Source organism: Bos javanicus, chromosome 19, assembly GCF_032452875.1.
Source record: "Bos javanicus breed banteng chromosome 19, ARS-OSU_banteng_1.0, whole genome shotgun sequence".
Lineage (NCBI taxonomy): Eukaryota > Metazoa > Chordata > Mammalia > Artiodactyla > Bovidae > Bos > Bos javanicus.
In genome coordinates, this window is record NC_083886.1 from 45,370,755 (window position 1) to 45,508,903 (window position 138,149).

General features: G+C 50.9%; 7 protein-coding genes across 32 annotated transcripts; 4 read left to right on the forward strand and 3 right to left on the reverse strand.

Annotated features, from left to right (window-relative positions):
- The first annotated feature begins 19,865 nt into the window (after positions 1–19,865).
- HROB (homologous recombination factor with OB-fold) lies at positions 19,866–35,948 on the forward strand. 2 transcript variants are annotated; one of them, XM_061392037.1, is made up of 10 exons: positions 19,866–20,675; positions 21,684–21,734; positions 24,501–25,655; positions 26,919–27,002; positions 27,957–28,097; positions 28,716–28,824; positions 29,012–29,097; positions 29,438–29,563; positions 31,070–31,187; positions 33,329–35,948. In XM_061392037.1, exons 1-10 carry the CDS (start codon positions 20,673–20,675, stop codon positions 33,418–33,420), a joined length of 1,965 nt encoding a protein of 654 aa, XP_061248021.1. In that variant the 5' UTR covers positions 19,866–20,672; the 3' UTR covers positions 33,421–35,948. The 2 variants fall into 2 exon arrangements, with proteins under 2 accessions (XP_061248021.1, XP_061248020.1); XM_061392036.1 differs by lacking the exon at positions 19,866–20,675 and adding an exon at positions 20,699–21,274.
- Positions 35,949–36,043: 95 nt separating this feature from the next.
- On the forward strand, positions 36,044–50,953 carry ASB16 (ankyrin repeat and SOCS box containing 16). The gene is made up of 5 exons (XM_061392038.1): positions 36,044–38,574; positions 40,638–40,905; positions 42,939–43,431; positions 43,756–43,869; positions 44,365–50,953. Exons 1-5 carry the CDS (start codon positions 38,274–38,276, stop codon positions 44,548–44,550), a joined length of 1,362 nt encoding a protein of 453 aa, XP_061248022.1. The 5' UTR covers positions 36,044–38,273; the 3' UTR covers positions 44,551–50,953.
- Positions 50,954–53,987: 3,034 nt separating this feature from the next.
- Positions 53,988–58,000, forward strand: TMUB2 (transmembrane and ubiquitin like domain containing 2). Of its 3 annotated transcripts, none has more exons than XM_061392053.1 (3): positions 53,988–54,095; positions 56,026–56,592; positions 56,735–58,000. In XM_061392053.1, exons 2-3 carry the CDS (start codon positions 56,051–56,053, stop codon positions 57,099–57,101), a joined length of 909 nt encoding a protein of 302 aa, XP_061248037.1. In that variant the 5' UTR covers positions 53,988–54,095; positions 56,026–56,050; the 3' UTR covers positions 57,102–58,000. The 3 variants fall into 3 exon arrangements, with proteins under 3 accessions (XP_061248037.1, XP_061248039.1, XP_061248036.1); XM_061392055.1 differs by having other exon boundaries at positions 54,029–54,149; XM_061392052.1 differs by lacking the exon at positions 53,988–54,095 and adding an exon at positions 54,156–54,781.
- On the reverse strand, positions 57,719–65,544 carry ATXN7L3 (ataxin 7 like 3). Of its 12 annotated transcripts, none has more exons than XM_061392048.1 (13): positions 65,451–65,544; positions 63,987–64,097; positions 63,555–63,687; positions 63,180–63,351; positions 62,882–62,979; positions 62,672–62,694; positions 62,305–62,371; positions 62,076–62,161; positions 61,719–61,787; positions 61,403–61,464; positions 61,068–61,139; positions 60,818–60,975; positions 57,719–60,705 (listed from the first exon to the last, which is right to left on the reverse strand). In XM_061392048.1, exons 2-13 carry the CDS (start codon positions 64,035–64,037, stop codon positions 60,557–60,559), a joined length of 1,140 nt encoding a protein of 379 aa, XP_061248032.1. In that variant the 5' UTR covers positions 64,038–64,097; positions 65,451–65,544; the 3' UTR covers positions 57,719–60,556. The 12 variants fall into 12 exon arrangements, with proteins under 12 accessions (XP_061248032.1, XP_061248035.1, XP_061248033.1 ...); XM_061392051.1 differs by lacking the exon at positions 65,451–65,544 and adding an exon at positions 64,749–65,332 and having other exon boundaries at positions 61,403–61,446; positions 62,076–62,104; XM_061392049.1 differs by lacking the exon at positions 65,451–65,544 and adding an exon at positions 64,749–64,840.
- Positions 65,545–72,243: 6,699 nt separating this feature from the next.
- On the reverse strand, positions 72,244–87,037 carry UBTF (upstream binding transcription factor). 11 transcript variants are annotated; one of them, XM_061392027.1, is made up of 21 exons: positions 86,769–86,855; positions 83,711–83,835; positions 82,019–82,194; positions 81,385–81,468; positions 81,136–81,291; positions 78,669–78,733; positions 78,269–78,389; positions 77,802–77,912; positions 77,316–77,449; positions 77,004–77,145; positions 76,645–76,686; positions 76,395–76,508; positions 76,136–76,291; positions 75,613–75,747; positions 75,341–75,451; positions 74,837–74,925; positions 74,545–74,734; positions 73,723–73,770; positions 73,330–73,401; positions 73,088–73,231; positions 72,244–73,009 (listed from the first exon to the last, which is right to left on the reverse strand). In XM_061392027.1, exons 2-21 carry the CDS (start codon positions 83,766–83,768, stop codon positions 72,884–72,886), a joined length of 2,274 nt encoding a protein of 757 aa, XP_061248011.1. In that variant the 5' UTR covers positions 83,769–83,835; positions 86,769–86,855; the 3' UTR covers positions 72,244–72,883. The 11 variants fall into 11 exon arrangements, with proteins under 11 accessions (XP_061248011.1, XP_061248008.1, XP_061248009.1 ...); XM_061392024.1 differs by lacking the exon at positions 86,769–86,855 and adding an exon at positions 86,302–86,473; XM_061392025.1 differs by lacking the exon at positions 86,769–86,855 and adding an exon at positions 85,002–85,091.
- Positions 87,038–87,962: 925 nt separating this feature from the next.
- Positions 87,963–90,056, forward strand: LOC133232539 (small nuclear ribonucleoprotein F-like). The gene has a single exon (XM_061392056.1). The coding sequence runs from the start codon at positions 89,054–89,056 to the stop codon at positions 89,297–89,299; it is 246 nt and encodes an 81-aa protein (XP_061248040.1). The 5' UTR covers positions 87,963–89,053; the 3' UTR covers positions 89,300–90,056.
- Positions 90,057–113,287: 23,231 nt separating this feature from the next.
- SLC4A1 (solute carrier family 4 member 1 (Diego blood group)) lies at positions 113,288–130,582 on the reverse strand. Of its 2 annotated transcripts, XM_061392057.1 has the most exons (20): positions 130,041–130,582; positions 125,323–125,405; positions 125,092–125,209; positions 124,064–124,128; positions 123,027–123,207; positions 122,799–122,934; positions 122,256–122,379; positions 122,021–122,102; positions 121,677–121,873; positions 120,999–121,209; positions 120,590–120,796; positions 120,292–120,440; positions 119,983–120,177; positions 118,715–118,888; positions 118,179–118,268; positions 117,509–117,675; positions 116,760–117,013; positions 115,528–115,697; positions 115,254–115,430; positions 113,288–114,570 (listed from the first exon to the last, which is right to left on the reverse strand). In XM_061392057.1, the coding sequence occupies exons 2-20, from the start codon at positions 125,335–125,337 to the stop codon at positions 114,490–114,492; spliced, it is 2,793 nt and encodes a 930-aa protein (XP_061248041.1). In that variant the 5' UTR covers positions 125,338–125,405; positions 130,041–130,582; the 3' UTR covers positions 113,288–114,489. The 2 variants fall into 2 exon arrangements, with proteins under 2 accessions (XP_061248041.1, XP_061248042.1); XM_061392058.1 differs by lacking the exons at positions 125,092–125,209; positions 125,323–125,405; positions 130,041–130,582 and adding an exon at positions 124,446–124,575.
- Between the last annotated feature and the right edge of the window lie 7,567 nt (positions 130,583–138,149).

Here is a 138,149-nt window from a genome sequence, read left to right on the forward strand (position 1 = left end):
CTCGGCCCTTGGGATGCACGATTTTCCTCCCTGCGCTTCCTCCACTTCCTTTTCAGACCATGGATGGTGCAATCGTTGCCTGCTTAAGCTTCTCCCTAACACGCCCTCCCGCGGTGGGGGAGGGGACCTGGGGATGGATTCCTAGGGGCTGGGAGGGCCTTGGAGGCCCCAGCTAGGGGGCCATGCTGGGGGTGGATGTCTGGGACAAGCCTCGAACCCGCCAGCTCCGACCGCACACACTAAATCTGTGTCAAGCCAAAAAAAAAAAAAAAAAAGACTGGGAAAGGCCAGGACAGGGTTGTAACAGTCCAAGGCCTTCAAAAGGAAGACTTCCGGTCCCTGGCTTCGGTGCCATCCTCTTCTACAACTCAGTAACTCACTAATTCCACTAACTAAAATGTATCCTAAGGAAATAACATTGCTGTGCTCAAAAATGAGTACGGAAGGAAAGAGATTGCTTCTAATGATGTGAAAAGTTGGAAACAACCTAACTATCCATCAGGAGAGGATTAGCAAATAAACTAGGGCGCATCCACTCAGTGGAATCCCATCCAGATCCAGACATTTAAAATGATACAAATCTGTATAGACCTTAAAAGATGCTCAAGATACGTGGTTTTCTTGAAAATCAGGAAACAAGTACTACAGAATTGCTCCATTATTTTTTTGTCCCTCCCTCTTCCATTATTATAAACAACAAACTACATACTACATCCATATGTCTGAATATGAATGTGTATTAATAAGCCTATAAGAATTTATGCCAAAATATTTACCTTTGCTTTCCTGTTTTATCTTTTTCTGTATATCTGAAATTTTGCAACTATCATGTATCATTTATCTGATCGGGAAAAGTGAATATATAAATGTTTCTATAATAAATAATAAAAGGTTCTTCCTACAAAGTAGCTCATGAATAAGTCTCACCCATCTTCATCCCCACCCCTTTTTTGAAGTCAAATCATCTCTCATTTGAGATATTCTAGCCGCCGCCCTGGCCAGTCCACTCGCTGCATCATCCCAGCCATCTCCCACAGCCAGAATGACCTTTTCAGAACACAAATTTAATCAAGGGAGGGCTTAAAAGCTGTCCATTTTTGTCACTAAAATCTGTATCTGGCCCAGAAAACTGGCTTTCAAACTTTAGGGTACTCACAAATTACCTAAAGAACATGTTCAAAATGCTGACTCCTGAACCCTAGTCACAGTGTTTGTTTTTCAGTGGGGATGGGCCTAGAATCTTCATTTTTAATAATTTTGCTGCAGCTGGTCCTCTCCTCATATTTGAAAAAGAAAAAAAAAAAAAAACAGCCTAGAAATTTCTACATGGATCTGGTCCCACCTCACCTCTCTTCCTTTAGCTCTCTGTACTTCAGCCGTTGTGGCTTTCTCTCACAGCCTTGAAAAGCTAGTCTCTTGTTCCTCAGGACCTTTGCACAGGGTGGTCAGTTTTTTCTCTTTCTGAAATGCTCCCCTCCCCTCTTCTTGGCCTGGCTAACTCTTATTCATCCATAGCGCTCAATTAAATATCACTTCCTTAAGACCCCATGCTTTCACTGCCAAGGGCCTGGGTTCAATCCCTGGTTGGGGAACAAAGATCCCACAAGCTGCATGGGCATGGTCCAAAAAAAAATATATATATAAAAAACTTCCTGTAAGAGGCCTTCTTTGGTCCTTTTAAGTTGGATCCTCTTGTTATGTTAAGGTTGCATGCCTTCATTGACCCTGATAACAATTTGTAAATATACATCTATTTATAGCGCTATTGGATTAGTGTCCATCTCTTCCTCTGAGGAGTATTAAATGATTAAGCAAAGGTGAGCAGTTTTTTTTTTTTTAAGATAACATTTTTTGAAATATTTATTTATTTGGCTGCGTTGAGTCTTAGTTGCTGCTCACAAGCTCTTTGTTGTGTCATATGGATCTTTCCTTGCATCAGGCAGGCTTAGTTGCTCTGCAGTTTGTGGGATCTTAGGTCTCCAACCAAGGATGGAACCAATATCTCCTGCATTGCAAGGCAGATTCTTAACCACTGAACAACCACCACCGAAGTCCTAAAGATAAACAGTTTTTGACTGTGGACTCTGAGCAGAAAGGCCACCTCAAAAAGTCATTCCATGTCACTCCAAGACAGGGGTCTTCTTGTGTCTGTCCTATAATGATGGTGCCATTTGCTGTCATTCTTGTTTTTTTCCTAGCCAAGCCACACGACATGTGGGACCTTTGATCTCTCACCAGGGATCAGACCCATGCCCCCTGTGTTGAAAGAAGGAGTCTTAACCACTGGACTGCTAGGGAAGTCCTCCATTTGCTGTGATTCTTATGCAATCTATGACATCTCTTGGGTGGTTAGGTTAGGTTGAAGTTTTGCTTTTTCACTGCTTATGTTTTGCCTCCCCGAGCAGAGTAGGAGTTGCCTGGAAAAAGCACTAAGATCATATATATTTTTTTGCCTTTCTAGCACCTAGCACTCCACCTGACACATAGCAGATACAGGTTCAGGGACATTGAAGACTCTAGAATTTTTCTCTCAGGATCTCAGAAGATGGGGAAAAATCTTCCCATCAGGTACAATAGATGTCAATATATGTCTTATGGCCAAGCCCTTCCCATTCCACAGATGAAGGGACTGAGAATCTTGCCCAGAGTCACAGAATTCATGCAAGCAAGAACTCGGATTCAAACTCAGATCTCTCTGGCTATAGCCCAGATACTAGGGAAAGGACCTGGGGTAACTGGACTCCCAAGTTCAACACTCTAGCCCCAATCTCTGGAGGTTTCTGAGATGAACACCTTGTCCCTGCCATAGCCAAATGCCCCAGAAGTTAGAAAAATTCACCACATCTGGCCCTGATGAGTCCAGATTTTTTCTTGTCTGGTAAGTGGGATGGAATATCAGACCACCTGATCTGCCTCTTGAGAAATTTGTATGCAGATCAGGAAGCAACAGTTAGAACTGGACATGGAACAACAGACTGGTTCCAAATAGGAAAAGGAGTTCGTCAAAGCTGTATATTGTCACCCTGTTTATTTAACTTATATGCAGAGTACATCATGAGAAACGCTGGACTGGAAGAAGCACAAGCTGGAATCAAGATTGCCGGGAGAAATACCAATAACCTCAGATATGCAGATGACACCACCTTTATGGCAGAAAGTGAAGAGGAACTCAAAAGCTTCTTGATAAAAGTGAAAGAGGAGAGTGAAAAAGTTGGCTTAAATGGCTTCAGAAAATGAAGATCATGGCATCCGGTCCCACCACTTCATGGGAAATAGATGGGGAAACAGTGGAAACAGTGTCAGACTTTATTTTTTGGGGCTCCAAAATCACTGCAGATGGTGACTGCAGCCATGATATTAAGAGACGCTTACTCCTTGGAAGGAAAGTTATGACCAACCTAGATAGCATATTCAAAAGCAGAGACATTACTTTGCCAACAAAGGTTCGTCTAGTCAAGGCTATGGTTTTTCCTGTGGTCATGTATGGATGTGAGAGTTGGACTGTGAAGAAGGCTGAGTGCCGAAGAATTGATGCTTTGGAACTGTGGTGTTGGAGAAGACTCTTGAGAGTCCCTTGGACTGCAAGGAGATCCAACCAGTCCATTCTGAAGGAGATCAGCCCTGGGATTTCTTTGGAAGGAATGATGCTAAAGCTGAAACTCCAGTACTTTGGCCACCTCATGGGAAGAGTTGACTCATTGGAAAAGACTCTGATGCTGGGAGGGATTGGGGCAGGAGGAGAAGAGGACGACAGAGGATGAGATGGCTGGATGACATCACTGACTCGATGGACGTGAGTCTGGGTGAACTCCGGGAGTTGGTGATGGACAGGAAGGCCTGGGATGCTGCGATTCATGGGGTCGCAAAGAGTCGGACACGACTGAGCGACTGAACTGAACTGAACTGAGCTGAAGTGGGATTAAATATTTCCCCATGAATTCTTCTTATGTTTCTTGAGTATAAACAGAAAGTGCTGGAGATATAGAAATGAAACTACCTTTAAGGATCTTAGAGGTCTCTCACAGAGAATAAAACTATCTTTTGTTATGAGTCCCTGTGCTGTGCTGTGCTTAGTCGCTCAGTCATGTCCGTCTCTTTGTGACTCCATGTATTGTAGCCCACCAGGCTCCTCTGTCCACAGGGATTCTCCAGGCAAGAATACTGGAGTGGATTGCCATGCCCTCATCCAGGGAATCTTCCCAACCCAGGTCTCCCATATTGCAGGTGGATTCTTTACGGTCTGAGCCACCAGTGAAAGTGAAAGTGTTAGTCAAGTCTGCTCTTTCTGACCCCATGGACTGTAGCCTGCCAGGCTCCTCTGTCCATAGGATTTCCCAGGCAAGATTTCCCAGGCAAGACATCTCCTCCAGGGGATCTTCCCCACCCAGAAATCAAATCCAGATCTCCTGCATTGCAGATAGATCCTTTACCAGCTGAGCTACCAGGGAAGCCCTAGGAGTTCCTAAGGTGAGCCATTGCCAGGACCATTCACCATGGAAATGGGAATTACAAGGTTGTCTCCTTAACCAGTGCCTCAGATTCCCCATGTAGAATGATGAGGCAGAAGAGATCAACTAGTTGACTGGAAAACTTCTGACCCTGGGACCCAGTAGTGAATTTGGATTCTTGGTAGAAGGACATTAATCTTGGAGAAGAGCCAGGTGTTTAACCTATAACCTGACGGGTTGGCAGCACCATTGGACTTTGAGAAGGAGGCATCAGGGCTGGGAAGAGGAATGAGGACTGGTGAGCAACACTGCCAAGGGCTCTGGGAGCTCCTACTCCTGTTGGAAGTCACCAGAAATGTCCTGGCCAGTTCTTGGAGCAAGACAGAGGGCAGCCTTCCTCCCTAATCAGTGGATGCTGTGGAACTCACAGATACCCCCATCTCCTCCACCCTCTCTCACTCACCCAGCATCTAAAGTCAGCATTGCCTGGGGACTTCCCTGGTGATCCAGTGACTAAGACTCTATGCTCCCAGGGCAGGGGGCCCAGGTTCCATCCCTGGTCAGGGAACTAGATCCCACATGCCACAACTGAATGCTGCCAATTCCTCATGCCACAACTAAAGATCAAAGATTCCAAGTCACACAACTAAGATCTGGTCCAGCCAAATAAATATTTTTTTTAATTAATAAATAAAGTTAGTATTGTTTGGCGGAACAGATGAGGCACCCAGTACCAATGTGCCCTCACCTGAAACTCTCACCCAGATCCGTGGATAGAACTCTAGAGGCTCTGGGGCAACCCTTGTAGAGTATTCCAGCCTACAATTCTGGTCTCCAGTGGAGCAACACTTTAGGTGGCCCTGCTGGCCTCCAAAGACTGCCTGGTGGGGAAATAGTCACCACAGCTGTGCCTAAATACAGCATCAAGTGGAAAATAATACAGAACAAGGAAGAACTAAGTGGATAAACTCATGCAACACACATTTACTAGATATTTATCACAGGAAATAGGCATTATTTAACACTTTTGTCAATTACCAAGGGCAACTTGTTCATAGAAACATGTTGTTTTTAGTTCATTCAGTAAGAATTTATTGACCTCATTGAAAAATCATGAGGTCAGCACAATACTAGTTACTTTGGGGATGGCAAAAAATAAGAAAACAGGATGGGAGACAAGAAAACCTGGGACCTAGGATCATTCAGGGCTTTCCTGGTAGCTCAGCTGGTAAAGAATCCACCTGCAATGGCAGGAGATCCTGGTTCAATTCCTGGGTCAGAAAGATCCCCTGGAGGAGGGTATGGCAACGCTCTCCAGTATTCTTGCCTGGAAAATCCCCAGGGACAGAGGGCAGTAGTCCATGGGGTTTGAAAAGAATCAGACAAAACTGAGTGATTAAGCACAGCACAGCACAGCACAGGATCACTCCATCCCGGTGTGCTATTGGGTAAGTCCCTCTAGGCTTTGGTGTCCTTATCTGGGAGACAGGACTGGACTGCTGTTTTCTGTGGCCCTTTCAGCTCTGACCCTCTGAAAATCCCAAATTAGATGTGATGACGGCATTCAGAGTAGTGCTGGGCTTCAGAGTTTAGGCTGGATCTTCATTCCTTCAGGATGCTTTAAGGTTCAGTCCTGCCCATGGGTGATTTACAATATGCCCAAGAGCCAAGGGGCTTCCCAGGTGGCGCAGTGGTAAAGAATCCGCCTGCCAATGCAGGAGATGCGAGAGACGTGGGTTCAGTCCCTGCGTCAGAAAGATTCCCTGGAGTAAGAAATGGCAACCCACTCCAGTATTCTTACCTGGACAAGTCCATGGACAGAGGAGCCTGGCAGGCTACAGTCCATGGGGTTGCTAAGACTTGGATATGACAGAGCGACTGAGCAAACACACAAGAGCCAAAAATGAGTTTATTTCAGGGCAAACAATTCATGTGCCCCAAGACACAAAGCAAAAGGCATGTCACAGAGAACTGTAACGCAAACTGCCCTCAGGATGCCTAAGTATGGCCCAGGTCTCCCAGTGTGACCCTGGACAAATCCCTTCATCTCTGTGAGCCTCTATTTCTTGTAGGATGAGAGTGTTGGACTAGATGTCCTTCCTTCCAGCTGGAGACATTTTTGGAGGGTCCAACAGGTGAGGTTGAGAAGGATAGGTGGAAAAACCACTTTTTCTCCCCTCTCTCTCCTGCTGTCTTCCCAGGGCCCTCTCCTCCAGATTTGGGGCAAAAAGAAACCAATTTCAGGCCAGCATCCAGGTTATAATCATGCTTGACTAGCTGAGATGTTTGGGGGAAGAGCAACAGACAGGGGCCTAGGTAAGCTGCTACCCCTCTGGACCTCAGTTTGCTCATCTGTAAAATAATATGATTCAATGGATGATGTCTAAGGATTTTTCCAGCTCTGTGAGCTAAGGATTCTAGAGCTGGAGCTTAACAAAAGCAAAAACAAAACAAATGTGTGTGGTGGGGGGAACTTGCCTGGTGGTCCAGTAGTTAAAACTTCACCTTCCAATGCAGGGGGTGCAGGTTCAATCCCTGGTGGGGGAGCTAGGATCCCACATGCCTCTTAGCCCGAAAACATCAAAACAGAAGCAATATTGTAACATATTCAACAAAAGACTTAAAAATAAAACAAAAAATAAGTGGGCCCTGGAAGGAGATGCAGGGCCCAGTCATGCCTCACTTGAGAGTCTTACCTGGTGTTTGACACCTTCTGTCCCTTCCCAGGCCTCCCACCTCCTGCCTTCCTGGCCCAGAGACTGGAAGCAGGTGACTGTCTCTTCACTCAGCAATGACCAAGCCTTGAGAAAGCCACCATGGTGGCTCCTAGAAGGAGCTATGAATTTGTTTAAAAATAGAGACTGTTCTGGGTGCAGCTATCACCACTTGTCATGGTACCTTTACTATATATGTTACCTAGAGACAAAGCTGAAAAAAGCTGCCAGTATACGGACCAAGAGCTTCCCACAGCAGCTAAAGGACAGCAAGTGACCAGGAGGCCTGGAACAGAGGTGAGACCTTACGATAAAATTTCTCAGCCCGACTCCCCAAGCTAGGGACCCAGAGTGAGGCGTCTCACTGAGGCTTCTTACCCTGCTAGCAGCAAGACAACGAGCAGGAGGTTGCTCCAGGGGGCTGTAGCTGAAAAGGAAACCTACCCTCTCCTCCACTGCCCTGCTGGGAGCTGGAAGTGAGGCCCAGATTTCCTGAACTGTACGGGGTTCCTGCCTGCCCGCTCAGGATTCAAGGCCACGTGAACAGTGCTAGGGCAGCTCTGGCCAGTCACATCCTGGATGTCCACAGTCCCTCTAGAGTATCGTCTCTGGGCGGGGCATGCACACCAGGGAGGGGATGGAGGGTACAAACATGCCTGCCCTCTGGGAGCGTATGAGCCTATGGAGACAACAGAGCCCCAAGAAGCAGAATAAAGCAGTGGTAAAGAAGGGAGCCTGGGAGACACAAGCCAACTCAGCCTATAGAAGCTCAGGCCAACCATTTGCCCTCTCTAAGCCTCAGTTTCCCTCTGTATCGGGAGGACTGGACTCTTTGATGCTGGGAGACCCTCTTGGCCCTGAGGTCATGAGACAACAGAGAACAAGACACATGGAGGGGTCTGGGCCCAGCCACTTGGCTTCCCTGGCCCAGTTGGCTTCCCTCCAGCAAGTCATCTACAGTTGACATACATTTTGCCCCCTTTCTGCATAAACATGTATTGAGAGACTTCCTTTTGGAAGGTTCTGTCACATATATTACCATTCTCACCACAATTCTACAAGGTAGATGCTATGTATTCCATCTTATAAATAAGGAGACAGAGGCCCAGTGATGTTAAGCAATCAGTAAATGGCAAGACCAGGGCAGAGGGAACTTCCTTGGTGGTCTCATGGCTAAGATTCTGTGCTCCCAATGCAGGGGGCTTGTGTTCAATCCTTGGTCAGGGAACTAGATCCCACATGCCACAACTAAAGATCTTGAATGCTGCAAGGATCAAAGATCCTGCGTGCCTCAACTAAGACCCAGCAGCCAAATAAATAAGTAAAATTCTAAAAAAAAAAAAAAAAGACCAGGGTAGGACCCATGCTATCTGGTGCGGTGCCAGATGAGGTCTCCCCAGGTTTTAGGGGTCTCTTCTGTATAGGCAAAGACATCTCTGTCCTCTTTCTCCTGGGAACTCCTTGTGGACCCAGACACCCCAACAGGAAGGGCTTGAGTTACGTGTCTGGAAGGCACATTCCATCATCTTTAAGCAATAGGGGCTCTCTGGCATATCCATTGAGGATTCATCCCGTCCATCAGACAGAGCAGCAGACTAGACTTTACCCACCCCACTTGACTTCATCCTGCCAACTCCTCAAGATGAGTGTTGTTGCTATTGTTATTATCATCATCCCCACTTTAAAGATGAAGGATCTGAGGCCAAGGAGACTTAAGGAACTTGCCCAAAGCCACAGACTCAGTAAGTTAAGATACAGGGATCTGACCCCAGGTTATTAGAGCCCAGAGCACGATTAGTTTAACCACTGGACCCAAGCCCACTGAAAGAGTAAAGATCTAGACCTAGATTGAGGCTCTGCCACTGAACCAGCTATGTGAACTTGGAAATTCATTTGATACTTTATCTCTTAGAATTTCCTCACCCATAATAAAAGACAGTAACTTCTGCCACTCTGGGTTGCCAGAGCAGGACATGAGGGTACTTGTGTGAAGAGCCAGCACAGGACATGGCAAAGGGTAAACCCAACCCTCATCTCCTGCCTTGAAGTTATCACCCCTTGGTTTGAGCCAGCTGAAATGCTACTGTCACTTCCACCCCCTGAGCAAGGAGCTCACCTTCTACACCAGAAATGACCACTGCCCCACACTTTCTCACCTTGCTATTTGCAGATCCTGGGTTCCCATCCCACTGTCCCAGACATTGTAGAATTGCTCTAGGGGTGGGTAGGGGTGCAAGCCCAGATGCCCCAGAGATGCTATAGGAACAAGGCTTCCAGACTAGGGTTGCCAGAATTAGGAAAAAAAGAAAAGAAAGACTGCACAGTTAAATTTACATTTCAGATAAACAAGGAATAATTTTGTGTACTTATATAAAGAGTTCATGCCTTTCAGTTCAGTTCAGTCACTCAGTTGTGTCCAACTCTTTGCAACCCCATGAACTGCAGCACGCCAGGCCTCACTGTCCATCACCAACTCCTGGAGTCCACCCAAACCCATGTCCATTGAGTTGGTGATGACATCCAACCATCTCATCCTCTGTCATCCCCTTCTCCTGCCCTCAATCTTTCTCAACATCAGGGTCTTTTCAAATGAGTCAGCTCTTTGCATCAGGTGGCCAAAGTCTTGGAGTTTCAGCTTCAGTATCAGTCCTTCCAATGAACACCCAGGACTGGTCTCCTTTAGGATGGACTGGTTGGATCTCCTTGCAGTCCAAGGGACTCTCAAGAGTCTTCTCCAACACCACAGTTCAAAACCATCAATTCTTCGGCGCTCAGCCTTCTTCACAGTCCAACTCTCACATCCATACATGACCACAGGAAAAACCATAGCCTTGACTAGACGAACTTGACTATTCCAAATCCTGAAAGATGATGCTGTAAAAGTGCTGCACTCAATATGCCAGCAAATTTGGAAAACTCAGCAGTGGCCACAGGACTGGAAAAGGTCAGTTTTCATTCCAATCCCAAAGAAAGGCAATGCCAAAGAATGCTCAAACTACCGCACCATTGCACTCATCTCACACACTAGTAAAGTAATGCTCAAAATTCTCCAAGCCAAGCTTTAGCAATATGTGAACCGTGAACTTCCTGATGTTCAAGCTGGTTTTAGAAAAGGCAGAGGAACCAGAGATCAAATTGCCAACATCCGCTGGATCATGGAAAAAGCAAGACAGTTCCAGAAAAACATCTATTTCTGCTTTATTGACTATGCCAAAGCCTTTGACTGTGTGGATCACAATAAACTGTGGAAATTCTGAAAGAGATGGGAATATCAGACCACCTGATCTGCCTCTTGAGAAATCTGTATGCAGGTCAGGAAGCAACAGTTAGAACTGGACATGGAACAACAGTCTGGTTCCAAATAGGAAAAGGAGTTCGTCAAGGCTGTATATTGTCACCCTGTTTATTTAACTTATATGCAGAGTACATCATGAGAAACGCTGGACTGGAAGAAGCACAAGCTGGAATCCAGATTGCCACGAGAAATATCAATAACCTCAGATATGCAGATGACACCACCCTTATGGCAGAAAGTGAAGAGGAACTCAAAAGCTTCTTGATAAAAGTGAAAGAGGAGAGTGAAAAAGTTGGCTTAAAGCTCAACATTCAGAAAACGAAGATCATGGCATCCGGTCCCACCACTTCATGGGAAATAGATGGGGAAACAGTGGAAACAGTGTCAGACTTTATTTTTCTGGGCTCCAAAATCACTGCAGATGGTGACTGCAGCCATGAAATTAAAAGACGCTTAATCCTTGGAAGGAAAGTTATGACCAACCTATATTCAAAAGCAGAGACGTTACTTTGCCAACAAAGGTTCGTCTAGTCAAGGCTATGGGTTTTCCTGTGGTCATGTATGGATGTGAGAGTTGGACTGTGAAGAAGGCTGAGTGCTGAAGAATTGATGCTTTGGAACTGTGGTGTTGGAGAAGACTCTTGAGAGTCCCTTGGACTGCAAGGAGATCCAACCAGTCCATTCTGAAGGAGATCAGTCCTGGGTGTTCATTGGAAGGAATGATGCTGAAGCTGAAACTCCAGTACTTTGGCCACCTCATGTGAAGAGTTGATTCATTGGAAAAGACTCTGATGCTGGGAGGGATTGGGGGCAGGAGGAAAAGGGGACGACAGAGGATGAGATGGCTGGATGGCATCACTGACTCGATGGACATGAGTCTGGGTGAACTCCGGGAGTTGGTGATGGACAGGGAGGCCTGGTGTGCTGCGATTCATGGAGTTGCAAAGAGTTGGACACGACTGAGCGACTGATCTGATCTGATCTGACTAGATGAACTTTGGTGACAAAGTAATGTCTCTGCTTTTGAATATGCTGTCTAGGTTGGTCATAACTTTCCTTCCAAGGAGTAAGCGTCTTTTAATTTCATGGCTGCAGTCACCATCTGCAGTGATTTTGGAGCCCCAAAAATAAAGTCAGCCTCTGTTTCCACTGTTTCCCCATCTATTTGCCATGAAGTGATGGGACCAGATGCCATGATCTTAGTTTTCTGAATGTTGAACTTTAAGCCAACTTTTTCACTCTCCACTTTCACTTTCATCAAGAGGCTCTTTAGTTCTTCTTCGCTTTCTGCCGTAAGAGTGGTGTCATCTGCATATCTGAGGTTATTGACATTTCTCCTGGCAATCTTGATTCCAGCTTGTGCTTCTTCCAGCCCAGCGTTTCTCATGATGTACTCTGCATATAAATTAAGTAAGCAGGGTGACAATATACAGCCTTGACGAACTCCTTTTCCTATTTGGAACCAGTCTATTTTCCATGTCTGTTTCTAACTGTTGCTTCCTGACCTGCATACAGGTTTTTCAAGAGGCAGGTCAGGTGGTCTGGTATCCCCATCTCTCAGAATTTTCCACAGTTTACTGTGATCCACACAGTCAAAGGCTTTGGCATAGTCAATAAAGCAGAAATAGATGTTTTTCTGGAACTGTCTTGCTTTTTCCATGATCCAGCGGATGTTGGCAATTTGATCTCTGGTTCCTCTGCCTTTTCTAAAACCAGCTTGAACATCTGGAACTTCATGGTTCACGTACTGCTGAAGCCTGGCTTGGAGAATCTTGAGCATTACTGTACTAGCGTATGAGATGAGTGCAATTGTGCGGTAGTTTGAGCATTCTTTGGCATTGCCTTTCTTTGGGATTGGAATGAAAACTGACCTTTTCCAGTCCTGTGGCCACTGCTGAGTTTTCCAAATTTGCTGGCATATTGAGTGCAGCACTTTCACAGCATCATCTTTCAGGATTTGAAATAGCTCAACTGGAATTCCATCACCTCCACTAGCTTTGTTCATAGTGATGCTTTCTAAAGCTCACTTGACTTCACATTCCAGGGTGTCTGGCTCTAGGTGAGTGATCATGCCTTTAAAAAATTTATATTATTTATTTTTATATTTGTATTTAAAAAATTATTCCTTATCTGAAACTCAGATTTAAGTGGTTGTCCTGTATTTTATCTGACAGTTCCTACTCCTAGACCTCAAGGTCAAGTTGGAAGACAGCCCGTCAAATGATTTTTTTGTTTCATTTTAATAATTTTTTTTATTTATTCATTTTTGGCTGTGCTGGGTTTCGTTGCTGTCGACGCTTTTCTCTAGTTGTGGTAGCACATGGGCTCAATGGTTGCGGTTCCCTGGCTCTAGAGCACAGGCTCAGAAGTTGCTTGTGGCTCAGGGTCTTAGTTGCTCCACAGTATGTGGGATCTTCCCAGATCAGAGATTGAACCTGTGTCTTCAGCATTGGCAGGCGGATTCTTTCCCACTGAGCCACCAGAGAAGCCCCCAGGAAGTGGTTTTTGTTGAGAAATTTTAAACAAAAGAACCCATTTTACGTATACAATTCAACATTTTCTAAGTAAATTGACCAACGTGTACAGTCACATAGTCTGGTTTCAAAAACATTTTTATCACCCGATAAAATGCCCATTTATAGTTAATTCCCATTATCTCCCCCACAAGTAGCTTTTTAAAATATTTAATAAATAATATTTTTTCTGCTGTAAAAATTCATACACTCTTAATGTAGAAACAAGGGGTGGGAGGGAGATCAGAGAAGTACAAATAAGAAAATAAAATCACTCCTAAGTGCATAATTCAATGAGAACAATTATTAGTAATTGGGTAAATGCCTTTCTAATTTTTCCCATGTTCATATTTTTTCAAGAAAAATTATATCACATTATATCACACAGTATCTTACTATTTATTTTTTTGCAATATATCATGAAAATATTCCCATGGCATTAAAGCTTCTTCCACAGCCTCATTTTTAAAGGTTGAGCAGTATTCCATTGTTTTTTTTTAATTTTTATTTTTTTAATATTATTTATTTATTTGATTGAGCTGGGACTTTTATGCTGCAGTAGGCATAAACTTCGATTCTCCTTGAGGCACTCAGGATTTTTAGTTGTGACATGAGAACTATTAGTTGCTGCTTGTGGGATCTAGTTCCTTGATCAAGGATCAAACCCAGCTGCCCTGCTTTGGAGGGAGGAGTCTGAGCCATTGGACTACCAGGCAAGTCCCCCATGGTGTTGTTTTACCAGTTTCTTTATTCAATCCCTTTTTGATGGACATTTGGGTTGTTTTCAATTTTTCACCATTTTAAATAATGCTGTGATCCACCTTCTTATAGCTAAATCCTTGCACACATCAATTATTGTTTTCTTAGAGGTGGAGCTGTTTTGTCAAATATCTTGCGTGACTGCTCAGTTGTGTCTGACTCTCTGCAACCCCTTGGACTGTGGCCCGCCAGGCACCTCTGTTCATGGGATTTTCCAGGCAAGAATACTGGAGACAGCTGCCATTCCCTTCTCCAGGGGATCTTCCTGACCCAGGGATCGAACCTGTATTTCTGGCATCTCCTGCACTGGCAGGTAGATTCTTTACCACTGAGCCACCTGGGAAGCCCGTTTTGTCAAAGGGTCTACGCACTTTTAAAGGTTTTGATGATTTATTTCCCACCTTGTAAGGGACACCACCCTGGGACCCAGTTGTCCAAGTCAGAAGCCTCAGGTGAAGTTCAATCCTAGAGAAGAAGGCTGACTGATACCCGGTGGTGGGATTCAGATTGGTCCTTGGAGGAACTGGTCCCGGGAGTGCAGAGGAGAGAAGCTACCAGGTTCTAAAGAATGTCAGGTACTGGGGGGACACTGTGGGATCTCCCTGGAAACCAGAAGAATACTCTTGCCCATGGGTAAAACCCCATCCTTTTCTCACCACCAGCCACAGGTGCCCCAGACAACAAGCTTGAGCAGCTCCTTCCCTGCCGCCCCCTGTTTGTCTCCGTGCTCCAGGCAAGCTGGACATGGCTCGCAGGAATCTAGCCAGCTGCAGTCCGTCCTGAGCCCCGCCCTCCCCCACGGTCCGGAGAGAGTCAGCGTCGCTTCTAGGGGCCGACCTTGGCACCCCCCACCCAGGGGTCCAGCCTCCCTGCCTTCACCCAGCAACCGTGGAAGACCGCACGCGGAAGGCTTGGGGAGGTGGGTGTTGGACTGGAGGCGTAGATCTTGTGATGACTCACATGCCCGCGGAGAGGGAGAAAGGGGCTGGGGGAATGAATGGATTGCAAACCAGAGGGGAGGGGCCAAGGAGAAGAGCTTTGGTGCCTCGATTCCACCGCGTCAGTTTCTTCAACATCTGCAGTGCGTGGGGCTGAGCGATCCCACTGGGGAGTTAGGGGGGGTGGGCTGGCTGACGTTTGCTTCCCGCCCGCTGGGTTGGCCCGAGCAGTTCATGAATGACTCACCTCATTGTCAGGCTGATTCACTGCTCGCCTGGGGACTTGCGGGAGGGTGGGGGGGATTGGGGGGAACTGGGGCGGGGGCAGAGGGGGGGCCGAGGGGAGGGGAGGCGGCCGCAGCCTCCCTGCAGGGGTCGGGACGCGATGGATGGGTTTCCGGGATAAGAAGGAGGGGCGTGCACATGAGTTGGTCCGTGGAGAACAAGCTTGAGGTTCTGTCACTAGTCTACCTGTGGCTATTTACATTTAAATTAATTAAAATTAAATCCAACGAGAGCTTCAGTTCCTCCGTGTCACCAGCCACACTTCAAGCTGTCAGTAGCACGTGCTGTTGTCAACCGCTACTACATTAGATAATGCGGAAAGTTCTATGCGGCAGTGCTGGTCTACACAGCCTTCACATCCACAATGCCACACAGACCAGACCTTCAGCCACCCCTGTACACTCAGACCCCACCTCTTTGTAGGCAGCACATAACAAACACAGTTCCACACACATTCCACACACTCATTCAACACGTAACAGCCACCCACCAACACATCCCTGCAGAACTCTCAGTGTGTGTACACACTTCCAGTATATACCCCTGTCCATGGGAAGACAAATGTGAACACATACACATGCATCATCACTGTGAACTGCATACAACTGTTAATACGATCAAAATACAAATTAGGACAAAATGGATTTGCAAGTATGCTGAAATAGATACAAACTCAAGCCATGTGGTTCCCACAACAAACCTCAGCACGTTTGCAGACTCGAGTAGGGGGGAAGGGAACCCACGTTGCTGAGCCTCTGCCAAGGTGCTGGGCATGGAGTTAGCCATTTCAATGTGTTAATTCATTTAATTCCACAGCAATCCTGTGAGGAAGTTGTATTACTCTATTTGCATAAAGGGGGACAGCTAAGTTCAGAGAGGTAAAATAACTTACTGAAGGTCACACAGCCAGTTAGCAGTATGGTCAAATATGAAGCCCATTTATCTAACTCCATAGACAATGCAGCATGCTGTTTCCAAACACTCCCTCTAAACACACACACACACACACAAATACAGGTGTGCTCTCTCCTGTACTTAAGGTGAGGCTCCTCATCCAACAAGTACAGGTATTTGGGGAAGTGAGCATGGAGTTGCCTAGACTCCTTTGTAGTCCCTTCTGACAAATAGCATTAGGTCATTCAACAAACACTTGCTAGTCTTCTGTGTGCTAGATCATGTGCCAAGTGCTGGCTCACAAAAGTGAAAAGTCATACTCGGTTGCTCTGAAAGAGTTCAAAGGCCACCAGAGAGGTATGAGGGAAACTTGAAGACAATACAGAGTATGCAAGAGACCTAAGCTATCAGAGCCCTCAAGTCCAGGGAGCCAAGGAAAAGGAAACCTGAGTCAGTCAAAGAAGGCTTCTTGGAGGAGGCAGCATGTGACCTAGGGCATGAAGAGTGAATGGGGTAGAGAGGGATTGGTATTGATTGGGACATTAGTTGAAAGATGAGATCACTTCCTAGCTGCAGGAGACACAAGAGACCTTCGTTTGATTCCTGGCTTGAGAAAATGCCCTAAGTAGGAAATGGCAACCCACTCCAGTGTTCTTGCCTGAAAAATTCCCTGGACAGAGGAGCCTGGCAGGCTATGGTCCATGGGGTCACAAGGAGTCATAGCACAAATCTGCGTGAGAGATGAAATAGGACAGGGAAGCAGATTCCAGAGCATTGTAGGTGCTGGGGAATTTTTTTTTCTTTTTAACCACACCATGTGACATGAATCTTAGCTCCCTGAGGAGGAATTGAACTGGTGTCCCTTGCAGTGGAAGCATGAAGTCTTACGCACTGGGCCACCAGGGGAAAAAGTCCCAGCCCTGGGGATTTTATATATCATCCTCAGGTGCCTGGAAGGGATTAACATTTTTTACGATAGAAAAAATAGTATCCTGCTTGCATGTTGGAAAGAATGGACAGAAGGGAGGAGAGCTTGGACTAGGGAGACAGTGCAGCAGGCTAAGGGGATTGTCCAGGCAGGAGATAGTAAGGCTTGATGTAGAGTATAAGATCTGGACAAAATAAGAGATACAGGAGGATGAGGAATCAGAGTGCATCCTGGCCCTGAGACAGTGCAAGGCAACAGCTTTCCCACCCATGAAAATGTAATGAAAACTATGATTTTCTTTCAGAGCAAGGCGTATGTGCATAGGCACATGATGTTTTGGACATAATTATAGGGGATTCGTATTCCCTGAATCCCCAGTTTAAGAGCCCAGTTCATTGGAATTCTAAAAGGCAAAACAATGTAGTGGTTAAGCTTGTGGATGTTGGTATCAAACTGGCTGGTTAATTATCTTAGCTGCAACACCTATTAGCAATGTGGGCTTAGCCCAGACATTGCCCCTTTCCTCCTCTGTAGAACAAAAGTGATCCTAGCACCAATATCAAGACCTGTTGCTATGAACAAGTGAGCTAATTCATGTAAATTAATGAACCTTGCCTGGAACACAGAAAGTGCTCAGGGAAGTCCAGGTGGTTATTACTACAGACTGTTGTTACTCTTTAGTCCCTCAGTCACGTCTGACTCTTTTGTAACCCCATGGACTGTAGCCCACCAGGCTCCTCTGTCCATGGGACTCTCCAGGCAAGAATACTGGATTGGGTTACCATTTTCTTCTCCAGGGGATCTTCCCAACCGAGATATTGAACCCCCATCACCTGCATTGGCAGGCAGATTCTTTACCACTGAGCCACCAGGTAAGCCCATTACTATAGATTAACTCAGTACTAATGAAACATTCCCCTTTGTACTTGACTTCACAGCTGAAGTTCTGGTGTCTTCTGGTATGGGTCCTCCTACCTGAATCCTAGAACCCACTTTTCCGTTTCCCAGAATCTACCCTTCCTTTTTGGTCTGAGTCTCCATTATCCTCAACCCTGGTTATTAGTAGTAAGCCCACTAACCCCTCTTCTAAAAGAAGGAAGAAGAGGACCAGACTAGATCACCATGGCGATCTAGTCTTTGCTTTTATTTTGGAGGAAAGTGTCAGGAAGAAGACCTGTTATTTGGAGGAGAATCCTTCAGCATGAGAAAGTGAAAGTCATTCAGTCGTGTCTGACTCTTTGTGACCCCATGGACTATACAGTCCATGGAATTCTCCAGGCCAGAATACTGGAGTGGGTAGCCATTCCCTTCTCCAGGGGATCTTCCCAATCCACGGATTGAACCCAGGTCTCCCGCATTGCAGGTGGATTCTTTACCAGCTGAGCCACAGCGAAGACCAAGTATACTGGAGTGGGTAGCCTATCCCTTCTCCAGCGGATCTTCCTGACCCAGGAATTGAACTGGGGTCTCCTGCATTGCAGGCGGATTCTTTACCAACTGAGCTATCAGGGAAGCCCAAGTCAAATCAGCATGACTGTCCTCCCCAAATTTAAAATCATAGACAACTTCCTCACTGTGGCCTACCAGCCCCTCTCCAAAATGTCCCTGGCCCACATTTTCCATTTACTTCAGCCATCACTCCCACACCCATCTAAGTTCTAACAGGAGGTGGGGGTGGCATTTGCCAAGTTCACTGAACTCAGAAAGGCAATGGAGGAGAAAGCATAGGACTTCCAATCAGAAGAGCCACCACCGAATGACTGTGTGACCCTGAGGGTGTCCCTTCCCCTGTGGGCCTCAAGTTCCTAATCTGTAAGTAATACCCACCCTTCACTCTTCGTGGAATCTCGTGAAGACAAAATGAGCCAATGGTTAAAACTGGAAGATGGAAACTACAGTGTGGGTAGGAGTTGATAGTATTCCTCTTGGCCTTTTGGCCTCTGTGATGTCCCTTTAGCTGGAGCTGTCTGAGCCCAGATCCACAGGAAGCCCTGTAACTAGGTCTCTAGGACTATCCACAGTTGGGTTGCCTGGGTTCCCTGGGAGGAGAGGGGGCCTGTAAATGGGAGGGTTGGGGGTCTGTCCCCTAGTTCAGAAGCACAAAGGCCTTGAAGGAATTCCTAACTTGGATGAGAGTTAGAGGTTCAGGTTTCCTCTCTCATCACCATTATGGCCTCCATTCTGACATATGACAGGTTAACTGTTCCACAAGGAGCAATGAGAGAAGTCATAGGCTTCCAAGAGGTCAGACCAGGCCAGGCAGTCTGCCCTTGGGAAGATGCATGGCTGGTTCAGATCAGATAGTTAAGAACTCACATCAGCTACCTTCCTTCTGCCTTTTGAGTCCTCAAAACTATGCAACCTGTGCTGTCTCTCAACTGTTTTCATGATAAGCAAGAAGAGAAACTGAGGTCAGGCTGAATCAGTAACCACAGTAGGCTTTAGTGATAACAACTGGACTTCCCAGATCACTAGGCCCTCTCCTGGTCTCTATCTTTTGTTCTGTGTCTCCCTGACTTGTTCATATTTTATTTATTTATTTAATATATATATTTTTGGCCACTGTGTGGTTTTCAGGATCTTAGCTCTCTAACTAGGAACTGAACTAGTGCCCAAGGCAGTGAAAGCATGGAGTCTTAACTACTGGACCACCAGGAAAATTCTCTCCCTGACTTGTTCATGAACTTGAGAGTACAAGGAGTCATTCTTTTCTCTATCCCCAATGTTAAGCACTGTGCCTGATAAATAGTAGTCCCTGTGTCTTTCATTTATTAATTCTATAGAGCATTGTTCTAAGTGCTGGGGATACAGAGTTGAACAAGCCAGACAATGTCCCTATCCTTATGGAGTTCATATTCTAGTGAGGAAGACACACAATAAAGATGTAAACCATGACGATTATCAATAATGAAAAATGCTGAGAAGGAAATTAAGCGTTGCAATGGGGTGAGGGATGTTACTTGAGAGATTAATGTGACAGGGAAGATCTGACATGTAAACTGAAACATGAAGGATGAGAACAGCCCAGCAGCGAACATCTTGCTTAATAAATATGTGTGGCAAGAATAGACGGATGGATGGATGGATGGACAGATTAATTCTATACAGACAAACGAACAGGGTGGATTCCGGTGTGAATGAGAATCATGCTGTTAATCTCAGTCCCTAGTATGCTTAACACAAGAGAGGAAGGTGGTCAGGATGGGATGTACTGCTGCTGCTGCTAAGTCGCTTCAGTCGTGTCCTACTCTGTGCGACCCCAGAGACGGGGGCCCACCAGGCTCCCCGGTCCCTGGGATTCTCCAGGCAAGAACACTGGAGTGGGTTGCCATTTCCTTCTCCAATGCATGAAAGTGAAAAGTGAAAGTGAAGTCGCTCAGTCGTGTCCGACTCCTAGCGACCCCATGGACTGCAGCCTACCAGGCTCCTCCGTCCATGGGATTTTCCAGGCAAGAGTACTGGAGTGGGGTGCCATTGCCATGGGTCCCAAATTCCCAACCTTGCTCTCAACCCGAGTGCGCATCGAGCAAACGGATTGGATCCAGGGTCTGCTGGGGGGCGACCGAGAGCTCATGCCTTTCCCTTTAAGGCTGGAGCGGAAGACCGCGGTGAAGGGCCTTTGGGTCGGCGGGAAAGAAATAGGTCTGCCCCTTTAAGAGGGCGGAGACGCTGAGTGGCGGCGGCTTCGAACGCGGCCTAGGGAGCCAGCCCCCCAGGTTCCCGACCACCCTCCTTCGGCCCCCACCTGGATTTCCAAGACGCCTCTCTCCGACCTTGCCCCAGAGACACTGTCGCCAGGACTCTGACCCTCCCACGTGGATCAAGGCCGAAGCTCCGGCGACCCCTGGAGTCAGGGTCTGTCCGGCCAAGCCGCGGCCGGAGCCTACTGGCGGTCGCCATGGTAATGTCGCGCCGGGGACCACCCGGCCGCCGGGTCCCCGGGCCGCGGGGACCTGTCTTCCGGGTTCCAGACTCTCCCTCATGCGAGCTGCAGGACCGGGTTAGGGTTTCAGGGAGAGCTTGGTGGGGTCGGGACACCTGGCTCTAGTCAGGGCTCGGCTTGGACATGCCCGGCCCCCCAAAAAAGGTCTCCCACTCACCTCCCTCAGGGTTTCATCTCCCAGTCTCTAACCTTCCGTTTCACTAAGGAAGACTCTGGTTCATCCTTACGGGTGTGCTCAAACGTCACGCCTCCCGGGCCCTCCCCCTCCCCCAACCATTCCAGTCTGTTTCTTGACATTGGGCGATAGGTCTCCCTAACTGTAGCTCTTGCTGCTTTGGCAGCTGGAGTTAGGCACATCCCTTGGCTCTAGGGCTGACACACTTTTAATGCCTGCCACAGCAGCCCTGCTGTCCAGAAAGATCTGTGGGGATGAGGGTGGAGGTGGGGGAGGTACATCCCACCTCCCAGGACCCTAGCTTCTGGGTGTTCGATAAAAGGAAACCACTGACTTGTCTTTCAGAATCAAGGCCTCTGTGCTGGGCATGCTTGGATTTATGGTAATATCCCTTACATCTGACAGGGGTTCCCCAGGCCAAGCCTCTGGGGGTGTGGCAAAATCCTTAGACCTACATGCCCTGTACTGGGTCTAAAGAATGACACAGGCTCCCTTGGGCAGCCTTCCCTTTGCTTCCTCCCTCTTATTACAAGATTAACACAGATAGACCTAAGGGAATTATTTTACGAGACAGGATTCTAAATCATCCATCTAAGTCTTTAAGTAAACCCCATCTCTCCTCATCCTTTATTCCTTCCCCAACACAGCGGAAAACAAAACAAAACAAAACAAGCAAACAGAAAACAGTACACCTGATGTCTTGTTAGAATTAGGAAAAAGCAGAGTGAAGACAAAATGTACTTGCAAATAGTATTTCTCCTCCAACCTCAATTGCTTTGTTTTCCTTTCAGGCATGCAGTCTGCAGAAGCTGTTTGCTGTGGAAGAGGAGTTTGAAGATGAGGTAAGGAAGTGTTGGTGATCAGAGATGGCACCCAGGCCTAGAACTCAAGTTTCCTTTTACCTGACATGTGTATCTTTTTTTCCTTTTTTTTCTGTGAGAGGCTTAGAGATGAGAAATATAAACAACCCACTTAACTGTCTTAAAAACAAATAAAAAACCAGAGAGATGAGCTGCTTAATTGTCATACCTTTAAATTATAAGGGCCTTTGCCTGGAAGCTGTGTCACGTGGATGATTGGATTCACCTTCATGATGACATACTTCATGTGGGAAGAAAGTTAATGGAGAGGCAGAAACAGCACAGCTACTAGACAGCTGGGGGCCCAGGGTCACCAACTGGCCACCTGAGCCAGGGCAAAGTATTTCATTCTCTGGCCTTCCATTTTCTCTCTTATGACATGAGGGATGTTCTTCTGCCTCAAACATTCATCCCTTCCCTGCTCTCTCTGGAGAAGATGAGGGATTAGATTAGACCTGAAGCTGGCATCTTAGAATCACCTCTGCTGAGTCCCTGCCACGTACCAAATAAATCAGAATTTCTGGGGATGGGCCCAGGCAGGGGTATTTTTAATCTCTTGGTGCAGCCAGAGACCACTGAACTAGTGATCTGCAATACTGTCTTCCCACTCAGATCTAACAGATGTAGTTTCATCTGGGTGGCCCAAAATTGTTATGTCAAATCCTTTTCAGAAAGAAATAGGATTTAAGTGAATAAAGCCCCCAGAGGTAAATTAAACTGCTTAAGAATACAACACTGGGCTTCCTTGGTGGCTCAGTGGTAAATAGTCTGCCTGTCAGTACAGGAGAGATGGGTTCGATCCCTAATCTGGGAAGATCCCAGATGCTGTGGGGCAGCCAAGCCAATGCATCACAACTATTGAGCCTGTGCTCTAGGGCCGGGGAGCCATACCTACTGAGCCCACGTGCCATGACTACTGAAGGCACACGCCCTAGAGCCCTGTACTCCGCAGCAAGAGAAGCTACCTCGGTGAAAAGCCTGTGCACTGCAACTAGAGTGTAGCCCCTACTCGCCGCAACTAGAGAAAAGCCCACGCAGCAACGAAGGCCCAGCAAGCTAAAAAAATACAGCACCAATAGCCAGCACCAACATTAGACGTAACTCCAGTCTAATGTACATGGAAACTACTAAATTACATTTATAGAAGAGTTGCTCTGGTTTATCAGTGACAAGCCATTCAGAGCTACTTTTTGACTCCCAGTGGTTTGCTTTTAAAAAATCACTTCTAGATTTGTCCGGATGCCTAATTTATGCCTAGTGAGATGGTGCACCAAGGACCCTTGTGGCAGCCACAGCCCCATACTTCCCTCCCTTTGAAGCTTTTGAAACCTGAGGTTTGAAGGGAGAAACGGACCTTTTAAAATTCCCTCTCTGGCTTGTCTCATACCCTGAGGCCCCAAGACATAGTGACAGACGCATGTATGAGTTCCAGTCCTGGTTCTGTGAAGTTACTTAACCTCTCTGAGTCTTGGTTTCTATATCCATAAAACAGGGATAATAATATACCTATTCATAGGGTCATTGTGAGAATTCATTGAGAGAATTCTGGTAAAATGTTTACATGGTACCTGGCACCCAGTGAGATGCTTCACATGTTAGGTGTTTTGTTATCATTTGGGGACTTGATTTTTGTTTTTAAAAATAACTCAAAACTGCCAGCTTTGTCAAGGAGATATGTGTCCTTGTCTTTGTTTTTCAGCTTTGGAGATGTGTAATTACAGACTGAAAAAGTGACCCTCCTGGGTCTTACCAGGTCAAGGTAGGACTGCTAGGCTAGTAATGGAATTAAGAGTGAAGGACTCTGACAGCTCAAGTTTCTGTTCCATGACCAGTCCCTTCCCCCTTCCCAAGGCAGATGACATCATGTCTGAGAGGGAGCTCTTCAGGGGAAAAGGGCTCCATCAACTCCCAGGGTCATCAGGATTTTATTCCTGCTGTAATTCTAATATTATTATTATTACTAAGTCCTAAAGTAGTCCTGTTGGAGTATGCTAGTCTCCTGATAATACACCAAGCAGGAAAGATCCTTTCTCTAGCCTAGACAATCTAGTGCGGCAGCAGGGGTGGGGGTGGAGGGGACCTTCCTGTCAGTTAAATCAGCAGTTCTGACTCAAAAACACCCTCGGAACAGGTCTGTTGCTCTTGAAGGTGTCAATCTCACCTTGCTTCCCAACTGGAATCCATACTTAATTTAACTTGCCTGAAAAGCTATATTTAACTTCTGCCTATTTTGCTGGATCCAAGGCCTCTTTGACTTACCGAAGACTCTGTGTGTGTGTGTGTGTGTGTGTGTGTGTGTGTGTGTGTGTGATGGGGGGAGGAATGGGTTGAGGACACGAAGCAAGACCAGCTCCTGAGTACACAGGCTGGACACTGGAAAGCTAATTTCCTTGAGACGGGTGTGTGCCCTGGGGAATTTGTTTGACTCCTTGGTGACCTGGTTCCTTTGCTTCTCTTACTGCTCCAACTGCCACCACCACCCCACCTCCTCTCCCCTCCCCTCCCCCTCAAGACTGAAGAAAGAGAGAAGCTACCTGAAGACTTAGCCTTAGAATGTCTGGCAGAAGCCTGGTGGCGGACTCTTGGGCAAGGTCAAAGGTGGTGAGAGAGTCTACAGCTGCCTTACATGTCTTGGTTTCCTGCTTGCGTGTATCTGCACACACAGACACACCACATGCCTGAAACAGTAAAAGCAGAGTGCTTCTTGACTTCCAGACGCCAAGACCCATTGTCTCTGCTTCTTTGTAGGATTTCTTGTCAGCTGTGGAGGATGCAGAAAACCAGTTTGCGGGCTCACAGCCTGGAAATGCCGGGTGCCTGAGACCTGTCTCCTCCCGGCCACAGGAGGCCCAGCTGCTGCCTCAAGTCACTGCCCCAGCAGAGGCTGCGGGCCTGCCAGCCCTGGGACGTCGCCTTCCTACCTGCGGTGGGCCTAGGGCCACTGGGGGTGCACTTCCCACAGGAACAGCTGCCCTAAGGCCTGTCTCGACGTCCAGCAACTGGATTGGCAATCAGGGAAGAGCGACACTGACAGAAGTGCTTGAAGAGCCAGGAAGACCCCAGTCCTCAGCCTCCCACCCCCAGCTCACCTTCAGGAGCAAAGAGCAGGTGATTGGTGGCTTTGAGGGGCCTGAACAAGATGAATTTGATAAGGTCCTGGCAAGCATGGAGCTGGAGGGGCCCAGCTTGGAGCTGCAACTTGGAGTTCACAGTGAGGCCGCAGGAATCCTGCCCAGCTGGCAGCAGGAGGACTCTACACTGGCTAAAAAGGCTCGGGTGGCTGATCTGAGCAGACCTTGTCAAAGAGGACCTGTGCCTTCCCCCCACGTAACTGGTATCCCATCAGCCCCAGATCCCACAGTCCTCTGCAGGACTCCACAGCCTCACTTGAGACCTGGAACCACGGGTAACTTTCCTGTTCCAGCTACCTCAGTGGTTTGTGCTCAGCCACCCCACTGGGAAGTCTCTCCTGTGGGTCCCCCTCCTCGAACACCTCAGCCTCTCCAAGCTGCTGGCAGGCCCATTCAGAGCAGCCCTCAAAATCGTTTCCCTGCTCAGCCATTCCGGTCTCCAAACACCTGTTCAAGTGGCAAACTCCGTTTTCTTAGACCCCGGACTCCCAACTCAAGCTGTGCTGCTCCCTCAAAGACCAGCTGTGGACTGTTTCCTCAGGGTCCACCCCAACCCCGAACTCCAGCGTCTTCTGTCCTGTCTCCTGTCTGCACCCCGAAGGGTCCCAGTCCCTCTCTGCTCCCTCAAGCCACTCTGCAGACGCCCATCGTCACCAACCACCTGGTGCGGCTGGTCACCGCTGCCAGCCGGACACCGCAGCAACCCACCTGCACCTCCACCCGGGCCAAGATGCGCCGTTTCCCCGGCCCAGCAGGGCTCCTGCCTCACCAGGTGAGTGACAGCTTTGCTCTGGCCAGAGCCAGAGCTCCCCAGGCGGCTCCCCGGGCCGCTGGAGAGCAGCCGGGTGTGTCCCAGCCCTGCCCAATCCCAGAGGATCTTCAATCCCAGAGGAAGTGGAGGAAGGAAGGGCAGGGGTTGGGGGCTTTCCAGAGCTGTGGGAGAAGTCAGAAGTGGGGAGAACTGAAGGCCTGAAAACCACATAGATGGAGACGCCTAAGGCTCTGAGAACATCACAGTTTCCATTCATTTGTTGAGCACCTCCTGTTTACTGGCCCCGGCCAGGAAGACTCGTTCTTTTATATTTACTAAGGACTGGTGTGTGTTGGGCCCTTTGATTGGACCTGAGGATACAGAAATTAACGTAGAAATAGTTCTCATCCTTCAGAGCTCCAGGGGAGTGGAAGAAGCAGACTTAAAAACGATACGTAAAAGGGACAGAGAGAGTAGAGGTCATTCCCTGGGTGCTGGGGAGACACTGGGCTCCTTGTGCTTCCTGGGTGGGCTTTGGACAGATGAATAGGAGATTTACAGAGGTGCGTGTTGGACAGCTGTGTCCTGGAGGACATTTCAGCAGTGGAACGACAGGAGAGAGTGTGTGCAAAGGCACAGATTCTCTGGGAGGTCCACAGAACCGTTCAGTGTGGCTGGTGTGTGGGGTCACCATGGGGGAGTCGGGGCTGAGCTTGGAGTGTGGATTTTGGCAGCAGTAGAGAGACAGGGTCCCTCAGACTAGTCTTAGATCCGATCCCAGATAATTGGACTCTGAGAATCTGGTCTGGTTGTGATAGGTTACCCCTTTTCCTCACATTTGAAGGGTGTTTTCTTCAATTAGAAGCGATTTCTATTCATTAACTTGCTCTTCCCTGGCACTTTAAGAGAAATCCAAGGAAGCCATGTACATTCCTCCTGGGTTGGATCCCTGTCAGGAAGGGTGAGGTCCCCGAGAAGGGGTTTGGGGAAAGCTACGCTCTTACTCACTTCAGGCCTCTCTATTCAGGTCATCACCCCCTTCAGGAAGCCCCAGGATTTGTTCCTGAGCCAGCTCCAGCTTCCTCACATTTCCCCAAACGGTCCCCAAAGCATCTTTTTTGAGCTGCCAGTGAGGCTCTTGAGACTTTGTTAGGAGAGATGTAATATGTGTTAATTGTCCCTGATAGTTTCCTGAACTCATTATGTGACCCAGACAAGAAGCTGTACTTGTAAATAACAGCTGCTGAGCTTGCTCTCACCTTCTCCTCCTCTCTCCCCTCGTAGCACAGTGGGAAAAATCTGGACGACATCATGGTTTCCACGCCCCAGACTCCGACTCACGGTGCTCTGGCTAAATTCCGGACAGAGGTAACTGACTCCATGCAAATGCTAACTTCCTGGGACTCATTTAAGAGAGAGGGACATCCTTGTGTGTTTCAGAAGCTGAGAATCAGAATCAGTGCTGCTCAGCCTATTTTCTGGGGTCACACACCATAGCACGTTGAGGGACGCCCGTCCTGATGCCAAAGGGGTGTTTAACTGATGCCATGGGTTCAGCCTTCTTTCCCAGCTAAGAAAGAACAGCCGGGCTAATTCCATCTGCCCTCAGCAGAGGAGAGTGCAATATGTATCAGGAAATTATATCTCAGGAACCTTCCTCTCAGGTTTCTGGGAATCAAGCTGGGAAGCTTGTGCCTTCACCTTGCCTCTGGTGCGTTCCCTCTTGGTGGGTGAGACTCAGCCTTCCTCCTCCCTGGGATTCTGGTTGACCTGCTCTGCCTCCCAGATCCACTTTTGCTTTTAATTCTCTCTAGAAGTTTTTCTCTTTGCTGTATCTCTGTATATCCACCAGTCCATTTCAGCTCCAAAACAGTAAATACTCATCTGAATTTAAAGCATTTTTTAATATAACAAGGTGTACAGTTAAAGCCAGAGGCATCTCAAGTGAAATATAATTGGTTTCAAAATTGTCTGGAAGCCTATAAATGTATGTGGGGGCTCCCTAGCCCTAAGCCTTTTTAAGTTCATTACAAGGGACAAGCGTAGCTAGCCTTTTGCATTAATATAATTAAAGTCAGGTCCTGATTTAAAATAAACTAAGTTACAGAGCACCTTTGCTCTTGTTTCTCAGTGAAAGATGTGATATGCAGCAAGTTTTCACATACCCTTTTCTGAACCTTGAGATAAACGAAAGGAGAAAACATGGCCACCTGCTGCCGGGAATTCACCCTTGCTCCCCCGCCCCTCCATCCCGGCTCAGTCAGGGTCTCTAGCAAAGTGGACCCGTGAACACCAGGCTCCCCTTCTGCTCTGTTGTGCCAGCTTGTTACTAGTTCCCAGGCATCAGTGGAGGAAGACTTTGGACGAGGGCCCTGGCTGACCATGAAATCTACTCTGGGTCTGGATGAGAGAGACCCTACTTGCTTCCTCTGTACCTACAGCATCATCATGGTGCTGCGAAAGGTAAGGGTTCTGGACGCTGAGACCCAGAGGAAAGGCCGTTTTTATATCTCTCCCCAACCTTCCCTGCTCCACCTTAGGCAAGGGGCACTCTGTTTGCTCCCTCCTACCCTAGGCCTGTCTCTGAGCAGCAGCATGAAGATACCATTGGGTTGTATCTTCCACTCACCTACCTTTTCACTGCCATCCACAGTATCAGGCACAGGAGAAGTGGGTTACGGGCATGTCTCCATACATCTGAGTCCTGAATGGGGTAGGGTAAGCACACTGCTCCCCTTAGAGCTCCCCATAGGTCAGAAGTCATGTCAGACTCATGTTAGTGCATATGCTAACGTGCTCCTGCCTGTGGTCTGCGTGGTAGAGATCTATATAAATATATACACATAAATACACAAAAGAAAGGAGGCAGGGGAAAGAAATGAAGGACCTGCCAGCTTCAAGTCTGCCAGGGGGAGATGGGCTGAGCCTTTAAACTGCCCCTTGGCCCTCCACAAAGGAAGATCATCACCACACTGGTATGCTGCATCACCACCCCCACCCCTCCTCAGGTTGCCCTGGCTCACTTGGGAACCTTATAGATGGGACATGTCTGGCTCAGCAAATGCCTCTTCTTGTAACCAGGCAGCCCTGAAGCAGCTTCCTGGGAACAAAGTCCCCAACATGGCGGTGATGATCAAGTCCCTGACTCGGAGCACAATGGATGCCAGCGTGGTTTTCAAGGACCCCACAGGTGAGGAGTTAGGTTCTGGTAGTGTCTGGTGAGTGGCCCCATTGAGGTCAGCAGGTGAAGAAGAGCCATCCTCTGCATTCACAGTTAGGATAACTGAGACAGTGAGCCACCTACTTCCCACCTGGGCCCAGACCAGGCTCTGTGCTGCCCTTGACCCTGAGACTGATGGGCGGCGTGGTGTTTGCAGGAGAGATGCAGGGCACAGTGCACAGGTTGCTGCTGGAGACGCGCCAGAATGAGCTGAAGCCTGGCTCGGTGCTGCTGCTCAAGCAGGTACTCTCCCCTTCCTTCCATGGAAAAAGCCCTGGTTGTCTCTCTGATTTCCTTCCCTCCCAGGCCCCAGGCAGAGAGTAGCTGCGCTGGTGCTAGACCCTGGCTTACTGGAGCCGAGTAAAGGCCTGACCTCTATCCTCCAGGGGGTGGGTAGGAGTGGGAATGGCCTGTGAAGGGCCAGGGGTGGGCAAGTGGTTGTACTCTGGCACCAGGGTTGAGGCGAGAGTGATTTCTGTGATCCTGGTGCAGAGGCCACCAAGGGAGAGGCAGGTGGGACCAGGTGGCCAGCGGTGCTCTCTTAGGACATTGGACCCCCCCACCCACCCCTTCTCTCCTCCAGATTGGAGTGTTTTCTCCTTCACTCCGAAATCACTACCTCAATGTGACTCCCAACAACCTGGTCCGTGTTTATAGTCCAGATGCTGGAGACGGGAACATCCTCAAGGGATCTCAGTCCTTCCCCCAGGTAAGAGGAGCAGGATGGAGGAGGGATAGCTAGAGCCGCTCTCCACCTGGACCTTCTGGTTTCTTCCCTTCCACCACCTTGGGGAGCAGGGATGTGAGGTGGACAGTTGCCCTACGGTGAAAAGATGTCTTTGGGGACAGGGCCATTGCCTCCTGTCCCTGGTCCAGCCACCTACCAGATGGCACGGTAACAGGACCTAGAGGAGCAGCTGGCTTCTGAGTGATCCCTGAGTGTCTGATGGCAGACTTGAACGTCATATAGCATGGGAATCACTTGAGAACTAACCAAGGTGACAGTCCACAAAGGGGCGGGGCCCTCAGTGAGTGACTGAGGGTTGGACTTGCTGCAGGTGGCTGTGCAGAGAACAGACAGCTACAGATGGTCCGTCAGGTGAGCCAGCCCTTGCTCGACATCTTTCCCCCTGCTTTCCACCTCTGCTAGGTGAGGGGACACCAGCCTAGAATGCCTTGGGGAACCAAGGAAGACTGAGTTCCAGGCAGCTCCACTCCAGGGTGAGGGTGCAGAGCCCGGCCTTGACTTGGCACACTGTTCCCTCTGGCCACCTGCACCTTCCTGGGATCCTAAGTTGTTGTCATGGCCTGGCCTGGGGGTTAGGAGACCTGGGTCATGTCCCTCCTCTGCTGGAAATTTATAACATGACCTTGGGAAAGTCCTGTCCCTTCCCCTGCTGTTGCTTTGTCTATAAAGTGAGTCTATAAAGTTATAATCTGTGACGTCTAGTCAAGTTATGCTTTTAGCTCTAATTTGCTACTTCTCATCTTTCTCCCTAACCTTCTACATTCTCTCAGTATCACCCCTTTCTAACAAAGCATCTTGATTTCCTTTTAAATTTCAAGTCACCCCTGGACTTCCCTGGTGGTCCAGTGGTTGGGATTCCATGCTTCCACTGCAGGGGGCACAGGTTCAGTCGCTGGTCAAGGAACTAAGATCCTGCAAGCCAAATGGCATGGCCAAAAAAAAAAAGATCCAAGTCATCCATACTTGTTGAAAAAAAATTAGAATGGTACAGAATAAAGAAACATAAAACTGACCCTTCCCTGTTTGCATTCCCTAGGGCTAACCATGGTTAACAGGTTTAATTACTAATTTTAATTACCTATTCATATATTAGCTATTTGGGGGATTATTAATAGCTCATTTTTAATTCCAGCCTAACTCCTTAGTATATTTCTGAATGGCCTCTTCACTGTCTGCTCCAGTTACAGAGATTCCCTAAAACATCAGATACCAACTGAATTAGAAAAGAAAATCAGCCAAAAAGTTTTTTGGTTTTGTTCTATTTATTTTTAAATTATCTGTTCTTTGGGGTGTTTGGTATTTCAGCTACCTCCCCAGCATAGGCTGGGTGACTGGCCACTGCCGCATTCCTCTGTCCTGTCTTTCCTGAGCCCCTACCTATTCCTTTGAGCTTGTCTGGGTGGAGATGGTACCGTCTAGAGAGATTTCAGGGGCACAGGTATTGGTAACCAGATCCTCTGTCCCCAGGATCTTGGAAGTTTCCATGAAAGCCTCCAGCAAGAGAGCGAGAAGCCTGGGAAAGGGCTCCAAACAGCACAGAACCCAGAGGCAGGGGCGACTCTCGAGAAAGAACTCCCAGAAGCAGGTAAGACGGTCAGTCCACCCAGGAGCCAAAAAAATGCTCCTCCTATTTCCTCTTGAATAGCTCAGGCAGATTGTTCTGGCTGCATCTTGTTCCTCCTCCTGTGAATCTTTGCATCTTACAGAAATTAGACGTGGTGTCTTTCCTGGCAAGGCTGCAGACCACAAACTAATTAACACAAAGAATGTGATCCTCAGCTCCTGCGTTTCCAGGCCATGTGCTGTTAGCCACAAGGAGGAGATAGACTGGCGCCAGCCTTGAGTCTTCTGTGGGCTGATGGCTAAACCACAGAGGCAGATTTCTCCATCCTGACTAAGCTCTGAGGCCCTCCAGGTGGTGCTAAGGGGTCCAGCATCCCCGTAGTTAGGGTGGGACCAGGATACAGATCTGAGAGGCCCAAATACAGACCTCTTCGTGGAGGGCCAACTTGTTCCTCAGGAGGGAGCCTCACCCAGGTGATGCTAACACAGTCCAGGTCTGGTCCTTAGCTCTTGGATCCCACAAATGGAACCCTCATGGGATTATGGGTAGGTGTCTCCATGTTAACCAAATTCACAGTAGACCATGGATAAGCCACAGAGCCCATTTATTTATATTGTATGAAAAAGTATCTACCCCGTGTGCTGGAATCTTCTCTAGAATCTTCCACTATCTCCTTGTAAGTCAGCTTGAGGACAAGCCAAACCCTCCTCAGAAGGTTGCTGGTGGTCATGGAATAAGAGAGGCAAGCTGCCTGTAGAATGTTGTGGTTGGTGTCACATCTCCACAGTAGGGACAGACCTGCCAGGCAGCACTGGGAGACACAGATGCGGATTCCTGCTCTGAGTCCCATTCCCCTTGACTCACACTGGCTGCTCATTCCCCTTCATTTACCCTATCGTTTCTCCAGACAGTGTAGCTAGTGAGCGGCAACTTTTTTGTTAAAAGCAAATTCCAGTCCTACATCCCTGGGTACAATGCTGGTCACCCGAGTTAAATTTAAATGCCCCCAAACTGACTTCTGGGCTTCCCAGATGGCACAGTGGTAAAGAATCTGCCTGCCAATGCAGGAGACGTGGGTTTGATCCCTGAGTTGGAAAGATCTCCTGGAATAGAAGATGGCAACCCACTCCAGTATTCTTGCCAGGAAAATTCCATGGACAGGGAAGCCTGGCAGGCTATAGTCCATAAGGTCACAAAGACTCAGACACGACTGAGCATGTGCACAGACTGACTTCTGCCCTTCTAACAGCAGTGTTTGTCCGGTGCTCTGTGCCAGACTGGGAGCTGGCCTCTGCAGGTATAGTTTCCAGCCTGACTGACGCTAGGGCTGCCTAATTCCATCCATTCAGCGGGCGTTTTCTAGTTGGAAGCCGTGGCTCTGGCGTCAAATGGATGCGCACTTGGGCAAGTAGTTGACCTCTTTAAACCCTGTTCTCTTGGGCAAAGTAAGGATTGTAACAGGAACCACCACGAGATGCCCTCTGCAGGGGCCGTGTGAGGCCGAAGTGAAGTGATGAGTGTAACGTGTGCGGGCCTGTGCCTGGCACCAGGTGTGCCCCCAGTACATGTTAGCTGCTCTTGTTCACAGTCAGAGCAGCAGTAGGGGTTACTGAGGCAGCTGTTTCCAGCTTCTCAGGCAGAAGTACCCATCCGAGAACTGTAGTCAGGACAGTTACTTCTGTTCTCTCGGCTCACAGAGGCACTTTGGGGGAGGGGACGGTGACTTCTCCCACCACGCAGAGTGCAGGTGAGAGACCATGTGAATGAGCTGTGTGATTCTGAGCACATCTAAGGGCTTTTCCCAGCCTTCTTTCTCCCTCTGTCCAATCAGACGGTTGCACTAGGAGACCTCTGACGCCTTTCTGCTCAGGCGCTGTGCTTCAGGATGGAAAGAAGAACCATGGAGGCCCAGGGGGAGCCCCTTTCTTTGCAGAGTGACCTTGGCATTTTGCCTCTGCCTTTTGTTGAGTGTGGGGAGCAGAAAGGAGATGGAAATCAGGCCAGCCTCAGGCCCATCGATGTGGGGACCACTGCCCAGAGAGCCCCCTCCCTAACTGCAGCCGGGTTCAGACCCTCCTGAAGGGTGGGAGCTTCAGCTCTGAGTCACAAGGGGCCCTTAGGTTATCACTGAGTCTCCCCACCCTCCCTGTCCTCCTCTGCAGATGACCTGGATGGACTCCTGAGCGAGCTCCCTGAAGACTTCTTCTGTGGGACCAGCAGTTGGGACTGCCCCAAGGCAGGGCACCCGCCGTGAGCTGGCAGCCTCTCAGCACCACCCCAGAGCTCTGGCTGTGTCTGATCACATGCCTGGGAGAGAGGAGGACCAGCACAGCTGGAGAGCAGACAGAGTTCTGAGACCTCTGTGGTCGTTCGCACCCTGGACACTTTCCCCGAGAACACACTTGTCCCTCGGATTCTGCACTGTCCTCACTTTGGGTCTTCCTTTGGCAAGCGGAACTCTGCTCGGTATTGGATCTACTGTCCTTTGAGTCCTTGGGTGCATATCCCTTCTCCTCCAACAGGGAAGGTGTGTCACTCTCCCACCTCCCCTTGACTTTAGAGGATGCTGGGCCTGGGCCCTTGACTCCCTAGTCCCAGGACAGCTGAGGAGCCAAGAGAAGCTGTGGCTTCTGTGGCAATCTGTCCCTCTGGACAAGGAAGGAACACACTCAGGCTTCCCTCTGCTTTGTCTCTTGAGGCCTATAGCTGCCCAGCTCACCTGTGTCTGGGGCTCCAAGGTGCGGGGGCATGGGTGTGGCTGGGGCATCTTATTCTGAAATAAAAGCAGCTGCCTGCTTTACCTGCCTCCCTCTCTTTCCCAGCCTCTCAGCTCCTTGTCCTATCTGCCCTGCCCCTGGTGCCTTGGCCAGGACAGAGCCAAAGCTACTCATTTTCTTTCTCTTTTTTCTTACAGACTTCTTTTTTTTTGCTGCACTGGGTCTTAGTTGTAGCACATGGGGTCTTTAGTTCCAGCATGTGAACTGTTAGCTGCAGCGTGTTCCCCAACCAGGGATCAATCCCAGGCCCTCTGCATTGGGAGCTCAGAGTCTTGGCCACTGGACCACCAGAGAAGTCTCTATAAACTTTTTGACAGTTTGAGATTTATAGGATTATTGCAGAGATGTTACAGGGAGTTCTCCTATACCTCACAACCAGTCTAAGAGCCAGTATTGACACATTATTAACTGAACTCTATGCTTTATTGACATTAACCCAGTTTTCCCCTAAAATTCTCTTTCTCTTCCAGGATCCCATGTAACATTTAGTCATCTTGTCTGTATAGACGTCTCTTGGCTGTGGTAGTTTCTCAGACTTCCTTGTCTCTTAATGACCATGACAGCTTCCAGGAGCACAGGTCTCGCTTCTTGTCAGATGCCCCCTTGTTGGAATTTGTCTGGTGTGTTTTCATGACTAGACGAGGGTTATGTGTTTGGGAGAGGAAGAGCACACAGGTGAGCTCCTGTCCTCATCGCATCGTATCAAGGGTTGGTGTGGACTTTGATCACCTGGCTGAGATAGGCTTTGTCAGGTTTGGTCAGGTTTCTCCGCTGTCAAGTTACTGTTTTTCACTTTTTCCACACAATTTTGGAAGGAAGTCACTCTGCCGCCTCCACTTAAGGAGTGAGGGGTTATGTTCCCTGCCTCTTGAAGGGCAGAATATCTACATGGATGATTTGAAATTCTGCGTGGAAGATTGGTCTGTTTTCCCTTATTTTTTGTTCAGTCACCCATTTATTATCAGTATGGACTCGTGGATATTTATTTTATACTTTGGGTTAGAGTCCACTACTACTTTATTCTGTTGCCAAGCAACTCTTCGCCACTGTAGATTCTCTGTACCACCTTGAAGGCAAGAATTGGACAAGGGTCATGGGTGGGGTATAAAAGGTCTAATTATACCAAGTAACCAGCCAACCTTGTTTTCCTGTATGGAATGAAGGGAAAAGAGGAAGATGCTCTCAACATATGTTTGAGGAGATGTGAGCCCAGTTTGATGGCCAGCTTTGCCTGCCTCTGCCTCGGCTTTCACCAGGCAGCTGTGAGTCGGGGCCTCCAATAGACTTGGCACTGATCTGGGGAAGGCGTTATTTTCCCTGTTTCCAAAGAGATCCCAGGGATCCCAGCCTCAGAGCTGAAGGCAGCAAGTGCCTTAGGAACTCCACGTTCACCTGGTGGCTGGCGGCAGTGGGACTCTTCCAGAAGGCTTTTGTGGCCCAAGCCCGGGAACAGGCAGGAGCTAATTCACCAGCTCTACCCTTTCACACTTTCAATTAGTCTTCCTGCTTGAACACCTACCTGAGGTGGTTGGATGGCTTCACCGATTCAATGGACATGAATTTGGGCAGACTCCGGGAAATGGTGAGGGACCAGGAAGCCTAGAGGGTTGTGGTCCATAGGTTCAGGAAGAGTCAGACACGACTTGGTGACTGAACAACACCTGAGCGCACCACGTACTTTCTTTTCCCCAGCTGCTAACTCCCCAGCTCTGCCTCTCTAGCTTAGATCTGGGCCAGAGCCCTTCTACTCCGGTGGTCTTCGTGCAGCTAAACCACCCGTTCCCCCGGCCTGTGTACCCATCGCCCCTCAGCCCCTTGGAGCTCTGTTCTTCACTCTTAACCATCCTGACAGATGTCCTGGTTTCTTGTGTACTCTGTCACCCCATAGGCTCTGAGCTCCCAGAAGACAGGCTGGGTATCCAGTCACCTGGCCCTGTTTCTGCCAATAAAACTGGGCTCCCTGTGGGTACACGTATGGGTTGAAGTAAAGGCCTCAGGAAGTTAATGCTGTGCATAGTTTTTCTGCCCTCAGGAAGTTAAGGCTAAGGACAGGACACAGAACATATGGTGTCTCTGGGGACTGAGCTGTAGTCAGCACCTTCAGGCCTGTGGCAAGAAGGCTGCAGAGAGGCTGGGGAGGTCAGGGCAGCCTCAGGCCCCGCTCACAATGACTACTGTGAACCTCAGAGAAGGCCCCTCATGGCCCCACCCACCTTGCCAGCTCCCAACCCTGGGAACCCAGATGTGGGTGCTCAGCCGGGCCGTTGGCGGGGCAATTAAAACACCAAGTGGGTGCCAACACAGTTAATCACACCTGCATTTATAGAGGTGCCTTTCTCTGAGGATCTCCAAGCCCTCGCTGGGCATGATCTCATTGCTTCTCTGGGATCCCCCACCCTGGAATACCACCACGAAGCTGGGGCCAGAGTGGGTGAACAGCAGGGTAAAGGCGGAGCCAGAAACAGGCCAGGCTGCTGCCACACACGTGGGCAGGCAGATGCGTGTCCGCTCTGGTGGAGAATGGGGGCCTTCAGTCAACGTGCTGCACGCAGGAGGCCAGCCTGCAACAAGACCTACTGTGTGCCATGACCTGCCGGGGACCAGAAACCCAACTGAACCCACTCAGGTCCTGCTCTGGAGCCACAGTACATGGGCACACACGAGGCCCTCCAGAGCATGGATGGGGGGCAGCTGGAGCCTCAGGGGTGGGAGATCTGAGCAGGTGTCTCCCAGAGCAGGCGACCTTTGAGGGATGAGTCAGAAGGGACTTCCAAGCGGAGGGAACAGCAGGGAAGGGCGAGGAAATGTGAGGGGAATGATGCCTGACGCAGAGCCAAACCAGGGCACGGGGGTTAGTGGGAGAGGGCAGGAGTCAGCAAACGTTTTAAGCTGGGAAATGAACCATTTCAGACAGATCCTTCCCTATGGGCAGTGGAGCAGAAGAGGGGACACCAGGTAGGAGGCTAGGCTGGTCTGGGTTAAAGGTCTTGAGATGGTAATTGAAAATGTGAGAATGAGGTGGAGTGTGTGTGTGTGTGTGTCTTGAGATGCTAACTGAAAATGTGAGAATGAGGTGGAGAGTGCACGCGCGCGCACGTGTGTGTGTGTGTGTGTGTGTGTGTGGACAGGGACAGCCAGGGAGTGCAGTCAGGGCAGGATGGGGACAGGCCGACCCTGAGGGGCTGAGAGGCCACCCTCCTCCACCCAGGAACTGAGGAGAGTTTCTGGGGCCAGGATTGGCCAGCCTCCCTCCTGCCCTCCCCTTCACTGCTGGGAACTCACAGCAGCTAGTGCTGTTTGACGGCCTCATTCCTCCCCCTAGAGGCTCCTGAAAGCAGAGCACTTTGGGTGAGTGGTTTTGCAGCTTGAGGGTCTCCATGGTCCCCAGAGTTGTGAAGTCAAGCCCTTGGTCCTCCTCAGGCAGGCATGTGAGCCCTTTTAGGAGCTAGGGAAATCAAATAAGAAAACCCTAACCAAGATTCACTGAAGGCATCGTTAGGGACCATGCTGTCCTGCTTGGAAGGTGGGGAGAGGCGCTCTTACTGAATCACTCCATCTCTGGAGTCAGACACACAGGATCCCAGCCTGGCTCCCCCTCACAAGCTGTGACCTTGAGCAAGTAGTTTCACTTTGCTAAGCCTTAAGTGCCTCATCCATGAAACAGACATAAGACCACCCATCTCAGAGGTGTTCAAACTGTGATAATCAGCCTGATCATATAATTTATTGTCAAAACCAAGGTTGCTGTTTACCCGGGGAGAGCCAAGAAATCTGTATGGTGATCTGAGTACAGGTAGATATAAAAACAATCTGAGTATTCTAAAGCTCTGGGCTCATATGTATGGAGTTAGTGTTGTTAATGCAGATGCTGAGCAGAGCTGTTGGAACTCCAGTGTGACCTGCCAGTATTTCCTGGGCTGGGGTCTGGTCTCCAGCCAACATCAGAGAGCCCTGTCCAGTCCATTTCCCTGATTGATTCATTCGCTTTGGACGTGGCCGACTCAAGATACTCCAGAAAGTGGGAGAATGCAGACCTGGGGTTCAGGTGGGGGCCGGCTCCCCAGTCTGAGGGTATCCACAGGGGCCATCCCAACCCGGGGCTGGGGACTGGCCCAACACCTTCTCTGCACCAAGATCATGACTCTGGGCAAACCCTGTTTATCAGAGCAGTGAAGGGCCTATTTATAGTCTCAGCTGCTCCTTTCTCTGGGTCACGGGTGAGGGGGCAGGGTGGCTCCTCAGAGCAAGGGTGGCAGTCAGGCGAGGGAACCAGCCCTGCCCAGCTGCTGCTGCCCAGACTCCTGGATCCCCCGCCCTGGGCCCCCCTGCCATGGCGGAGGAGACCTTCCCCTTCACCTCCTCCACCCTGCGCTCTCTCCGCCTGCAGCGGGAGTGGCTGGAATGGGAGGACCGGCGGCGGGCAGCAGCCCAGCAGTGCCGGAGCCAAAGATGCCCCCCAAGTTCCCAGGCCCGGCTCACTAGGCCACGCCGCTCCTGCCGGGACCCAGCTGTGCACAATGCCCTGTTTTCTGGTGAGCTACAGCAGATCCAAGCCCTGTTCCAAGATGAAGACGCTGCCAACATGATTGTGGAGACTGTGAGCAACCAGCTGGCCTGGTCAGCTGAACAGGGTAAGGAGCACCTGGTGGGGGCAGAAGTGGAGGGGTAGGGAGGAAGGTGGGGGTGGGGATGGGAGAGAGCCTGGGCCCAATCTCCCCTTTCCAGCCCAGAGAATAGACCATCCCCTCCCACTGCCCATTGTAGATCCCTCCTAAACAGAGCTGAGGCATGCTTAGTGGTTTGTATGTCTTTCAGAATTAAAGTTATATTAACATGTTGTTGGAATTACATAGAAATACATGTATGTGTGCCAAGTCTGACTCTTTGCGACTCTATGGACTGTAGCCCGCCAGGCTCCTCTATCCATGGGATTTTCCAGGCAAGAATACTGGAGTGGGTTGCTATTTCCTTCTCCAGGGGATCTTCAAGACTCAGGGATCGAACCCGTGTCTCTTGAGTCTCTTGTATTGGCAGGAGGGTTCTTTACCACTAGCGCCACCTGGGAAGCCCACATAGAAATACAATTATATTCTAATGCAATTTTTTCTTCTGGATATATATCCACACAAATATTTTTTCTCTCATAGAATGAAATTATACACCAGATGCTATTTATAGCCTGATTTTTTTTCATGTAACATGTTTCTGTGGCAATAACCATTAAGTCCATATAGTATTTTAAATAGACGCATAAATTCTATTGTATGGTCGGCCCATGATTTATACAGTGTTAGTCTCTCAGTCATGTCTGACTCTTTGAGACCCCACCAGGCTCCTCTGTGCATGGGATTTTCCAGGCAAGAATACTGGAGTGGGTTGCCATTTCCTTCTCCAGGGGATCTTCCAACCCAAGGATCAAACATGGGTCTTCTGCATTGCAGGTAGATTCTTTACCATCTGAGCCACCCAGGGAAACCCAATAGATTGGTTAGATTAGATTCCTTTTTTTTAAAATCTACTTTAAATAACAATATGACCAACATCTTTGTATCCTTAGGATCTAACTATCTGCCAATAAAAACTAATTAAAAAAAAGATCACTCCATTCTTAAGATTGACAAGGAGAAAAGACCGAAAAAAGACCAGACAAAAAAAGAGGAAAAAAAAACCAACACACACAAAAAAGAAAAACTGATTAACAGGAAATTGCCTCAACCCCCACCTATGGATTTGGGGGTTCAAAATCCTTGAAGAATTTATGCTGTTAGTCACCACTGGCTCCAAGGTCCTTTAGCTGCTAGAGATGTGACCCCACCCAGGGCATCTCGGTCTCATTCTGCAGCATGTCCCCCAACTCCCAAATGGAACTTGGCCTTAATTTCAATCTTAATAAAAAACAAAGCATGTTTTACCCAAGATTTAGGAAACCCAGGGATTCGCTTCCCTACAATGCAGACAACTGACAGTCTGATATTAGGCATCTATGTCCTTCAAACAAGACCTTGGCTATTTCCACAATTTGGATCCAACACCAGTCCTATGATCAACCCCTCCTCCTACCCTTCCTTTCCCCACTCCCACCTCTTATCCCCCACCCTCCACCCTTCCCCACACTTTCACCCCACCCTCCCCACCCCAGGAATATCCTAGGACTTCTTCAGCTTTCCTCTTGGCTACTCCCCAAGTCAGTTCCAGGCCCTCCTGTGCATAACTCCTTCCCCTCCCAAATATTAGAGCGCCTAAGTTAACAAAAAGAGCCAAGGACTCCACCAGTAGCTCAAAGACCCAGAAGTTTCCTCAATAGGATTCACCTCCTTAGCTGCCCTTGTAGTTTTAAAGAGCAATTAAGGGAATTTGCTGGCAGTCTAGTGGTTAGGACTCAGCACTCTTACTGCCAGGGCCCAGGTTCAATCCCTGGTCAGGGAACTAAGATCCCACAAGCTGCTGAGTAGGGCCAAAAAAAAGAGCAATTAAATGTTTCTTTCTATGACACATATGTTTTTCACAGACTGACAAACTGTTCTAAAAGGCTGTTCCAGATTACACTCTTAATTGGGGGCTTGAGGGAGCCCCTCTCCACAGGTACAGATAGGCACAGGGTTTGTGCTCAGCCCAACATGCAGAGTTGTACACGACAGCATGCCCTGCCCCCTGGCCTCATACACACCCAGCTAAAACTGCCTGCTCTCTCCAGGGTTCTGGGTGCTGACCCCCAAGGCCAAGCACACTGCACCTCTCACCATCGTTGCTGCCCGAGGCTACACCAACTGTGCCCGCTACCTGATCCGGCAGGGAGCTGAGCTGGATGCTCGGGTTGGGGGCCGGGCAGCCTTGCACGAGGCCTGTGCCCGGGCCCAGTTCGACTGTGTGCAGTTGCTGGTGACCTTCGGCGCCAAGGTCAACGTGTTGTCCGAGGAAGGCACAACCCCCTTGCACCTCTGCACAGTCCCCGAGTCCTTACAGTAGGTGTCCAGGGGTTGAGATGGTTTGGGGAGGCGGAGTGTGTACATGTGTGCATGTGTGTGTGTGTCTCCAGCTCACATAACAGAAAACATCTCCTTGTAGCAGCTTGGGAGACAGGTCACATTCTCTGAGGATAAAACTGAGACTCAGAAAGGTTTAGTGACCTCTCCAAAGTCACATCAGCTAAGCCCACGAAGCAGAAGCCTTGTTGTTTTGGGGGAAAACTCTTTTCAACTGCAGTTTCCTATTGCCTGGGAACCCTTTGCAGCCACATTCCTAGTTGTTTAGAGGTAGGCATCAAGAAAGATCTGACCTAGTGTTTTCCCATCTTAATATGAGGTACACCTACTCTTCCCACCTTTTTAAGGTCAACAGGTTCTTGGACCCTCTACATGATGGTATTTGCACTTTTACAAGTCAGGCCCAGAGATAGAGCTGGCGAGGGTAAGGAATCAAGGGCTCCTGGAAGACACTCTACAGCCCCAGTGCTGGGGCCCTCTCCCCACGTAGATCTAGATCAGTGATGGACCCAGAAATGATCCAAAATTTCCAGTCCTTTCTTGAGTTTTATGGGCATGTGGTGTACTTTCTAGCAGACTTGATCCTTTTTTTCCCCCAATTTTTTATTTTATTTATTTCTGGCTGTACTGGGTCTCCCTTGCTGCCTAACAGCTTTCTCTAGTTGTGGTGAGTAGGGGCTACTCGTTGCAGCACTTGGGCTTCTCATTGGGGTGGCTTCTCTTGTTGAAGAGCACAGGCTCTAGGCGTGCAGGCTTCAGTAGCTGCAGCACGTGGGCTCAGTAGTTGTGGCACACAGGCTTAGTTGCTCCATGGCATGTAGAATCTTCCTGGAACAGGAATCAAACCCATGTCCCCTGCATTGGCAGGTAAATTCCAACCACCGGACCACCAGGGAAGTCCAGACTTAATCCTTTTAAGTGAAATGAGAATGGAACCTGACTGAGCGAGCTTCTTGGAGTTATTTAAATTTAGTATATACATAGAAACAAAAATTAGTCTATGATTAGAATTTACCAAGAAAATAAATTATGTAGTTTGTGGCTGGCTAGATGCTGCTCAACTCTTTGTCCCTGAGCATGCACTGAAGGGAGCTGGAACGCTGTTTTGGGGAATGACCCTTGGTCATCAGGGTTTCACTGGAGTCTGATGGATCTGCTCCTGAGTTTCCAGTGGCTCCTGTTCTGGCTTTTTAAATTACTGTTAGTTTAGTGTGATCATTAATTTAGTTTGCAAGAATGTTTGGTTTACCCTGTGGTGGTTTAACGATGCGAATTTGCCTCAACAGTGTTTGACCTATAATTTTTCCAGGAACTAGAAGACTGAACCAGTGTTCCCTAAAGCTGTGCTCCCTATAGACTGTGCTCCCTAAAATCTGGTTTGGGTTTGGTTGTTTTCTCTAGAGGGAGTGGAGTAAGGGGGACACCCAAGTGCCTTTCCTTTGCTGGAGTGGGTGTGGTTGGCCAAGAAGGGTGGTCTTTATATTTGGGAAGCCCTTCATGTTTGGAGGCAGGAAGAAAGACTTTGGATTTTTTTTTTTTACTTTAACTAATTAGGACTTCTATTTCTATTTTCTTTTGTGGTGGGGGGGAAGGGTTACACTCAATTTTCTATGCTTCATTGTGTACAGATTAATGGGTTTTCAAGACTTTTTTTGAAAAGTGGCTATCAAAAGGTTAGGAGAGACCACTCACAAGTGATTCAGAGCCAGGCCTTGGGGTCCCAATCTGATGGGGGAGTCAGGTTAGATTCTGGGAGGCACAGTCTCAGGCAATGAGTATTAATTACCTTGCAGTCACTAACTTGCTGTGTGTCCTGAGCTGCACCACAACCTTTCTGGGCTGAAAACCGAAATGTTCCAGGTGGCTTGGATGGGCCCTCCTCCTCTTCTGTCTAGTCACGGGGCCTCCATGAGTCTGGCGGTGGTCAACAGGCTCACCTGAGCCAAGAGGGGTGGGAAGAAGGGGTCACGGATGACAGGATTTGCCTCGGGGGCCTTGTACCTTGTCCCCAGGTGCGCCAAGCTGCTGCTGGAGGCCGGAGCGACTGTGAACTTGGCCGCGCGAGACAGCGAGGTGACGCCCCTGCACGTGGCCGCGGCACGCGGCCTGGAGGGGCATGTGGCTCTCTACCTGGAGCATGGCGCCGATGTGAACCTGCGCACAAGCCAGGGCGAGACGGCCCTGAACGCGGCGTGCGCTGGGGCCGAGGGGCCGAGCAGCAGCCGTCGCCACCAGGCCGCCGCGCGCCGGCTTCTGGAGGCTGGGGCCGATGCCCGGGCGGCCGGACGCAAGCGCCACACGCCGCTGCACAACGCCTGTGCCAACGGCTGCGGGGGTCTGGCCGAGCTGCTGCTGCGCCACGGGGCCTGTGCGGCGGTCCCCAACGGAGCGGGCCAGACGCCCATGGACTGCGCACTGCAGGCTGTCCAGGACGCCCCCAACTGGGAGCCCGAGGTCCTCTTTGCCGCGCTGCTGGACTATGGGGCCCAGCCTGTACGCCCAGAGGTGAGAGGCTCCTGGCGGGCAGGGGTGCCTGGAACTGGAATTGCCCAGCTACCGGGGAAGAGAAGCCAAAAGATAGAGCCCATCGTCTATGCCAGAGGTCGGTCCCCATCTAGGGAAGGACCAGCGAGAGTTAGGGAGGAGAGTGTCCAACAGAGAAAAAAGCCCCCAAGGAAATTGGAACACACTTGAAATGTGGGATAAACTGAGGCTAGAGAAGGATTAGGAGGGACTCAGATCTTGGCATCTCAAATTGGGATATAACTATAGTGGCCCAGGCTGGTTGGTAGAAGCATGGTGCCCTTAAGAATCTCTTCTGGTTTCTAGATGCTGAGACACTGTGCCAACTTCCCTCGGGCCCTAGAAGTCCTGCTTAATGCCTACCCTTGTGTCCCATCCTGTGATACCTGGGTGGAGGCCGTGCTTCCTGAGTTGTGGCAGGTATGTCCACCCCACCAGCACAGCTCCTTCCTGGGCTCTGAGGGAGGTAGAGAGGAAGGGTGAACCCTAGGCCTATACCCCCAGGATGGGCTTCCTGGAAGCAGGAGCAAGGGGAACCCTGGGCTGGAGGAGGATGGGCAGAGTGAAACCTCTGGGTACCCTGCCCCCGGCAGCTTAGAACAACCTTTAATTACACACACCTCTCTAGCCTCTCTCTTACCTGCATCAGTATAGACATTTATCAGGCATCTCTGACTCAGTAGACAGCACTGTTGGAGTTGGGGGAGGTGGGTGTAGACATGGCTGAGACCCTGCCCTGCAGTGTGGTCTCAGCTCCCATGACCCCTGCAGGGCCTTTGGTTCTGAATCTGAGTCCTGTGAGATATGCTACATGCCCAGGTGGATCCATGTTGTAGAATCTCAGGGCCCCACCACTAGGTTGCCCCCAGAGGGAAGGGTGTTGGGCCATCTGACCCTGTTCCACTCCTGGCCTAGGAGCACGAAGCCTTCTATAGCTCGGTCCTGAGCATGGTGAACCAGCCAAGACGGCTGCAGCACCTGGCCCGGCTGGCTATGCGTGCTCAGCTGGGTAGCCGTTGCCGAGAGGCTGCCTCCTGCCTCCCACTGCCCCCGCTCCTCAAGGACTACTTGTTGCTGCGTGTGGAGGGGCGTATCCAGTGAGCCCCATGCCCAGCCACTCCCAGAGCTTGTCCTTCCCCCTCCATCAGTAATCCCTCCCAACCCTGGAGGACTAGTCTCTGACCTTCTTGTCCACACTGTTGTCCACATGTCCTTCGGGGCCAGCTCATCCATTTATTGGCTTCTTGAGCCACCTGCTGACCTCCAACCCGACCTGAACTTCAGCTCCTCTCTCTAATGGGAAGGTCTGCAGATTCAACCTTTGCCCGCATCCTCCTCCTTTGCCTAAATGGATGATGGCCCCTCCATCTAGGCAGACCCCAAGCCAGGAGGAAGTGATCTTGTCATCCCGTCTCCCCTGCTCCTCATGTACCCATTCAGCCTCCTAAAGAGGGACAGACTCTGCCTCTAGCTGTACTGCCAATGCCCGATCTACCTTTGTCACCCTGAGGGAGGACCTCACTGACAGGTCTTGAAATCCCCATGCCCTGCAAGGATGCTGGAATGACCTTTGGGAATCAGAGCTCCGATCATGACCTTCAGTGGCTCTACACTACCTTCAGGCTAATATCAAAACTCAACAAGGCAGAATAAGTATTTAGTCCCTGCCTCCGCCAAGCTCTCTGGCCTCCTGATATTGCTTTCCCCTTCTAAGGCCCCTGTAACCCAGCCTTAGCAAATGAGTTGATTGCCAGATATGAGCTTCTCCCCTTAGCTTCCACGCACCTACTTGTGCTGTTCCCTCTGCTTGGTCTACCCTTCCCACATCTTTTTTTGCCTTGGTTGAAGCTGATATGATCCTCAAGACTCAGCCCAATAGCCCTCTCTCTGCAGAGCCTATTTCAACTCCGGTAGGTAGCCTTCCTTGGTATTGTACTTATTTATTTAGGAACCTATATCTGCCTCAATGACACTGAGACCGGACTATATTCCTTAAACAGGCCTTTCAGGAAATGGCTGTTGAGGGAGAAAGAAATGCATGATGTCCATGACCCATTTATGGTTGTGTTCCCCACCCCCCAGTGATGCACAGTGTCTTAAACTATGGTCTTGTGGTCTTTGAGGATCCATGACAGGAGAACCAGCCATCAGCTTTCCCCTACTCTCTCTCACTTCCTGCTCTGGTCCCAGAGGCAAAATTACCACTATTCATCCTTAAGAGGAAGCTTTTTAAGCTAAGCCAGTTTTTATGAATGCAAATAAATGATTTGTGCACAGACCAAAGCGTGGCTGTTGTTAGGTTGAAATATGCCTGAGATACCCATCGCTCCGTGTTTATTCCCCATCCTTTGTACTCTTCTGTATCCCCAAGTTTTCTGCACAGATCAGTTGTTACTCTTGTGATAGGAAAAAGGGTGTAAGAACAACACAGGAGGACTTCCCTGGTGGTCCAATGGTTAAGATTCCACCAGCCAATGCAGGGAACAAGGGTTTGATCCCTGGTCAGGGAAGATCCCATGTGCCTAGGGACAACTAAGCCCATGTGCCACAACTACTGAGCCCACGCACCAAGAGCCCATGCTCTGCAACAATAGAAGCCACCTCAATGAGAAGCCCACACACTGCAGCTAGAGAGTAGCCTCCGCTTGCCGCAACTAGAAAAAGCCCGTGTGCAGCAACGAAGACCCAGCACAACCAAAAGGAATTAATTACTTAATTTTAAAATTGTGTGTGTGTGTGTGTGTTTTTAAAGTACAACAAGAGGAACCTTTCCAGACCCTGAACTTTCAGTACCCACTGGGGGAGGTAGCTGTCAGCAGCCTGTTCTCCTGTCCCTTTGCTGAAGTGAGGGACTCTGGGCTCTCTACTCTCACTGCCATGTGGAGTCACATGGTAGAGACAGATCAGGAGTCCTGGGTCAGCCTTTTTGCAGCTGCTGCCCATCCTCCCCTCCTCTGCAGAGAGTCGCATCTGTAGGTATTTCCTTTCAATAACTAGAAGATAGTCTTTGACCTCGTTATACAGAGTAGCAACCTCTCCTTTCTGGATGAAATTTTTGCTTTAATTTCACATATCCAAAAGGCCAAGTGAAGAGACAGAAGTACCCTCTAGTCCTGGGGCCAAGCCAGGAGCCTCACTCTCAGGGGAGAATACTAAGCTGTCTCCCCCTTTAGAGCAGGCAGACCCCAGTGAGCGTGGCTTTTTCTGGTATTCTTACAATGACAAGATACCCAATTTAAAAAGTCCCAAAGACGCATGTGATTATGTATCTGATTTTGGGATGAGATTTTTCTATGTAAAAGCATAGAAGAAAAAAGACTCATCTGGATACAGACTTATCTGGATACAGAAAAAAATTTAAATTTGGTTATAAAAGCCCTGAATCATAAACACAAATAAAAGGCAAAATGTTGACAAAAGTATCTGCCACTAAAAGATTTCCTTTTCTTGATGTCTGAGGGCAGGAATGACATCTCTTTTATTTACCATTGCTGACTTGGTGCTTGTACAGTGTCTTGCAGAGAGTGGACACGCAAATATCTGTCAAAGTAATGAATGGTCATGCTCAACCTCACCAGTAATTAAGGAAATGCAAATTAAAACAATAATAAGATACAATTCTCTTACTAGATTGAGGGACTGGTTTTTTCTGGTTGTGCCACACAGATTGCAGGATCTTAGTTCCCTGACCAGGGATTGAATCGGGCCACTGTGGTGAAAGCACAGAGTCCTAACCACTGGACCACGAGGGAATTCCTTCAGGGGGTACATTTTAAAGACTAATACTCAGTACCTGTGATGATTTGGAGACACAAGTTCTTGCTCATACTAGGGGGTCAGAAAGGAAACTGCCTCTTTGATGGGCAATTAAGCAATGCCCTTCAATTGCTCCCCAGTTACACCAAAGGCTGGTACACACGGCAGTATTCATCCCAGCCTTGCTTGCAACAACTCAACATGTGGGAAATGGTAAACAAATCCACACTGTGGAATATAATTCAGTCCTTACAAAGGGTATACCCGCAGCAGGAGAGATCTGGGCATAGAGTCCAAGTGACGAGCACATGTACTGCCTTGGGAAAGATTACCAAGACTATTACCAAGGTTGAAATATAACATGTACAGCAAGCAAAACCAAACCTCATGATTGAAGCTGAATAGAAAAAGTCCTGAAAGGCAGGTGCCCAAGAATTTCCTCTGAGGAGAGAGGAACTGTGCCAGTGGGGCTTTTTATGGTCTGCACTGAATTTTTGACAAAGGGGTGTACCCATGGATTCTTGGGAAATTTAAAGAAAAATTGAAGGGAAGAGAAGGCAAAAGGCCTAAATTGTTAATTTACAAGGTGGTTGATGAAACATGACAAATGTGCTAGCTCACTAGCGATCCAGTGAATGTAAATTAAAGGAGCAGACACCCCTCTGCCTAGCAAATGGGCAAACATGAAACAACTTATCTAGTGGTTAGGGAAGGAGTACTTTCTGATTTTTTTATAAAATGGATTTATTATAAATGTATTCAGTTAAGGCAACATCCAAGATTCACAGATACATTCATCACTCCGTAGCCATCATAATTTGACATAAAGGTATAAAAATACCCAAGTTCAATATTTTAGGGAAAATAAACAGATAAGGATCTAAGACCCATTGAAATGTTAATTTTAAATGATTATTACATATAAGAGGCCAGCTTTAGACAGTGATGTAGTCCCAACTAAGTCTTCATTCTTTCCTTTCTTTTCCCCTCATAATTCCTCCACCATCAAAAACCTAACCCCAGGGCTTTCCTGGTGGTACAGTGATTTAAGAATCTGTCTGCCAATGCAGGGTATATAGGTTCGGTGCCTGCTGTAGGAAGATCCCACATGCCACAGAACAACTAAGCCCAGGCACCACAATCACTGAATCTGGGCTCTAAACCCCACGAGCTGCACACTAGAGCCTGTGCTCTGAAACAAGAGAAGCTACCATAATAACAAGCCCACGTACGGTAATGAAGAGTAGTCCCCGCTCACTGCAAATAGAGAAAGCCTGCATGCAGCAACAAAGCTCCACCACAGCCAAATTATATATATGTATGTGTATATACATATATGTATAATAAATCTTGAAAAACCCTAATCCCAAAAGTCCCTCTTTCAAAAGGTGGCCCTAGTGGTAAAGAACCCGTCTCCCAATGCAGAAGACGCAAGATGCAAGATGCGGGTTTGATCCCTGGGTCAGGAAGATCCCCTGGAGGAGGCCATGGCAACCTATTCCATATTCTTGCCTGGAGAATCCCATGCACAGAGGAGTCTGCGGGCTACCATTCATAGGATTGCAAAGAGTCAGAGTGACTTAGCATAGCAGGACTCAGAACACCCTTAACTGCATCCTGTCCTTTGCTGTACACATTCACAAAATGCATCCCTAGCTCTTCCCCCATCTTCTCTGAATTGCATCTATCATTCGCTTAATAAATTTTTATCAAGTATTTGCTGCATGCAGGCACTGGATAGACTTTGGGAATACTGGAATAAAAACAAAACTTAGTTCCTGCCTTCACAGAATTTGGTAAGACAGAAAAATGAAAAATGACATGTAGCGTGGGGAATGTGGGGAATGCTATATAACACAGGGTGTATATCCCTAATCCTGAATAAATGGATCAGGAATCCGGGGCTGTAGGCAAGACAGATTTCCCACATCCTCTGCAGGGCAAGCCCTAGTTGCTGGCTCAGCCCTTCCTGGCTTCAGAGGCCACTGCTCAGTCATTGATTCCCTTCTCAGATTGCATTTATCTTCACTTCTCCCCTTCTCCTCTGTTCTTTCGTCATGGCTTATAAACATCTTTAGGATTCTCCTATTTCTCTAAACCTCCCCCATCTATTCCCTGTTCCTCTCTAGCCTCTACACTGTTTGAGGGGACAAGAACATTATTAGGGCTCTCCTGACACAACTGAAGCGACTTAGCAGCAGCAGCAGCACACTGTTGATGGGCATGAAAATAGGTACAACCTTCTGGAGAACAACGCAGCACCGTATAGCAAAAATCTTAAAAATGTGAACATCCTTTGACCCAGCAATTCTATTTCCAGGAATAAATTCCTATTTCCAGGAATTTATCCTAGGGGAAAAAAAAATCATGGATGTATACAAATAACCGTCATCAAAGATGTTTATCAAAGTGCAGTTTAAAAACAAAGTAGTGGGCTTTCCTGATGGCTCAGATGGTAAAGAATCGACCTGCAATGCAGGAAACCAGGGTTGGATCCCTGGTTTGGGAAGATCCTCTCAAGAAGGGAATGGCTACCCACTCCAGTATTCTTGCCTGCTGCAACGACTGAAGCCCACGTGCCCTAGAGCCAGTGCCCCACAACAAGAAAAGCGACTGCAATGAGAAGCCCGAGCACTACAAAGAATAGCCCCTGCTTACCCCAACTAAAGAAAAGCCTGCACAGCAAAAAAGACCCAGCCCAAACAAAAATAAAACAACAACAAAGTAGTAAACGTCCCTGGCGGTCCAGTGGTTGAGACACTGCTTTTCCAACGCTAGGAGTGTGGGTTCTATCCCTGAGCTAAGATCCTACATGCTATGCCGCATGGCCAAACAAAAACAAAAAGCAGCCAAATACTGAAAACAATCTGAATGTCTGTCCAAATGAGACAATGAATTTAAAAATTACAGTGCAGCATGGAAAGTAATACTGTTGAATATCTATTTAAACTATTCTCTGATGCTCTAAAAATATTCATTGACAAGTGTGGAATGCTTCCTTAAATTAATACTTTATTGGAATATAGTTGATGTAACAATGTTGTGTTAGTTTCTGCTGTATAGAAAAGTGAATCAGTTATGGATAACATATATCCAGTCTTTTTTAGATTCTATTCCCATATAGGTTATTACAGAGTATTGAATAGAGTTCCCTGTACTATTCAATAAGTTCTTACTATCTATTTATATATAGTAGTGCATATATGTCAATCCCAACCTGCCAATTTATCCCTTCCCCTTCCCCTTTCTGGTAACTACAAGTTTGTTTTTCCATCTGTGACTGAACTTCTGTTTTGGAAATAAGTTCATTTGTACCATTTCTTTAGATTCCACATATAAGCAATATCATATGATATTTGTTTTTCTGTCTGTGAAATGCTTTATGGTAATACAATATATATAAGTCGCTTCAGTCGTGTCTAACTCTTTGCGACCCTGTGCACCGTAGCCCACCAGTTCTCCTCTGTCCATGGGATTCTCCAGGCATGAATACTGAAGTGGGTTGCCATGACCTTCTTCAGGAGATCTTCCCGACCCAGGGATCAAACCCATGTCTCTCATGTCTCCTGCATTGGCAGATGGGTTCTTTACCACTAGTGCCACCTGGGAAGGCCACATAGAAACAAAGTCATATTCTAATGCAACTTTTTTCTCTGGATATATAGCCGCACACCTATTTTTTCTTTCATAGGATGAAATTATACTCCAGATGCTATTTATGGTAATAGCTAAAGAATAGGAAACCAAATATTGACAATAACATCATATAATATATATATATCGTTTTCTATCTTGAAAGTCGCTCAGTTCAGTTCAGTTCAGTCGCTCAGTCGTGTCCGACTCTTTGCAACCCCATGAATCGCAGCACGCCAGGCCTCCCTGCCCATCACCAACTCCCGGAGTTCACTCAGACTCACGTCCATCGAGTCAGTGATGCCATCCAGCCATCTCATCCTCTGTCACCCCCTTCTCCTCCTGCCCCCAATCCCTCCCAGCATCAGGGTCTTTTCCAATGAGTCAACTCCTCGCATGAGGTGGCCAAAGTACTGGAGTTTCAGCTTTAGCATCATTCCTTCCAAAGAAATCCCAGGGCTGATCTCTTTCAGAATGGACTGGTTGGATCTCCTTGCAGTCCAAGGGACTCTCAAGAGTCTTCTCCAACACCACAGTTCAAAAGTCGCTCAGTGGTGTCCAACTCTGTGACACCAGTATTCTCCAGGCCAGAATACTGAAGTGAGTAGCCTTTCCCTTCTCCAGGGGATCTTCCCAACCCAGGAATCAAACCCAGGTCTCCTGCATTGCAGGCAGATTCTTTACCAACTGAGCTATCAAAGAAGCCCTATATATATATTTAGCAAGGAGTGAGTGAGATGGATGATTTTAGCTATACCACTAACTGTATAATTTGGACAGTTATTTGATCTTTCTGAGCCTCGGTTTCCAAATCTGTAAAGTGGATACAATATGATATACTTGATAGGGCTCCTGAGATAATGTATATGAAGTGCTTAGTACAGAGCCTGGCACATAATAAACTCTCAAAACATTAAGTGGTTCAACTCAGTGCTTTTTCATTCCCTCAAATATTTATTGAGAGCCCTTGAACCTGCTATCCTATTTGGAACTTCACTTGGTAAATCTCAGTACTCAGTCTTCAAAATTTTCTTTTTGGCAATGGCATACTGCCTGTGGGATCTTAGTTCCCCAACCAGGGATCGAACCTGGGCCACAGCACTGAAAGCACTGAGTTATGGAGAAATTAAAACAGTACCTCACAATCATAATATTGATCAAAGGAAGTCAGACAGGAGTTTCCCTGGTGGCTCAGTGGTAAATAATTTGCCTGCCAGTGCAGGAAACACAAGTCAGATACCTGATCCAGGAAGATCCCACCTGCCATACAGCAACTAAACCCATGGCCACAACTACTGAGCCTGTGCTCTACAGCCCAGGAGTCACATCTACTTAAGTCCGACCACCCTAAAGCCCATGCTCTGCAAGAAGAGAAGGCACTGCTATAAGAAGCTGGTACAACTCAACTGTCAGGTAGCCCCCGCTCGCCACAACTAGACAGTAGCCCATGCAGCAGCTAAGACCCAGCACAGCCAAAAAGAAAGAAAGAAAAAAACCCTCAGACAAAATAAGTGCAAAGAGGGACTAAAACTAATACTCGTACATCAATGTTCACAGAAACATTATTTATAATACCCCAAAGGTGGAAACAACACAAATGTCCACTGATAGATGATTGGATTAAAAAATGTGATATATACATACAATGGAATATTGCTCAGCCTTAAAAAGGAATGAAATTTTGATATGTTCAGTCGCTCAGTCGTGTCCAACTCTTTGCGACCCCATGAACCGCAACACACCAGGCCTCCCTGTCCATCACCGATTCCCGGAGTCCACCCAAACCCATGTCCATTGTGTCAGTGATGCCATCCAACCATCTCATCCTCTGTCGTCCCCTTCTCCTCCTGCCCTCAATCATTCCCAGCATCAGGGTCTTTTCAAATGAGTCAGCTCTTCGCATCAGGTCTACAACATAGATAATCCTTGAAAACATCCTAAGTGAAATAAACCAGACAAAAAGGATAGATATTGTATAATTCCACTTACATGAGTTACCTAGAATAGGCAAATTCACAGAAGACATAAAGTAGAATAAAGTGGGGAGGAGGAAAAATGGATACAAGAAAATGGACAGTAATGATGGGTACACAACACTGTGAATTAATACCACTGAATTAGACACTTTAAATAGTCAAGAATGTTAAGTTTTATTTATATTTTACCACAATAAAAAAGGCTGAAAAAGAAAAAAAAAAAAGCCACACACCAAGAGTACATACTGTTTGATTCCACTTGTACAAGATACAAAACCAGAAAACTAATCTATGGTGGTAGAAATCAGAATAGTGACTACTCTTTGGAAGTGAGTGGCTGGAAGAGGACTGAAGGGCCATTCTGTGGTCATTTTCTGTTGCTTGATCCGAGTCCCGGTTCCACCGATGTGTTCAGTTGGTGAAAACTACCGAGCTCTTCGCTTTTGAGTTTGCCCGTCTGTATTATTTATACTTCAATCAATAGTTCACCGGAAAACAACAGCATCTCCTCACCCCGCCACAGAACGTCTTTAGAACAAATTTTAATTGCAAAAATCCTCTTGTAAGCTGAACCATTTCCCCCTTTCTTGGGGCTCCTGCTTTTCCCGTGCCCTAAGCCTGCAAGGAATCTGTGCCTTCTTTGAAATGGTTTCTTGCCTTATTTACCAAGGATCCACACTACCTGGGGCCGCATTCTCGGAGAACCGGACGGTGATTAAATTGTCTGTAATCTCGTCTAGTCCCGAGTTGAACTCTTGGAGGTCAGAAAGACCAGTCTCGGCTGATTCGGCTAACCCAGAGCTCAAAGCGCGTTGCAGACTAGTAATAAATCCAATCAGCCCGGGAGGCTTGGAGCAAGGCCGGAAGAAAAAAGTTGCGAAGAGGAAAAAGACGCTCTGCTCTGCCCAACGGTGCCAGCCTGCTTGTACGTCCAGATGCGAAGCCACACCCCTTCTCCCAAGCACCTCCCCTAATTTCCTCCTGGCCCTGCCCCTCAACCCTTGGCTTCGTAGACCTCGCCCACTAGGCGTGGCTCTGCCCTGGGAGGACCAGGATCCCGCCAACCATGACTCCGCCCCTCCTTCCGCTAAGAAACCTGTCCCTTTTATTTAAAGAATACATTTACGTCAGCCCGCTATACGTAGATTTTCGTCATCGTTGCAAGGCACGGGGGCGGAACTTCCTGTCTCTGGTTCTAACAGCTTCCGGGAGAAGCCGGAAGAGACCATACCCTGGGTAGAAACGGGGCTAGTCAGCCCCTCCCCCGGCCCCTACGGAAAGGTGAGTCCACAGGCCGCCTTGGCGAAGTCAAAACACTTATTCTGGCCGTTTCAGGTGAGGCCTGCCTTCCTTATCCAGGTGCTGTACCCGTCCAGTCCCCCTTTAATTTCCCATGTTCCTCTGCGTACTCAAGCCCCGCCCCCAGTGTCCCAGCCCCGCCCCGAAGTTTGAGGGGTGTGGATGGTTTGTGACCCCCTCACCCGATTCTACCCCTCGCTGGCTGGGAGAAACGAGTTTTGGGTACAGCAGTAGGAACTAGGCAGCCTTTTGGCTCGAGTGGCCCCACGGACCCCTCTCCAGCGCCGCGGGAATAGGACCGCCCAAACGCGGAGCCTTCGCGTCAGGAAAGGCAGGATCGGAGACCCCTCACCGTGCTATCAGGGTCGCTCACAGGTTGAGGAGAGCAAAGGCCTCTGAGGAGGGAAACCTGGGGTCCTACCCGGTCCCTCTCCTCGAAAGTTCCTTGTGCCTGTGCCGGTGCCAGTGCCAGTCGTTTTTGCCTCTGTTCGCGGCAGTTTCCTTTTCTGTAAATCAGGGTTAATGCCAACCTTCTTACCATCAGGGGTTAGTTGTTGAGTGATAAATAATTGGTACTATTTGTTTACTAAACAATTGCAATGTGCCAGGCACTGTTCTAAGTATTTTGCTTCGATGATTTCCCGTCATCTTCAAAACAACCTTATGAGGTAGGTACTATTTTTAACCCCATTTTACTGATGAGAAAGCTGAGGCTCTAAGAAAATTGAGGTTATAGAGCTAGTAAGAGGCAAGACGAGGGTTATAATTAGTTTTGGGGTTTCTGTTTTTGTTTTCCTGACTCCAGGGCCCACGTACCAAATTAGGAGGTGAAAAAATATTCACATGTTGGTATGTTCCACAAATAATTTTTGAGCAACTGCTATGGGATTATGCTGGGCACTGTGGTACATAGAGAAACACATGTGATCTTTCAGGAGTTTAGTGGAGAGATGGGTAGGTAGATAAGGCACTGTGAGAACAATCAGGTTATGATAATCATCAGACTGGATTTGCCCAAGGACAGCTGTGAAAGCAGGAGATTCTCCAAGGGAAAGAGGTGCTCCAAGGAGCAAACAGAGATCCTTCCTACCTTTCTAAGAAACTGTCAAGAACACATTACAAAAAGGGAGATTGTGATATGGGCTGTGGGAGCCATTTTGGAATATTTTCTGAATCAGTTCCATGCAGGTAGTGGTTTTGTAGTTGTGAGCCTACGGTGACCTAGGAGGGTGGTGTTTCTGGTGTCTGCCCTGTTCTGCTGCCGAAGAATTTCAGAGGAGACACACACAGTGTTTGCTGATGGTCCCTTCAGAGGTGTCCCTTTGGGGTGGTCTGATTTTGCTCTTGATAAGTTGATTTTCTTTGGCTCTTGACATCTGGACTTCAATCCATGATTGAATGAGAGTGGGTTCAAATGACACAATCTGGCAAGAGTGGCTCTGCTGTGCCTCCAAAGGAACTCCCAAATAAAATATTCCAGGCTTTTTTGGTTCCCCTGAAGCCACCTTAGAGGCATCTCAGGGGAGCACAGTTGCTTTACCAAAAGAGAGAAATCCTAGAGAAACTCAGGGCTCAAAGCAGCAAATGTTTTTCCCCACTTCCCAGAAAAGCAACAGACAGTAACAGCAGCAGCAACAACAAAACTGTAACGTTTTCTTGGTGATCCATGCTTACTGGGGGGTTGGAATGTGAGAGAGGAAGGGTGTGCAACCTGAAAGCCAGCATTTCACAATAGAGGCAAAGAGTAAATCCTTAGCTATAGATTGGGGGTCCAGAGTTAGGAGGTTTGTGTCTCTTTAGGATACTGAACTGCATTTTCTTTCAGGGCCAGGTCAGTTAGAACCTAAACAAACAAGAAACCTGGTTGCAATCTCTCATGCCCTGCTGATACTGTCCCCCTTTGTTCCTGCAGTGTGGACCCAGTCAGCAGCCAGGCCATGGAGCTCTCTGATGTCACCCTTATTGAGGGTGTGGGTAATGAGGTGACTGTGGTGGCGGGTGTGGTGGTGCTCATTCTAGCCTTGGTCCTAGCTTGGCTCTCTACCTACGTAGCAGACAGCGGTAGCAACCCGCTCCTGGGCACTATCGTGTCAGCTGGCGACACATCCGTCCTTCACCTGGGGCATGTGGACCATCTGGTAGCGGGCCAAGGCACCCCAGAGCCAACTGAACTCCCCCATCCATCAGAGGGTAATGATGAGAAGGCTGAAGAGGCTGGCGAAGGTGGGGGGGACCCCACCGGGGAACCTGGAGCTGGGGGTGGTGTTGAGCCCAGCCTTGAGCATCTGCTTGACATCCAAGGCCTGCCCAAAAGACAAGCAGGCCCAGGAAACAGCAGTCTGGAGGCACCTGTGAGATCGGAGGATAGCACCTGCTTGCCTTCCAGCCCCAGCCTCATCAGTGTGCGGCTCAAATTCCTCAATGACACGGAGGAGCTCGCTGTGGCCAGGCCGGAGGATACTGTGGGTGCTCTGAAGAGGTACGTGGGCTTGGAAGTGTCAAGTGCAGCCCCTATGGGGCCTTAGAAACCCACCCTGCAATTTTCCCCCACCCCCCAGCGCCTTGCCTTTCGGCCTTCTCATTCCTCATCCTCTGTCTTTCCTTCTATCTCACCCTTACAGTAAATACTTCCCTGGACAGGAGAGCCAGATGAAACTGATCTACCAGGGCCGCCTGCTGCAGGACCCAGCCCGCACACTGCGTTCCCTGAACATTACCGACAACTGTGTGATTCACTGTCACCGCTCACCCCCTGGGTCAGCTGTTGCAGGCCCGTCGAGCTCCCTGGCCCCCTCCTCAGCCACTGAGCCACCCAACCTCGGTGTCAGTGTGGGCAGCCTCATGGTGCCTGTGTTTGTGGTGCTGCTGGGTGTGGTCTGGTACTTCCGTATCAATTACCGCCAGTTCTTCACAGCACCTGCCACAGTCTCCCTGGTGGGGGTCACTGTCTTCTTCAGCTTCCTAGTATTTGGGATGTATGGACGATAAGGACCACAGGGAGAAAATGAAAGGCATGGTTTTCCTCCTTTATGGCCTCCCCCCATTCCTGGCCAGAGCTGGGCCCAAGGGCCTGGGAAGGAGGGGTGGAAAGGATGTGGTGGGTCCTCCTCCATAGGACTCAGGAGGCAGGCATGAGCATTCCCCTCACGTCCATGAGGAGACAGAGAGTCCCTCTGTGCAAGCACAACTCAGGTAGAAACGAGAATGTCATCTTCCTTCACTTCTAAGGTCCTGAAATTCAGAACTGAGCTGGTGGCCCAGCTCAACAGGGAGCCTGGGCTCTGAGGATTCCCTCCCAGCCGTGGCCCTAGCTCCTTCCATTATCCTGCATGTCTGCTCCTCTGCCCCCAGGACTGCCTGCCAGGGCAGCTCAGCATGGCCCCAGCATTTCTGTAGGGAACCTGGAGTCTCTCTCGGTTTCCTAGTGGAACATCCTTCTTTTGAGCCTAAAATCATACAGGCAGGAGTGAAGTTTGTGTCAGCTTTCCCTGTGGGCACCTGGCCGCCTCTACCTTCTCCCTCCACCCCTTAGCGGGAATAGGGTGTTCCCTGTGTTCTGGACAGTTTCCAGTGTTGTCCCTTTTTTCCAAAGCACTTTGCTTATATTCTTTTTTTTTTTTTTTAAATAGTCCTTTATAGAGCTCAGTCAGGAAGGGGACTGGGGCACAAAGCCAAGCCCCCAGCACCGGGAGAGGCCAGGCCACAGCTGCTGCTAACCTAGGCCTAAGGCTGTAAGCAAGAGGCAGTTCTGGCTGCCAGCCAGTGTCCTACCCTGCCCAGCCCCAAGGACAGCTCTGGGTAGGGAGCACTGGGCCCCAGGCCCTTGCCTCTGGGGCTCTTGGATGGAGGGTCAGTATCTGTGACTGAATAAAGTTCCATTCTGTGGCTGTGGTGTCTCCTGTGACATGAAAAGAACGCTGGTTGCTCTGCCCCCGGCAACATGGGAATGAGGGTGGGCAGGCCGGGCTACCAACGGGAGATGCAGTTTATTTACACCAGCAGCCATGGGGGCAGGGGGAATACACAGCGTTTACAAAGTTAGCTACCTGTACAGGATGGATTACATATGCAAAAATAAAAATCTCAAGACCACAGGACAGCGTGAGCCCCACCCCCCTCCCCCAATGACCCCAGCATGCGGTAATGCCAGGCGGGTGGCCCCTGGGCATGCGGGGGGGAGTGATGCATGGAAGGAAAAGCCACCGGCCATGGAAATTAGTACAGAACCCCCCCACACACTCAGACACATGATAGGATACAGGGTGGACGACACCTAGCCGGGGTGGGAAGGATGGGAATTGAAACCCACACAGCCTGCTGTTAGAGGGAAGGGAGTGGAGAGCTCCTAGCCCCTGTTCAACTACATGGTAGGGGGGCACACTCCCCAGAATGAAGGGGGTTTGCTCCCTCAGGGTCCCTGCTGGACCAAGCCCATCTCTTACCCAGCCTGGGCAGGGGGCTCTGCCCTGAGGGCGGGCCAAGGAACAATGGGGAAGTGGATGTGGACAAACCAGTTCCCAAACTACTTCCCACTTCTCCCTCCTCCAACCAGAAGGGGGAAACGGAGAGGCCAGAGGGGAAAGGGTGTATTAGGGCCTGAGCTGCAACTGCCTCTCAGAAGGGAGAGTGGCCTGCAGCCTTCCTCCCTTCACCTCCAACCCGCTCCCAGGTCTTCATCTGGGAGCAGGCTGGAGGCTGGCTGAGATCCTCCTTGCCCTCTGGCCTCCCCTCAGGCGGCTGTGGAGGGGCGAGAACGGAGGAGCCCAGGCCCCAGGCTTTATTCTAACTCCTGCCAAAATCTGTTTGGCTTTTTAAAAAATAATCATAATTCTTGGGTTAAAAATCAATTTGTAACCAGGCATCAGCCACAATCAGAGCCACCCAGGGCGAGATTGGGGTTCCAGACAGGGTACTGCAGCCCCATCTCTCTTGTTCCCTTAACCCTCTAGGGTCCCTAACCCAGATCAGTCCGATCAGTCCTGGGTACTAACTACCCAAATGTGGGATGGCTCCTCCTGGGAGGAGGGCAGGGGTCACGTCCAGCGAGTGCCAGAGAACATGGTTCAGGGTCAGCTCCATCCCTGGGGCCATCAGTTCTGCTCCCACCCTGGACTGCAGTCCTCCAGCTCGGTTCCTGGGAGCGATGGTGCCCGTGTGGAGGTTGAATGATACATCTCTTCAGGATGTAGACCAGGCAGGTGGGCACACTGGCACGACAGTCCCGCAGGGGGGCACTGCCCAGGCATGGCACCCCGCCCCCTCCGGACAGCCCACAATACAGAGACCACTCTCTCTTCCCGCCCCACTCCTAGCAAGGGGGGAGAGGTAAAAGATCAGGATTTTCCTCAGAGCCCCAAACCACAAGTACAGAATAAATAACTTAAAAGCGGCAAAAGGAAGGGAAGACAGGGCAGGCTTTGGAGGCAGGAGCATCGAGAGAGGAACTGAAGCTGGTCAAGGTGAAAGAGGGGGGGTGGCAAGCAGCAGTTGGGAACCTGGGCTGCCCCGGGAGGGCAGTGGGGCAGGGTAGGCAGGAGGAACATGGGGCCACCCCAGGAGGGTGAGGCTGGGCCCCTTCCTGGGGCAGGGAATGAGGTAAGAAAACATTTCAAATAAAGCAGCACCTCACCTTGGGGCCCCACTCCTCGCCAGCCCTGGGTCAGGGAGGAGAGGCAGGGGGGGAGTCATCCTGATACATAGCTCCCTCTTCCTACCCTCCCCGTGCCCGTTCCTTGAAGCTGTAGAGGCTGGAGGCCCTTTCCTGGCACCCAACAACAAAAGGACAGCTCCTGCTGCCAAGGAGGCCCCCGGGGACTGAGGGGAAAGGGCTGCCCCTGTGAGGGGCAGGGAAGGCGGCGCTAGTTCGGGACGCCTACCTCAGCAGACAGCTCACCATGCCTGCCTCCCCCTGGGATGGGGGCATTTGATAGGATTCTGCACACAGACAGGACACGCCCAGCCCTGCCCCTCAGCTCCAAGCACCGGACCCATTCACATTGCTGAGGGCAGCTGGGGGAGGCCCCCTCCAGGCTCAGCTTCCAACCCGTGGCCTCCCGGGTAGCCATGATGCTCCTCGGCAGGGCTTAGTCCAGTTCCTGGGGTGGGGGGGGCGGCAGTGCCCTGGCACAGTGCCCAGGTCAGGCCCCTGGCCTAGCTGGACATCCAGTAACTCACAGAATAAATAGGAAAACCGCCTCCCCGCCAAACTTATGTCCAAGGCATAATATGTCCAGGTCTGAGTCCTGCACGCTGAGGGCTCGCGCTCCATCGCAGAAGACCCTGACACCCCCCAGGGGTGCATAATTGGATCCTCTGCCTGCCTGGCCCACCAAGCTTCCCAAGCCCAAACCCCCAGCAGCCGTCCATTTGCCAGGCTGTGCCGCCTGGGTGGGGGTCGGGAGAGACGGCTCTGCTCAGCCAAAGGCTATCCCCTTGTACCCAAGTCAGTTGATGTCATCATAGATGCTGGGCGTCGGGGGCGCCGGTGGCTTTGGCTTTTTCTTCTTGTTGGAGCCCAGGCCGGAGGCAGTCCCTACCAGGCTCAGATGGGATTTCTTTTTCTTGGTTTTCCGTGACTCGGAACTGTTGGTACCTGAAGAGGAAAGAAGCAAGAGGGTTGAGGGGAGGGTTGTGGCAGGGGAATGCAAGGTCCCCCGCACTCCGCTTCAGGCAGAGAGCCCCTGGGGCCCAGCTATCTCACCTACCTAGACCCCACCCCTGATTCTCACTCGTCTTGGAGGAGCCTGAATCAGAGGGTGAGAGATCAGAGGAGCCGTCCCACTGAAGCCGGCTGATCAGGGCCTGGCTGTCAGTCATGTCGAAGCTGTCATTATCCAGGGAACTCTCGACCTCTGGAAGGACACTGGGGAGGAAGAGGTCAGAGAAGGGCTTCAGGGATGCTAGCCATCATCCTCACCTTCCCCAACCCACCACCCTTCCTGGAGGGTCACTCACGCTGAGGATCCGAGGAAATAAATCCGCACGGTTCTCCGCTGCTCATCTGTATGCTGGGGGCAGCGTAGGGACCTGGCGGGGAGAGAATGATCAGACCCTGACAAGGCAGAGAGGGTCTGAGGAACACAGGTGAAGCCCCTCCCCTCAGCAGAGGCGGGAGGGATGGACAGACCGGGAAGGGATGAATGAAGAGGCCCCAGATTGTGACCTAAGGCCTACAGGAGGGGAGGGGGAGGGTGGGAGTCCCGTTGCTCAAGTCCAAGGTACTCCCGACCCGTGCCCAGGGTGAGGGCGCCGGAGGGCCCCCTGGCCCCCTTCCTAGGTTCTGAGCTCACCTTGTGCACATCTTCTTGGTGTGTTCAGAAATCACCCCACATTGCTGGAAGAGGAATATAAGCTGAAAGGAGGGACGGGGGAAGCCTATTCTATAGCCACTAGCCACTCTCTTCTGTACAAATGCTAGACTGTGTGCTCAGAAATGGCCCCAGGGCGTCCATGGCAGACGGTCCCAGACCACATTAGCCAGGAAACCTAATTCAAGAGAGAGACCTAGATGCCCTCACTGCTGTGCACCAGCCTCTTCCAAGGCCTCGACCACTGCCTGTGGCTCTGCCTGCTCCCAAGGGCTTCCCCCCTTCTCTAATCCCTCACCGTGGTGAGCAGGCTGCGCAGCTCCTCCGGCCCCAGGGTCTCGTAGCTGATCCCAGTTGAGTTGTTATACTGGGTGAGAACCAGAGGTACAGGTTAGAGGAGAGACGGCCAAAGAAGGGAGGGTGGGGGTGTGGAGTCAATCCCTCTTACCCCTCCCTCAGCACAAGGCCTTAAGATTGCCCGCAGTTCTCCAAGAGTTCCTTCCACCCCAACTGCACCAGGGTAAGGAATTAGGACCCACAAAGAACATGAAGACCCAAGACCTAAACATGCCATATAGTTAGCGTTCTGACCCCCACTTGTCCAAGCCCACCTGACTCACAATGAGGCGAACTATAAGGGATAGCCCTTACTCACCTTAAAAGGATCCGAATTGCTAAGTTCCCCTGAAGAAGAAAAAAGAAGGGGAAGGGTGTTTGATGCAGAGGTACAGACAGAGAACCCTGAAAATAACCAGAGAGGAAGTGGGGGTGATAGAAGGATCACAGGCCCTCCCTCAATCCCCCTGCCCCTCCACCTCCACCCTCCAGCAACAAGTCCCAGAAGACATAGTTAGAATCACTCCCATTGTTCCAGCCCTACTTACCATTTTTGTGTTTTAAAGACTTGGATCTTCGAGGGGAATTGGGGTTCTGGAATGGGAGATACCATAGCTTTGGGGAAAGGGTAACGATAAGGGGAAGCCGAGAACCCAGGGAAGGAAAAAAGATTTGACAAACATCCTCAAATTCCTACTCTTCCCCACCAGTAAGAGGCCCTTCACCCATACTCCCTCCTCCCACCTTCCCCCCAGGCCCCTGATGCCCTCCTGCCCACCAGACACCCTCGGCCCTGAACCCAGAGAGGTACCCAGTGACCTCAGACTTGAGTCAAGACACCCGAGGACTCCCTGCCCAAAGGGGAGGGTATCTGTCCTTGGCCCAAATCTCCCTCATGCTTGCCCCAGCTCTCACCTTGTCTGATTTTCTCTTCTTGGCTGTGTAGGACAAAAGGGTAAAGGGCAGAGTCACTTTAAGTTCCCAACCTAAGGGCACCTAAAGAAAAGTTACAAAGCTGCACTCTCCTCCCTCGTTCAGGATAACAACTTGTGACTGTTACACACCCAATTCCTGCCTGCCTGCCTCACCCCAATGGCCCTCCCAATTCCCCAGATGCCCAAACACCTTTCTTCTCTGAGCCATAGGACCAGTCGTTGTCATTGATGTCATCATTATCCTCTTGGTCACTCTCTGACTTGTTCATGTTGTTGCTATTGGCAATCCTGCCAAGGGGAGGGAGAGGAAGGGTCAAGGCTGCCATCTCTCTCTGCCCCTGACTTCACACATAGAGGGGAGTGTCTGGGGCCAGGCACAACCCACCCTCTATACCCTCCAAATGTCCCAGGGGGTGGTGGGGAACTCCACCATGGGACGGGCTGCAAAAGATGGGCACTCTGGTTCTAGCAGAGGGAGAAGCCCTCACCGGCGGTTGGCGATTCGGCTGCTGTTCCGACCCATTCCTAGGCACTTCTCCAGGTGGGGAGCAAAACGGGAGGCGGCAATGCTGCGGCTGCAATTGGGGCAAACACACTCCTTGCTCTTCCACTGGTTGAAAACCTGTCCAAAGATGTCCAAACCCGGCTGGTCCACGATCTCTGGGGACAGGAGAGACGTAGCGATCAGGGCAGGCAAGGGACCCTTACCTCTCATTCCCACCCATGGCCCTGCGGCCTCTTCAGAGCCCCTGCCTAAGCTCCCAGGAGCTCCAGGTTCTACCTCTGGTGTGGTTGCTGGAGGAGGACCCTCCAAGCACTCCCAGGGCAGGGCTAGGCTGCTCTCCTTCAACCCTGACGCTCACCAAAATCCTTCATGCTCTCAGGGTCCGTGTCGTCCAGGAAGAAGTAGCCACACTTGACAGCCCGGTGTACCTCAAAGCAGAATCCCAAACAAGAATCCTCAACCAGGTCCGCGTATATCTCCTGAGCGATGGCCTGGGCCCAGGGGAGAACATCCAGGGTCACGAGAGTCACAGTCCCATGGACTGAGGGCAACTCTCACCAACGAAATCTCCTGCCAATTCGCCCTGGCCAAAAATAAAGCTTCCTTTGCCATTTTTCCCCATCTTGACTTTGAGTTCTTTCTTCTTCCAGATCCTTGGGCCTTCTTAGCTGGCTCTTCCCTTTAAGGAACAAGGCTGACTACCCAAATTCCTCTCTGGTGTGGATTCCAGATATAGCAAAGGAGAGACATCAAGAGAAAGAACTGGAGGCACACGTGGGGGAGCCCTCACCTCTAGTTTGCTGTTATCCAGGCCAGACAAAGACATTTCCTCCATTTTCATTTGTGAACTCTTGTGGAGACGGTGCTCTGACTGCTCATAGCACAGCGGGCGGCAACACGGCTGCACACATTGGGGGGGGATGTTGGTGTGAGTCCAAGGCACCTCCAACGGCTGCCACCTCCCCTCCCCACCTTGCTGCCCAGAGCTTAATGGTGGCATCAGGATCTACCTCTCCCTAAGGCCTCAGTTAAGTCTGGATGGTCCTGCAGGGCCTGAAACCCAGGGCGGCCTAGTCCTTCCCAGGCCTGAACTCAGGCCCTGGACTCTTACTGCCAATCAGAGTCTGGGTCTACAGGAGGCAGCAGCTCACCCCAGGTTCCCAAAACTCAAACCCCTCTTCCATACCCATGGTGCAATGCAGCAGGGGGAGGAGAAGGAACTCTAAGGCCTCAAAGCAAACCCACAGGGTGTGGCAAAGAACTGCACAGACTCCTAAATACACTCCCCCCCCTCCCCAGGCTCTCCTCAGAGTCACCTCTGCTTTCAGCCAGGATGTCCACTTGGGGGGGTACTGCTACCAGAAGTAGCAATGGCCCTAGGACCCTACAACCTTCACCCCACTCTGTCTTCCCTTGAAATAAGCCTGCCACTACAGACGGAGAGCAGAGCCCACAGAAACCTAGAGCTAAAAGGGCATCCTAGCCACCATGAGCAAGAAAGAGGAGATAGAATCCGGTGGGATGGCATGCCAGGAGTGGGCACTCCCCTTACCTGTTCTTCTTTGAGATAACCACCCTCCCTCCCTCAGGACCAGCCCGGAAGTCTCTCCAAGAGCCCCAAAGTCCAGGAATCCCCACCAAAGGATTCAGAAACAGAGCACACAGTCCGGGGCCCCTCTGAACGGTGGGTACGAGTTTAAGGAGCTGCCGGCCTAGAGTGGGGTGGGGACTGACAAATGAGCCGGGGGCACTGGGGAGGGTAGGAGGCCGGGCCTCGGCTCTTCCCCCGTCCCTGCGGCACTGCTGCTGCATCATACCGACTGGGGGGAGGAGAGCCGAGCCGCCGGAGGCCGGCGCCGGTCCGGGACAGACCGACCCCTAGAGAGTGGGCAGAGTGGGACACGTCCCGGCCCCTCTTCTTCCCCGCCCGCCGACAGCCCCGGCCGGCCGGGGAGAGGAGTCCGGGAGGGTGTCTCTATTGTCCCGGGGGCTGGGGCCTGGCTCCCTAACAAAGGCCCCGCGCCCCCTCCCCGGCCGGCCCTGCCCCGCCCAGGGGGGACCCAGACAGGGGGAGAGCTGGGGGCCCCGGCCGGGCCGGGAAGCCGGGGGAAGCCGGGCGTTTCCGCGTCGGCCCGGGGGGAGGGGAAGGGGCGCTGACCCAGACCTGGGGGGAGGGGGCCCAAGCCCCGCCTCGGGCCCCGCCCCCCGCCCCCCGCAGGCCCCTCCCCCGTCCCCGTCTCCGTCCCGTACTCACCCCGCCCGGGGGGCCGCGCCGGGGCCCGGCGGCCTCTCAGGGCCGCGTCCTCCGGCGGCGGCGGCGGCGGCGGCTGCTCCGGAGCCCCATGTCCGTCGGTCCGTCCTCGCCTCTCCCCGGGGCCCAGGGCCCGGGGCCGGGGGGTCGGGCCGCCCCCCCGCCTCGCCGCCTCACCGGGCGGCCATGGCCCCTTCCCCTCCCTTCTCGTCCCGTCGCCGCCTCCTCCTCCTCACCTCACCCCGCCCGCGCGCAGTCCGCGCGCCGTCCGCGCGCCCCTCCCCCCGCCCCCCACTCCAGCCCGCCTCTCCCGGGCGGGGGGTGCGGCGCGAGCCCGGAGCGCGCGCGCGTGCCGCGACCGGAGGATGGATGGATGGAGCGAGCGAGAACGCGAGCGTGCGCGCGCGCGCCCCTCTCCCCCTCCCTTCGCGCGGGCGCGAGGCCAAGCGCGAGCGCGCTCCAACCTCCTCCTCTTCCTCCTCCCGCCCCTCCTCAACACCCCGCCCCCGCCCTCCCTTCCTCTTCCTTCTTTCGCTTTCGCGCGCCCAGCGACTGCTCGCGCCTGCTAGAAGGGCCCGAGCGCGTGCATCTGCCCGGCGGCCGCAGCTCGGCAGCATTTGCTCCAGGGGGCGGGGACCGGGCGGGGAGGAGGGGCGCCACGCCGCCGTCCAAAGTACCGGCGGACGGGGACGGGGGCGGGGATATGGGCGGGGCCTTCGGGAGCCACCTCGCCCAATCGCTGTCTCGCCTCGGCCGGGCCGGCCCAATAGGATTTCGGTGGGTGGAGCGGCGTTCAAGGTGAGGTGCGCGGTGCGCTGGGGGCGGAGACGTTGTGCCGTCCCGGCCGGCTCCGGGGCGGGGGCAGCGGGTGGCGTCGAAAGAGAGCGCCGGCTTCCAGCCGCGCCTGGGACGCCTTCCGGCCCAGGGTCCCCCGCCCTTCCCTCCGGGCTCCCGGCTCTTTTCCCCCACAGTGCCACCACCCCGGAGTTTACTTATGTGAAGAAGCCAGAGTTGAAGTGGGACGCAGTTGTCACCTCAGGGCAGAAAACCGAGGGGCCTCGTCCGAGCCTCGGTTCCCCGTGTTTCTGGGCTGGTCTCAGCCCACTCCGGGCCTCAGAACCTACAGACGCCCTAGATGAGGGTCCTCCGTTGAGGGCGGAGGCTGAGCTGTGCCATTCCGAGCGGAGCGCCCTCCCCGCCCTCATCTTAATTTAGATCCCACACCTGCTCGCCTTTCCTGCTTCTGGAACCCACGCTGGACCCCCCACCTCTCCTCTTCGCAGCCTGCCAGGCAGTGGCCAGACCCTTCCTCCGACCCAGTTCTTCTCCCCTGTGTGTACCCATATCCGCGCGCTCTCACAGTCCTCTTCTGGAGCAAAGGGCCTTTCCCAGCCGCAGTAAATGCCTAGACTGGCGCTGCCCTTTCGGGTACTCTGTGTCTGGAGTTCTGAAACAGGTGTATGACAGCCCTCTTCCCGCAGAAGATGAGTTTAAATGAAGAAAGCGTTAAATCATATACTTTGGGACCATCATGGACTCTTCGGCAAGCATTTATTGAGGCCCTAGTCCTAAGTGGTTAAGACCAGGAATCGTCTGAATTCAAATCTGTGGACTTGACAAATGAACTTGAGCAAATGAGCTCTCTGTTGCCTCGGTTTCCTCTCTTGTCACTGAGTATGATGACAGTACTTATTAGGTTGTGGGGATTAACAAGAGAATTGACATGAGAAACTTAGTTCAATGTAAGTGTTTGGTGAATCTTAGCTGTTTTTATGTGTTAATGCAAAGATAAGACACACTTCCTCAAGAAGCTCACCATTTGTGGGGTAGACAGACCTGTAGGAAAGTAATTGCTCAACAGTGTGATAAAAATAAGAGAGCTAGGGACTTCCCTGGCTCTTAACCAGGGGTTAAGACTGTGCTTCCACTGCAGGGGCCACAGGTTTAATCCCTCCCTGGTTGAGGAACTAAGATCAAATACACTGTGTGGCGTGGCCAAAAAAAAAAGCAAAAACCATAGGGAACAGAGGTGGCTAGGAGCAGGAATCAAATAATGTAAAAGAGTTTCTCAGGAAAGGTTTCTTGCACTGGCTGAAACATAGGAATTGTTGAGGAAGTCGCATGAAGTAAGCAGAACAGACCACACAGGACTAAGGGTGTGCTGAGAAGTTAGTGGGATTTAACCCTACAGGCTGTCAGGAGTCCTCAAGGGGAACTGTTTGACCAGACTTAAGCAGATGCTCTGGAGTGGGGAGTCTGGATAGCTTAAAAGTAGGAGGTTTTTGTCATAGCTTGAGATGTGTGGGGTGAAGGAGAGAGAGAGCCTGAAGACATCATTAACTAAGATGGGGGACTCTGGAAAGGTGATGTGAGGATACAGGAGAATGACGAGTTCTCCTGTTTGAGTTTGAGATTCATTGGGAGTTATACTGTGGGATTAGCTGGTGGAGACTCTCAGAAGGTGTTTGAATTTGAGTCTAGAGCCAAGAGGAGGCCAGTACATCAAGTGTCTTAGTGTGAATCAGAAATCCTCCACTCCGATGATACTGATCTGTTTCTTTGTCTCAGAATATGTTCAATATAACCTGCCGTAAGGAATTTACATATGCCCAGGAAGCCTTCCTGTCTCCTCCATGTTTACCTAAATCCTTCCTCACTTCTCCACCCAGGCCACCCTCACAACAAACTCCTTTAAAACTGGATTGTACTCTTCATTTGGCACTTGGCCTGAGTGGCTCTGTGGTGGTGACCTCTTTGGGCACGTGCCCGGTCTCCACAGTTAGCACCAGTCAATAAACACTAAGGACTACATTGGTCCAGGCTCTGGGTGAAGCCTTGGGGTTACAGCAGCGAGCCAGAGAGGCACACAGACCTTGTCTTAGTGGAGCTTACTGCCCAGCAAAGCCTGATGTGGAAAAAAGGTTGAATGTGGAGCCATTCAGGCAGCCAAAGAAACAAACGGGTAGAAATCTTTTTGTCAGGACGTCAGGGCAGGCTCCCTAGAGGAAGTGATCTTTCAAGTGGAGCCTTGAATTGAAAGAGAGGTTAAGAGGAGCATTCTAGGGAACAGTTATGTATATAGGCAGAATGTGTAGAGGCCTGAGAAGAGAGTGTGGTGTGTTTGAGTCTGGGATGGTTTGTGAAGTTAGAGTTGGGTAAAGAGAGGCTATATATAATACATAATACATATATATATATGACATTATTGTGGGCCATTCTTATTCCTTTGGCTGTATTGCACAGCATTGCGGGATCTTTTTATTTTTTAAGTATTTTTATTTATTTGCCTACACTAGGTTTTAGTTGTGGCACGTGGGACCTTTTAGTTGCAGCATTTGAAATCTTTGTTGCAGCATGTGGGATCTAGTTCCCTAATCAGGGATTGAACCAGACCCCCTGTGTTGGAAGTCTTAACCACTGGACCTCTAGGAAAGTCCCCTAATGAATATTTCTTGATTGTCAAATGTCTGCTATGTATGCTCATTCAGTCGTGTCCGACTCTTTGTGACCCCACAGACTGTAGTTTGCCATGGTCCTCTGTCAAGGCAAGAATACTGGAGTGGGTTGCCATTTCCTCCTCCAGGGGATCATCCTGACCCAAGGATCAAACCTGTATCTGCTGCATCTCTTGTATTGGCAGGCGGAATTTTTTTTTTTTTTTTTTTTTCCATTGAGCCACCTGGGAATAGGTACTGGGGTTACTATAATGAATGAACACATAAGTTGTCTCCACCAGCTAATCCCACCATAACTCCAACATATCTCAAACTGAATGTGTTGGTCTGCAGAGACAGACAATGAACAGGTAAACGAATACAGAAACAAGGGGATGTAGGAGAAGGCCTCTCTAGAGAGGGTGGTCAGGCAAGACTTGTGAGGTGACGTTTGAGCCTAAATCTGAAGGATGAAAAAAACAAGCTATCTGTAGTGTTGGGGGAATGGCATTTTGGGCAGAGAGAACAAGTGCAAAGGTCTTGTGGTAGGTATGTTTGAGGAGCAAAAGACATATCACTTGGTTGGATCCTTGTGAGTGAACAGGGAGAGTGGAATGAGAGAAGGGAGAGGCAACAGAGGCCAGGCCTTGTAGGGTCATGGTAAGACAAGGCAAGTTCTAAGTGCAGAAGTTACCAGATTTGTTTTTAAATGATAGCTCTGGTTGCTGTGTGCAGAATGGACTGTAGGGGGCAAGAGTGCAAGCAGGAAGATGAGTTTTAGGTTTTTGCAGAGGATGAGCAATGGTGATGGCCTTGAATAGGATGAGGATGTAAGCAGGTTGACACATTTGAGAGATACAAGAAGTGGAACAAACGTGTCTCGGTAAGCAAATTTCACCTCCCTTCACTGAGAGATGAAATAGGGAGAAGAGTTAAGGCTGATACTAATGAGTAGATGTTTAGTGCTCATCTGGGGTCTTGAGGTACCTGCAAGATACCCCAGAGGATACACTGAAGCCTGTACTGGTCTGCAGCTTCGAAGAGACATCTCTATAGAGGCCACTTTTTGGAATGGTTACTATGGGTAATAACTGGAAGTTCATAGAGTGACTTGAATACCTATGATAGAATGAGGAGGAGGAGCCAATGCCAGCAGAGTAGACCAAGAATTCAAGAGGACGTCCACTCGGTGTAATGATGAACATATTCCCCTCAGGGGAATAGTGAATGGAAAGTGAGGAAATAGAAGGCCGTGAGGGGCAAGGAGCTTTTCACAAGTTTGGCAAAGAGTGAGAGAGGGGTGTGGGGTGAAGGGAGAGGTCTTTAATGGGCCTGGGTCTTTAGCCCTTGGTGGCTCTGGGAACCCAGCTGAGGCCTGTGGAGGGAAGGCTGTCTTCTTTAACCTCAGAGTGAGTCATCTTGGCCCAGCCCACTTCCCATCAGAGGTCTGGGTCATTTAGGAAAGTCTTTCCTCACCCTGGTGAGGCTGAGGGCTCAAGGTTACCCCAATTCCCAATGATTAGCCCTTGCATGACCAGGGTGAACCCTTGACCCTAATGGTTCATCACCTTCATTTTTAAAGGCAGTGCATGCTGGGAGAAAATTTGTTTTCCAAATTCTCAGTCCTTAGTGGTCTGACTACCTAAGTTAACAAACTGAATTGAGAAAGTACAAAAACAGTAGAACAAAACAATGTGAAAGTAGGTTGCTATGGAGCCTTCAGGAATGAGGAAGATGGTTCTAGAAAGAAGAGGCAAACAAGTTGCCTTCAAGGGTCTTACCACACTGAGCCTGTTGGGTCACCTCTGCCACCACTCCCACTTCACTGAGTCCAGTGATCAGACAGCAGTCAAATCTTTGTATTTTTACTTTATTGTACAAAAAAAGGGAAAACAAAACTTCCACAGTTGGCCTTAAGCTTAGGCAGACACCTCTAAGCCATTCCCTCCCACCTCCCACGATACAAATTCAAGTTGTGGTTGTTGTTGAAACCTACAAAAAACACTTCTTAAATATTAGAAAAAAATGGGGTGGGAGGGGAGAGCAGGGGTCCTCCCACCCCAGTCATCCCATCCCAGTGCCAAAATGCACTCAGAGTGACCTCTTACAGCACCCACGCCCCCACCCCCACAGCCATGTTTGTACTGTAAGAATTTTTCAATTTTTAAAACAGGAAAAAAAAAAAAATGCCCCATCCAAAGTTGTTTTTAAATGAAAAACACATTCCACTGAAACACAACAGCGCAGGGGCCCTAGAACAGGGAAATGGGGCTCTCTGCAGGGGCTCTTGGGAAGAAATAGAACCTATGAACCCCTGTACCTAATTCCCGGAGGACAAAGAAAGGGGAGTGGGGAGTAGGGAGTATCCCCCACTAGCTCCTCGCACCCCCAGCACCACATCCGAGGCAAAGCAGATTATCTATCTGCCTTCCTCTGAGCGGGACCCACCTTTCCCACCACACCTCCTAGACAAGAGTTCTTCCTCTTGCCTTTCATTCAGAGGGGGAGGGTGGAAAAGCACAAACCCCCAATTAAATAGGTCACTGACATGATTGTTTTAAAAAAATTTGATCAAAAGCAACAATAAAAATTAAACCCACAGAGACTAGGTGGCTTGGCTTTTTGAGAGTCTAGGAATCAGGGTTCCAAAATCTAGGGGATGGCTGGCAAGGGTTAGGACAGCTGTCAAAGCAGCTTTTGCAGACCTCTCCCTCAGCTGTGGGTTTGGGGAGATGGGGTGGGGAAGGGAGCTGACCTGAGAAATCAAAGGAAATGGGGGTGGGGTAGCTGGAGGATATGGGGGGCAGGCAGGAGGGGTGTATAAGTTAAGAGCTTCCAACACATCTCTTGAAGCCCAGGTTCAGAGCCGACGGTGGCTGGGTGACCCCTCAGATGAGCTGGAGACACCTTTCCCGCCAAATCAAATGTTTAAGGTTCACCTGGTCTGTCCCCCTCCCCACTGTCCTGATGGATACTGGAGACTAGCAGTAGCGCCAATGGCCCTGGCTGAGGGAAACCAGCAGAGGAAGCACCAGAGTGGCTTCAGTACACCCGAACTGAATCAGAGATCAGGCAAAGCAGAAGATATGGAGAAAAGGGCCACCCCAACCTATTCCCACCAGGGTCAGTGTCTCCATAGCCCTCACAACCCTTTTACCTTCTCTTACACGCACAAATAGACGTGCCTTTGCACACATCCACAGGTGCACCCATGCTATGTACAGGCCACACGCATACACACACGCACACACGCGCACACACACACACTTTTCCATACACGTCAAGACCGTTTTAAAAAAGCCCCAAACCTACCCTCTAAACCCTCCCTCTCCCAGAAATGACAACAGAGACGGCAGCCGAGATCGGTAGGAAACGTCTCGTTGACAGCTCAGAGCTTAAAAAAAAAATATATACACATATATAAAAAACACTTCTGCCCCCTCCCCCCCGCCCCCGTGAGTGGGTCCAGGCAGCTCCTTCCCGCAGGGGGCAGGGAAGAAGAGGGCCATGGGGCAAGGCCTATTTCTTCATAGGCGCCCGCCCTCCTCTCCCATGTTCCCTGCCTCCAGTTCCAATGTAGGGGTCCAGGCTGCAAGCCCCTCTGGAAAGAAAGGGGTCTTCCTCAAGCTTCCACCCTCCCTTGGGTTGGGCTGCAGGTGTAGGGGGCCTCACTGAACTCTTTGGGAACCCCAACCCACTCCCGGGTCCATTGTCCATGCCGGAAACCGCAAGTGCAGAGGAGGGGGTGGGCTGGACCAGTCCAGTGGTGGCTCAGTCTGATGGGTACGCTCCCTGGAGGGCCCCCCAGGGCTGATGTCTCTGAGGCCGCAGAGTTCTGGCCTGGGCGCCTCCAGCGCCTACCCCCCACCGTGTTTTGTTTTGTTTAAAAAAAAAAAAGAAAGAAAGAAAGAAAGTGGGGGAGGCCAAGGGGCAGGGGGACAGAACATGGGGGAGAAACAAAGGTGATCAGCCGGGGAGGGGAGCCCCGGGTGGGGCTGAGCCTCAGTTGGAGTCAGAGTCCGAGGAGTCCCCCGAGGAGGAAGAGCTGGAGCTGCTGCCCTCGGACTCGTTGTCCTCATCCTCGTCATCGTCCTCGTCGTCATCCTCGTCCTCGTCGTCCTCCTCATTCTGGGCGACAAGAAAGTGTGGTCACCAGGGGGCCATCCTGGCAGCAACCCCCCCACCTCCATGCCCCATCCACCCCACCTCATCCCCATCCTCGCTCTCATCCTCGCTGCTGGACTCGGAGGAGTCCCCGCCATCCTCAGAGGAGTCCCCGTTCTCATCGTCTTCCTCCTCATCATCCTCCTCGTCTTCATCCTCATCCTCTTCATCATCATCCTCAGACTCCTGGGAGGGATGGAAGCACATCAGTGGTCCCTGCCATGCCACTCCAGGCATCTTGAATCTCCCCACCCCAGCGCCCCCTTCTGGGAGGGGCTCCTTACCGACTTAGATTGCAGGGCAGTCCGGCTGGACTTGGGGTTCGGGCCTCGCAGCTTGGTCATGTTCTTACGTTTCTGTAGGAGGGGATGGGGACATGGGCAAAGGGAGAAGCCAGGAGTTCTGTACTGCTCCCCCCAGAAAGTGAAAGTCATGTCCAACTCTTTGTGACCCCATGGACTCGGGCTCCTCTGTCCATGGGATTCTCCAGTCCAGAATAATGGAGTGGGTAGCCATTGCCTTCTCCAGGGGATCTTCCCAATCCAGGGATCAAACCCAGATCTCCCGAATTGCAGGTGGATTCTTTACCGTCTGAGCCACCAAGGAGCAACCCCCTAGCCCCCACCCCCACCACAAGTTCCCTCCTTATCCCAACAGCACCCTGCTCCCAGACTCACATTAGAGATGTACTCTTTATATGCTGCACGTTCCTGGGGAGACAGACTCTGGGGGAGACAGAGGAGGAGGTGAGGGCGGGAACATGACCCAAACTACTGCTGACTGAGCACACTGGTCAAGCGCCAGGCAGTGGGCTCAGCTCTGACCATCATGCCACCTGCGCCCATCCCAGTCTCCTTAGGTCTCTGCAGAGAACCCTAAGGACCTGAGAACATAGCTCAGTATTTCTACTTAAGATGCTCCAAAGCCTTTTCTAAGCTACCCTGTCCTGAGACTGCTTTCATGTCTGTCCTGTGCTCTACCCAAATGGAGGCTCCAGAGTCAGGGCCTTTCTCAACTCAGAGAAGCGCCCCCGGAAGACTGCCATAGTGTGGCTCAATCACTTCTCCCCAGAAGCCAAGCCCAGAGCCACTGCCAAGGCAATCTGGGGCTCACCAAATGTCTGGAACCCTTAAACCCTGCTATTCCCCCTGGGTCCTTGGCCAACCCACCTGGGTGGCTGGGGAGGATATTGGTGACTCTCCCCACTTTACAGATCTGACTGCTCAAGCAAGGCACAGAAGCGGAGCTCAGAGGCTAGAGGCTGAGCGAGAGTCTTGGAGACATCCCCTGGTCCCAGCTGGAGGGAGGAAAAGGCAGTCTGATTTGGATCTTCCTACTCCCTGGCTGTGTGACCTGGGGTAAGTTACTTCACCTCTCTGAGCCTCAGTTTCCTTATCTCTGATAGTAATCATTACCCTGAAGGACTGCTGGGACGCTGAATGAAACCATGAATGCAGACCAGTCAGCATGATGCATCCTCAGGTCCCCTGCCCTCTCACCTTGACCCAGAGGTCCAGGTTCACTTTGTACTGTTTCTGCTGCTCCTCAGCCTGCTTCTTGTAGTGCTCCTTCTGGCTCTGGGAAATGCGGTGCCAGCGGCTGCCAATCTCCACCATGCGCTCCTTCAGCGGCAGGTGGTTCAGTTGCCCATTGGACAGCAGCTCCTGGGAGAACTTCTGATAACCATTCCTGAGAGGTGTGGGTGTCACAGGGAGGGTCAGGACACCAACCAAGCAGCCCCTCCACCCTGACCCTCCCCACCTCAGGAGGGACTCTAGCCCCCAGACTCACATGGGAGGTTTCTTGGGTTCTCCCTGGAATTTCATCTTCTTGGAGGAGTTTGCAGCAGCCGGGGGTGCCCGCCTCTCACTCAGCTCTCTCTATGAGGACACCCAGAAAGGTCACTTATCCTCTCTCCTGCCCCAGTACCTGCAGTCCCTAGCTGACTCTCCTTTTAAATGCCAGGAAGGAGGAGAAACTAAGGCACAGCTAGGGAGCAACTTCCTAACCACTCACGCCTTTGTCGGGTAGGTCCTGCCGTCTGAAAGTGGTTTCATAATTGCACTCACATGATTGGTATCCTCACCCTCATTTTAGTGATGCATGACTGAGGCTCAGAGAAGGAAGTTAAGAGACTTATTCAGGGTCACACAACCCAAGCCGGGACTTCTGGCTCCAAGTCCCACGCAGTAAGGAAAGCCGCCCACCCGAGAGGATGCTCCTGAGTTTTAAGTGGGGGGAGGTGGCCCCAGCTCCATCCTGCCCCACCAAGCTAACCAGAAGCCCCTTTCCCACCTCGTATCGCTTTTGGTCTTCGGCTGCCTTCTTAATCCACATCAGTTTCTCCTTCTTTTCCATGTTGTTCCAAGTCATCTCCATGGCTTTCAAGGCCTTCTCCCGGTCATTCTGGGGACAGAGAAGGGTGTCAGAAGTGAGAAGGGTCACCTGGGGCTGCCCACTGTGTGGGCAGTGGCAGAACAACCCGTTTCCGAAAAGATAAATGATAAAGCAACTACTTATCCAGAAAGAAAGAAAAGGAAAAAGACCCCTTTCCCACTGCCTGCTACCTTGAAGCGGGCCAGGTAGTCACCGATGACACTCTGTTGCCATATCTCCTCTGCTCTCTTGGGCGACTCCGGCAACTTGCCTGGCTTCCTTTCCGACTGGGCCTTCAGCGCCGCCTCCCGGGCCTTGTACTTGGCCTGCGGAGGGACAGCAGAGGCGTCAGCCTTCCGGCCACCCCCAGGGGGCGCGCACGGCCCGTCCTGCAATGGAAGGTTCTCCCCGCCACCACTAACGGCAAGGGTAGGGTGGGGTGGGGCAAGCGGAGGCGTGGGCTGGTGCAGATGTCTCCAGCCAGGGGCTCAAGCCGCCCCGCGGCCCTGCTCCCCAGGGAGCCCACAGCCCACAGCTGACAGCTTCCCGCCTTCCGGCTCGCTAGGTTCCCAGCCCCACAATCTGCGCTCAGGCCGCTGTGTGGCTCACACCTCACACACAGACCCGGGGCAGGGTGAGGAAGTGCAGCTAGCCCCCGGGGGAGAAGCGGCCCAGGCTCTGCCTGGCAGCCCCTTCTGGTCTGGCAAGCCTGACCTTTTTCTTCTCCGACAGGTCATTCCACATGCGGGCCAGCAGGCGGGTCAGCTCGCTCTCTGAGAGCTCGGGCCGCTCCTCCTGCAGCTGCCGCCGCTTCTCTTCCGAGAAGATGAACATGGCTGACACGGGCCTCTTGGGCTTCTCCGAGCCGCCCTTGTAGATGTGCAAAGAGGGTCGGCGTCCACGGGGTGCTCATGGGGAGCCTCGCCTCTTCCCTTCCACCCCACCTAGCTGCTTGGTCATGCCCCCTGCCCACCTTGCCCGCTTCCTGGGAGGGCTTCTTAGAGGCTGGGCTGGTGGCTTGCTTCTTGTTGATGTTCAACATCTTCTCTTCCCCCAGGACCCGCTGCTGCTCCTCTTCAGGCAGGCTCTGGACAGGGAAAAAGTGGGCAGCATGGGGCTGAATGTGTAGTCCCCAGGCCGTGTCTGTGTTGTCCTAGGGGCCTTGCTCACCAACCACTCCCTGGCCTCTCTCTGCCCACTGCCCTCCCCAAAGGAACACTCACCTCTAGAAAACGGAGCAGGTCCACTTCATAATCCTTCTTTTTCTGGGAAAGGAAGGAGAGTCAAGGTCAATCGGGGGGGAAGGAGAGTCAAGGTCAATCGGGGGCAGCCTCGCTGGAGACCTCCTATACTCCAGGGACCAACAGTAGCCTCTCAGCAAACCGTCCAGAGCCTGGCCAGGGCCCAGTCTCCCTCCATAGCTGGTAGGCATGAGGCCCGAGACCCTGCCTTAATCAGCACAGACACTAAACCAAGCACAACACCGCGTGTAAAGCAAGGGCCCAGGATCAGACTTCAGGCTTCAAAACCCCAAGGTTCTCCGGGAGTCCCGCCACTCCAGGGCTGGCTCCCGCTGGCGTACCTGGTCGCACTTCTTGTGGTAGGCATCCTTCTCCTTCTGGGAGAGCAGCTTCCACTGCTGGCTACATAGCACCATGCGCTCTGTGCTGGGCACGTCCTTCATGTTGGCCATCAGCTCTGCACAGTACAGTGAGTAGCTGTTCCTGTCACAACCGGCAGCAAGGGAAGAGCATGCCTGTGAGTGACCAGGGAGGCCCAGGGCAGCGGCCTCCTTACTTCCAGAGCCTGGGCTGAGGCCCTTCATCAGCCCGGCTCCCTAGCTGCCTGCCGGCTCACCCCCCATCCCCCAACCCCAGGGCAGGGCAGCGCTCACGGAGGTGGCTTGGTGGGTCGCCCATCAAACTTGTCCTTGAGCTGGCGTTCGGCCTTGGTAAGAGTGGACTTGGTGATGCCCTCCTCACTGATGTTGAGCTCGGGGTGCTTCTGGATGTAGTCACGCATAATCTCCTGCAGAGTGAGGTTGGAGGGGATGGAGGGCAACGGGGTGTGGGGTTAGCCGGGGCTGGGGGGGTGGGGGAGAGCCGCTGGGGAAGGGAGGCAGGGAGCCAAGCTGGGGGGTGGCCGTGCATCTGCTGTGTCACACGAGACGTGGTGCCCTGCCCTGCCCTAGCCTGAGATCTCATGTTGGGGGGGGCGGGGGGGGGCGGGGAAGGTAGGGGCAGAGGTAAGGGGCCCAGAAGGCCCCTCCCTCAGTGACGGGACGGGCAGTGACTGCCTCCCGCAGAGTGCGGAGGCCGCAGAGTCAGAGGGCAGAGGCTCGTGAAGAGCCGGATGGGGAGGAGCGCAGCGGAAGCCTAACCTCGTACTCCTTCCGCTGCTCCAGGGCCTTATGAATCCATTTCAGCCTCTTTTTGTCCGAGAGCTGAGACCACTGCTTCCCCAGGGAGTCCTTCACCTCCTTCGTAGTGGCCTGCAAACCAAAAGCCGTCAGACACACACAGGCAGCCAGGGGGAGGGGGGAGGGGAAGGGGAGGGGGACACAGAGGCCCCCGCCCCCTCAGGCCACAGGAGGTCACAAGAGTGTCCCCCACAGGCCAGGAGGGGAAGGCAGAGAGGCGGAGGGTCCCGCCTGGGTGCAAGGGGACAGGCTCACACACGCACACGCACGCACGCACACGCCAGCTGGCCCAGGCCCTGTCCATGCAGCCCACCCCTGGGGAGGGGCCTCCTCTCCTGCTCCCCTGCACCGTGCCCGGCCGACCTGGCGCGGCTCCCCCCTTGCCACCACCGTGCGCCCTCCCCACCACCCCTTGGCCGGACACTCACATCTGGCCGCACTTTGAGATACACCTTCTTCTCATGGGTGTACCACAGCTGCTGGGGGGTTTTGGGCTTCTCGGGGATGTCCGACTTCTTGGCATTCTGGATTAGGTCTGGGTGATCCTCCCTAGCCAGGGTGCGGGGAGCGACAGTCAGTGGTGGGAGAGGGGGTCCTGCCAGGGCAGACCCCGGCTAGCTGCCCCACTCGCTAAGGCTCCTCAGCCCATCAGCTGGGGCCTAGTGGACCAGTGGTTAGCTGCCAGTCTCTGCCCCTGAGCGTGAACCACTACGGTCAACAGGTGACCCATCCATCTTCCATGCCTCAGGGGTGGTGAGCACCAGGCTCTGATCCCCTCTCCTGCCACACCCAGCACCCTGTGGCCTCCTCTGGGCTCCACTGCCTTACCTGAATCGGGCGAGGTTTCGCTCGAACTCCTGTTTCTCCCTCTGGAAGTCCTGAATATATTTCATCTAGGGGGAGGAGGCGATGGGGTCATCCATGACCCAAGAGCTAAGCCACAAACCCCACCAAGTCCTCCTTTCTAGCTATTTTGCCTCCCTGTCAGTGATGTGTATGGAGACTGTCATGAGTGGCGCGGGTGGGGGGAGGGAAGATGATGGCCTACCTTCCAGTGGGTTGAGGGGGGACTCTGTAGCCCAGACACTAGGAGCTACAGGGGTCTCCCAGGACACATTCCATCCCCTCCCTTTAAGAAAGGGAGAGTCCCGAGACAGGGGTAGAGGGGGCTGGCCACCTGGCATAACCCAGTCATTCACTAAGCAGTGACAGCCCTGGGATTCCCCAAGATAGTCCCCCTCTGCCTTTCCCCAACACCAAGGAAACCCCCAGGGAGGGAGTCAGGGGAGGGCGTAGGCCTTGCCTGTCGCTCGCTCCTCTGTCTGTGGCAGCTAATACTAGTGTGCCGTCTCAGGTGGCCCACAGGGCCGGGGGCAGGCTGAGTCCCACTTCTAAGGCACTGAGGAGAGACTTAACTGACCGCAGCCCAGAGTGAATTCTTGTCTCCTGAATCTGGATTCCTCCCCGCCACCGCCCCAACCCACTACCTTTGGGTCCCTGGTTGTCCTTGGCAATCCTGACACCATCCCCACCACAACCCTCAGTCATGACCACTTTCCCTGCCTGCAATCCCTTCTTCCAGGTTCTTGGCTCCCTGCGCCCTCCCTCACCCAGCCCAGTCCTTCTCCTCTACGGCCTGGCTTCCTTTCCTTCTCTCACCCTGGTCCTCCGTTCCCACCATCCCATCTCCATACCTGCACCCTTCCTGCCTCCCTCCCTCTTGGACTTCTTTTCCAACCTGTCTCTTTCCCTTCCTCATCTACCTCCCCTCCTGGCCCCACTTCAACGTCCCCCTTTCCTTTCTCCCTCGTCTTCCCAGATTCACAACCAGAATAGTGCTGGAGGCGGCCAGGGACACATGCTGCTTGAGCCCAACCTCTGCCTCTCATCAGGTGCAAGAAGCGAGGCAGTTCTGCTTCCCTCTGAGGTTTCCACAAAAAAACCGAGAGCAGAGCCCTGCCTCCTTTGCCCCAGTCTCAGCTCTCCTCTCACAGAAACAGCAGCTTTCAGAGCCAGAAGGCACCACCCAGATCAGGCTCACCCTCCACGCCTCAGATCAAGACCAGGCCCAGAGGATGGAAATGACTTACCAAAGGGCACACACACGGTGATGCAGTGGCAGTCAGGGGAACAGGCTCACTGTGTCCCCTAGGCTGGCACCCTGTCCAATGTACCTCGGAGTTTCCTCTGTCCCGCCCTGGTCCTGAGACCCTCTGCCTCTCCCTCTCACCCCGTGGGAACGTCTGGGCATTGTGTATACAGTCAACTCTGCAACGGCCCCATTGGAGGGGTCAAGAATAGCTCCAGCGGTTCATCCTCCAGCTTGGTTCAGGCAGCAGCTGAAGACAGCTGGATCGACTCAGACAAGCGAGCTCCTTTTTTGGGTACAGTACCAGGCCATGTGAGCCTGAAGCCAAGGTGTGCAACTTGGGACAAGAGCTGCTCCCAGGGCTAGTGCCCTCCCGAGAGCCAGCTGCCTACAACTGTCTCCTCTCCAGCAAGTGTGCCTTCTTGTCTCTTCTGCTGCCCCTCGCTAGCATCTCTCCCTGGCTCCATCTCACCACGCAGTATCTCTTCTGCGCGTCTCTCTCTGCCCACCGCCTCTCACTCTTGTCCTACCTGCAGGCTCCTCCGATGCTATGCTGCCTGTTTCTCCCAAGGACCACACAACCTCACTGTGTTGACCATGTCCACCCCTGCCTGGGAGGCTGGGGCAGCCTCTGCCCAAGGTTAATGGGCTTGACGATCTGGGACAGCATGGGGCCACAAAGGACAATGTGTGTAAGGGGGAGGAAGTCCATGTAACCTGGGGACGCGCCCATTACCTGCCTAGAGAAGAGGGCTAGGCAGGGAGCCCGTGCACTAAACCATGGTCCTGGGACACGACGCCCTCCTGCACCCCAATTCCTCTGAACACAAAATCTGGACCACTCAGTCTCCCGGAGTTACCTCTATGAGCATCAAGTGAGACCATGTGGGGAAACAGAAGTGAACAGCTGTGCGGGCCTAACAGAGAGGACGTGTGTGTGAAAGAGGACATGTGTGTTTCGGGTGTCTGCCTTGGTCACGGTTACATCTGTAGCAGTACCGACAGCTGAGGGTATATGGGCCCGGGAGGCGATGATCAGGTGAGCTCCCCAAGGCCCTCCTCCACTCTGCTGACCCACCCACGCCCCTGACGCCAGGTCCCTCAGTCTAAACCCTTGCTGCCCCCCTCCCCCTCCGGCCAGATAACCTACACCATACCAGCTTCTCCCCACCTCTTCCCTCTGCACCTTAGCCCCCCGCCCCCCACCTTCTTCTTCTCCGGCAGTTCCTTGTATTTCTTGGACAGAATCTTGGTCAGGTCCAGGTTACTCATCTCCGGGTGGAGTTTAGCATACTTGGCCCGCTTCTCCATGAAGAAGCGAAAGTAAGGGGTCAGGGGCTTCTTTGGGAAGTCCGGGTGTTTCTGGAAGGAGCGACAAGGACATGGTCTAGGTGAGACACTGTTCTTTGAGCCTTGCTTCTCTGAACTCTCGTGTTCCTCCACCTGGAAACTCACCTTGAGTTTTTTGCCTTTGTAAGGATTTTTAACATGTTCCTGAGCATCGAGGATCAATTCTGTCAATGTACGGAACTTTCTCACCTGGAGGAAGAAAGGAGGTGAGGGTAAGGGGAAGCGCCGAAGAGGGGAATGCCACCCAGGAGCATACCCTCGTTTTCCAACAGGCCTTCTCTACTTTCCACTAGACTGAAGATATCAAAGGAGAAGGGCTGGGGTCGAGAGCGACACAGCTCAGGCTGCACTGATACCCAGGCACTGGCCCATGTTTACTGCAGAGATCCGGGCAGTCAGTACACATCGTAGGAGAGCAACAAGGCGACCACCTGACCTCGAAATGGTTGTCCATGTCAGCACCTCATTCAATCCCCAGAACAGCTCAGGTGACAGATGCTCTAAGACGGTAAGTATTCAAGGCCACATAGCTTAGAAAGTAGAACTGAGAAGTCTTGGCCAGTGCTGTCAACCGTGCCAACTCCCGAGATGCACAAGGGCGACCACACAAGGACCTCGCCTGGTCTCTTTCCTTCCTGTTTATAGACTTCTGTTTCATCGCCCCAACCAAGAAGGCTGAAGTAAGGGTAGGTGAAGATGTGTGTTCGAATGTGTTGGGGAGGGAGGGGGAATCCATTACCTCGTTAGAAATCTCCACCCATTTCAGCTTGCACATGTCTCCAGAAAAGTCTTTAAATGCTACTTTTTCCCAGTCCATATGTGACTCGGTGGTTTTGAACTTGGAGCTGTCATTGGATGGAATGTTGTTCTTCATGCATTCCAACAAAGTCAACATGTCTTCCTGGGACCAGCGGTCTGGGGAAGGGTAAGAAAGGCCATTATGCCTGGTTCATGCCAGCCCCCAACCATGCCACAGTCCTTAAGCACTCAACCCTTCCTTCCCAGAGCATCTCAGACCCTTCAGATGGTTATCTCCCATCTGAAGACACAGACAACACATGGCCTAGCCCTAAGGAAAAGCTGTGGCCATACAGATTAGAGCAGGGACTCCAGTCCAGACAACATCACGCCCAGAAAAACAGACTTGGACCCAAGTTTGGCTTACTGCAAAGCTATTATCATTTCTAACGTGCCAGCCTGCCATGGGTTACAATTTATCATAGGGAAGGGGGGAGGGGAAGGAAGCCACAGTGATCTGGGACCTTGTTAGAGAACAGCTAGCTCACTGCAGAAGAAAGGGAAACAAGGAGGCTACACACCTAAACGTGAAGCTAAATTCAGTCCCAGTTCTACTTGGCTACCCTAAATGTGCAGACTGAGGCAGGGGTGTGGGCTGTAAGGAGAACCCACGCCAATGTTTTGCTCCAGCATAGCTGGAGACTAACATTAGAGATGTGAGTGTTCCACCGCCCTACCCTCTCTCTCAGAAAGGACCAAAGGAGACTTTGGAGCAAGTAAAACAATGGTAGAGCCATACAAGGCAGCTATGAGGCAAAGCCGGCAGGTGGGCAAAGGGTGAGCTCTGCTCCAGGGAGGGCCCCCCTCCTAGAATTCTGAGTTGTCTTCTCAGCCCAATTCCCTATGGAAGCAAAAAAAAAAAAAAAGGAGTCTGGACTAGCTATTTCTAGTCACTGAAAGGCAGCTCGATTGAGGGCTCTCTGGAGGGGACTACTGGGGAAGGTGAGCTAGGATGATAGCTATCCATGGCTAGGAGTCAAAAGGGCTCTTGACTTGCATTCACATCTGGTCACCTGGGTCCGGGTTTTTGCAGGAGGGTCACATGAACCCATAATCCTCTCTCCTCTCAGTGCCCCACAGGCATTGCCAGATGCTCAGATTCATCCTACCCACCCTGCCACCCTACAACTGGATCCCCACTGGATGGGGTAGAGTATAATTAAGTGTGTTTGAGGTCTCCAGCCATCAAAACACCCTTCTCTCCAACCTGCCTCACCAAAAACTATGCTCTCTTAATAACAATTAAAAAAAACAACCCTGAAAAGCTTTCCCAATCCCTCTCATCTCCCCCTTGCTCCCATATCTCTCATCTCCCCTCCCATTCCAGGGCACTGCTGAGGACACACTCGGGGTGACTGGGAACCCCTGAAGGAAGACCTAAAAAGGCCTCCTCCTCCCTCTCTAACCTGGGGGGGAAATGGAGTGTGAAAAATACAGTCTGTAGGTTCAAAGCCAAATAGTTTGTGTTTAGCCAAACACCCAGTGTGAGGGGTGTTTGACACTCAAGAGCCTTCCTCCCATTTCAGTTCAGAGAACCCCGATGAGAGAAAACCTTTAGAAGGGGAGTGGGCCTCGCATACCTACGTGAGAATGGAGGGTTTAAGTTAAAGAGGGCTGAGGGTGGGGCTCCTACCTTGGCCTTTAGGGGCGGCCATTTCCAGGTCTGTGGGGCAGTCGGCTTCTCCGTTCATTCTCCAGCCGTCCAGCCACCTCCTCGGTCGTGCTAGCCAGGCAAGCCGGGGTCAAAGCCACCTCACCCTTTAGAAGAGACACCAGTCCCCTCTCAGGCGGGCTGAGAGGTGGGGGTCTGTCTATCACTCCCTCCCCAAAAGGGGAGGGGGACATAACCCCACACTCTCAGAGAGACCCAGCCAAAACTCCAGAAGACTTGATGAGTTGGTGGGGGTGAGAGTGCACTCCTCTACCTCCTAACCCCACCCCCAGCCCCTACAGCCTCTACAGCCCCGCTCCTGGGCGTGCGCCCTCCGCTGCCCACGCGAGACACTGCTCCGCGTTCCAGCGCGCAGCGAGCGCCGGCCCTCCGCCCTCCGCCGCCCTCCTTCCCCCACCCCGGCCAAAAAAAAAAAAAAAACTCCTCCCCTTCTGCGCGCCCCGCCCCGGGGAGGCCCCAGGCTGGAGGGCGGGGGAGGAGGAAGGGCGGGTAAAGGGCGCGCGCGGTCGCGGAAGCGGGCACGCGCCTCAGTCTCCTCCTCCCGCTCCCCCTGGCCGGTTCCCCCCGCCTCCGCAACCCGGCGGGGACCCGGACGCAACGCAGCCGCCGCCAGCCCCGGAGCGCAGCGGCCGCACCGCCCCCGGGGACCGGATCCGGATTCCCGACGCCCTCCCCCTCAGGCTCCCGACGCCGTCCCCGCCCGCCTGGGCGGGCAAGCAGCCGGAGAGAAGCGGCCTGGCCTGCCCCCCGCCCCCGAGCCACCCACCCCGGCCAGAGGCGCCGCCACCGCCCAGCCACCTCGACGCGCACGGAGGAGCCCGGCGCAGAGGCGCGACCACGGCGGGAACCGCCGCCTCCTCCCCCGAGCCTGCGGCCCAGCCCCGCCGGCGCCCCCGCCCGGGCCTCCGGGGAGCCGAGCCAAGGAGAGGGCGGGAGGACGGCGGCCGGGAGGCGGGAGAGCAGCGCTCACCGGCCCCGCCGCCCCCTCCGGCGGCCGGCGAGAACTGCGCCTGCCGGCTCGGAGAAGCGCGGGCTCCTCCGCCCGCGGCCGGGGCTCGGCTTGGGCCTCGCTTCCTGCCCTCCCCTCCCCCGGCTCTCGGCGTCCTCTCCATTTGCCCTGGTCCTCTCTCGCCCAGTTCTCTGCCTGGAAGTCGCCCCGGGTCTCCTCCGGGCGTCCACCGTACCCACGGCTCGCTCCCCGCCGCCTGGCCCCGGCCCCGACCCGGCGCGCGTCCTCAGCCGCCTCGGTTACCCGGCGCAGCGCGGCCTCCGGGCTTCCCGCTCCGGCGGCTCCCTCCCCGGCTCTGAGCGGCGGCGCCCTCCCCCGCTCGGCCGGGCACAGCCGCAGCTCCCTCCCGCGGCGGCAGCGGCTCCTCCTCCGGGCGCGGCGGCGGCGGCGCTGGGGCGGCGGCTGCTGCTGTGGCGGCGGCGGCTGCGGCTGTGGCTGCTGCCTGCTGCTCCTCGCGGCGAAAAGCACAAAGCACAGCGCCCTCCGCCTGCAGGCAGCCCGCCCGCCGCCCGCCCGCCGGCCCCGGCCTCAGCTCGCACACCCCCCGCCGCCGCCGCAGCCTCCGCCGCCGGAGCGGGGAGGAGGAGGGAGAAGGGAGGAGGAGGAGCGGGAGGGGGGGCGGGAGAAGCGGGGCAGCGAGCGCGTCCTTCCCCGTAGAGCGCACACCGACCCCCGGGGAGCGAGCGCCAGCCCGCCCGCCTCGCCGGCTCCGCTCCCTCCCACAGCCTGCCCGGGCGGGCTCCGCGGGGGGCAGCTGGGAGGAGGGGCGGGAGCTGGGGGGACCCGGGCGGCCGAGGCGGAGGGAAGGAAGGAGGGGAGGGGGGTAGTGCTGGTGGTGGTGGTGGCGGCGGCGGCGGCTGCTGCTGCCGCCGGGGAGGGGGGGGGGGGGGTCGGGGCAGGGAGACACGCAGCCGCCCGGATGGCGGCGGGGCTCGGAGCCGAGGCGGGCGGGCGCCGAGAGCGACCTCGCCAGACCCGCGGGGGAACTAGCAGGCTCGGCCGGCGCGGGAGGGAGGGCGCGAGTCGCGACCGCAGAGAGGGTGCCCGGAGGGCCCCCCGGCAGCTGGAGAGGCTCCGGGGGTGTCTGCAGCCCGGCTCCAGAGCTCTCTCCCCCAGCTCAGATTCGGGCTTCCACTCCAGCCCTCACCCGCTCACTCGCCCGCCTCCTGGAGCGGGCGTTTCGCGCCCACCCTTACCCCGGAGCGTAGCCACAGGCTTGGGGCGCACGCAAGCCAATCGCCGTGCCAGGCTTCGGAGCCTGCCTCGCTGCTAAGCAGCACACACACGAAACTTAAAAAAAAAAAAAAAAATCCTAAAAAATGTCCTCTTTGCAAATTAAAACAGGAAAAAAAAAAAAAATCTTTGCTCTTTAAATCCCGCAAACGGCGAGAAAGCGACGGGTCGGCGGAGGAGTCTCTGTGGGAGCTGGTTCAATCCAGCCCGGCATGGCTCCCCAGGCCTGACCGGGCGCATGGAGATCGGCGCCGCCGCCACTCGCAGCAACCCCTCTCCCCCGAAATCCGCGGCGCCGGGGCTCACTTACCGAGCGTGTGAATGGGAGCACGGGCCAAGGGCACCTTAGGGGTGCGGCGGGCCGAAGAGCTGAGCCGCAGCTCCGCCGCAGCCGACGCCGGGGCAGCAAGCCGCCAGACAAAGCCCGAGATGGCGAAGCGGAGCGACGGCTAATGGCGAGCCCCACGCGCCGCGCTCCGCCCGCCCCGCTCCGCCCGCCCGCCCGCCCGCCTCGGCGCAGCGCAGCGCCGCTCCGAGCGCTCGCCCGTCAGAGCCGCCTCGGCGCCGCCGCCTCCCGGGCCACCCCGGCCTCGCCTGGCCCCTCCGCCTCCTTCGGGCGACTCAGCCTCACCCCTTCCCTCCCACCGCGCTTGGGGGCTGCACGAAAATAAAAAAAAAAGAAAAGGAAAAATGCTTTTCTTTTTTTTTTTTTCCCTCCCTTTGGCAGGGCGGGCGTGTTGAGACTTTCGAGTCTTTTTGCCCCCAGCTCGCACTCACCTGCGGAGCCGCCGGGAGGGCTGGGGGTGGGGGCGCGCGGGGCTGGAGCCGGCGAGCGCGGGTTGAAAGCTAGCCAAGCTCTGCAGCGCCCGACCCGGGCGTATACGCCGCCGCCAGTCCCCGCAGAGAAATCGTCCTCCTACCCCCGCCTCCATCGCTCTGCGTTTCTCTTCCAATCAGCCGATCGCTTGGCGGCTCCTCCATTCTCCGGCCAAGCCTGCTGCCTAGAGCGAGCTCCACTCCTCCATCTGCTCGCCCGGCTCCTCGCTCCCCTGCCGGGGCCGGCGAGGCGACGTGGGGCCGGAGGGGGATTTGCGAGGGAACCTGCCGGCTTCCCGCTCCCATTGCTCCCTCCCCGCTGCCTCCTGCTTCTCTCCTACGTCTTTCCAACTCTCCCCCTGTCGCCACTGGTGTGTGTCTGAGTGTATGCGCGGGTTTCTTTCTTTCTTTCTTTTTTTTTTTTTTATTGCTCTTTGCTTTTGCAACCCTGGAGCCAAAGCAGGGTGGAGGGGAGAGAAAAGGGGGGAAGGGTGTTACCAAAAAAAAAAAAAAAAAAGCAAGCAAGAAAAGCTCTTAGGTTTGCAACACATTGGAAAACCGGGGGAGTGCCCCGCCTCGTCCGTTCTCGGTGCCCCGCGAGGGCCTTCCGGGTTTAGAGCGAACCTCTCGCTATTCTCAATGCCCCTCACCTCCTCCGAGTTTAGGATCCGAGGAGTCCGAGCAAAGAGTTCTCCCCCTGGGCCATAGCAAGGGGGTGTCAGGGTGAGAGTTGGGGGCAATTTTCAAGAAGCAGCAACCATCCGTCCCACCCCCGCTTCGGTAGCTGGGCCGCGGGAGTCGGTTGAGAGCAAAAATCCCGGTGGGTTTAGGCGAAGGGGATTCCGGGGCGAAGCGGAGCCGTGAGACCGCGCTTCGCGCATCTCCCCTTCGGTCTCTGCCTCCAGTCCCCAGCCTGCTCCCCCTTTAATTTCACCCCCCCCCCCCCTCCTTTAATCTAATTTCTTCCAACTCCACCTTTGTTGTTAACCGGCGTCACGCCCGGACCAGCCAATCCCCGGCACGCTATCAGCTTGTCAAAAAGGCTTGGCCAGCCCTGGGAAAGCAGGCCGCGGGCGCTGCCCCCCCGCCCCTCCTCCCCCGGGCGGCGGCGGGGAGCCGCGAGGGGAGCCTGGCACCCCGGCCTCGCCGCGAGAGCCGCAGCGGGGCAGCCTTCCCGTAGGCCTCCGCTCTCCACCATCCTGCGGGCCGGAGATCGAAAGGCCTAGGCGCGACCACCATCTACCCTCCCACTGCCGTCGGCTGCGGTTGTCTGTCTCTTCCTCTCCTCCACCGAGAAAGGTTTATCTGGACGCAGGAAGCCAGAAGACGGTCTGAAGAACGCCTGCTTCCATCAGGCGAGCCTACGGTTTGGGCCATCGCTCCGGGACGGCGCCATCGCCCCCGGCTCCAGGGATGCCAGCCTACCACAGCGGCACTGCCAGCTGGGCCGCCGGCCCCTTTGGACTCTTCCCCTGTCACACAGCCTTCTCCATCCTCACACCACGGCCTCGCTGCTGCTGTAATTTCTCTTGTCTCCTGGGAGAACTGAGAGTCCTTTCCCAGGACTTCCACAGCCCACATCTGCCACGTTTCACAAACCGGGAGGAAAATCTTGTTGAGATCTGCTGTGTCCGGATTTTTTAGTGGGTAGGAGGGGCCGACTTACCTTGATGGTAATGAAGCTTAAGCTTCAGAGCCCCTCGTCGCAGGCTCTCTCTTTACTTTTGATTCATCATTTGGTATTATTTTTGATTCCCCCCTCCCCCTCCCCACAAACCCAGTTCTGCCCTTGGAACCTACAGAGGGCATTTTATGAAGGACCAAGCCATGTCACACTGTACTTAGAACCTGCTGCTGCTGCTAAGTCGCTTCAGTCGTGTCCGACTCTGCGTGACCCCATAGACGCCAGCCCACCAGGCTCCTCCGACCCTGGGATTCTCCAGGCAAGAATACTGGAGTGGGTTGTCGTTTCCTTCTCCAACTTAGAACCTGCAGGGAATGACTTTCTTGTTTTGACTTTGAAACAGCAAAGGGTTTGGAGTCAGAAGCCCCAGGTTTCCAGCCTCTGGGCTTTCCCACCTTAACAGTGTGAGTTTGATTAAATCTCTTAACTTCATCAGATCCCAGTTTTCTTGTCTATAAAATTAGAATAGCAGCTGTGTGGTTACTTCAGTCTCGAAGGTCGCAGGACAGTTGCATCGGCGAGTATCCTGCAGCATTTCCCCACTATTGCAGCAGTAGTCGCGATGAGTTTGCCCCTCAACCCCAAACCTTTCCTCAACAGATCAACAGGAAAGCCAGTAATGATGAAGCTTAAATGGGGAATGGAGTACAAAGGCTACCTTGTGTCTGTAGATGGCTATATGAACATGCAGCTTGCAAACACAGAAGAATACATAGATGGAGCATTGTCTGGACATTTGGGTGAAGTTTTAATAAAGTGTAATAATGTCCTTTATATTAGGGGTGTTGAAGAAGAGATGGGGAAATGAGAGAATAGCATCTTTGGGGGGAATTTATATATATATATATATATATTTGTAGACAATAAAAATTTGGTTTTCAAAAAAAAAAATTAGAATAGCAGTCCTATGTTCTCTGCTTTTCTCACCAGGGGTTGAAGGGTTGAGTAAGATGTATGTAAAACTGTAAAATACTCCACAATGTCACTTGCAACATTTACAATGGGAGAAACTTAGACCCCAAGAAAGTTCCAAGTCTTCCACACACAGATCTAGTGTCCAGGTGTCCTGGCTCCTGGCCCTGAACTTCTTGGCTGGGCCAAGGAGCCTTTCGGTAAAGTGCTTTGGAATAAAACAGGGTGAACATGAATCATGAGAATGATTATTATTGATTTTTTGTTCCTTGGGCAGCAAAAATCATGGCTGGCACTCTTCCCACTTGGAAACTGACTGGCTTGTTTTACATCTACTGTCTCTCTGGTGAGGTCAGGAGTCTAGACTTGGGCTGTGGGCCCAAGAGATATGGGCTATGGGCCCAGAGCATAAGGGAACCTACCTATGCCCCCTCTCCCAATTCATTCCCCCCTTGCTCCCAGTTTTCTGCCCTGTGCCTCCAAGCAGAGCCTCAGCATTCCACAACCCCAGCCAGGCTGGTGACAAGGCATAATCCTAGCTACACATTCTCCACTTGGCCCCAGGCTTTCCCTGGGTTGCCAGTATCCCAGCACTAGTTCATATAAAATCCCTGCTGTGCCTGGAATGCATTAACCAAAGTGTGACACTTCAATTCCTAGTGTACATGGAGTAATTTTAGATGGTATACAGATGAACATATTGTTTTCAAAGTTATGTATCATAATGTGAATTTGGAAATGTTCTGTTTTCTTTTTTTTTTTTTTTTTAAGATAGTGACATAAAGCTGCTGCTTCTTATTTGAGTGTGAGGAAGCTACTGTCCCTCTTTTATTTTTTTCTTTTTTAATTGAGGTATAACTTTCGGATAGTAAACTGCACACATCTTAAAGAATACAACGATGCGTTTTTACACAGTATACATGTAACATGTGTATATACACACACACATATATATATACATACATGCACACATATATATAATGTAACTACCACCTAGATCAAGATATTGAATATTTCTAGCATTGAGCAAGCTCACTCAAAGTCAGTATTCCCCTCCAAATGTCACTAGTATTCTGAGCTATTACCATATGTTTAGTCTGTTTTTGGAGTTCATATACATGGAATCATTCAGTATATATATTTTTACATCTGGCCTCTTTCACTCACCATTGTGTCTGAGATTAATTTATGATCTTTCACGTAGTAGTGGTTCATGCCTTTTCATTGCCATACAGTAGTATTCCACTGTAGACATCAGTCAGTTCAGTCGCGCAGTCATGTCCCACTCTTTGCAACCCCATGGACTGCAGTGCGCCAGGCTTCCCTGTCCATCACCAACTCCCAGAGCTTACTCAAACTCATGTGCATCAAGTTGGTGATGCCATCCAACTATCTCATCCTTTGTCGTCCCCTTCTCCTCCCGACTTCAATCTTTCCCAGCATCAGGGTCTTTACCAATGAGTCAGTTCTTTGCATTAGGTGGCCAAAGGATTGGAGTTTCAGCTTCAGCATCAGTCCTTCCAGTGAATATTCAGGACTGATTTCCTTTAGGTTGGATCTCCTCGCAGTCCAGTGGATTCTCAAGAGTCTGCTCCAACACCACAGTTTAAAAGCATCAATTCTTCAGCACTCAGCATTCTTTACAGTCCAGCTCTCACATCTGTACATGACTACTGGAAAAACCATAGATTTGACTAGATGGACCTTTGTTGGCAAAGTAATGTCTCTGCTTTTTAACATGTTGTCTAGGTTGGTCATTTCTTCCAAGGAGCAAGCATCTTTTAATTTCATGGCTGCACTCACCATCTGCAGTGATTTTGGAGCCCAAAAAAATAAAGTCTGTCATTGTTTCCATCGTCTCCCCATTTATTTGCAATAAAGTGATGGGACCGGATGCCATGATATTAGTTTTCTGAATGTTGAGCTTTAAGCCAACTTTTTCACTCTCCTCTTTCACTTTCATCAAGAGGCTTTTTAGTTCTTCACTTTCTGCCATAAGGGTGGTGTCATCTGCATATCTAAGGTTATTGATATTTCTCCCAGCAGTCTTGATTCCAGCTTGTGCTTCATCCAATCCGGCATTTCGCATGATGTACTCTGCATATAAGTTAAATAAGCAAGGTGACAATATACAGCCTTGACGTACTCCTTTCCTGATTTGGAACTGGACATGTTGTTCCATGTCCAGTTCTAACTGTTGCTTCTTGACCTGCATACAGATTTCTCAGGAGGCAGATCAGGTGGTCTGGTATTCCCATCTCTTTCAGAATTTTCCACGGTTTGTTGTGATCCACATAGTCAAAGGCTTTGGCGTAGTCAACAAAGCAGAAGTAGAGGGTTTTTTTGGAACTCTCTTGCTTTTTCGATGATCCGATGGATGTTGGCAATTTGATCTCTGGTTCCTCTGCCTTTTCTAAATCCAGCTTGAACATCTGGAAGTTCACGATTCACATACTGTTGAATGCTGGCTTGGAGAATTTTGTTTCAGCAGGGTTTCCAGCTGTGGGGGGCACCATTCTGGGTGAGGCATCCACCATGGTGAGGCCCCTGAGCTGCTGCCCCCGTGACCCCCTCCCCCTGCTGCTGTCTCCTGCCCCTCAGTGCTACTGCTGTTCCTCTGCCTGTTGTTCCTCCGTCTCCAGATCCGATCATAGTGAGGGAAAGATGAGCAAGAAGAAAGCGACTTCTGATAATGAGGTGCATCTGTGGCATAAGATGGAGAAGTAGGAGGACGTGTGCTCGTCTTCTCTTGCGAGAATTCCAAAACTACAACTCGCTGCTGAACAACCGTCGACTGGAGAATGTCGGATCCCACCAAAAAAAGATACCCCACATCCAAGGGCGAAGGAGAAGCCCCAGCAAGATGGCAGGAGGGGTGAAATCACATTTGGAATCAAACCCCTTACTGGCCAGAGATGCTCAGAGGGCTCAAACAAACCTTCTGCGCACCAGGGCCCGGAGACCCCACAGAGACTGAGCCAGAACTGTGTTTGAGTGTCTCCTGTGAAGGTATTGGTCAGCAGTGGCCTGCCGCAAGGGCAGGGGCTCTGGGTGCAGCAGACCTGGGTATGGCATAAGCCCTCTTGGGGGAGGTCACCATTAACCCCACCATAGAGCTGCCAGAGCTTAAGACAGGACTGAGGAAACAAGACTCTTGGTAGGGCACAAACAGAACCTTGTGTGCTCCAGAACTCAGGAGAAAGGAGCAGTGACCCTGCAAGAGGCTGACCCAGATTTGCCCGTGAGTGTCCAGGAGTCTCCAGCAGAGGAGTGTGTTGATGGTGGCCTGCTATAAGGTCGGAGGCACTGAATGCGGCAGTGCGTCGTGCGTGGGACCTTTTGAAGGAGGTTGCCATTATCTTCATCACCTCCGCAGTAGTTTAGCCTCAGGTCAAACAACAGGGAGGGAACACATGCCCCTCTGTCAACAGAAAATTGGATTGTATGCAAATGTGCGTGCTATGTCACTTCTGTGGTGTCTGATTCTTTGTGACCCCGTGGGCTGTGGTCCACCAAGCTCCTTTGTCCATGGGATACTCCAGGCAAGAATACTGGAGTGGGTTGCTATGCCTTCCTCCAGGGGATCTTCCCCACCGACCCTTGTCTCTTATGTCACCTGCATTTGCAGATGGATTCTTTACCCCTAGCGCCACCTGGGAAGCCCATTCCATCATATAAGAAAGTGAAAGTGAAAGTGAAGTTGCTCAGTCGTGTCTGACTCTTTGCGACCCCATTGACAGTAGCCTATCAGGCTCCTCCGTCCATGGGATTTTCCAGGCAAGAGTACTAGAGTGGATTGCCATTTCCTTCTCCAGGGGATCTTCCCGACCCAGGGATCGAACCTGGGTCTCCCACATTGCAGGCAGACTCTTCCATTGTATAAGTATACCACAACTTATTCTTTCTAATTTTCATGGGCATACAGGTTATTTCTAGTCTTTGACTACCATGAGTAAAAGTTTCAAACGTTCTTGTGCATATCTTTTGGTAGATATATGAATTCATTTTTCCTGTAGATTTCTAGGAGTAGATTTCCTTTATCATAGGGTATAAATATACTGGACATTATTAGATATTGCCAAACAATGTTGTCAGTATTTTTGGATTTTGATCGTTTTAAAAAGTGTGTTGTTTTAGTCTCATTGTTTTAATTTGAAACTCCTTACTGACATGATATTGGGTATCTTCTAATATGCCTAGTTGCCCTCTGAATATCTTTTTTTTGGTGAGATATCTGTTCAGATCTTTTGCCCATTTTTAAAATCAGGTTGTTTTCCTTTCATTTTCTTTTTTGACCGTACCACACAGCATGCGGGACCTTAGTTCCCTGTCCAGGGATTGAACTGCCAGGGAAGTCCCTGTTTGTTTTCTCATTGTTGGGTTTTAAGAGTTCTTTATATATTTTGGCTAACAGCTCTTTATCAGATGTGTCTTTTGCAAGTATTTACTCCCAGTTTGTGGTTTGTCTTCTCATTCTGACCTTGTATTTCCCAGAAGTTTTTTATTCTAATAAATTCCAGTTTATTAATGATGTCTTTTCATGCCTGTGGTGTCGTATAATACCTAAAAAGCCACCAGTATACTCAGGGTCACCTAGGTTTTTTCCTGTGTTATCTTCTACACATAGAAGATGTATAGTTTATGGTTTTGTGATTTAGATTTAGGTCTGTGATCCATTTGGGGTTAGTTTTTTTGTAAAGGATATAAGATCCATGTCTAGATTGATTTTTGAAGTTTTTGCATGTTGATGTCCAGTTGTTTCAGCGCCATTTTTTTGCAGGAGAGGCTTTGCCATGTGGCTTGTGGGATCTTAGTCCCCGGATTAGGGATTGAACCCCTGCCCACAGCAATGAAAGCACCCAGCCTAACCACCACTGGACCACCAGGGAATTCCACACACCATTTGTTGAAAAGACAATCTTTGCCATTTTGTATTGCCTTGCTCCTTTGTCTAAAATCAGTTGATTATATATATGTGGATCTATTTCTGGTCTCTATTATATTCCATTGATCTATTTGTCTATTCTTTCAATCATACCACAGTGTCTTGATTACTGTAACTTTATATACATCTTGAACTGGAGTACTATCTGTCCTTGAACTTTATTCTTCTCCTTCAATATTGTATTGGTTATTCTGGGTCTTTTGTCTCTCCATATAAACTTTAGAATAGTTTGTTGACACAGGTGGTGTAGTGGTAAAGATCTGCCTGCCAACGCAGGAGACGAAAGAGACATGGGTTCAATCCCTGGGTCGGGAAGATCTCCTGGAGGAGGAAATGGCAACCCAATCCACTATTCTTGCCTGGAAAATTCCATAGACAGAGGAGCCTGGCAGGCTATAGTCCATGTGGTCCCAAAGAGTCTAACACAACTGAGCATAGCACAGCACACACACACACACACACACACACACACACGCATATCCACAAAATAACTTGATGGGATTTTGGTTCGGATTGCTTTGAATCTATAGATCAAAATAGCAAGAACTGATATCTTGACAATAATAAGTTTTCCTATTCACGAACATGGATATTTCTCCATTTATTTCGTTCTTCTTTGGTATCTTTCATCAGAGTTTTGCAATTTTCCTCGTATAGTTCTTATACATATTTTGTTAGATTTATACTGAATACTTAATGTATTCAGTATAGGAAAACAATTGACTTCTGTATATTAACCTTGTATCCTACAACCTTTCTATAATCATTTATTAATTGCAGGAGTGCTTTTGTTGGTTCTTTCAGATTGTTTACATAGATGATTGTGTCATCTGCAAACAGAGATAGTTTTATTTCCTTCCTCCTAATCACTGTTTCTTACTTCCTAATCTTTCTTTTCCTTTTCTTTTTCTCTTCTCCTTATTTAGGATATCTAGTATGATGTTGAAAGGCAGTAGTGAGAGCCTTTGACTGTGTGGATCACAATAAACTGTGGAAAATTCTGAAAGAGATGGGAATACCAGACCACCTGATCTGCCTCTTGAGAAATTTGTATGCAGGTCAGGAAGCAACAGTTAGAACTGGACATGGAACAACAGACTGGTTCCAAATAGGAAAAGGAGTTCGTCAAGGCTGTATATTGTCACCCTGTTTATTTAACTTATATGCAGAGTACATCATGAGAAACGCTGGGCTGGAAGAAGCACAAGCTGGAATCAAGATTGCCAGGAGAAATATCAATAACCTCAGATATGCAGATGACACCACCCTTATGGCAGAAAGTGAAGAGGAACTCAAAAGCCCCTTGATGAAAGTGAAAGTGGAGAGTGAAAAAGTTGGCTTAAAGCTCAACATTCAGAAAACGAAGATCATGGCATCTGGTCCCACCACTTCATGGGAAATAGATGGGGAAACAGTGGAAACAGTGTCAGAGTTTATTTTTCTGGGCTCCAAAATCACTACAGATGGTGACTGCAGCCATGAAATTAAAAGACGCTTACTCCTTGGAAGGCAAGTTATAACCAACCTAGATAGCATATTCAAAAGCAGAGACATTACTTTGCCAACAAAGGTCCGTCTAGTCAAGGCTATGATTTTTCCTGTGGTCATGTATGGATGTGAGAGTTGGACTGTGAAGAAGGCTGAGCGCCGAAGAATTGATGCTTTTGAACTGTGGTGTTGGAGAAGACTCTTGAGAGTCCCTTGGACTGCAAGGAGATCCAACCAGTCCATCCTAAAGGAGATCAGCCCTGGGATTTCTTTGGAAGGAATGATGCTAAAGCTGAAACTCCAGTACTTTGGCCACCTCATGTGAAGAGTTGACTCATTGGAAAAGACTCTGATGCTGGGAGGGATTGGGGGCAGGAGGAGAAGGGGATGACAGAGGATGAGATGGCTGGATGGCGTCACTGACTCGATGGACGTGAATCTGCGTGAACTCCGGGAGTTGGTGATGGGCAGGGAGGCCTGGCGTACTGTGATTCATGGGGTCGCAAAGAGTCGGACACGACTGAGCGACTGATCTGATCTGACCTTGTTCCTAATCTAAATGGGAAATCATCAAGATACTCACCATTAAGTATGTTAGCTGTACCTTTTTTGTTGATGTTCTTTATCAAATTGAGGAGCATACTCTATTCCTAGTAGGCTGAGAGTTTTTACGATGAATAGGTATTGAATTTTGTCAAATGCTTTTTCTGCCTCTATTGATGTTATCGTGTGATTTTTGCCCATTAATGTGATGAATTACATTGATTTTCAAATGTTGAACCATCCTTGCATATCTGCAATAAATCCTACTTGGTTGTGGTGTATAGTTCTTTTTATACATTGCTGAATTCTTTTTTTTTTTTTTTGGCTGTGCTGGGTCTTCGTTGCTGCGTGGGCTTCTCTCTAGTTGCGCCAAGTGGAGGGCTATTCTCTAGTTGCAGTATGCAGGCTTCGTGTTGTGGTGCTTCTCTTGCTGTGGAGCACGGGCTCTAGGGCGCTTGAGAATCAGCTGTTGCGGCGCATGGGCTCAGTAGTTGTGGCTCCCAAACTCTAGAGCACAGACAGGCTCAGTGGTTGTGGTGCACAGGGTTAGTTACTCTGTAGCATGTGGTGGGATCTTCTGGAGCAGAGATTGAACCTGTGTCCCCTGCATTGGCAAACGGATTCTTTACCACTGAACCACCAGAGAAGCCCTATACATTGTTGAATTTGATTAGCTAATATTTTGTTGAGAATTTTTGCATCTATATTCATGAGAGATATTGATCTGTAGGTTTGTGGTTTTTTTTTCTTTCTTTCTTGTAATGTCTTTGGTTTTGGTATTAGGATCTCATAGACTGGGTTTAGGAAGTACAGTTGTCCCTTGGTATCCACAGGGGGTTGGTTCCAAGACCCCCACAGATATAAAATTCCACAGATGCCCAAGTCCCTTATATAAAATGGCTTAGTATTTGTATAAAACCTATGTGTGAATATACCCTCCCATATACTTTAAACTGGGCTTCCCTGATGGCTTGGTGGTAAAGAATTCACCTGCCAGTGCAGGAGACATGAGTTCAATCCCTGGGTGGGGAAGATGCCCTGGGGAAGGAAATGGCAACCCACTCCAGTATTCTTGCCTGGGAAATCCCATGGATAGAGGAGCCTGGCGGGCTACAATCCATGGGGTCACAAAAGAGTGGGACACAACTTAGTGACTAAACAACAGCAACAACATACTTTAAATCACCTGTAGATTGCTTATAACACCTAATACAATGTAGATGCTATGGAAATGGTTGAAAATGCATTGTAAATGCTATAGAAATAGTTGCTGGCACACAGAAAATTCAAATTTTGATTTTTGGAGATTTCTGGGAAATTATTTTTTGGATTATTTTCAATTCACAGTTAATGGAAATCTATAGGTGTGGAACCTGGGGATACAGAGAGCTGACTGTTATTCCCTCTACTTCTATCTTCTCGAAGAGACTAGAGAATTGTTATAATTTCTTTTTTAAACATTTGGTAGAAATCAATAATGAACCCATCTGGTCCTTGTTGTTTTGGAAGGTTACTATTGATTCAATTTCGTTAATAGATAAAAAGACCTATTTCTTCTTGTGTGAATTTTGGCAGATTGTAACTTTTAAGGAATTGGTCTATTTCATCTAGGTTATCAAATTTGTGGGCATAAAGCTATTTATGATATTCTTGTATTATCCTTTTAATGTTCATGGGAGCTGTACTTTCATCCCCTCTTTCATTTCTCATATTAGCAGTTTTAAAAAAGTTGTTTATTTTTGGTGGAGTCTTCATTGCTGCGTGTGGGCTTTCTCTGGTTGTGGTGAGTGTGGGTTACTCTCCATTGCGGTACATGGGTTTCTCATTTTGGTGGCTTCTCTTGTTTCAAAGCACAGGCTGTAGGTGCAGAGGCTTCCATAGTCGCAGCACGTGGGCTCAGTATTTGTGGCCCACGGGCTTTAGTTTCTCTGTGGCATGTGGAATCTTCCCAGAGCAGGGATCGAAGCCCCTGTGTCCCCTGCATTGGCAGGCAGACTCCTAACCACCAGACAAGTCCTGATATTAGCAATTTGTGTCTTCTCTTCTCTTTTTTTCCTTAGTTACCCTGACTAGAAGTTTATCAATTTTATGGATCTTTTCAAAGAACCAGCTTTTGGTTTTGTTGATTTTCTCTGTTGACTTCCTATTTTCAACCTCATTGATTTTGGCTCTGATTCTTTTTTATTATTTCTTTTCTTTTGTTGAATTTGAATTTACTTTGCTCTTTTTGTTCTTGTTTCCTAAAGTGGCAATTTAGATTATTGATTTTAGATCTTTCTTCTTTCTAATACTATCTGCATTTGTTGATATAAATTTGAGCAATGGTTTTGCTAAATCCTACAAATTTGGATAAGTTGTTTTTGTTTTCATTTATTTCAAAATATTTTAAAATTTCTCTTGAAATTTCTCCTTTGTTCCATGTGTTATTAGAAATATGCTGCTCCATCTCCAAGTATTTGGGAATTTTCCAGCTATCTTTCTGTTGTTGATTTCAAGTTTCATTCCATTGTGGTCTGAGGGTAGACATTGTATGATTTCTAATCCTCTAAACTTATTAAAGTGTGCTTTATGGCCCCGAATATGGTATACCTTGGTGATTGTTCCATGTGTGAGTTTGAGACCAATGTGTTGTTGGATAAGTAGTCTACAGATGTCAATCATATACAGTTTATTTACAGTGTGGTTGAGTTCAACCATGTCCTTACTGATTTTCTGCCTGCTGGATCTGTCCATTTCTGATAGAGCAGTGTTAGAGTCTCCACCTGTTACAGTGGAGTCATCTATTTCTCCTTGCAGATCTATCAGTTTTTGCCACATGTATTTTGACACTCTGTTGCTAGGCCCATACAAGTGAAGGATGGTGGGTATGTCCATGGCGGTCCAGTGGTTAAGAATCTACTCTGCAATGCAGGGGATGCAGGTTCGGTCCCTGGTCGGGGAACTAAGATCCCATATGCCATAGGCAACTTGGCAACCAAGACCTGTTACAGCCAAATAAGTTTTGTTTTTTTTTTTTTTTTTTTGAGGATTGGTACATCTTCTTGGGGTATTGACCTTTTTATTAATTGGTAATGCACTTTTTATCCCTAGTAACTTTGCTTACTCTGAAGTTGGCTTTGTCTGAAATTAATATATCTACCCTCACTTTTTTTTTTTTGGCCATGCTTTGCAGCATGTGGGATCTTCGTTCCCCAACCAGGGATTGAACCTGGGCAACAGAAGTGAAAGCACTGAATCCTAACTACAAGACCACCAGGGAACTCCCTGTACTTTTCTGTTTGATTAGTGTTAGCATGGTATATCTTTCTCCATCCCTTTGCTGTGAATCTATATGTGTACTTATAACATTTAAAGTGAGATTCTTATAGATAATATATAATTGGGTCTTGTTTTTTTACCCTTTCTGACCATCTTTATCTTTTAATTAGTGTCTTTGGACCATACATGTTTAAGGTGATTATTGACAGAGTTCCACACATATTTGTTGCTATCTTCTATTTGTTCCCTTTGTTCTCTGTTCCTTTGTTTCTTCCACACATTTTCTGCCTTTTGTGGTTTTAGGTATTTTATATGAATTCATTTTCTCTCCTTTCTTGGCATATCATTATGCTTTTCTGCCCCTATGTTTTTTAGTTGGTTGCCCTACACTTTACAATATATATTTACAACTTTCAAAAACACTATACCACTTCATGGGTTGTACAAATGCTTTATAACAAAATATTCCGAATTCCTCCCTCCCTTCTCCCGTCCCTCCTGTCACAGCTGTCATTCATTTCACTGATATATAGGCATACATATATTTGTATATAAGCATACGACCTGGGTTCAATCCGCAGGTCGGGAAGATCCCTTGAAGGAGGGAATGGCAACCCACACCAGTATTCTTGCCTAGAGAATTCCAGAGCCAGAGAAGCCTGGTGGGCTACTGTCCATGGAGTTGCAAAGAGTCAGACAGGACTTAGGGACTAACACACACCCACAAGCTTATATAGTCAAATACATTGTTTCTATTATTATTTTGAACAAACTGTTATGTTAGGTTATTTAAGAATGATAAAAATAATTTTTCTAAAAAAATAAGAAAAATAAATGTTTTCCTTTTACATTCACTTTTTTCTTCTCTAGTACTCTTCCTTTCTTTATATAGATCTGAATTTCTGAGTTACCATCTTCCTTTTCTCTGCTGAACTTCTTTTAACACTTCTTACAAGATAGGTCTACTAACAACAAATTCTCCTCATTTTTGTTCGTCTGAGAAAACCTTTATTTCTTGTTCACTTTTAAACAATAATTTTATTTATTTATTTATTTTTGGCTGTGCTGGGTCTTCATTGCTGCTCAGGATTTTCTGTAGTTGTGGCGAGTTGGGGCTACTCTCTGGTTGCAGGGTGCAGGCTTCTCATCGCAGTGGCTTCTCTTGTTGCAGAGCACAGACTCTAGGTCATATGGGCTCAGTAGTTGCGGCTCCCGGGCTCTAGAGCACAGGCTCAATAGTTGCGGTGCGCAGGCTTAGTTGTTCCTTGGCAAGGGGCATATTTTTGGATCAGGGACTGAACCCGTGTCTCCTGCATTGGCAGGCGAATTCTTTACCACTGAGCCACCAGGGAAGCCCTCTTGTTCACTTTTAAAGGGTAATTTTGCAGAATACAGTATTCTAGGTCGGTATTTTTTCCCTCTCAACAGTTTAAACACTTCTCTTCTTGCTTGCATGGCTTCTGAGAAGTCAAATGTAATTCTTATCTTTGTTTCTCTGTAGATCAGGAGTTTTTTCCCCTCTGGCTTCTTTCAAGGTTTTTTTCTTTAGCTTTAATTGTCTGAAGTTTGAATAAGATATACCTGTTCCTATTGCAGGGTTCTTTTATGTGTATGTGTGTTTTGTTGGGTTTGTTTTTTGGCAACATCAACATCTTGCTTAATGTTCTCTGAGTTTCCTGGATCTGAGACTTGTTGCCTGACATTGATTTGGGGAAATTCTCAGTCTGTACATACACATGTATATATTTACTACCTTGTATATATCATGTATATATTGATGTATATATATATCATGTATATATTTACTATCTTTACTATCTTACTACCCAGATCAGCTGTACTGGGTCTTAGTTTCAGCATGCAGGATCTTTGTCATGTGGGATCTTTTGTTAAGCTCCAGAGCACACGGTTTAGTTGCCCCTGGGTGGGTGGGATCAAACCCTTGAACCTGCAGCCCCTTGTATTGCAAGGCAGATTCTTAACCACTGGACCACCAGGGAAGTCTGAATTCTTAATCATTATCGCTTCAAATATTGTTTCTTTCTCTCTTTCTTCTCCTGGTATTCTCACTGTGTGTATATTGCACCTTTTGTAGTTAAACTCAATTCTTGGATATCCTGTTCTTTCTCTCTCTGTTTTACTCATCTTTCTCTTTGCTTTTCAATTTCAGAAATTTCTGTTGTCATATTCTCAAGCTCAGAGATTGTTCCTCAGCCCTGTCCAGTCTAGGAAGGAGCCCATCAAAGGCATTCTACAGTTCTGTTACAGCGTCTTTGATCTCCAACATTTCTTTTTTTATTATTTGTTAGAGTCTCCATCCCTCTGCTTTTATTATCCATCTTTCTTGCATGGCACCTACTTTTTCTATTAAATCCTCAGGGTCAGTTCAGTTCAGTTCAGTACAGTTGCTCAGTCATGTCCAACTCTTTGCGACCCCATGGATTGCAGCACACCAGGCCTCCCTATCCATCAGCAACTTCTGGAGTTCTCAAACTCATGTCCATTGAGTCGGTGATGTCATCCAATCATCTCATCCTCTGTCATCCCCTTCTCCTGCCTTCAATCTTTCCCAGTATCAGGGTCTTTTCAAATGAGTCCGCTCTTTGCATCAGCATATTAATCATGATTTTTAAAAATCCTAAACTGTTAATTCTAAAATTCATGCCACACTGGACTCTGGTTTGTTCTGCCTCGTCAAACTGTGTTTTTTGTCTTTTAGTGTGCCTTGTAGTTATTTGCTGCAAGGCAGATATTAAGTGCTAGGTAAAAGGAATTATGGTAAATAGGCCTTTAGTACCGTGGTGGGAACGTGGGAAAGCATTCTGTAGGTCTGATTCGGTCTTCTCTTTTGGTGAGCCTGTCCTATTAGATCGTGACCCTCACCAGAACTTTTCAGGTTTTTCTCCCCACAGGTGGGGCAGGATGACTACAGGGGGCTGGAATTGTTCTATTCTCTCTTAAATTAGTCTCCGGTAAAATTCCAGCAGGCGGACTTCCCTGGTGGTCCAGGGGCTAAGACTCCGCTCCAGATGCAGGGGGTCCAGGGTCCCATCCCTGGTCTGGGAACTATAATAGATCCCACAGGCTAAATTCAGAGTTCTCACGTTGCAACTAAGATTCAGCCATACCCAAATACATAAATACTTAAAACAAAACAGTTGCCTCCCCCTCTCCCAGCAGGTTAGGCTCTCATAAAAGAGTTTCTCCTAAGGGCAAGCCTGTTAAAAAGAAAGGAATGCTCTAGGATATTTCAGAATGGTTCCTTTCCCCTCCCGGTGTCAGAAGCATGAGAGGATTTTTCTCTGATACTCACTGTGAGGACCTGGTAGAGCCCTTGGATAAAAATTCACAAAAGTTTGGGTCCCCCTAGAACTGGGTTCCCTTGGAGTGTTCAACCCCCGGGCGTGTCTACACTATAAACTTCCAGCAATTTGTCAATCACAATTCAGGTTTTCCTTCTGACAGTGGTTCCAGTGCAGGTTTCTGCTTAGGTAAATTGCGATTCTCTGTATCTGCCTGTCTGTCCTTCCAATTTTGGGGCTGGGGGGTCCACAGTGGTTTGCCTTGTGACCTTACTTCTCTGGCAAATCAAAGAATTGTTGGTTTTTCATATGTTCTTCTCTTTACTTGTTTTTAGGACAGAATGAAGATTTCTAGTCTTTTTATATGCTGGACCAGAAACCAGAAGTCCTCTACTTCTTTTTGTTCTCTTGTTTTTTCCTTTGCTACACTATTTAATTCATTATTTTCCCCAATATGTATAACATAGTTTACTGTCTTAATCATTTGTAAGTGTGCACTTTAGTGATATTAAATACATTCATAATATTGCACTACTATCACTACCATTCATCTTTATAACTCTTCATTGTGTAAAACTAACTCTATACCCATTCAACAATCACTCCTCATTCCTCCTCCCTCCAGCTTCTGGCAACCACCATTCTACTTTCAGCCTCTATGATTTTTTTTAAAGTGTGTAAACCTGTATGTATGTGTGTCAAAAAGCAACAGTTAGAACCAGACATGGAACAACAGCCTGGTTCAAAATTGGGAAAGGCGTACAAGGCTGTGTATTGTCACCCACTTATTTAACTTATATGCAGAGTACAACATGCAAAATGCTGGGCTGGATGAATCACAAGCTGAAATCAAGATGGCTGGAAGAAATATCAACAACCTCAGATATGCAGATGATACTACGCCTTTAGTAACATGAAGTGAAGAGGATCTAAAGAGCCTCTTGATGAGGGTGAAAGAGGTGAGTGGAAAAGTTGGCTTGAAATTCAACATTCAAAAATGAAGATGACGGCATCTGGTCCCATCACTTCATGGCAAATAGATGGGAAAACAATGGAAATAGTGACAGACTTTATTTTCTTGGGCTCCAACATCACTGCAGATGGTGATTGCAACCATGAGATTAAAAGATGCTTGCTCCTTGGAAGGAAAGCTATGACAAACCTAGACAGCATATTAAAAAGCAGAGATATCACTTGCTGACAAAGGTCTGTCTAGTCAAAGCTATGGTTTTTCCACTAGTCATGTTATGAATGTGAGAGCTGGACCATAAAGAAGACTGAGCGCTGAAGAATTGATGTTTTTGAACTGTGGTGTTAGAGAAGACTCTTGAGAGTCCCCTGGACTGCAAGGAGATCAAACCAGTCAATCCAAAAGGAAATCAGTCCAGAATATCCATTGGAAGGTCTGTTGCTGAAGCTGAAGCTCCAATACTTTGGCTACCTGTTGGGAAGAGCTGACTCACTAGAAAAGACCCTGATGCTGGGAAAGATTAAAGGCAAAAGGAGAGGGGTGGGAGCGGCAACAGAGGATGGGATGATTAGGTAGCATCACTGACTCAATGGACATGAATTTAAGCAAACTGCAGGAGATAATGAAGGACAGAGGAGCCTAGCATGCTACAGTCTCTGAGGTCACAAAGAGTCAGACAGAACTTAGCTACTGAAGAACAGCAACAAAACTAGTGTTCATGTATAAATAATCTGGAGGAAAACAGTCTAAATTATTAACAGTGGTTACTGGAGGAGGGTATTGGAGGCTTTTATTCTCAATGTTAAATAGTTCTGTAATTTTAAGTGTTTTATGATATGCATGTGTTAGGGGAAGCATACTGATTGAAACCGCCCACCCTGGCCAGGCACCATAGTAACTATTTGCATGAGCTGTTTCACAACAGGAGGTCCTGGTAAGGAACACAGAACTAATAAGCCTCCACCAACTGGAAGAGTTCGGGAAAGGTCAAAAGGAGACACCACATTTCCAACCACCTCCCAGAATCCTTCTCTCTGGCATCCATCTTGGCTGAACAAGGCATGCACCACCAGGAAGGACTCTGAGTCAGAATGATTGGCTAAAGACAACCCGGAAACTAGTCCCATCACCATAAAACCCGAGACTGCAAGCCGTGTGACAGAGCTGTTCTCCTGGTTCCCTTACCCTACTGCTCTCCACACGGACACTCTTTCCCAATAAAATCTCTTGCTTTGTCAGCACATGTGTCTCCTCGGACAATTCATTTCCGAGTGTTAGACAAGAGTCTGGTTTCAGGGCCTGGAAGGGGTGCCCCTTCCTACAACACATGTATTATTTTTTAAATTTGAAAATATAAAGGTGCCTGCAAATGTGTCCTCCCAGCCTGCAAAGCATTCTCTGGTCCATCTCAGAAAAAAGGGAGATCTCTGCCTGTCCCATCCTGCCAAGCTCCCAGACTGTGGCTTCTACCTTCTGCTTCTCTTGCTTATCAGCCCCTCTTCCTCACCTCCTGTCACCTGGCTTTGGGCCCAGGTGCCTGGGAAAGAAACAATTTTTTGAGGTCACCATGTGGCCTGCCAACCCAGCAGGCTTTCCATCATGTGACTTGATTTTGTTGAGCAAATTTCACCCACTTTATCTTCAGATTATGTCTCAATGTTTTCCATTCTCCAGATTCTTACTCTCTCAAGATATTTCCCCTCTCTCATCTCTGGCCCCAGAGAAGGCAATGGCACCCCACTCTAGTACTCCTGCCTGGAAAATCCCATGGACCGAGGAGCCTGGTAGGCTGCAGTCCATGGGGTTGCTGAGGGTCGGGCACGACTGAGTGACTTCAATTTCACTTTTCACTTTTCACTTTCATGCACTGGAGAAGGAAATGGCAACCCACTCCAGTGTTCTTGCCTGGAGAATCCCAGGGATGGGGGAGCCTGGTGGGCTGCCATCTATAGGGTCACATAGAGTCAGACACTACTGAAGTGACTTAGCAGCAGCAGCAGCATCTCTGGCCCAGCTCTTACTTTTCCTCAGGAGTCAGAGTAAATGTTTCCAGGTAGCCTTGCCAAACCCCAGTCTCCTCTGCTCCCAGCATTCCCTGTAGAATCAGATCACTCTTGAACCCTGACTCCCATGTGGACCAGAAGTCCTGTGAGGGTTGGGAAGGCATCCACCTGCCTCTGCTATTGACTCATCTACCTGGAAAGATTCCCAATTTACCTGTTTTCAGGCAACTCCTCCTGTATATAGCTTCCAAGTAAATCACTTTAATCATGGCATCCGCAGTTCTAGAACTTGCAATGACTTCCTAGTGCCTACTGAATCAAATCCAGACTTTTCCTCTTGTGTATATTTAATTACATCAAAATTAAAGACTTCTGTTCAATGACATGGACAAAGTTGAGAGAGAGATGACAAAATGGGAAAATATATTTGCAAGGTCCCAAACTAACAAAGGATAGACTCTTTCAGATCTCCTGCAAATCAGCCTCCAAAAAGACATCAATAGAAATATAACACACTGATATAAAAAGACTGTTTACGTAAGAGGAAATGTGAAAGACTAATCATCAAGTGCAGAGATGCTCAAACTCTTTAGTGAGTGACCAGACAAATGCAAATAAAACAACAATGAGATAATACCTCAGTCAGGGTAGGAAAACTCAGACAGCTGGATAACATCAGTCATAGGAGAATACAGGAACCTTCTGCTCTGCGTGTGTGAGTGCGCACGGGGGCAGACACTGAGGAGAAAACTATGTCTGTATCTTAGTCAAAGGGAGACATATATGTACAGCTTATGACCTAGCAAGTCCACTCCTAGTTTCTAAGTATATAACCCAGAGAGATCTCACTGGATCCATAGGTGAACAGGGCTGAGGGTGTGCACCGCAGCACTGCTTGTTGGAAGGGAGTTGGGTGTACTCAGATGTCCCTCTCTGGGATAGTGGAGAGGCCAAAGTGCGGGGTTGCCCCCACAGCGATGAAAACACCTCAGTGTTCACAGGGCAACCTGACTGGATCTTAAAACCATAGTGCTGGGTGAAGGGAGGACCAGCAGAACAAGGCCTAGAACACAGTGCTGGTAATGTATAGAGACCAGTTCAGTTCAGTCGCTCAGTCGTGTCCGACTCTTTGCAACCCCATGGACTGCAGCACACTAGGCTTCCCTGTCCACCACAGCCTTGTTTAACTCAATGAAACTATGAACCATGCCATGTAGGGCCACCCAAGACGGACGGGTCATGGTGGAGAGTTCTAACAAAACACCACTGGAGTCAGGGGAGTGGCAATGGTCCACTGGAGAAGGGAATGGCAAACCACTTCAGTGTTCTTGCCTTGAGAGCCCCATCAACAGTAATGTATAGAGATACACACAGTGTGGTCAGGTGACTCAAGATGGCTGTTCTCTTGCCTTGGGTACATCCCCTGCCCGACCAGTGCCTGCTTCACTTGCACCCTATTTACATGATTGACCTTCCTACATACTTGCCCCAGAACCCAGCTAGTGATAGCTTATCAAACGGGTGGTGAGGGGCATGCTTCTCTGCTGGTTTCCCTGGTAACTAATGACAAGTGAAGTCGCTCAGTCGTGTCTGACTCTTTGCGACCCCATGGACTGTAGCCCACCACGCTTCTCCATCCATTGGATTTTCCAGGCAAGAGTACCGGAGTGGGTTGCCATTTCCTTCTCCAGAGGATCTCCCCGATCCAGGGATTGAACCCAGGTCTCCCGCATTGTAAGCAAGACGTTTTACCGTCTAAGCCACCAGGGAAGTCCTTAACTAATGACAAACCAGATATCAATTCCCCCCACAATTGGCAATCTCCTCTTCCCCACCGGAACAAAGACTGCAGCCAAGTCTTACTTACTGTCCACTATACATGGTAGGGTATTGCTCTAGGACTTTGCTTCAGACACGTAAGCTCCCCCATCCATTAAACCACTGATGTGCCTATTGCTGACTCCAGACTCCTTCTTTAGACTTGAAGCTGGGCAAGCACAGCATTTGTAGCCCAGAGTAGCAAAAAGCAAAGGAGAAAAGGAAAGTTATAAGCACCTGAATGCAGAGTTCCAAAGAATAGCAAGGAGAGATAAGAAAGCCTTCCTCAGCGATCAATGCAAAGAAATAGAGGAAAACAACAGAATGGGAAAGACTAGAGATCTCTTCAAGAAAATTAGACATACCAAAGTAACATTTTATGAAAAGATGGGCTCGATAAAGGACAGAAATGGTATGGGCCTAACAGAAGCAGAAGATATTAAGAAGAGGTGGCAAGAATACACAGGAGAACTGTACAAAAAAGAGCTTCATGACCCAGATAATCACGATGGTGTGATCACTCACCTAGAGCCAGACATCCTGGAATGTGAAGTCAAGTGGGCCTTAGAAAGCATCACTACGAACAAAGCTAGTGGAGGTGATGGAATTTCAGTTGAGCTATTCCAAATCCTGAAAGATGATGCTGTGAAAGTGCTGCACTCAATATGCCAGCAAATTTGGAAAGCTCAGCAGTGGCCACAGGACTGGAAAAGGTCCATTTTCATTCCAATTCCAAAGAAAGGCAATGCCAAAGAATGCTCATACTACCACACAATTGCACTCATCTCACACGCTAGTAAAGTAATGCTCAAAATTCTCCAAGCCAGGCTTCAGCAATACATGAACCATGAACTTCCAGATGTTCAAGTTGGATTCAGAAAAGGCAGAGGAACCAGAGATCAAATTGTCAACATCTGCTGGATCATGGAAAAAGCAAGAGAGTTCCAGAAAAACATCTATTTCTGCCTTATTGACCATGCCAAAGCCTTTGACTATGTGGATCACAATAAACTGTGGAAAATTCTGAAAGAGATGGGAATACGAGACCACTTGACCTGCCTCTTGAGAAACCTGTATGCAGGTCAGGAAGCAGCAGTTAGAACTGGACACGGAACAACAGACTGGTTCCAAATAGGAAAAGGAGTTCGTCAAGGCTGTATATTGTCACCCTGCTTATTTAACTTATATGCAGAGTACATCATGAGAAACGCTGGGCTGGAAGAAGCACAAGCTGGAATCAAGATTGCTGGGAGAAATATCAATAACCTCAGATATGCAGATGACACCACCCTTATGGCAGAAAGTGAAGAGGAACTAAAAAGCCTCTTGATGAAAGTGAAAGAGAAGAGTGAAAAAGTTGGCTTAAACCTCAACATTCAGAAAACTAAGATCATGGCATCTGGTCCTATCACTTCATGGGAAATAGATGGGGAAACAGTGGAAACAGTGTCAGACTTTATATTTTTGGGCTCCAAAATCAGTGTAGATGGTGATTGCAGCCATGAAATTAAAAGACGCTTACTCCTTGGAAGCAAAGTTATGACCAACCTAGATAGCATATTCAAAAGCAGAGACATTACTTTGCCAACAAAGGTTCGTCTAGTCAAGGCTATGATTTTTCCAGTGGCCATGTATGGATGTGAGAGTTGGACTGTGAAGAAAGCTGAGAGCCAAAGAATTGATGCTTTTGAACTGTGGTGTTGGAGAAGACTCTTGAGAGTCCCTTGGACTACAAGGAGTTCCAACCAGCCCATCCTAGGGGAGATTAGTCCTGGATGTTCATTGGAAGGACTGTTGCTAAAGCTGAAGCTCCAATACTTTGGCCACCTCATGGGAAGAGTTGACTCACTGGAAAAGACCCTGATGTTGGGAGGGATTGGGGGCAGGAGGAGAAGGGGACGACAGAGGATGAGATGGCTGGATGGCATCACCGACTGGATGGACATGAGTTTGAGTGATCTCTAGGAGTTGGTGATGGACAGGGAGGCCTGGCGTGCTGTGATTCATGGGGTCGCAACAAGTCGGACACGACTGAGCAACTGAACTGAACTGAGGGTGCAGCCCAACACATACACAAACACACTCACACACACACCCCAAACCAACTGAAAACAGACACTGAGAAATTTGGTTCTGGATTGGACAGGGATGATGGTGGTGCAGTTGGGCAAGAAAATGTATAATGTTGGGGGGATGCATCGCTGAAAAATATAGGGCAAAATGGCACAATGTATGAAATTTACTTTCTAGTGGTTCAGCAGAGGGGAAAAAGGTGAAACAAATGTGTTGTAGGCAGGGATTGAAGCAAGATTTTAAGGTAAAATCTTGATAAGTTTTGAGTCTGAGAGATGAATATACCGGGGGTTGTACTATTGTCTCTTTTTTTGTGTATGTATTAAACATTTCATAGTAAAACAAAATAGCATCAATTTTGATACATATTTTCAAGACTATGTTCACATAGTCCTTGACGATTCAGTGGTTACGACACCACGCTTCCAGTGCAGGAGGCGCAGTTTTAATCCCTGGTTGGGAACTAAGATCCCACATGCAGCGAGGCAACTAAGCCTGAGCACACACAAGTAGAGAGTCCATGTGCTGCAATGAAGATTCTTTGTGCTGCAACTAAAACCCAACACAGCCATAAAAATAAACAAATTTATTATTTTTTTTAAACCTGCCATGGTTTCCTTTTTTTTTTTTTCCAAGTAGAAAATGAAAACAAAGGGGAAGGAAGGACAGAAGAAAGAAAACAAGAGTGATCAATGAAAATCCCATTTGTCCTCAGGAGGATAATTAACTTAACCTTTTGCACCTAAAGTCCAATGGAAGGAGGAGGACTTTCCTGGTGGTCCTGTGGTTAACAATCTGCCTGCCAGATCCCCGTCTGGGATGGTCCCTCATGCCTCGGGGCAACTCGGCCCCTGAGTCCCAGAGCCCCTGCTCTGAAACAAGAGAAGCCACTACAATGAGAAGCCCTCACACCACATCCAGAGGATAGACCCTCCACTCGCTGCAACTACAGAAAGCCTGCACACAGCAACGAAGACCCAACACAGCCAAAAACAAACAATTAAAAAAAAAAACAGAAAGAAATTGATACCCCCTATACCTCTACCACTATGGCATTTTAACTATTTCTGTCTAAGCCTCTGCCCTTCTTCCTGTGCCCACCTTACTTTTCCACCTGGCTGTCACCATGACGGCCACATCACCATATGCCTCCCTTAGAAACAGGAATGCCCTTCTGCTTACTGAGCGCCAGCACTGAGCTAGGACTCACTGGTGTGTAATCTCAATTCATCCTCTCAGAAACATTGTGAGTGAGGTCAGTCCCATGTCCTGGTCTCCATTTTACAGATGCAGAAAACTGAGCCCAGGAATGTGGTTCTTAGCTGGAATTTCAAACAGCGTGGTCTCAGGATCCCGTGACTGTACCAAGCTGATCCAATCGATTCTTCATCATCATCATTATTTTTGAATGAATGAATGTGAAGTCACTTAGTCATGTCCGACTCTTTGCGACCCCATGGACTGTAGCCTACCAGGCTCCTCTATCCATGGGATTTTCCAGGCAAGAGTACTGGAGTGGGGTACCATTGACTTCTCCAGGGGATCTTCCTAATCCAGGGACTGAACCCGGGTCTTCTGCATTGCAGACAGACGCTCTACCATCTGAGCCACCAGGGAAGCCCATTATTTTTAGGGCCTGCCTAATAGTCCATTATATTGATGTAACTCCCTGTAATTTACTAACAGCCCTCCTACTGCTGAGTATTTGGGCTCTTTCTAGTTTTTTACTTTCATCAACCGTTCTGCAAGGTATAAAGCTTCTGGATTCTGTGGCATTATTCCCTTACCAGGAGTGGGTAAGGGTTAGGTTAGTTTGTGTTCACACAGTAGACCTCATTATGGCAGTTAATTCACGTTGAGGTAGTTTTCCTGAGAGGAAGTGCAGGCATGGGGGCAGGGCATCTGTGAGGAGAGAAGGCAGGAAATGTAGGGGGTGGGGGGGGTGAGGTCTCGGGCCAGGCAGAAAGTTGGCTCCTGATTGATTTTTGTGGTCTTCCCGTTGTGGGGGTGGGGGTGGGTCTCTGGCAAGCCCCAGGGACTGGGCAGGCCTGTGGGACCTGAAGCTGCTGTATGTTGGAGAGGAGTGCCTGTGACCACTATCCCTGGGGTCACAGCAGCACTCTGGCCCTTTGGCAGCCGCTCTGGCCAGCCTGGGAGGAGTCAGCTGGGGATAGGCAGCATGTAAATATAGATCCGGGGAAGGAAGCCAGGCGGCCCAACCCTGCGCTGACCTCTCTTGGGAAGGTTGGAGGGCTGTGGGGGTGGGGTGGGGAGGGATTATGTCTTAGCATCTTCCTTTCCAGGGATGGGTAACCCCTGACCCAGCAGCCCTCTGGAATTGCTGGAAGTGGCTGGGGGAGGGGAGGGGACAGAGCCTCCACGGGGATCACAGTTGGGGGCTAGTGAGAAGGTGGTCAAGAGATGCTGTTCTTCTATGACCCATGGCAAATTGCATTTTCTCTCTGGCATTTTTTTTTCTTTTCTTTTTCTTTTTTTTATTTGGTGCTCTGGGTCTCAGTTGTGACACGCGGGATCTAGTTCTCTGAGCAGGGATCAAACCTGGACCCCCCTGTATTGGGAGCTAGGAGTCTTAGCCACTGGACCACCAGGGGAGTCTCTCTCTGGAAATTTCCCTTAGAGGTGCTGTCCAGCCTGATGAGTCCCAGCTAGGAGGCTAACTGGCCCAAAGGGACTTGGGGTTCACTGTTCAAGGGGCAGAGGGCAAGGCCCCTGGAAAGTCCCTCTCCCCACCTCCATGGGTCTTGCTTATTTTGCAGAGGCGGGCTATCGGGGCATAAACTTGTCTTCCTTTGCTCTTTCACTCCCTCACTGGGTGCTGGCCCTCCCCACCAGCCCTGCCTCTCCCCTAACTCTAGTGCCACTCCCCTCCCCCAGCCCAGCCCACCTTGCCCCCCTCCCCTCTCCTCCCAGGGCCACAGCCCTGCCCCAGCTCCACAGCATATATTCCTTGTCGGCCTCATCCAGCCCAGACCCCTGGGACTCCCCCAGCTCTGGGAGGGGAATTCCAGCACAGTCTTCACTCTACCATATATGCATTTATTAGTAAAACCTATTTCCCACCATCAAGGGGAAGGATGCTAGCAGAGTGACTTTTTCCACTTGGCAGTGATCAAGGAGCAGAGGGTGGGAACAGGGACATCCCATTCAGAATAACAAGACCAGTGGCTAACTGTGCCAAACTCTTGCTTAGGGGTCTGTGCTAAGCAATCACTTTACAGGCACTGTCTCCTTTAATCCTTATAATGATCCTACAAAGTAGGTACCATTATCGTCCCCATTTTACAGATGAGAAAACTGAGGCATAGAACAGTGAAGTGGTGGGAAGCAGCTGTCAGCCTTCAAGAGGTACCCGAGAGTCCTCTCTCAGCCTCCTGTCTTTTCTGTCACACCCGGATCCCCAGTTTCAACCATCTCTCACTGCTTCCAGTTCTTTCAACTCTTTTTATATTTTTCTTTTGTAAAAAAAAAAAAAAAAAAAGATTTTGCCCATATTCTGCAGCTACCACTGTCTCCTACCCCAGTTGGTCGAATTGGGATTCTCTCCAAGATTTGGTTCAAGTGGAGTTGAGGACAGCGGGCCTTTAATCAGGGTATGTGTGTATGCGTGTACATGTGCGTAGGTGAAGTACAATGAAAGCTCTGAGAATATACAAGGTATAAATTACAAACCTCCCTCTCTCCCCTTTCCCATCTCCTCCCTATCTTCTCGTCCTCTTCCCACCTGCCTCCAAATCAAGAAGACTGTACACTGCCCCCACCCCCAACCCCAGGGCAAGGTCTTGTCTCAGTAACCTCTGTGGCCACAGGGTCCAGGGCCTTTGGTATATGTTTGTGGAATGAATGAATGAGTGAATAAATGAGAGCATGGGAGAGAGAGCAAGCACTCAGGAATCCTGAGTCCCAGCCCTGACTTTATCCTCACCTGATCCTTGCTGTTACCAAGATACCTCCTCCGCCCAGAGGAAGAGGGTCCCAGTACGAGCGGAGAAGGGGAAGAGAGGGACCAGCAGGCACATCTCTAAGCCTGGAAAGGTGGCTGACTGAAGTAGACTCTGGTCTCAGAGGTCAAATTCCAGCTGCATGGCTCAGGAGCTGGGTAACCTTGGGCAGGCTTGAAGAGTGATGACTATTGTCTAATAGTCTGTTCAGATTTTACAGAGCCCTTTTTTCACATTTATCTTTGGTGCTCAGAGACCATCCTGTAATGTGGGTAGGATTATCAATATACCCACTTTACAGATAAGGAAGCAGAGGCTGGAGAGATCCAGGGACTTCCCCAGGGTTATATAGCAAGCAGGATTTTGAATCCCCCCCCACCCCCCACCAACTCCCACCTTGTTACTGCCGCTGTCTGTGCCTTGAGGAGGTAGGACTTAGATTTCAGTCTTCCAGGCCAGGACCCTCAGGTAGCAGTGTGGCCCAGGAGGGGCTGCACAGCGAATCCTCTACTTTGGGCCCCACTGGTCATTTCCATCCAGAAAAGCCAGTCTACCCTTCATGCAAAGCTTCCTAGACACCCCTTCCTTCCCCGACCCATGTCCCCGGGACTTCAACTGCTGCCCACCGGGCACCTGGGAGTCCATGAGGTGCCCAGGAACTTCTGCTTTTCTTGGGAGAACGGGGAAGTGCAATGGTGGAGGGGGCTCTGGGGCCCAGGCTCTCCCCTCACACAGGCATGGCCACCTCATCGTATTCATCCTGACCATTCTGCTCATCCAAGTTCAGTTTGACATCATCAGCATCCAGCTGTGGGAAGAAGGAAGGACAGAGGGTGAGCGGCTGAGGGGCCACGTGAGCCCTCCCCACTGCACGGAGGCGCTTCTGGAGTCAGCAGAACCTGTCTCTCCCTGAACCTGGGTCAAGTCTCCCATCCTGTCCTTTCATCCCCTAGGGATGGTCTAAATGAGGAGTTTCCTCAGGGTTAGGAACGCCCGGGAATCTGGTCCCTGGTGGGGGAGGGCCTCCAGAAGGCAGGCAGGAGACCCCTTCATGTGGGCAGTGCTGCAGTGACCTGTGTCACGTCGTGGAAGCATTCTGGGAGGAGTGACTGGCCAGATGGTTTGGAAGACCAAGGGCTAACCGCTCAGTGGTCAGGACAACCCACAAGCAACACATCCCGTGAGCCTCCTAGCCCTCTCACCAGCCCTGTCACTGTTCCTCTCTTTCCAGGGGAGGATGCCTGAGGTACAGAGCAACGAGGCCACTTGCTCCAGGTCACCCCCCAGGACATGGCAGGGCTGGGATGAGGAGGCAGGCAGGATACCCAGGCCTTGATCACGGCGTTCTTCTGCCTTCCTTAGTTCCTAGACCCCACCCCCTCCCACATTCTCCCAGTGCCACTGATGACCCCTCTCTGCCCTCTGCCTGGAGTTGTGCCCTCTGGTCAGAGGAAATGCGTGAGGAAGACAGGCGTGGAAGCAGAGACTCACAAGCTTGAGCTCCATGTCCCGGAAAATGAATGGTAGCAGGAAGCGGCGTAGGGGCACCGTGAGGATGAGGACGAAGGGGAGGGCCAGTGAGATTTGTTTGATGCTCCTCACTACCCACAGCACCACCAGGCAGACAATCTGGGTGATCGTGAACAAGTGCATGCGCCAGGTTTTCACCTGCGGGCAGAGGCTGGGGTCATCGCCTGCCCGGCCTGGGCACCCAGACCCCCCACCCCACCCCACCCCAACCTGGGCATCCAAGACAGCCGCGTACCCTCCTGGCGTAGGGCACTTCTGGGTAGTACTTGCGCGGCTTCAACAAAAGCAAGACGCGGTCAAACAACTGGATGCCACTGAGGGATGTGACCCCCATGTAGAGGAAGATGCCGAAGAGCACCGCCAGGGGGATGTGGCGGAGGACGGGTCCCATGAGGATGGACACACCTGCGGGGAGAACCACGCGCTCTTAGCCCCCAAGGATCAAGGATCGGCACCAGCAGGGGCTGAGGAACGAAATCATAGGGATTATATGGAACTCCTTCTGTGGATCCTCTTTTTTTTTTTTTTTGGCCATGCCACATGGCTTGTGAAATCTCAGTTCCTCTACCAGGGACTTGAGCCTGAGCCCACAGCCATGAGAGTGCCGAGTCCTAATCACTCGATGGCCAGGGAACTCCCTAGATCCTATTGATAGATGTTATCCCCATTTTACAGGTGAGGAAACAGACGCAGAGAGGGGAAGCAACTTACCTAAGGCTACACAGCTACTAAGTGCAGAGCAGGGAGACAAACTCCTGCCTGCCTGAGTCATAGCCTACTCCTTTAATCGAGGGAGTTACGGAGGTCAGAGAAGCCCACCTTTCCTCCTACCCCAGTCCAGAATGCCTCCATCACCCTCCACCTACCCAAATCCCAGGTCTCCTCCAGCTAACATCAACTTCGCCTCCTTCAGGAAGCTTCCCTGGCCTCTCCAACAGTGACCATGGCGCTGCCCACACACGGAGCCCGTTGGACTCTGGGCTGCTCCAGAACTCAGACCCCTGACCCTCTGTCTTCACCTCAACCATCCCCTGCTCCAGGAGCCCTGCTTTTTGTATCAGTCACAGAGTGGCTGAGCTGGGGAGACCTCGGGCATCTAATGAACCCTCTCTTGGTGCAGACAGAGAAACTTGAGGCCCAGAGATGAGATGGGATGCCTGGTCAGCAGCCAGTCAGGGCTGGAATCACAGGTCATTGAACTGTTGGAGAAGCTCTGACTGCAGGGTCTTGTCTAGAGAAGTTTCTAGCAAGTGGTCCCCCCACATGCCCTGCACAAATGCCCATCTCAGTGCCTGGGGTATTTCCTCCAGAATTCCCTCATGTGAATAATTGACTCTAGGAAGATATGGGCAGTGGGTGTTTGGGGAGACCTGGCTGCAGGGCCAGGACTGGAGGGACACTGGATGCTAAGGGGCAGAGCCAGCAGGGTGGTGGAAAGTTTGGAGAGTGTGGCCAGTCTTCACTCACCCACGAGCACAGCGACCAGAAGTCCACTGATCCGCTGTTCCTTGACTCCCTGAATCTGGGATACAGCCCCTGGAGTGCTGTCCTTGCTCATGACAGTGAGGGCATTGGCATGGGTGACAGTGCGCACCGTAGTGGCACTGAGCCAGGGCATCCCAAAGATGGCACCCACCCCACCCATGCCTATGATCAGCAGCAGGTCCAGGTGGAAGCCAGAGCCCTTGACCATCTTGCGCTCCGGTTTACTGATGATCAGCCTGGGGGTGTGGAAGGTGGGGAGTAAGCAGGGCTCTCCTTCACCCCAACCGCCCTTCACCCCTCTTTTCTTCCCCAGACTTGGGTCCCTCTACTTCAGTTTGTCCTTCGTTGCCCTTCTCCCTTGGAGTTCCATGCTCCACCCCTCAACCCCCCCGCCCCCATCTTGACAGTAGAGACTCTAAGAGCAGAAAGGTCTTCCTCATCGCCACAAACACCCGCCAGCAGTTCTACTCAGAAACTGAAGAAGCGTACACTTCAGAAAACCTCACCAGTGCAGGCCCTTTCCAAGATCCAGCACCTAATTTTACAGTTTTCATTTTATATTCTTTTTCTTAAAAAGCACCCCTCAAATAATGTCATGTCAGGTCCCACAAAATCTGGACCTGCCCCTGCCCACCCATCATTCCTCTGAGCGCTTAGTCCCTTGTCTGCTTGGAGCTTGTCCCTTTCTCTGCCTCCGACCCTCCCAGGCCCCATCCCACCCTGGCTCTTACGTGGTGATCTGGGACTCAAGGAAGATGAGAATAAAGACCAGCAGGGCAGGCAGGGCAGAAGCAAACATCATCCAGATGGGAAATTCGACATGTATGCCTAGTGGGTGGATAAGCCAGTCTCGCTCCGTGGGGTTAGATACAGAGAGGCCTTCAGGTACACTGAGTTTCTGTGGGATGAGAATGCTGGTGAGAACACTTGGGGGTAGGAGGATGGGGAAAGGTGGGGACCGAAGGAGCCAGGGTCCTGGGCACTTGGGAACTTATATTGAGCATCTACTTTGTACTCCATAACTGTACTAGGCCCTTTACATACATTTTCTCATTCCCTACTTTATGGATGAGGAAACAGGATCAGAGAAGTTATGTAGCTGGCTCTGCATCGCACAGCTATTTGGCGGCAAAACTGAGATTCAAAGTCAGGACAGCCTGGGCTCCAAAGCAGATCCTTTCCTATCACCCTGGATTAAGAAGTAAAAGGAGGCCACCTGACCCAGGCCCTTGCTGCAGCCAGAGGGGTCCTGAGGGGCTGTGGGAAGAACACGGGGCTCCCAGGGGAGGCAGGGATAGGGGAGGGGTAGTTCTAGCTGGCTTCAGGCGTGGGAAAGCGGTTTGGGGGAGGGGGCATGCTGGGGGAACGAAATAAAGTGGTAGGGTGGGGAGAGAGGGTCACCTGGGTGTAGGTGTCCTGGATGAGGGCATCCACCATGACCATGATCAGGATAGAGATAGGAACCCCGAAGTCCCCAATGAATCGTCGCAGCTGAGGGCAGGTGGAGGGGCCAGCGGTCAGTGCCCAGTGGCGTCCCACCTCCCACCTTCCACGTGGCCCCACTCCTGCCCCATCTTCACCAGGAGGCACCCACTCTTCTCAGGGGGTCCATCAACATCTAATGACCTGTCCTGTGCCTCTACATACCTGCCTCCTTTCTTGTCCCCCTGGCCCAGCTGCACCCTGGCCCCACAGCTTCTCCACCCCCTTCAAAGAACTATCCTTGGCTCCCCACTTGGGTCCTCAGCCTGGATGTGCTGAGAAAGGGATTGTCTCAAGGGTAAAATCCTACGTGATGAGGGGGCCAGCAGAGCTTGGAATTGGAAATGGGAATCTAGGGTAAGAAGGGGAAATGATGGCACTGGGAAAGCTGAGGCGAGTGCCTTGGAGTTGGATGAGGCAGTAAAAGCAAGGACAGGTGGGGAGGGTGTGCTGACCTTGCCAGGGAAGTAGGAGCTGTTCTTGAACTTGCGCAGCATCATGGCGAGGAAGAAGGTACCAGCCATGAGCACAAGAGAGAGGAGGGCTGTGTTGGGCAGGGCGGCCTGAGGTTTGGGTGTTGTCAGCACATCGTGGTCATAGTTCTTCTGCAGTGGATGATCCTGGAAGATCTGCAGCAGAAAACCAAGGCATCCTGTTCCTTCCCATCCATCCATTCTCCAACCATCATTTATCTATCCATCATCCATCCCATGCATCTCTGTATTCACCATTTATCTCTCTATTCAGCATCCATTCACCAATCCATCATCCATCTACCTATCTTATTCCTCAGTTGTCATGGAAACAGAGAGGCAATGGGATTCCACAGCTTGGTTTTCAGGACTGAGGACCAATCTAGGCTTGGGTGGGGCAGACCATGGAGGAAATGAGTCTGTGTGTGTGTGTGTGTGTGTACATGCAAGCAGGGCCTGGGAACCATGAGAAGGCTGGAGGGCAGGAAACAAGTGCCAAGGAAGTTTCTAAAAAGACTTGGGCTCCAAAGACTTGAAAACTGAAATACCCATCAACCAGCAGAATCAGGGGTAGACGTAAAGTGTTCACCCTTCCTCCATATAAAATGGAGACCCAGAAGTAGGCATAGTTCAAGGTGACAGAGCTGAGGAGGCGGGGCACGTGCTCTGCAGGCCCTGTGGTTCTTAAGGGCGATAGCAGGAGAGGGAGCGGCAGGGTGGGGCTCCAGAGCCCCCAGGACCTCTGCTACCATGCCATGCCTACTCGCTCCAACATTCAGTCTCACACACGTGAAAGTGCTAAGTCGTGGCCAGCTCTTTGTGACCCTATGGACTGTAACCCACCAGGCTCCTCTGTCCATGGAATTCTCTAGGTAAGAATACTGGAGTGGGTGGCCATTCCCTTCTCCAGGGGATCTTCCCAACCCAGGAATCAAACCTGGGTTTCCTGCATTGCAGGCAAATTCTTGACCATCTGAGCCACCAGGGAAGCCCATTAGTCACTGTCTGTGATTATACACATGGGCCGTTGCATGCAGAAGGGCCCTCTCATGCACAGTCATGGTGAGAATACCAGCCCACAGACAGCTGGTGTCAACATGGATGTGGTCACAGTCACATTCCGTGAAAACATGGCCACATAAATGCCAAATAGACACTAGTGCAATGACACCCACAGTCACATAGCTTGTGCACAGTCACACACACACACACACAGACGCTCACGCCTCTAACACTCCTGCAGCCCTCACCGTGACCAGCTTGTAGAAGGTCTCATAGATGAAGATGAGGGAGATGAGGAAGGAGAAAATCTCCTGGGTGTAGCGGGAGATGAAGCGGACCAGAAAGCTGCCCTCGAAGGCCACCACCAGCACCACCAGCAGGATGAGCCAGAAGCCAATCCACACACGGCCCACAATGTACTCCAGGTTGTTAGTCTGGCAGAACTGTAGGGTGGTCAGAGGGAGCTGGGGTCAGACACATGGGCCCAGGCACCATGTGTTAAGCAGGTGGGGTTGGGGGCCAGTTACAGGGTCACAGTGGGGCCAGAATACAGTTACCGAGTAGAAGGCTTCCTCAAACACAAGCAGGGGTCCTGAGAAGCCCAACACGAGCAGGGGCTGAGCCCCCAGCAGGGAGAAGATGATGCCCTGCAACGCAGTGGAGAGGAGCAGTTCCGACACCCCTATCATATTCTCGGTCTTGTCTCCTGTGGGTGGAGGTGTGGTCAAGGTCAAGATCATTTCACGGGTAAGCTGACATAGGGGGTCCAGGGTGTCAGATCGGGGCAAAATCAGGGCTGATACGTAGGCCAGAGGGTCAGAGGTGAGGGTTAGTGGGACACATGGAGACACTGACCCAGGAGGCCGCCGAAGGTGATGGCGGGGGTCAGGGCGGCAAAGTAGATGAAGATGATGGCAGACAGGACCTGGGGGCTCAAGGCATCTGTGATGTCACTCAGGTAGCGGGGGTAGCGGCGCCGGATGTCACGCACCAGTCCCCCGAAGAGCTTGCCTGTCCGTTGCAGAGGGTCTTCTGGGGTGTCCCCTGGACCTTTCTTCACATCTGTAGTGGAGACCATGTCACAGAGGATTGAAGGGGGAGGTGAGGGGAGAGGGGAATCGAGGAGAAGATGCCTGATGGGAATGGGGTCATCTGGGAGGCTGGGAGGGATGAGGACAGGGAGAGGGGAGCCAGGGGCTCACAGGGCCATGCTGGGGGTCTGGGGGCTCAAAAAAACTTGGGCTGGGCAGGGCAGGGCAGGTACCTAGGTCCTTGAAGATACTGGGGTCGGGCTTGGCAGGGCTGGGCAGGTAGCGTCTTCTCAGCAGCTCTTTCTGCACAGGCACCAGACCGAGCAGGGCCTTCTCAGAGGGGGCATCCAAGGGAGGCAGCACCAGACTGCAGTCAAGAAAGCCCTCTAGGGACTGGACCAGCGTCTCCTTGCTCTGGGCTAGGTATGCGTCATTCCAGAACACCTGAGGGCAGGAGAGAAGGTCAGAGCCACTAGGACCTGCTGGATTCAGGTCCACAGGAGTCCACAGCCAAGGCCTCTGGGGATCAGAATCCTTTCACCCAGCTCCTGCCAGCTGAGATCTGCTTTTCCTGCCCTGTCCTTCCACCCATCCACTCTCTACTGAGAAAGGGTAGACAAGGCCCTCAGTGGGGAAAGCAGAAAGAACTAAAGTGAACCAAGTGGCTTGTAGCAGACCAGATGGAACAAGAGCAGACCAGGCCAGCCCTAACCAGGTAGAAGCAAGACAGAGAGGGCCAGACTAAACCAGGCCTGATCAGGCAGGGCTAGGCCAGAACACGGGCCTGGACCCCCCTGAGCAGACAGGATAGATCCAACGGAACGGGCCAAACTAGTGATGTTAAAGTAAGCCACACCTCCCCTGCCACCCAGGGCCCCCGGCTCCCCCGGCCCTCACTGGCCCCTCCTCACCCTCTCCGACATGAGGGTGGCGGCAGCTCTGCCCAGCTGGGTGTAGTTGATGTTGGGGCCCTCGGGTCCCAGCAACACAATGAGAAAGCGCACAGGCACTGCCGGCTCCTCTGACCCCTCTGGCTTTGGCTCCGGCTCCATCGGCTCCTTTAGCCTCACAAAGCCCAGCACTGGCCGCTTTAGGAACCTGGCACAGCCTGGCAGGTGGATGAAATGGGGTGCTGAGGCCCGTGGGGGAGGTGGGGGGTATGGGGCAGTGCTGGTGAGGTTCAGGCTTATGGAAGGGCAGGAGGTGGAAGCAGGTAGTATGCAGGGATGAGGGAAGGAGCCCACTGGCCACTTACCCACAAGCACCAGGGTGGCCTCCCAGTCCTGGGGACTCTTTCCCAGAATTTCAGGTGCGTGCCCTCTTGTGCTACCCTCTCCCTGTTGGGAGGAGGTGGTGAGTAGAGTCCTCGGCCACTGCGGACCCTGGACACCCGAGTGTCCCACCCCCTTTCCCCCACCCGCTCTCATTTAGAACCACATTCAGGTTGAGGGCCTTCCGGCTCTCCTCACATGGCCTCGGCACAGCCTCACCTGTTCACAGAAGAGCTCTGTCTCCAGTGACGGATGCTGTGGGAGCAGAGGCTCCGAAGGGTCCCCAGAATGTGTCACAACCACAGGCTTCACACCCCCCAGGGCCTCCATGTCGCTGGCGTGGCTGCAGGGCACACAGTGGACATGGGCTGAGTAGGCTGCTCAGGCCGGGCTGTTAGCAGAGTGGAGACTGGGACTCACTAGCGTCAGACTAGAGAGACCTAGGGGTGGAAGGAGAATCGGCCTCCTCCGAAGGATGTTGTGGTTGTAAGCGGGTGGCCGCAGTCTGAACTGACTAGGTAGAGCCAGAAGAATGGATAGAGGGAGGGACTTTAAGAGTCTGTCCCCCTGGGGACCAGTGGCCCCCAAAACTGAGCATGGAGACATGGTCACTGCCTGAAAGGTGTCGGAGGCAGGAGCCATGGTGCAAGAAAAGTGGGACCCAGCCTGGTGGGGAGGGGCTCCCGCAGAGAGCTTGGGGCAGGTGGGCTGGGGAGATAGGCCCTGTGGGTGTGGGGTCCAGGGCCCAGCAGGCAGGGGCACCTGTGTTTCAGCAGCAGGACCCGGAGCAGATTGTCTTGGTCGTCTGGCTGGATCTGCCCCTCGAAGGTAAACCTGTCCAGCAACTGGTTGGCCACTTCAGCCAGGGATTTCCCCGGCAGATCCAGAAGGACAGTACCTGCAGGCAGTGGAGGGGTGAGGTGGCTGGCCCTGCCCCGCCCCCCTCCCCCCAGCAGGCTTTACATGCAGAGCTGCAGAGGGTTCACCCACCCTTGGCGAAGGCTTTCTGAAGCTCCAAGAGGCTCCAGAAGTTGAGGTAAGGCAGGTGGGGGCGGCCCCAGATCCCATCTTTGCCCAGGTTCTCCTCCAGCCCCACCCAGCGTGCTGTTTCCATCCATTGTATCTCTTGGTTCTTTTCATCCATCACCAGTTCCCGCAGTTGCACGCACACCTGCGGCCCCACAGGCTTGAATTAGTTCCTCAGGCCCAGGGCAGGGCTGTGGGGGGGGGGACTGGAAGCCCAGGGCACAGTGGGCACTTGGCAGGCCCTGAGGGCTATTTGTCAGAGGCCCAGGGTCCTGGGGCACTCAGGACAGAGGCTGAGCTCAGAGGGGACCGTCAGGGGCTACAACCTGGGGGTGTAGAGTAAGATGTGACACGTGGGGAGATGCTTGAGGGTCCCCCACCTCTGCCTCTGTTCCCCAACTTCCTGACCAGGCTCTTCCCCCCATTTCAGAGGCATTTGAAGATACTCAAAAGGGGTGCTAGAGTGGGCTTGGGAGAGGAGAGGAAAGCCTTGGGACCCGCTGGGTCCGTCTCTTGCCTCTAAGATTTCTGCGTGGGCTCGGCGTGCCCTTGGGTTTCCATGAGGCCAGGGGCCCACTCTCAGGGGCCTAGCTGAGGGCAGACCCAATTTCCTAACTGGCTACACAGTCTGGTGCCCAGCAATGACATGGGGGGCCTGGGGAGGGAAATCTGGGTGGAGGAGAGCATGCATGTAATTCTGTGCTTCTCCAGGGGGCACCTGACAGCCCGGCCCAGGCCAGCGGACCTGGGGGCTCAGACCTCCAGTGGTCAGTTTACCTCTGTCCAGCGAGCTCCCCATGAGTGCAAGGAGGCCCAGGTCTCCCCGCTCACCGGGAGATGTCCTCTTCTACCTATTTCCCAGGATGCCCGTTCCTTCTCTGTTCGTGGAGTCTCCGCATCCCAAAGCTGTAGCTCTCCCTCCGTTCCTCCCCTCCCCTGGTAGAATGATGGGTCCCAAGGGCAGCTCAGGAAAGAAGGTTGGGGGAGGCTGGGGTGCTCACCTTGTGGGTTTCTGGGTGTTGCGATGTGGTGTGGTAGTCCGTGTCTGTCAGCTGGGTGACCCGAGCTGAAAACCCCAAAGCCAGTTAGCGATGCCCCCAGACAATCCCCCCACGACCCTCCTGCCCCATCCCCATGAGATGCAGAGACCACACAGGATGACGCCTCTCTCCTTCTCGTTGCCCCTGGCTGGGACCCTGCCCCACGCCTGTTCCTGGCCCAGACTGGCACTGTCACTCGCCATCTGAGCCCTGTGGAGGACCCCTGGGGCTCATCCCCCCGCGCTGACAGGAGGGTCATCTCCAAGGGGACTGGGGAGTCCTAAACAGCAGTTCTCTTCCCCGTCCTGCTACCTTCTGGGACCACATTCCCTTTTTTTCCCACCTGCCTCAACAATCTCACTGGCCCAGCAGCTTCTCACCACTTCCAAGCAGAGCTCTGGGAGCCAGGGTGGGGGCTGCCTTTATACTGGCCCCCACACCCTTTAGCCCTCATTTCCCAGAGGGGCCTCTTATCTCCTGTATCAATTGCCAGCACTTAAGTCCAGTTGACAGTAAACAGGTCCCCTTCCAGGGCTCCCCAACCAAGACCTTGGACAAGCCCAGGAAGGTTTCCTCAGGTCTCTCTGCCCTGAGGATCCCCGCAGCCCCCCATTTTCAGGACTTCTGGACTTCCAAACAGAACAATGTTCTCAGAACAGGCCCAGCACCTGGCCCGGAAGCTGGATGGGCACAAATGGCATGGGGGCTCATGTCCTCGTTCCAGACAAGGCTGACTGCCCGCTCACAAATCTACGGGGCACAGTAATGGGTGACTGGTCCTGCCCTCCCACTGCCCCTAGTCACCTCCTGTGATCATTTCAAACAAAACTCTGTTTATCCTTCAATCAGCCAGGATTGTGGGAGAACTGGCCCTGGGGCTGGGCTGGTGGAGAGGGGAAAGAAGGCAAATACAAACTCCCCACCTGTCAGTGATAGGGTTCAGAGGGTTCAGCAGCTCATCCCAACAGGAGAGCTGGAGATGGGCTCACCTTCTGCCTCCTCTTCCTGAATTGTGTCACCTTCTGCCTCTTCCATTGGGATACTGACGGAATCATGGTCTTCATATTCCTTTTGCTCTAGAGTCTCCTCCAGTTGATCTTCATACTCCTGTGAGAAGCTGCCATCAGGGCTGGGCTGCAGGGGGCTCTGAAGGTGGGAGTCCAGGGCTGGGTTCCCAGAGCCCCCAGGTAGGAGCCCTGCAGACACCACCAAAGACTCACCTCCGGATCCCCCATGGCGCTGTCCTGATTGTTCAATTGTCTGCAGTGATCTGAGCCCCCAGCATAACCCACACTCGGAGTTCCTGTGGTGGATTGGGGGGAAGGTACAGGCTGGGTGAGGCATGGGGCAACCTGGGGTCTCCCCTTGGTCCCCCAAGGGGACCCCCCCAGGGGGATGCATTTGATCGAAGTGGGATCCCGAGTGTTAGGAGATAAGGGAGGGTCAGAGGAAAGAAGTGTAAGTGGGAGGTTGAGGGGAGGGAGGAGCTGGGTTTGCAGGAGTGAGGGCAGGTGTGCAGGGGCCGCAGACAGTGAAGTGCAGGGAAGGTGAAACTTGGCTGGCATCAATCTCAGGGTGTTTGGGAGGACGGGGGTTGTTCTTCAAATAAGCTCCTTCCTCCATCCACCAGTCCTCACCTGACTTCCTTTTCTGCCCCTCCCCAGGAATCAGCTAACTTCAGGAGATGACCCGTCCCTCTTTCAGGGAGCTTAGCTGAGAGTCTCCACAAAACACCGTCTTCTCCCAGAAATGGCTGCTTCCTGCTGGGCATAGGGCTGCGGTATCCTTAGGAGTGGCTCACAGGCCCTGAATGATGCAGCCTTGCTTCTCTTCCCTACTCCATCTTGACCTCCATCTCTCTTGCTCTCTCACCACCTATCCCACTGGCCTGCTTACCAAGCCCTTTCCTGCCCCAGGGCCCTTGCACCTGCTTTGTCCATGTCATGGATGTCCCTCCCCCGACTTCAGCCCTTCCCACCCCTCAGCTCACACACCAGCTCTTCAGAGTCCCTTCCTGACCTTCCTGACAACAATCACTAACGCAGTCTGTCATTTTCTGGTTTCTTGATTCATTTGTGTATATATGGTCTGAGTGAGTATTAGTCATTTAGTCATGTTATTCTCTTTGCGACCTCATGGACTGTATCCCACCAGTTTCCTCTGTCCATAGAGTTCTCTAGGCAAGAAGACTGGAGTGGGTAGCCAGTCCCTCCTCCAGGGGATCTTCCCAACTCAGGTCTCTTGCATTGCAGGTGAGTTCTTTACTGTCTAAGCCACCAGGGAAGCCCATGTATGGTCTGAGGATGCTTCTAAAAGGGAAGCCACATGAGCACTGAGATCCTGCACGTCTCAATCCCCACCAGATCCACCACTCCTAGCAGAGTGGTTGCCACATAGTAGGCACTCAATAAATACCTATTGATCACTGTGTATAAAATAGATAACTACTGAGAACCTATTGTATTGCACAGCGGACTCTACTCGATGATCTGAGGTGACCTAAATGGGAAGGGAATTTAAAAGAGAGAGGCTATATGTATATGTATAACTGATTCACTTTGCTGTAAATCAGAAATTAATGCAATGTGGTAAAGCAATTATAATAAAATTTTTTTTTTAAAAAGCGTGTTGAAAGAGTGGAAGAATGGCTCCCCCTTGCAGGCTTGGGGCTCTGGGGCTGGGGAGCCAGGATGACTAGGAGGCCAGGAGGCCATGGAGTCCTGCACCTCCGTTTTCTCAGTTGTGTCTCTAGTGGAAAGGAAGGACACCCACCCCAGGAATGTGAGGATCAGCCCAAGAGAACACAGAGGTGCCCTGCTATGGCCCAGACTGGGTGTGGAGGGACATCCTTCTCCCCTTCCCCCACGGCAGGCTGCATAGCGTGTTGTAGTGACACGGATTTGAGTCAGATTGACAACTGTGCCCCTCCACGCCTGGCATAGAGCCTGGGAAGCTGAGATGAACAAGACACTGTTCAGCTCTCCAGAAGCTCACAGCCCTGGCTGGGGAGACCAGCCAGGAACACGTGACAGGTGAAGAGGTTCAGGAGAAAACACGTGCCCCAAACAAAAGCAAGCAGTGAGCAGACTGTGCTGGTTGCCAAGGATGTTTGTTGCAGGAGGGAGAGTAGGACTTGCTGATGGGGTAGAAGGCAGAGTGTCCCTGAAGGAGGGGACACTGGCGCGCTTGCCCCAGAGCACTGGTGGGATTTGAAGGGCTGAGAGATGGGAAGGGCTAGTCCAGGTGTTAGGAATGGTGGCAAGAGGCAGACAGAAGACCATGCCAGAGAAGGCTGGGCACTGTGGAAGGGAACAGGACAGGGAGTATGTACAGAAAGAACTGTACACAGAGCTCTGTTTCTGAGGAATGGATAGTCCTGCAGTCCTTAGAGATAGAGAAAGGGCATGAGTGAGCCCCTGGCCCAAACTGAGGAAGGCAAGGGTCCCTGCCTTGGGGTGGTTGTAGGGCAAATGATGGCCATGGTGGGGAATTCTAAAGTCTGAGGATGGGGTGTCCCTACTGCAGGGGACTTGGCATTTGAGGTCTCTGGTATTGCAGAGAAAACCTTTTTTTTTTTCGAATTATGTTTTATTATTATTGTTATTTTTAAAATATTTATTTATTTATTTGGCTGCACTGGGTCTTAGTTGCGGCATGTGAGTTCTAGTTCCCTGACCAGGGATCAAACCAGGGCCCCCCTACACTGGGAGCACAGAGTCTTAGCCACTGGATTATCAGGGAAGTCCTCATGCACCTTTTTTCTCTCCCTCTTCTGCCTTTCCCTGTCCCCTTCTCCTTCCTCTTCTCCCATCTTTAACCTCTCTCTTCCATCTCTGGTCTTGTAGCCACCTGGGCCTCAGATCTCTAGCCGCTTCCACCTTGTCGACCCTGAGGTACTAAACACCGCCCTCCTCAGGCAGGCACTGTGGTCTTAGTTTCCCGTCTGAGAGGGGAGAGGGTCCCCCCAGAGCCAGAGCACCCAGAAACATCCAGGCTGCCTCTCTGCCACTGACTGGCAGCTCCCAGACTCTCTCTAGGGCTCAGTCACCCCATCTGTACAATGGGAAGCCCTCCTGCTGGGGTCCTGAGCCATCAGTGAGAGAGAAGAGGGGAGAACGTAGGTGTCTTGAGCTCCTCTGGGGCCTTAGAGGTGCACCCATGACCCAGATTGCTGCCTGCTCCAGGCCCAGCCACTCCCCAGCTGCAGGCCTTGCTCTGCGAGCACTGATAAGAGCCTGGACCCCGATGGCTGACTTGTGTCTGGAAGTACACCAAGCACCTGGCCGGCCCACCAGCCAGGGCCAGGCAGATAAAGGGGAGCAGGGCATCTGGGGCCTAGGAGGTGGAACACAGCTGGAAGAGACTGGGAGGGGGAGTACCAGATGACGGGGAAGGCTCCCTGGAAGCACAGGACACCACCTTTGTGTAATCACCCCGACACCATACATAGCTGCGCTGTCTTATCTCTGATGATCCACAAACCACTCTGAAGTGGGTAGTGTCATTAGCCACACTTTACAGATGAGAAAGCTGAGGTTCAGAGAGGCTTACCTGCCCTGGTTCCCTAGCAGGTAGATAGCAGAGGGAGCATTAAACCCTGGCCTATCTTGCTCCAGCTTCCGCTCTAACCATGGTGCTTAATTGCCTCCCAGAATATAAAACATCTATTAACTGGTTTAGTATTTGTGACTAAGAGTATGGGTTCTGCAGTCAGGCTGCCTGGGTTCAAATCCCAGCCCTGCCACTCACCGTGTGACCTTGGGCAAGTAACTCAACCTCTCTGTGCCTCAGTTTTCTCATCTATAAAATGGGGGTAATCATAATGCTACCTCATAGCTCAGTTGGTAGAGAATCTGCCTGCAATGCAGGAGACCTGGGTTCAATTCCTGGGTGGGAAGATCCTCTGGAGAAGGAAATGGCAACCCACTCCAGTATTCTTGCCTGGAGAGTCCCATGGACAGAGGAGCCTGGCAGGCTACAGTCCATGGGATCACAAGAGTAGGACATGACCTAGCGACTAAATCACCACCGCCATAATGCTATCTACCCCATAGACCTGTTGCAGCATTAAGAAAGTTCATGCATATAAAGCACTCAGAATAGTGCCTGGCCAGCCTGGATGGGAAGGGAACTTGGAGGGAAATGGATACATGTATATGTATGGCTGCGTCCCTTTGCTGTTCGCTTGAAACTGTCACAATATTGTTAATCAGATATATCCCAATGTAAAATAAAAAGTTAAAATGAAAAAAGAGTAGTGCCTGGCACATAAAGAGCTCTCTTTGAATGCTTGCTATCATTAGCTCTGCTCCTAGAGATGAAAGGCAGACTTGCTGTCTTCATTCCCTTCTGATTTTCCTTCAGTTCCTATAGAATTAACCTGTGTTTGGAGACCTTCAGGTGATGGGGGACTCCTCCTTTCCCTCTCAACACCCCCGAAGATGGGGACAGCGCCAGGTCTCCTTGGCTAGAGTCCCTGGAAATGTTTCAAAATGAGCAGCGTCAGCTGACAATTTTCCTCCTAGGCAGGAGACAGAGTGGCTTGGGGATCCCCATACATGGAGGAAAGAGGGGGCTGGGCGGCTGGGAGACCCTAGCCTGTGTGATTCAAGGGGCTGGTAAATAGGAGCCTGACAAGGACCTACACCTGGAGGGGAATCAGGTTCGCCCCTCCACATACACACTCACACACCTCTGCTGCCACGTGCCAGCCTTTTTTCCCCTAACACCTGCCGCCCCACTCTTCCTGGCTGTAGGTGCCAATGGGCCTGTGCCCTGAAGGGTAAAAACACACATGGTAACATTCTCACCCCACCACTGGCACCCCTTGGGGGGCCAGCACCCATGCCCACTTGGGCCCAGATTCAGGTTGGGCACCTGCAGAAACCTTCAGGACAGGAGCCTCAGGACCACCCCAGCCCCTCCCTGCCCTTCTCACCTGCTCACAAGCCTTGAGGGTCCCTCGGCGAGCTTCTGCAGCTGCCAGTGGCCTCTGCGCCCAGATGAGCTCACACCTGCTCCAGCCCGCAATAGGTCCCGGCTCCCGCGCCCCGGGGGCAGCTCCCAAACCCCTGACTCATGCCCCCGCCTCCTAATCTGCCCGCCCCACGGGCCCTGGGAGCCCCGTCCACCCCCCCTGCCCTGCTCCCGCTGGGTGCCTGGTAAACAGAGTTATCTCTCACCTACATCTGGACAGCTGTGAGTCCGGCCCACCCCACCCAACCCCACTGGCCAGCCCCCAAGGCCTCCCAAGTCCCTCCTGGCCCCTCCGATTCTCCTGGATCTTCCTTCGTGGACTAGCCTTTGATGACTGGGTTCTTGGAGCACCCAGCCTCCCGGCAGGTCCGCCCCAACCTCTGGATGCACCTGTCCTGCCTCTGTCCATCCTCACTCTGGCCAGACCCCTCTGCTCAGGCCCCAAGCTGCACGGGTGCTTGCTTTCTCCTCCCTCTGTCCTGGTGCCCTCCCTCGGGGGTTCACTCACTCTTCCTCTGTAGCCATCCCCTCCACCCCCAGGGGAACCAGCTCAAGCAGCCCCTTCCCCTTCTTGTCCCAGGCTAGGGCAACCCAGCCACCATCTCCTCAAGACTGCAACTGGCTCTAAAGAACTGGCACCTGGATGCTAAGACGCTGCCCCTCCGTCAACCTGAAACAATCTCAGGTCAACACAAACAACATCCCCACACGGTGCTCTGAGCTCACAAAGCCCCAATGTCTGGGCACACTGGCTCCTCTGTCGACAGCCCGGCCCAGGCCCCCGGGCCAGAGCAGCCGCATTCTCGGCCCCCGCCGTGGCCCTCCCCTCACCCCCCAGCAGGGCAGTCTCTGCTCTTGGGGAGTGAGGGTGTTGCTGGAGCTGGTCACCTGTTCCTGGGCTGAAAGATGAGTTCAGATCGGCAAGGATGAATAGAGGTTTGAAAGCAGACAGAAAGGGGGTTTTGTGGACACTGCAGAGAGGGAGGAAACCGTGTCCCAGGCCCCTTGGAACCAGCCTGGTTGTGGGACGTGGGACAAGTGCCTGTCCCTCTCTGGGCTTCTGTGACCTCATCTGTAAAGGGAGAATGCCGGTTCCGTGGCCGCCAGCCTGGGGATTTCCTGCTTGGGATTCGAACAATAGCAACCCAGAGACCAGGTCAGAGAGGTGGCATACCCAGCAATTCCACAGCCATTTCCTGGGTCTCACCACGAGCCTGCACGTGCCCAGCCCTGGCAGAGGGAGAAAGGGAATCCTGTTTGCTGAAGAATCTGCTCCAGGCACTGCCCTGCGGGCCTTCACCTGGTGGTCACACTTAACCCTTACAGCAGCACCCCCCCACCCCCCATTTGACAGAGAGGTAAAGTGGCTTCCCAGTAAAAAGAATAACCCATAACGGGACTTCCCTGGTGATTCAGTGGTTAAGACTCTGCACTCCCAAGGCAGGGGTCATGGGTTTGATCCCATATGTCACACCACTCAGTCAAAAAAAAAGAAAGAAAGAACAACCAATGAGCGGATACCCGCTCTGTTCAGGTTCCTGTGCCCGGGGCTTCACACACATCTCTCTCTGAGCTCTGCAAGCCCCTCTGAGGAAGGCGCTGTTTATTATTTCTCTTTCCCTCTTACAGATGGAGAAGCTGGGTGGAGAGGTGGACGAATTCCTCCAGGCCTCTCCACTGGTGTTCTGCCTGCTGCCAAGCCCTGGGCTCCCTCCTGCCACCCTTGGCCTTCATGCCAGTAGAAGCAGAGAGGTCCCGGTAAAGGGGCCTGGGGACGCCTCCCAGTGCTCCACGTTGATGCTCAGTCTCCCAGCTGGTGGCATGTGTCCCAAGGCCTGGTCCAGACTGGGCTGTTTCCTGTGATGCATGGCAATGAATGAACGCCAAATGTAGGCCCTGCCTTCTCTGCACAGCCCAGAGGGCTCAGGCACCTAGCCCTCTGCCTGTCCCAGAAGCCGAGAGGCAGCCAAGTGAAGGAGGCAGCCAGAGAGCACCTCTTCCGGGGCCAGAAAGAACCAGCAGCTAGCTAGGTGGGAGGCAAGGAGATGGTAGATGACATGGGAATATCTGGCTTAGGAGGAGAATCTACCCAGCTGCAGGTACCAGCCCCTCGCAGCCCAAAAGTCACCCAGGCAGCATCAGAGCAGATGGGCCTCTGGTCCTTCCTCCTCACACCACTGCTGTTGATCATTCTTGTCACCTTGATTGAATTTGGCAGATGTTCCCCCCAAATCTGCTCAACGTCACATTTCTCTTGTTTTAAAGATTTTCCAGGAAGAAGTGATGGCTCTTCTCGCTCATTTTATTCCAGTTTGGACTCGGGTCAGTTCAATTCATCTGAAGGTTCCAGTGCCAGGCACTGGGGAAATAAGACAAGAGAGAGGCTCCCTTCCCTTTGCCATGCCCCTGGGCTGGATGGAGATAATCAGAGGCATGGACTCTGGGGGACTGAGCAGAGCTCCAGGACGTCTTGAGAGGACATCAGATTGGTCCACCCCGCAAGCCCCTCATCCTCATCACTTACAGCCCTTTTTGCCATCCCAACCCCACCATTTTCTACAGCCTGAAGGGAGGCACTTACCTGGTCCCTATCCAAGGTCCATGGATGCCTTTGTCAAAGTTTGGGCTTATCAAAGTCAGTGCCAAGGTCAAATGTGGCGGAATGAGGTGAACCGAGGGTGGAGCTCCTAGCCAGGTCTGTGGAAGTCGTCTGGTGACTTGGTTGCAGACCCATCGTGGTTATTCCAGACCACGCAATTCACATCCATGGGTTGGGACAGGTTGTCCCCGAGGGAGGCCCCGTGGACTGACTGTGACATTCTCCTGAAGAGAGGAGTCCTTATTTTCAATCAGCTTGGGACACGGTCAGTCCTCAGTGAGAAGTGAGGATTTGGCAGGGTACTGAGGAAGGGAAGGCTGCTTCCTTTCTCTTGGCCTGAAGAAACAGGCTGAGACTCTGTGAGGGGGTGGGGTGGGATTGTGGTGGTGAGGTGACCTGCCTCGTACAATGGGCGCGGCAGCGAGGTGTTAGGTGGGCCAGCGACCACTAAAAGTAGACCCACCTAGTAATCTCACACCTGCTGTTCAGTCCCCAGCTGGTGATCCTCTGATGCTCTCCCTAGAAACCCAGCAAAGAAAGCTTTGCTGGACAGTTCCCCTGTGGGAACGGAAGGGAGGGTCTGGGCCCAAGTCCAGAGCAAAGCAGCCATGATGAGCAGTGGCAGCTAAGGTGAGTGGATGTCCAGATAGCATGGGGTGACCATTGAAGGGGACTGGCAGAGGGGACAAGTTCTGACCAGATGACCTGGACTCATGGGTATTGCCTAGTGAAGACGTGACTTCTTGTGCCTTCTCGGACTGGGGACTCAGACCACTGGGATTTTGCCCTAAAGGCACATGCCCCATGGCTAGGAGGACATCTAGGTTCAGTGTGAACTGCTACAGCAGGTGGCTCTGCCCTTGGTTAGGTGACCTTGAGCTGATCACCTCCTCTCTCCCGAGTTGGTTTTCACTCTGGGCCAACGTGTGGACCAAATGGGATGACAGATGGAAAGGGGCTTGAGACCATAATATGCTCTGGATGCAGGTCAGGGACTGAGTCGTGAATGGGGAAAATAAACCATGGAGATTGAAAGTCACCTGTGGCTCAGGTGACCAGGGCCACACAGCACCCATCCTCAAGGAGTTCAATGGAGACAGAAGATGTTAGCACATAACCAGAGTGTGACGACAACAAGGGGTGTGAACAAAGAATGGGGGCCCGAGGGAGGAGTAATTTAGGAAGTGAAGAGGTCTCCAAGGAGTCCTCTGAGCTGAATCTTAGAAAAGTCCATGAGGCTTACCCTGGTGGTCCAGTGGTTAAGACTCCGCTCTTCCACTGCACGTGGCACGGGTTCAATTCCTGGTCAGGGAATTAAGCTCCCTCATGCCTCACGGCATAGCCAAAAATTGAAATGGGTAAAATATCAATCCAAATCATAAAGTAATCTGAAAAAAATAAAGTTTTAAAGAAAAATCCATCAGGAGAAATGGAAGCAAGCCTTCTCAGGTGGGGGGAACAGAGCTATAAGGTTCAGCACGGGTTGAGGACTAGAGCAGTGTTGGGTGAATGGAAGTGGGGCAGTAATCCTTGTAGTTGTGAATGGACCAGTCATCCTTACAGAAAGGGGTGAGGGGTGAGGGGGTGGGGAAACAGGGGAATTGGACTGGAACTGGAAAGTTGCGTTCAGAGATGAGCTGGTCCAGCCCTCCTCTCCTGGAATCCTGTACCCTTGACTTGCATCCCCCCTTGACAGGCATCCTGCAAGGAAGCTTCTGTCTGTCTGGGGGCAGCCAGGTCAGATCTTGCAAATATAAGACACTCAGAGATGTGAAATGGGAGTCAACAGGATCCCCTGAGAGCTGAGTGCTCAAGGAAGAGGGGGAGGAGGGTTCCAGCAGGGCCTTGAAGGATGGGTGGGGTTTCTCCAAGAGTGGAGGAGGAGAGCAGTCAAAGTGGGGCCTTGGAGAGCTGGGAGGCCCACCTGGCTCTCCAGAGATCATGGGGTAGGGGGTGGCATGGGGGATGGCCCAGGGAATAGAATCTGTTCAAGGGGCCTCAAGTTGGGGCTGTGAGCTCTCTCAGAGTTTTGACACTTGCTCTTCTCAGAAGATTCTGTGTTCCCTAGGTTTCTAGGTCTTTTTTTTTCTTTTGGCCACATGGCTTGGCTTGCAGGATCTCAGTTCTATGACCAGAGGTTAAACACAGACCATAGCAGTGAAAGCCTGAAATCCTAACCACTAGGTCATCAGGGAACTCCCTAGGCTTCTGGGTCTTTACACATGCTGTTCCCTTGTCCTGAGGCTCCTTTCCTTTCTATATCTGCTGAACTGAAGCTTCAGGGCATAGCTCTTGCATCCCCAACTTTGTGAAGCCTCCCTCCTCCCACACCCCTCACCCCTGGCAGCTTGAAATGGCTCAGGCCAAGCCCACCTGTGTCACAGCCCGTCTGGGCTCTACTGGGATGATCCATGGCCCTGTCTTTCTCTTTCACAGATTGTAAGCCCTAAGGACAGAGACCATCACTCAGTCCTTTAAACCTTGCCCAGACCTCGGCCCGAAGTTGATAGTTCATATGTGTTGACTTTGAATGGAATCAATGCAAAAATCGGTCCCTTAGCCCACTGCTGAAACCATGGATGAGACAATTACTATTTGAAAAAGACCATATGGGTGATACGCGTTCACAATATTGTTTAATTCTAACCTTTACCTCTAAACACAAATAGGTAAAGAAACAAACTCTGGCCTCATCCAGTCTTCACTTGGTTCCTCACGCCCCAAATTGAGGCACTTCCTTGATTCTTCTCTTTCCCTCACCCCGCATCCAACCACAGCTCGTTCTATTGGCTCCACCTCCATGGTCCCATCCTCTTCTCTCCATCTCCACTGTTTTTCCCCAGGTCCACCGTCCTGCTCCTCCATCACCCCAGGAGCCTGGCACCTGGCCTCTTGGATTCACTCGGGGCCCTTACAATGCAGGAGCCACCTGGCATTCAGAGTGACCTTTGAGAAACAGAAATCAGAAGACATCACTCCCCTGGGTAAAATCCTTCACGAATTCCTCACACCCATTCCCTGCTCCGGGCTATTCCTGCCCTCCTCTCCCCGCTTGCCTTTCTGCTCTGTCAGGGCACCAGCATCATTCCTGCCTGGGTCTCCCCACCCTGCCTGGATGCTCCTCCCCAACCTCCCTCTGCCTATTCAGGTCTCAAATCAAATGTTACCCCCACATCTTTTATCACCCACTTAGAGAAAACCCCAACCACTCTATCCCACGTCAAGGAAAATCAGGGTGGGCCATGTATGAGAGAAAACCTCAAATCGTATTGGCTTACTCAAGACCAAAATTTATTTCTCTTTGATGTGAAAGCCTGGAAGTAGAAGGTCTAGGGGCTTCCCCGGTAGCTCAGCTGGTAAAGAATCTGCCTATAATGCAGGATACCCTGGTTCAATTCCTGGGTTGGGAAGTTCCCCTGGAGAAGGGATAGGCTACTTATTCCAGTATTCTTAGGCTTCCTTGGTGGCTCAGGTGGTAAAGAATCTACCTGCAATGCGGGAGACCTGGGCTTGATCCCTGGGTTGGGAAGATCCCCTGGAGGAAAGCAAGGCAATCTACTCCAGTATTCTTGCCTGGAGAATTCCATGGACAGAGGAGCCTGGTGGGCTACAGTCCACAGGGTCGCAGAGAGTCGAACACGACTGAGTGACTAAGCACAGAACAGCATAGGAGGTCTAGGCTGGTGCCCCATAGTATCAGGAGCCCTACCAGGTATCTTCCATCTGTGGCATTATCAGAGGATGTGTCCTCCTCCTAGTCCAATATGGCTGTGTGAGCTTCACTTCTGCATTCCAGCCAGTAGGAAGACATGCCCCTTTCTTTAAGGACATTTCCCAGCGGTGGCTTCTGCTTACATCCCTTTAGTTAGAACTTAACCTCATGGCTACACTGAGCTTCAAGGGAGCCAGCCATCTGCCCAGAGTTACACAGGAAAAAGAGGAGTGGAATTGCCCAGTTCATTCCCTGGATGGGGAATCAAGATCTTGCAGTAAAAAAAAAAAAAAAGAGAATGAAAATGAGAGGACTCCCAGTAATCTCAGCCAGGATCACATCATCTACTTTTTCCTATCAGGTGATAATTTCCCATTCAATTTATTGTTCTCTCTCTCCACTAGACCATGAACTCCATGAGGATAAGTTCTTTTTATTTTTTTATTTATTAAAAAGTTACTGTAGTAATAGTTGACTTAAAATAATATGTAAGTTTTAGGTGTACAACATGGTAATTCACAATTTTTAAAGACTATATGCCCTTTATAGTTATTATAAAATGTTAGCTATATCCCCTGTGGAGTATAATATATCCTTGTAGCCTATTTATTTTATACATAGTAGCTTGTTGAAGACAAATTCTTTGCTAGGCTTGTCCATCACTGTACCTTGCACAGGGAAGGCTCTGACTTTTTATTAAATGAAAGATTGGAAGGCTCCCCACAATAATTATATGAAGGATGCATTCTCATTCCCATTTTTCAGATGGTGAAAATGAGGCTCAGAGAGATTAAGTAACCCGCCTAAGGTCACACAGTAGGCAATAGGGCCAAGATCTCTGGGGTTCCAGTGTTCTTTCAACTTTCACTCACATGCTGGCTTCCCCGATCCTTCAGCTCCACCCTGAATTAGTTAGAAGCCAGGACACAAACACGTGGAGTCTGTAAATGCCATTTCCCTAGGAAATTCTGTCTCAAACTCTCATTTATGCTGCCTTTAGCCTCAATGGGATAAACACAAAAAATGATTGGGATAAGTTTCTGTAACCTTTCTGCTACTCACTAGGTGAGGCTGTTACATAGGATCCATGAGATAAATGCCTCCTTGAATTAAGCACATTTCATCCTTCCCTCCCAGGGCTGTTAGGAGGATTAAAAGAGATAACACATGGGAAAGCTCTTTGAAAAAGACTCCGTGGTGACTAGATGGTCGGCCCCTACCATATGCAGAAACATGGAACACAGCTCACCGAGGCTAAGCTGCAGCTTCTTAGGCCCCAAGAACTCTCTAGTAAGAGAATGAAGCGGTCAGGGAAGGCTTCAAGGAGGAAGCATTCATCCCCACCCCCCAGCCCCCTGTGTTGCCCGGCTTGTGGGATCTTAGTTTCCGGACCTGGGGTCGAACCTGGGCCCTCGACACTGAAAGCAGAGTCAATTCCCAAGGAGGAGGCATCTTGAAAGGTGGTACTCTAGTGTCGAACATTTGACCAAATTATCTCTGTTCCCTGTGTGCAGACCCCTGAGGTCACTGCCTTTTTCCAAACTAGTCCACAGAAGCCTGCATCTTCCCACACTTGCCAGGACTATCTCATCCATCTCTAATCCCACCATCTAGCCCCAGGGGTGACAGCACAAACCACAAGTGGAGACAGCAGCTCTAGGATACTCACACATCCCCAGAGACCTCAGGGCTTTGAAATGAGGAAGAGCTGGGGCCTTCCCTGGCAGTCCAGCAGTTAGAACTTCGCCTTCCCGTGCAGG

What these genes read in the sequence shown, in the direction of transcription:
- HROB (XM_061392036.1), top strand. An exon ending in AAGAGGAGTTTGAAGATGAG is followed by an intron (nt 21,735 to 24,500) that starts GTAAGGAAGTGT and finishes GCTTCTTTGTAG; the next exon opens with GATTTCTTGTCAGCTGTGGA. An exon ending in GAAAGAACTCCCAGAAGCAG is followed by an intron (nt 31,188 to 33,328) that starts GTAAGACGGTCA and finishes CCTCCTCTGCAG; the next exon opens with ATGACCTGGATGGACTCCTG.
- ASB16 (XM_061392038.1), top strand. Translation starts at nt 38,274, where the DNA reads ATGGCGGAGGAGACCTTCCCCTTCACCTCCTCCACCCTGCGCTCTCTC. An exon ending in GGCCTGGTCAGCTGAACAGG is followed by an intron (nt 38,575 to 40,637) that starts GTAAGGAGCACC and finishes TGCTCTCTCCAG; the next exon opens with GGTTCTGGGTGCTGACCCCC. An exon ending in CCCAGCCTGTACGCCCAGAG is followed by an intron (nt 43,432 to 43,755) that starts GTGAGAGGCTCC and finishes TCTGGTTTCTAG; the next exon opens with ATGCTGAGACACTGTGCCAA.
- TMUB2 (XM_061392052.1), top strand. Translation starts at nt 54,747, where the DNA reads ATGATTTCCCGTCATCTTCAAAACAACCTTATGAG. An exon ending in CTTCAAAACAACCTTATGAG is followed by an intron (nt 54,782 to 56,025) that starts GTAGGTACTATT and finishes TTGTTCCTGCAG; the next exon opens with TGTGGACCCAGTCAGCAGCC. An exon ending in ACTGTGGGTGCTCTGAAGAG is followed by an intron (nt 56,593 to 56,734) that starts GTACGTGGGCTT and finishes TCACCCTTACAG; the next exon opens with TAAATACTTCCCTGGACAGG.
- ATXN7L3 (XM_061392039.1), bottom strand. Translation starts at nt 64,196, where the DNA reads ATGCCACCATTAAGCTCTGGGCAGCAAGGTGGGGAGGGGAGGTGGCAG. An exon ending in AGCCGAATCGCCAACCGCCG is followed by an intron (nt 62,980 to 63,179) that starts GTGAGGGCTTCT and finishes TCCCCTTGGCAG; the next exon opens with GATTGCCAATAGCAACAACA. An exon ending in ACCAAGAAGATGTGCACAAG is followed by an intron (nt 61,140 to 61,402) that starts GTGAGCTCAGAA and finishes TCTCCCCGCCAG; the next exon opens with GTCCCTACGCTGCCCCCAGC.
- UBTF (XM_061392027.1), bottom strand. Translation starts at nt 83,768, where the DNA reads ATGAACGGAGAAGCCGACTGCCCCACAGACCTGGAAATGGCCGCCCCT. An exon ending in CGACCCACCAAGCCACCTCC is followed by an intron (nt 77,146 to 77,315) that starts GTGAGCGCTGCC and finishes CGGTTGTGACAG; the next exon opens with GAACAGCTACTCACTGTACT. An exon ending in AAGACCAAAAGCGATACGAG is followed by an intron (nt 74,926 to 75,340) that starts GTGGGAAAGGGG and finishes GTGTCCTCATAG; the next exon opens with AGAGAGCTGAGTGAGAGGCG.
- LOC133232539 (XM_061392056.1), top strand. Translation starts at nt 89,054, where the DNA reads ATGAGTTTGCCCCTCAACCCCAAACCTTTCCTCAACAGATCAACAGGA.
- SLC4A1 (XM_061392057.1), bottom strand. An exon ending in GGCCACCCTGGTGCTTGTGG is followed by an intron (nt 121,874 to 122,020) that starts GTAAGTGGCCAG and finishes TCCACCTGCCAG; the next exon opens with GCTGTGCCAGGTTCCTAAAG. An exon ending in TCCAGGACACCTACACCCAG is followed by an intron (nt 117,676 to 118,178) that starts GTGACCCTCTCT and finishes CTCATCCCACAG; the next exon opens with AAACTCAGTGTACCTGAAGG.